The sequence below is a fragment of the Micromys minutus genome, assembly GCF_963924665.1.
Source record: "Micromys minutus genome assembly, chromosome: 1".
In the NCBI taxonomy this organism is placed as follows: Eukaryota; Metazoa; Chordata; class Mammalia; order Rodentia; family Muridae; genus Micromys; species Micromys minutus.
The window spans coordinates 26,374,565-26,495,888 of NC_137969.1; the positions used below are offsets into that span (position 1 = coordinate 26,374,565).

At 40.6% G+C, this 121,324-nt stretch overlaps 1 protein-coding gene across 2 annotated transcripts; it reads right to left on the reverse strand.

Annotated features, from left to right (window-relative positions):
* Nucleotides 1-298: 298 nt before the first annotated feature.
* On the reverse strand, nt 299-104,975 carry FAM193A (family with sequence similarity 193 member A). Of its 2 annotated transcripts, none has more exons than XM_080938940.1 (21): nt 104,665-104,975; nt 69,482-69,724; nt 60,672-60,826; nt 59,874-60,041; nt 55,213-55,447; nt 50,741-50,865; nt 46,918-47,065; nt 43,352-43,429; nt 42,489-42,601; nt 42,132-42,374; nt 39,317-39,470; nt 39,012-39,191; nt 34,272-34,523; nt 25,775-25,973; nt 24,592-24,882; nt 22,456-22,738; nt 21,526-21,709; nt 19,881-20,111; nt 17,715-18,585; nt 9,935-10,016; nt 299-1,223 (listed from the first exon to the last, which is right to left on the reverse strand). In XM_080938940.1, the coding sequence occupies exons 1-21, from the start codon at nt 104,884-104,886 to the stop codon at nt 1,130-1,132; spliced, it is 4,551 nt and encodes a 1,516-aa protein (XP_080795066.1). In that variant the 5' UTR covers nt 104,887-104,975; the 3' UTR covers nt 299-1,129. The 2 variants fall into 2 exon arrangements, with proteins under 2 accessions (XP_080795066.1, XP_080795065.1); XM_080938939.1 differs by having other exon boundaries at nt 60,672-60,829.
* Between the last annotated feature and the right edge of the window lie 16,349 nt (nt 104,976-121,324).

Sequence of the window (121,324 nt, forward strand, 5' to 3'; positions counted from 1 at the left end):
TTCAATACCATTTACTTTGTTCCTAATTTAAACCCAAGTAAGCATTCCACTACAGATCACAACCCCCTTCCTCCCTCAAATGTGGATAGGTACCTACATATAAGGCCGTAAATAACTCTCTGCTGTGTTTCTATTTCAAGCCCTAGTGACCTGTGTATAATCCACAACCACATCTTGCAACTTCCCGAGCACATAAAGCCTAATTATTTGTTCAGCTGCTGTGTCTTGTTCACTTTTCTGTTCTACCACCTGTACCAGCCTGGTGTCCAGAAGACAAATGAGGGAACCAGGAATCCTGAGACCTAGGAACACCAGAAAGTGACTTTGGGTTTGGTGGCCTTGGCTCCCTGGGACAAATGCCACCCATTTGACACCTCCCAGCACACCCATCATCCCCAGCAGAAAGCAACCAGACTGGGTCTCCTGCTGTACTAATGTATTCCATCTTTCAAAAAGAAAGACATGATTTTAATATTACTTAACAATATGTTAAAAAAGTAGCCAGGCAGGCCTCCGTGTTAATACGGTTGTACGCTCTAGAACAGACTTGATGGTGTGAGTACTGGGTGGGTTTCTTGTTTTTAACTTTCTCATTCTGCAAGGGGTCTTACACAAGCTGGCTACAAGTCAGGGGTCAAACACAAACAGCGCAACGTGTACACTCAGAAACAGTAGATTGTGAAAGAGGACAAAGGAGGCCTGCCCGCCCAGCCCGCCTTGGGTGGGACACAGGGCACATGGGAACTGAGGGATGATTGACACCCTGGCGGGGACAGATGACAGGACAGGGCGAGATGCAGAGGTGACAGAGCCACGTAGATGATGCAAACTCGTCTCTGGCCACGGCCCAGGCCTCTGAGGCCGTGGTAGTGGAGGAATTGGCGGGAACTACTGTTCCATTCAGACAGCACAGAGCTACAATCATAGAAGTCTCACTCACAGACTACACGCACACAAGCTAACAACGCAGGTCGAGCAGCAAGTTCTCGGTCTGGGGTTATCAGGCCACAGCATCCCGCCCTACACACCCTGGGTGGGTACTGAAGCTCAGGGGAGCCAGTGAGGGGCTTGGCTCTTGAGTGGCGCAGCCCAGCTGCCTCCCACATATCCCTCTCCAGGCAGTCCTCATTCAGTGGGCAGCAAAGGTGGCTTTCTTCAAGCTAAAGTTGGACCAGTTGATGGATAGTCTTTGTCGGTTCTGTCTAGCAGAGTCCAAGCAGAACCTGCCAAAACAAAAAGGCAAATTGTCTCAGGACAGAGTCTATACCCAGACTGGCAACCACCAAGCCAACCTATGATTCTTGCTAGCAATTCACCAGGGAGGATCAGTGAGGCTTGTGTTTAAGAGACAGCCAGGAAATTGTAAGAAAAGCAGCATTTACTATAGAAGGGAAGAGAGTGTACCAAGTATCACTCAAGGAAACCTCTTCTTCCACCTGAGAGCAGCTGACATCAGCCACTATTATACACCCCCCCCCCCAAAAAAAAGGCTTGGGTCCTGCTACTTCCCTATCCCAGAGGCTACTCAAGACTGATGTAGATTCTGATGTTCTGTCTAAGCCACTACCTAAGTTACAGCATAGGAACTGTTGGGCAGCATCAGGCCAGAGATTATCACACAAATGGCAGGACTCCAGAACAGTCCTGCAGCAGGTCTTCCCGTGATACATACCTCACAGTCTTGGTCAACAGCATGAGCTCAATCAAAACAACAAATGTGTTCAGGGTAAGAAGCTACTAGCTGCCTCAACCTCCACAGCAGCTAAGAGTCTCAGGAAGGAAGGCACATTGTGTTCAATGTGGCTGGGTATGCAGGAGAGCCACAACTAGGGTCACAGGCCGATACCCACTTGACTAGGACCTTGTACCACAGGAGCTGCTAGGAAGAGCAGGTGCTAAGCTTAAGGATATGGTTGCCATGAGCCAGCCAAAACTTCTGTAATTGACAAGAATGTGCTACAAGCTTTGTAGATCCTATAGTTTGTGGCAATCTCATACCCTGCCTCAATGACACACAAGCAACCATGGCCATAAAGAATCAGCTGATGTCTCTGTTAATGTGAAACAACATTTAGAGGGTAAAATCCAAAGTTTGTATAATTTTTGTGTGTCTGAAAATATATGTTCCCCAACTTCTTCAGTGTATATGTTCTCTTAGCCCAGGAGGAGTCACACAGGAGCAAGGTCAGGCTGGGTCTGGTCCATAGCCTACAACAGCTAAGCCTATGTGCAAAGTGGAGCTTCTGTAATTATACACAAAGTAATAATAACTATGATGAGAAAGGTTACAAGACTCTGCCCTCCACTCTATCTGTTCCTCTGTACATGATGTCCTCTGTACACGAAGGCCTTCAGGTATGAACCACCTGCCAGGTCTGTGCTCTGAGCCACAAACATTGTAAGCTAAATAAAAGACCACCCTTTGAGGATGGAGAGATGGCCTAGTGGTTAAGAATGTATAACAGAGGACCTTCCCAACACCCATTTTGGTTACAGCTAACAGCTTCTTGTAACTCTAGCTCCAAGGCATCTGATACTCTTCTATCTTCTGTGGGCATACATGCTCTTAACAACTGAGCCATCTCTCCACCCCCCAGAGTATTTTCTTCTGTTTAAAGACGCCTGTAAAATTTCTCATTTTTAATGTTCCAGCTCTGATTTGAGGAGCAGAAATTATAATGGAACTTAAAATGGTTTTCAGGTGGTCTAAATGTTTATGTTTCAATTGTGGTTCAATCATTCTATCAGGTACCAATCACTGATCAGCTATGTACTATCCATTTTGTGGCCTCTGTTGGATGGACAGAGAACAAGTCTCTGCCAGGGAAGGGCTGTGCCATCTCAGCTACAGAATCAAAACTCTTTTTCTCCTGGAGCAAACCTTCTAAACCTCTAACATCTCTTGTCTGATTATCTCTCCCACGTGTAGGTTACATCCCAGTCCCTTTTCTCTCTACAAAGCAGTAAGAATGCCTAAAGCCATTCGGGAACAAGCTCAATCCTTTGCAAAGGCAAATCTTACTAGAGAATCAAGAACATAAAACACAACCTGCTCCCCAAAAGACCACCAACCAGGTCCTGCAAGTGGATAGCCTCATCCACATCTAAGATCTAGACCCATTAGGTTTGCTGGACTGCATTTTGCATGGGCTACACATGTCTATACAGGGCACCACGATGCAGAAGCCTCGGTGGATATCCCAGTGTTAGCCTTGCTGTCCTAGCATTTGAGTAAGGTCTCAATACTCAGCAGTAGTCTGGTTGTACTGTTTGAACATCTGCACACTGAATCATATTGAGTGCATTACTTTTTTACCTTATTGTTTCTTCTATTTAAAATTATGCTTGAGTTTCCTCCGTAAGGCAGGACTGTCAGGTCTTGAGTGGATGTGCAGATAGCACTACTGAAGTAGTATCATTTACCAGGCTCTTACTTTTTTGAGATGTATCTAGCTTTGCTGAGTAGATGCAAGTGAGCACCCTGTTACAGCTTCCTGAATAAAAGGAACTGGAGGTATGTATGTACCTCTACACTCATTTTATGGCTAAATAAAAAAAAACTTTCCCTATTCTCATTTCAGAAACATTTATTTTCTTCCAAATTAAAGGTTTTATTTTGTAAGTAATATTGAGGACAAACCCAGGTTTCTCTGCATTATACCTGTAATCCAGCCAAAAGCTTGCTTTTGACGCTTCTTTTTCTTAAGATTTACTTATTATATATACAGTACTTTGCCTGCAGGCCAGAAGAGGGCATCCGATCCCATTACAGATGGTTGTGAGCCACCATGTGGTTGCTGAGAATTGAACTCAGGACCTCTGAAATCTCTCCAATCCCGACATTTAAATTTTTTACCCATGAACCATTGGCTTTTAAGAATGGTGTGAAACTGGTAGTTAAATTCAGTTTTTTCTTTTTCTTCTTCTTTTTTTTTTTGGATAAACAACTCCCATAGTCCCTCCTATGAAGAACTTCATTTCTAAAGCAATCTGCTTGCTAATCCATCTTCTGTAACAAACCAGGCCCAGTATTTCCACCAAGCTGTTTCAGGGCTTTTTCTTCTACATGGTCATCACAATGTCTCAATGGAAGGCTTCTACAGCTTTAAAATAGGTAGAGATAACAGCCTCTCTTTGTTCTTATTTTTCTGGAAAGGTATAACCAAACCATACTTTTACCCTTCTTGTGAAATGTAGCATACATGAATGACTGAAATGCATAATATGGTACTAGGATGTGGAAGCCCCAGTGCAGCCCCTGCTGTCCTGACAACTCAGCATCATTGTGTACACACCCCATTAGCTACCAAGCTACATTACTTTGGTTTCAGTTCTTCTTTCAGAAGAATCTTGGCTTTTCACTGCAGTAATTTCCTTGTGTTCTCTATAGTTTTAACACATACATTTGCATCTGTGAACATTGTGTTTCTTGAGTGAGGGTCTTATGCTGGTCTTCAACTTACCATGTACCTAATAATGATCCTCCTGTCTCAACATCTGAAGTACTGCTATGAATCTCTTCCATGTTTGGTTTTATGATGTGCTGAGGACTGAACAGAGAACACTCTACCAACTAGCTATACTCCCTGTGCCATAATTGAAAAAATGAACTTTACTGAGCCTTAATTCATGAAAAGAACATGACTAGCTGGTATGAAACTTACTGGTACCAACACATGGCTCTATCCTGTGGGTCACCTCAATAAAGACACATTGCCATCCTGTCTTGCCCTGTCCTGCTAAGCCTGATTCAGCATCAAGAAATAGTGATAAAGGTCTGACAGTGGATAAATTCACATGTAATCTGGCAACACAATCTGTCTTGTGCTGGCCAGGTCACTGCATATGCTGCTGTGGGAAACCTTTTGTGGTGCTGCATAGCAGACAGCTGTTCTTTAGAATTCTACTGGAAGGACATAACATTTTTGTGATTACCAACAAGATGGTCAAGAAGGCATGTGGGAGCTGCTGAATTCTGCTCCTTGGTATTACTGCACAGCTTCCTCCTCATGCAAGTTCCATGATTGTAATGGCTAATCTTGGTTGACTAGATCTGGAATCAACTAAAACCCAAGCTGCTGGGCATTCTGTGAGAGATTTTCTTGACTGGTTCATCTGAGATAGGAAGATCCATGCTAAGTCTGGGCCATACATTTTAGTGAACACAGGGAAGGAAAACAGCCTGCTTGCTCTCACTCTCTCAGGCAAGTCCATATATTCTGTTGAAGCATTCCTTTGCTGTTATTAAAACCCAACTCTTCAGGATTCCTAAACAGACTAAAGACTAGCAGTTCTCTATGAATACTCTGAGACTCTAGTACCAGATAGGGACAGCGAATACATCCAGTTTTGTGGCCTTTCCACTGTGAGACAGCCATTGTTGGACTAGCAGCACCCTAGCCTGTAAGCCACTCTACTAAACCCTCCTAATAAAAATCCATGTGCATTCTATCAGTCCTATTTTTTAAAAGAATTCTAATACAGTGATCATTCTTGGGATTTAAGCCTACAGGAGAAATCTGGGAAAGTCAATAGCTGTTAATTCTTATCTTTGAACATGATCTGTGGGTTAAGGCCTTCATTAGTGCTTTGTTGTTGTTGTCTTTTAAATTTTATGTCTATGTGTGTTTTTACAGCATGTTTGTATGTGCACCACATGCATGCCTAGTGTCCAAGTAGACCAAAAGGGGCACTGGATCCCCTGATATTGGAGTTATAGATGGCTGTGAACCACCAGAGGGTTTGGAAATGAACGGAGGTCCTCTCCAAGAGCAAGAAATGTGTTTAACTGCTAAAGTCATCTCTCCAATCTCAGCGAGCCCTTCCCCCGTTTTCTTTTGAAACACCCCCTTCCTTTCTTATTATATGTATGTCAAGGCACAAGTGTGGGAGTCAGAGGACAACTTGCTGAAATTGGTTCTGTCCCTCTTCCATGTGAGTTCTGGGGATCAAGTTAAGGTTGTCAGGATCAACAGCAAGTGCCTTTCTTTACCTAGTTAGCCCCTTCATGTTTTTCCTTTAAAAGCTCCCTAAATTTCTGAATATTCGTCTTGTATCACCCGTGCTAGCTTAATTATGAGCAGTGCTGAGATGTGGGCATTATGGAAAATGCTGTCTGCCTCACTCTGTACTATCTGTCCCCTTCTCTTTTTCTGGAGGAAACCTAGGACCTCGAACAGCTAAGTAGGTTTCCTATTAATGAGACTAATCCCCAGCCCATAAATGCTGGATCTATTTAAACTACAATTTTTGATTATTGGTGTGTAGAGGAAAAACAAGTTAACTTTAACTTTTATCCTGATCCCACACAACTACTTGAGATGTTCTTTCACATTTACGCTGTATCTTTTAAAAATAGTTTTATTTATTCCCTCCTGTCAACTTAAGCCTTCAGTTTCTTCTTTCTGTATTGACTAAGAATTATAGCTGGAGGCTGAGCAATCTGGAAAGACACAGTACCTCTTTTTTATACATTCTTCTTCCTTTCCCTGGTAGGGAACTGTTACCTACAAAATTAATTTTTGTCCTATCTCTCTGTATTAGTCTGGGTTCTCTAGAGGAACAGAACTGATTGTGTGTGTGTGTGTGTGTGTGTGTGTGTGTGCGCGCGCGCGCGTGCACACACATGCTCAAGTGCTCGAGATTAATTAGTGACTTACAGTTTATGGTCTAGCTAGTTCAACAATGGCTGCCTATAATGTAAATCCAAGAATCAAGTTCAGCCTACAAGACTGCACATCTCAGCCTGTTTTTTTTAATATGTCAGCGAAGGAAAGGACTTGACAGTGAACGTGAGAGCAAGCAGGCAAAGAACAAGCTTCCTTCTTCCATGACCTTTATGTAGGCTGCCACCAGATGGTGTGGACAGATGAAAGGAGGCTCTTTCCACTTTAAATAATTTAATTAAGAAAACAATCCCTCACAGCTGTATCCACACACTCAGGTTGTAGTTAACTTCATATTAACTGCAAGTGGTAGTCAAGCTTATGACCAACAGCAGCCATCACACCCTTAGAGTCTACCAGCTTACCAGTTGGTTGTTTCTTCACTGGTCAATACTCAAGTTCTATTTGGTTTTTTGTTTTTGTGACAAATGTCTCATAAACATTTGTCTTGGTTGGTATCAAAATCACTTGAGATCTGCTTGCTTCAACTTCCTGAATGATGGGATTAAAAAGTCATGTGCCACAACTCTCAGCAATTCTGTAGTCCTTTTTGCTTGTCTGTTGTATCTGTTTTCCTTTTGTAGCTTTTTAAAAACAATTTCGCTTTGTACATCAGGCTGGTCTTGAATTCACATTCCAGGTGAACAATACCATGTCTGGCTATTTCAAGTACAGCATTATAAATAGTATGCATATATAAATGTACATTCAATCTAACACAGTGGTTCTCAACCTCTACATTGTGACCACTTTAAGGGTCACATATTAGGTGTCCTGCATATCAAATATACATTATATTATAACAGTGGCAAAATTAGTTATGAAGTAGCAACGAAAACAATTTTATGGTTGGGGATCATCACAACATGAAGAACTGTATTGAAGAGTCATAGTATTAGGGAGGTTGAGAACCACTGCTCTAACAGATGCTTTTATTTTGATCTATATGGTAAGTTCCAATTTACTTTGATAAGAGTTTTGTTTTAAGTCAAGGTCCAGATTGGTCTTGAACTCACAGTGATCCTTACCTTAGCCTCCTGTGTGCTTGGAATACAAATTTAAGACACTGCATCTGGTCACATTTTTTCTTTTTATTTATGGTTACTGACATATGATTGTGTTTATCATCTTCCTTCTTTCATAGAAGATTTATTTTTATTATTTACAACTATGTGTGTCTGTGAAGGCCACAGGAATTGGATCTCCTGGAGTTATAGTTAATTACAGGAGGTTTTGACCAGCACCTCGTGGATGTGGAAAATTGGAAAAAGGATCATTTGATCCTTTTTTGATTGTTGAACCATCTCTCCAGACTCATTTGTCTTTTTCTCAAAGATCTATTCTTTTTATTTATGTGTAGGTCTGGTTGTCTATGTCAGGGTATATTCATATGAGTACAGGTGCCCAAAGAACTGAGAAGAGGACATTAGACCTCTGGGTCTGTAGCTACAGCCAGTTATGAGATGCTCAGAGTTGTGCCTGTGCCTTTGTGCTGAGATAGTATAAGCCAGTCCTCTAGCTCCTACTTCTATTTTTTGGAGAAAGATTTTCTCTGTGTAATCAAGACTAGCCTCAAATTTGTTATCCCTTCACCTCAACTTTCCAGAGTGATGGAATGAATCACAGTGCTCAGCTTCAGCCTTGAATTTAGTTCCTTGCTGTCTTGACATCTATTCTCAGGTACTTGTGGCCAGGAATGTAGGCAGGTATGGGACTGGGTGCTGAGTATCTATAAACTAAGGCATGCAGAAGGCTGAGACAGGAAGATCATGAGAACAAGGCCTGCCTGAGTAACTTAGTAAGATCATGCCTCAAACATGGGACTGGGAAGCAGCTTTGTACTAGGCTATCTGTTCACCTGTCCCATACCACTCTACATTCCTGGCCACAAGTACCTGGGAACAGATGGCAGGACAGCATGGGAACTATAGATGAACGTTTCAGAAGATGATTGGGTATGTAGCCCTCTGAAGCTCCTGACAGCCTATGGCATCAAAGCAGAATCCAGTGCACTGACTTTGTACACAACAACCTTGTGCAGATGCTTTAGTAATTTAAGTGTGATATGGTGATATATGCCTGTAATCCTACCACTAATATAGTATAAGCTGGAGGCTATATAGTGAGTCTAAGGCTACCCTGGGCTACATGAGACCCTGTCTTTAAAACCAGACAAAACACTGAAAAAAATTTCAATTAATTTACTTATAAGCTCTTTTGGAGTCTATATAAATATACTTAAGCATATACAAATAATAACCATTTCACTTCTCCTTCCTTCCTTTGGTTTCTTCTTGGGTTTCAAGAGTTTTCCACGTCTAACCATTTATACATGTCCCTGCAGGTCTCTAATAGAGGGTGAATACTTTTGTCTTTTCTTACATATTACCTTAAACACTGTGCCCTTCATGGCCTGGAAGATGGTTCAATGGTTAAGAGCACTGACTACTCTTCTAGAGGACCGAGTTTGAGTCCCAGCATCCACATGACAAAAACAAGCAAGCAAGCAAACAAAAACCTGTCTGTAACTTCAATTACAGGGGATTCAGCGCCTCTCCTGGCCTTTCTGGGCACTACACGAATATAGTGCATCAACATATACACAGGCAAATATGAAAAACAAAACAAAAAAAACTAAAACATGATGTGCCCTTCTGGTCTTCATGTGGTTGAGACAAAGTTTTACTATGTAGGTTATACTTTCTGGAACATGAAATCTTGCCTCAGTCCCACAACTACTAAGGATTACAAGTATATGATGAAATATGATGCTTAAAATAGGTTTTCTTTTCTTTTCTTTTTTTTTTTTTTGCTGCCATAACTCATGCAGTAAATGAAACATCCTTGAATATGGTCTCAGTCAAGAATGTCACCAAAACTTGTTCTATCTTCAGTGCTACTTTTCTCCTTAAAGAAGGCTGTGTCAGTACACTCAAATGCCCCGTGTACACGAGAGTCATCTGCTAGGCTTCCAAGAACACAGGTGGCTAAAATGAGAAGCAGCAGATTTGGAGAGGACCCAGGTTGTAAAGTGAGGCTGTTGACTCAGGTCCACCAGGAGAGCCAGCACTAGCGACTGTTGTTTGAACACAAGAGCAATGAAAGAAGTGAGTGAAGATGAACTGTGTATACAGAGCAGAGCAGGGATATGAGCAGCATGAGGTGGGATAGGTGACAGAAATGTCATGGGAAGATCACAAATATAGGCAAACCAGGTAAGCTTGGCAGACAGGACCCACCAATGTCTTGACAGGTAGGCCTAATGTTACCTTTTGAAATACTCCACCTCCCGTTCGGTCTCATCCATATCCACACTGTCCAGGTCGATGTCTTTAGGCAGAAAAACATCATCTGTAAAGTGAAGGAAAGGAGACACCTCACATTATCAAAGAGTAAGGCAAGATTCTGCAAAAGACCAGGAGGGCAGACTGCTCCTGTGACTACCTAGAGCTACCCACTCATGTGCTCAACAAAGCCATTGCTACTTCAAGGTCCCATCAACATGACCTGCTAAAGAACCCCAACTCAGAACTCAAGCCTTTCCTCATCAGAAGTGCATTCCTGCTTTACTTACCAGGGCACCAAAGGGTCACTAGTTGAGAGACATTCTACTTCCCAGAATCCCATCCCAGTCTGAGAATTTCAACTTTTCCTTCCTGTTGTGCCAGGTCTGATGGGACACTGAGCCCCTTCCCTAAGCCTGGCTCCAAGTATGCAGTATCAATGAAAATGTAAAGGTAGAGGGAGCTCATACTTCTTAGTTAAAAAACAAACTTTAGTCTTCCAAATAACCATCACCCTAGTTCTAACATGGGACATTTCCATGGAGGCATAATTAGGGCACATCTCGCTTGCCTAATAGCAGCTGCCAATGTGGCAACTCACCTGACAAGAGTACCAAGGACCGGGAGTGTCCATTCTGAAAAGCAACAAAGCCCAGGAGAGGATCTAACTTCTATCTAAACTCAGAAGGAAGGAAAGACAGCCAAGGATTTACAAAAGGCTCTATAAACCTGCACAGGGCTGAACTCCAGACCAGATCCTACATTTGAAGATTCAAGTAGTAGAAATAAAAAGCAAAGAAGATGGTATGGCACTGGACGCCCGTTATTCTAGCCACTGCAGCCTGGGCTAAACAAAAGCCTATCTTGAGAAGGAGGAGAAGAAAGGAAGACAAAACAAAACCAAACAGGGCCAAGCTCTGACTACCTCAGTTGGATTCCTACAACACATGTTGCAGGAGAGAACCAAGTCTTGTGAATTACCTACTGATCTCCATTCCTGCACTGTAGCATGCATATGTACCCACAGAAGGAATAGGTACATGTAAAGGAATAAAAATAAAGAAAAGGCAAACATACACCACATACACACAAATCAAGAATAGTCAATAGGTCTGGTCCTGTCAGGGGAAGGCAAAATCGTGATAGCAGGTAGGTGAGGAATGAAGCTCCACAGCCTTTTCGGTCTCAGCGCAGAAGCAGTCATAACTGCACGTACACTGAGCACACCAGTTTGTGATAATACTACAGTGTCTATTGTATACTTTCCTAATCAGAATTAGCAGTCTCAGGCTGAAAGTCTAGATTAGTTTAGCAGAGTGTTTTCCTAGTATACATAATTTAATCTCCAGTACTACATAGAAGTTGCACATGGTGGTACATCCCTGTAATGAAGGCCAAGTTCAAAGTCATTGTGAGATATGTAGAAAGCTGGAGGTCTGCTTGGTCTATATGAAATCCTATCTCAAAAATATAAAATAAACGAGTATTTATAAAACTTTAGTATAAGAAGCCATATTTAGTACCAAGAGCAGTTTTTTTCCACAGTATATTAAAATGCAAATGTGACTTAAGAATTTTAAATCTACTGAAGCCAATACATTTACAACCAATGAGCAAGAATGTAGCAATGAAAGGGACTTGTTGAGGCTCTGTGCCACTTATCAGAGGTCCAGGGCACTTAGGAGTAGGCCTGTTCCAAGCATTACCTAAAGATGCTGTATTCTGAAAAAGCAGAAGCAATGAAAAGTGAGCACAAAGAAGAGAAGGAATGGGAACAGCAAAGTAGAAAGAGTGCATATATAGAGTGCATGTTCTGGGGGCTGGAGATGGCTCTTGTTGCCTTTCCAGGAGATGGCAGTTCAAATCCTCATCCATGTGAAGCAGCTCACAGCTATCTGTAACTCTAGCTTCAGGGGATCCAATGCACTGTCTTTTGGCCTCTGCTGACACCAGCAGACAAACCAATAGACACACACCAAAACAAAACAAAACAAAACAAAAAAGGAGTGTATGCTCTAAAGGGGGCCATTACTTTATCTTCCTAAGAACATACCTGATTTCCTTGGGACTTTTCTGCTCTCCCTGGAGGTAGCACAAGGCCCACAATAGAGAAACCTGTTGGGTCTTGTACTTCTCATATTCTAGAACTGTGAGTGAAACCAAACCTCTTTTTCTCAATAAATGACCCTGTCCCAGGTGTTTTGTTATAGCAACAGAAAAAAATATTAAGACACACATGTGTTCAATTTTTTCTAAGTACCAAGCATGTTTAGAAATAAGTGTTGAAGAAAATAACACAGAGGGGAAAAAAAAAAAACCAAAAAATACAAGACATTCAAAGTAATTACAAGATAGTGATAACACTAAGGCCAACTATAAAGTTGTTCTAACAATGGGAATGGCTTTAACTCACCAAAGAAAACCTTTCTTTTCTCCTTTGACTCCCAGCCCTGACAGGGTCCTATTATATATTCTGAGCTAACCTTGGAGTTATAGGGTAGTGCATCCTGTAATTCTAGTTACTCAGAAGGTTAAGGCAGGAGGACTTCAAATTTGACACTAGCCTGGACAACTTTTAAATCTACCCCCCCCCCCCCCAAAAAAAAAGTGGAGATGCATCTTAGTGGTAGAGTACTTTCAGTAAAAGTAATTTATGCATCACAAATAACATAAGGCAGAAATACATCTGTACCTTAAAGTTCATATGAGACATTCACAAAAGCTGACACACAATAGTTAGGACTGCAGGGGTCCCACAAACCAGTCATTTTAAGCTGAACTGATTTCTTCTGCCATTATGTGTTGTTTCACTACAAGCCCCAAAGCAATGGGGCTGACTAGAAGCTAAAATCTAAAGAACCAAGAACAAAACAAACCTTTCTTCTTAGAAGTTGATCATCTCACTATTCTGTTCTAATAGTGGAACGCTGTATGTTAGAGTGTAAGTAGAGAGCTCTGAACATTTCCTGAGAAAGAAATGTCCAAACATTTTAACCAGGATGGGGGGAGCAGCAGTAGGGGTGGGTGGGGAAGAGAAAAGCTAGAAATAAGCAACAATAGGCCTGCCCACCTAGAAATTCAAGCTGCAAACTGCTACCTGGTAAAAGGAAGAGAGAACCATAAACACAAAGCCAACAGCCTGGAAACTACAACATTCCTAAACAACCTTGTTGAAAAATCACCTGTCAGACCACAGTGCCACCACACCTGGCCCCAAACTAAATTTCTAAATTAAAAAGTTAGACAATGAAGAACAATGTAACAAACAAAACAGAAAAAAAATCACATGAAAAGAAATAATGATAAGAGAAAAAAACTCAAAAAAAAAAAAAAAAAAAAAAAAAAGGGAAAACCTGAGTTAAACAACAACAAAACCTAACAAAGGGTTCAGATTATTAACTTAAGCAAAATCAAAACACAGAGTGAGAAATGGCAAGAAGAAAATAAATGTAAATGACAGGCCAAATGTCAGGGTCACAGAGCAGAAGTGCAAGTTCAGCCTTGGCAATACAGTATGGGCCACAAAAAAGCCTGTACTGAGCAAGCACGCAAGCATTTATATACTTTGCAGACAATGTAGACAAAATTTTAGCTTCCAAAATTAACCTCATTACCTGAAGAAATATGAGAAGATTTCCATGGAAACAGAAAGAATGCTATCAAACATCTAAAGCCTTGACAGTTCTAATACAGCCTGAAGGTGTTCCAGAACTGAACAGGAGGATAGTGAACATGCTAATTCTTTTTATTAAGATTATTGATTGACAACCCCATTCTTCCCTGTGCAAGCACAGTAAAGTACGTAAAAACAGCAACAAAAAGTTACAAACCTATGAATATCAAGACAATAAAGTAACAACAAATAGAACCTCAACCAAAGAATATAATTACCAAGAGGCAAATGGTAATTATTACAGGAATTTAAAGAATGGTTTAATGTTAGGAAACTAAAATAGTAACACTATTATAACTAGTCCTGAGGAGAAAAATCATAATTTTCTCCGCAGGTGCAAAAAACCACCACCCTGATAAAATTCAACACCTATTCTTCATAAAGATATTCAAGAATGTCAAGAGTCACTGGCTCCCATCCCTGGCTTTAGGTGGGATAGTGAAACCTTAGCCCTAGAGCCAGCATCTCAGTTAACAGGGAAACCCTACAACCATTTCTGGCAACTAGAGGTGCAAGCGTTGGGACAGAGTCTGTGTGTTGTGGTGCATACCTTTAATCCTAGTGTTGGGAGGAAGACGCAGACAGATCTCTGTGAATTTGGTGTGGTCTACACAGTGAATTCCAGGGTAGCCAGAACTACATGGAACCTTTTCTCAAAACCAGAGAACAGTACCCCCCCAAAACAAACAAACAAACAAACAAACAAACACCTCAAAGACTGGAAAGAAATCTCAGTGATTAGAAGCACTGGCTGCTCTTCTGGAGGACCCAGGTTTGGTTTCCAGCACCCACACAGCAGCTCATCATCATCTGTAACTCTAGTTCCAGGGGAACCTAACATTCTTCTGGTCTCCACAGGTACTAAGTACACACATATTATATAGACATACATATAGGCAAAACACCCATAAACACAAAAAAACTAAAATCAAGCTGGGCATGGTCACATATGACTTTAATCCCAGCACTCAGGAGGAGAGGCAGAGGACAGCTAGAGATAAAAGATACAAATTAGTAAAATGTAGAGATAAAGGAAGAGATGACACTGTAACAGATATTAATGAAATACACCCCCCCCAAGACAGGGTTTCTCTGTGTAGTCCTAGTTGACCCAGAACTCATTTGTAGACCAAGTTACCTCTGCCTCCTGAGAACCAGGATTAAAGACATGAGCCCACACTACTACCACAGGGATGAAATTCAGAAAATCTTAGGAATATTTTTTACTAAATTGAAAATGCAAAAGAAATAAATGAATTCCTAGATATATACAACATGCCATGACTGAAGAAATAATTCAAACATATCTAAAAACAACCACAAGATTGAAACAGTAATAAAGCTCTCCACATTAGAGAGATCCCAGAAATAGATGGATCCATACAGAATTCTATCCAGATTTCAAAGAACAAATGCCAATACTATTTTAATTATTCCATAAAATAGAAAAAGATGGCTTTTAAACACTTTTAAGTCTAGTTTCACCTTGATACCAAGACCAGATGAAGATATAACAACTAAACCAGGTAGGGTGACATACACCTTTAGTTCTAGTACTTGAAAGGCAGAAGTAGATGGATTTCTGAGTTTAAGGTCAGACTACTACAGGGTGAGTTCTAAGACAGCCAGAACCAGAACCACACACACACACACACAAAAAAAAAAAAAAAAAAAAAAAAACCCATATCTTGAAAACAAACAAAACAAAAATCCAAAACAAAATCAAACAAATCAAAAGAAATAATTGGAGGGGTAGGGCTGGAAATAGCTAGCTAGTAGAGAACTTGCCTCTCAGGTTCAATCCCTACTACTGCATAAAATGGAAATGGGAGCAAACACCTATAATCTTAGGACTTAGGAGGTGGAAGCAGGGGCATCAGAAGTGCAAGGTCACCCTAAGCTCCACAAAAGAAGTTGGAGGCCTGTCACAGGGGGGGAAAAAAAAGGAAGCAAAACGGACTACACAAACCAAACAGCATCAATATGACACACAGACACACAGACACACACACGGGGGGGGGGGGAGCATGTGTGTGAATGTGTGTGTGTGCGTGTGTAGGGGAAAGCATATCAGTCACCCCTGTCTACAGACAGGTGACATAACTTCTCCAGTAAACTAACTCCAGTGACTGACAAGACTTAAACAGAGAAGCAGTTTAGTAAAAGATGTGAAGTTAACACACACACACACACAAAGTTTTTATATATAACCAACCAGCAACGAATGCAATTTGAGTCATATATTTTTAAGAGTCAGATTTTAAAACCTAAAACAAACAAACAAAAAACAAAAAACCCCAAACCATTATATTTAGTAATAATTTAATAAAATATATCAATAGTATTTCAACATGTAATTAATATAACATGTATTGTGGTAGAAGATGAAGCTCAGGGTTGCAGTGTCTTTCAAATATGCATAGGCCTTGGGCTTCAACTTCAGTACTGGAAACTAAATACACCAAGATACTGCATCCATTTAAAAGGTAAGTTCCAGAATACAGAATACACTTCATAGTTACCCTAACCTTAGCCTGTATCTTAACTCACTATAAGTCATACAGAAGAACACCAAAATACAAGAATAACTAAAAGATGAGAGAAGCACCAATAAAACCTATAAAATACAGAGACTTCAAACTAATAGTTTAAAGCAGGGAACAGAAAAGGACACAAAGCCCACACACAGACCCATGGCATATGAAAACCTGCTGCAGAGGGGCAGCACTGTAGACCACAGTGACAGAAAGCGCGTCCTCATAAAATTCTTCAAGACAACTGTATAACCATTTGGGAAAAGAGAAAAATAAACCCATACTTCACCTCATACCCAAGAATAAACCCCAAACATGTTTAAAATCTACATGAGGGGAGGAAGAAGAAACCACACAAACACTAGAGAGAAATTTTGTGTTCCTCCCTAACTCTGGTGTCAGAATAAGGCTAAGAATTATCAAACTCCAAAGGCAGTTTACAGTGTAAGATTGGTACTACATAAAAGCAAACAAGAAAATTTCCAAATGGCTGAAAAACCCAGTAAACCAAGTCAATGGGAAATTTAAGAACCAGGAAAAAAAATTGGCAGCACTGAACAGAGGTGAAAAACTCATATTCCTAATGTGTAAAACTTTCTTATAAACCAAATAAAATTCTAGTTAAAAACAAGAACAACCAACCAACCAAAACAAGAAAAAGGCTGTGTTGTATAGTTTTATATAAGCTTGATACAGGCTAGAGTCAGTTTTGGAAGAGGAAATCTCACTGAGAAAATGATCCTATCAGACTGGCCTATGGGTAAGCCTGGTGTCATTTTCTTGACTGTTGGTTGTTGTGAGAGAGCCATGTTCACTGCATGGATAGTACTGCTACCTCTGGGATGGTGGTCCTGGATACTGTAAGAAAGCAAGCTCAGCAAGCCATGAGGAGTAAGGGAGTAAACAGCATGTCACCTTTATGTACAAATCAGGAAGTTTCTATTTCTCCAGACTTTAAGAACAAAAAACTCTGCAACTATTTCAAGAATGTACTAGCCCTGTGTAAGTCACTATGAGAACAAGTTCTTATTAATCAAGGATGTCTGAGAACACGTCATGCACTGGAATATCATGGGAACTGACTGTGACATAGAAATCAAAACTAAATAACTATAAGATAGGAATCATCAACGCAACTGTATTAGAAACAGGTGACCATAACCTTGCCTAAAGATAACCCAGGATATGAGGGATGTTACAGTGGCCACCTTCCTTACCCTCCAGTTCTGTACCTATGTTTTCAACTAACCACAAATCAAAACAAACAAACAAACAAAAAACCCCACCAAAATAAACAAACAAAAAAAAAACCCAACCAAAACAACAACAAAAAAAAATCAACCAACCCCCTTCCCCAAAAACCCCATAGAAAAAAAATTGTGCACTTTATATGTATAAAATTATTTTAAAATAATAAATATAGGAGCTAAAAGTATTATTATTCTTGGAAAAGTCACAGATGAGCAACATCCCACCTGCAGGGGCCTGTAGAGAGCTCACACACACAGACCACCACCAGCCAAGGCTGGGAACATTTTCCCTTGTGATCTTTATTTACCAATTGAACTGCTGGTTCTGTCTCCTTTCTTCTTTTTATTTTTCTTATTCTTGCCCTTGGGCTGAGGAGAACTGGCAAGAATTAGCCTGCCATTCTGCAGGAGCTGGCTGGGGGAGGGTGGCTCAGGAGTGATAGTGCTCAGTTTTTCCTCTTTGATGTGGCTCAGCTGCTTTTTGTTGTTGTTGTTGCTGTTGGTTTTCCTCTCCTCCCTCTTCTGCTCTGTGAGGAGAGGAAGTTCAACTACTTTAGGCTTCAACTCTGGCTGAGCCCGGGGTTTGAGTTGTACCTCTGTGGTTTTGGGAGGCTCTGTGGGCTTCCTGGCTGGCTCACTGGTGGTCTTGCTGGTTTGCTTTAACTTTTGCTTGCTATTTCCCTCCTTATGATGATGCATCATGTCCAAGAGAAATGCAAGAGGCTCGTGCTGCTTCCCATTGATTTCCTTGGGTAGCAGAAGCTTGGAGTCTCTGGGGTCCACAGCGTCTGTAGCATCCCCATTGGCTCCAGGCCCTGGCCTGGGCTCTGAGTGGTTTATGTGTTTGGAAGGGGAGTGAGATGAGGTTTCTGGTTCTTCGGTTTGTTCTAATGAGCCATTGTGGATGTTTTCAGAGTTAGAGAGAGACTCTGTTGCTGCCTGGAAATTTCTAGCAAGCATGTCCAATTTGGAACAGTCTTTACTTGGCCGATCCTTTTTCTTCTTTTTTGCAGCTCTTAACTTCTGAAGCTCCTGAAGCCGCTGAAATTCCTCCTTAAAACGCTGTTCTTCGTCCTCCTCCTCTTCTTCTTCCTCCTCCTCTTGATGCTTTTGCTCCTCCTGATGATGCAGATGCTCCCGTGCCCTGGCCTCAGCTTCCAAGCGTGCCTTTTCTTCCAGCTGCCAATAACAAAAGAGAAGATGACTTTAGACCATGGTAAGAACTCCAAAACTTGACAAGGCTGCTAAGATGGCCTTGCAGATAAAGGCATTTGCCACCAAGTCTAGTGACTTAAATTTGATACCCAATAACCACATGGTGAAGAACCATCCTAAAAACATTAATCTCTGAGTTATACATAAAATATGATGGCCTCCCCTCCTCACACATATAAATGTAATTAAAAAGTACTCTAAAAACAATCATATATTGAAAACTAAAAATTAAAAGAGGCAGTAACAACTAAATAAAATTTAAATATACCTACTTGTAATTATTTCACCCAAAAGAACTGTTAGATCTCATCTGTCTACCAAAGCATGCACTTACTTTACTGGGAACAAGGTGGCTAGCCTATGACCAAGAAGTAGGTGTCAGGAGCAGTCAGACCAGCAGCTGTGCTGTGTGTGCAGCACCGATAGAGCTGACTATCTCTTTGTATAGATGGCAAGGAACCAGCTTACTGATTGCATGAGCTCCTGACAAAGTTAGCTGTCTAGGTGAGGGCTGAACCTGAAACAAGGACCTGCATAAATAAGACACAAACAAATGTGTCCAAAAATTGAAAAGTCCCCTTCCCACTCTAGAGACAAAAATCTCAGTACATGTTGAACTACACAAGAGCAAAGGGCTTTCAGAAATATTCAGTATCACATAGCAAAGTGGCCCAAATGTATTTCTGCTTTCCATCTTGATGGAAAGAAGTTTCACCAAGTGAAGATTTCATTTTAGTAATGATTTTACGACCACAGACCAAATCCTCTCACAGCCCCAAACCTAAACAAGTAGATGTGTACTTTTAATGACATATTATGGCCTCTGAGAAGGTGAAAACTGTTCATGAGTTTATACCAAGGATAGCTGCCTAATCTTACCCTTTACAATGTTGATGTTAGGAGCTGTTCTGCAAGTAGATGGGTGCATGGGTCAGAACAAGAACTTGGGAAGTCTGTCTTGGGAAGGTGCTTGCAGGCACTATGGGCCAGAGCTCTATCTCCTATCAAAGACTATATCTCTCAGCTTCTAAACCTGAGTCCCATCTACTCTGCATCACAAAATCTCTTCCTTCTGTCTCTTTGGAAGGAAGGTTCCTACAAAACTGCTGTCTAATTGGCCAGGCAGAGCAGGCTACAAAAAAGCCTACTACAAACTCGATACTCTGGGAGAAGACAAAGTGATAGAGCTGCTAGTTGAGGCCTTCTGAGACAGACAGATTCTCAGAGTACCAGCCCTGGCAGGGAGGGCTGTCACTTACCTTCCTCTGCTTGTGCCTTGCTCGTTTGGCTGCCCGACTACTACTAACTGGCTTGGCCTCTGAGCTGTTTATAAATTGTAACAAATCCTCCACTCTCCGATGGTCAACTACACCCTCCCGTTCTGAGATCTGCTCCATTTTCTTGGGTTGTTCTTCCTTCCTCTTAGTCAGGCGTAAACGAAGTTTCTCCCTCATTTCTGCATAATTTCTACTTGTTGGTGCAGCTGGAGGCTAAGGTAAAAATATAAATAAATTAAGCCTCAACTTTAACAAATTTGAGTGTTAACAAATTTCAGAACATTTCTCTAAAAATAACCTGTTTTTCAAAACAATCACTTAACTACCTAATATATGCTTCAGACTGATTATATTACTTAATATATACTTACATATAATCATTGTAAAAGGAAAATTAAGAAAATAATTTGAATGGCAGGATAAAATGCAAAGCCTAATTATTACCATATAATTTAAAAGATGAGATTTATTAACTACCTTCCAATTGGCATACATTGGTGAAAATCTAGCAAAATATAAAAAAATGAATTTTTAAAGCTGAACAGCAATATACATACTTATATGCCTATTTTTATTTAGTACAGTGGTATTATCTTCCCTACCACCAAGGGTTTTTTACATTGGCTACCTAAACAGTCTGTAACTGAGTTAGTTAAATCCCTAACTCTGAAATTATTTTTTGCTGTTCATAATCTCTCTACTGTATTCTTTTTAGCAATCTTTACTTTCCTTTTCAATTTTAAAAGGGGAACAAAAGGGAAACATGTGGTTCTCAGTCCTACTGCCACATTCTTCACTATTAAAAATCACACACACACATTTTAGGAAATGGAGTTAGAACAAAATAAAACAAAACACCTATATGCCCCTTCATGTCTTATTTACCCTTCCTAGGGACCATGGACAACCTTTGGGTTGCATAAATACAGTTCCTGCTCTGGAAGGTTGTTCAAGCATGTAGTGTAACAGTAGCTTTTGTACTCATCCAACAAGAGGGTTCACACTAGCCACACAAACTGCACGAGAGGAACTACAGTGGGATTTAGATAACAAGCTATTTCACTATTTAAAATTTCATAAATAAATTCAAAGTTGCAGCAATAGGCAGGTGGCTGAGGAAATACCCATCCAATCCTAACAACCCACTAGGGGGCTGAAGAGAGATGCCTCAGCTGTTAAGAACACTGACTGTTCTCAACTCCCAGTACCTCTATGGCAGCTCACAATTGTCTGTAATTCCAAGATCTGACACCCTTACACATATATACATTGAAGGTGAAACACTGATATACATAAAATAAAAATAAATTATTAAAAACAAAACAATAGCAACAAAAACAACCCATTAAGAGGATAGCTCAGTGTGGTTAAGAGCACACACTACTTTTCCAGAGGACCTAACTTCAATTTCTAGCACCCAGATCACAATCATCTGTAACTCCAGTTACAGGACATCAGCCACCTTTAGTAACCACAGGCACCTGTACATACACACATACAGATAGATACTCACACCTACACATAATTCAAAACAACAAAAATGTATCTAACACACAATTCTTGCCAAACAAAGACTTAGGAAGTCACACAACTGTCAGGTCATAATACAATGATATCATGCACTTACCCCGCCATGTCCAAAGAACTCACAGTAGCAGCAGTCACAGTACTTGCCCTCCTTCTGGTTGGTGGAAGTTGAGGTGCTGGAACTGTGCTCGGAGCAGCTGTCCTCATCTGCACTCTCATCCCCATCATCCTGCTGCGGGTCATAGACACCATTCTCGCAGCGGTGCCCTTCACAGTCAGGGTCACTGCAAAAGCACATACAGCTCATTAGCAAGCAGCAACGATGGAGGCACTAATTATTCCCCATACCCACCCGCTCATTGTTCTGCCCAATTTTTAGACCGAGGCAGCAAGAGAGCTCATGGCTCAGAGTCAGAGAATCATGTGCCATCAGCCAAGAATACAGTGACTGGGCTCTGGCAGACATGTGTTCAGTAGTCATAGCACACCTACAGTGCCACAGGATGGACACAGGACTCTTCTGACTTCCTTGAGACCACTGGTTCCATAATGGAGGTTATAAAGGACGTGTTTCTAACAGGCAAGTTCAAAGGTAACAGAAATGGTCTTTTATAAAAATCATTGTGTGTCGTACTAGTTTTAGTAAATATATCTTGGAAATTTCCTGCAGATTCTACCCAATGTATAGCAGATACAACTTTAAAAAAAAACAAAAACAAAAACAAAAAAAAAAAAAAAAAAAAAAAAAAAAACAAGCAAGGCACACCACACCCTTAATGCCACCAGTGGAGATAGTCAGCATCCCTGACCCTGGTCTTGGCAGCCGGGCCATTGTTCTTTCCTCTGAAGAACTAGAGGCTGAGAGTGAGACTGGAGCCTCTCCAACTCCACGGCCTTGGCCTCTGTTGGTGAGGTCTCTTTCTTCTGCACTGGACTTGTTACCTGCCTGGACCCAGAGCACAGTCTGTAGCTATGTTAGTGTAGCATGTCTCCCAACCCTCCTCTCAGGGACCTGGGTTCTGTGGCTCACCTGCAGACACTGGGAGGGGCACTTATGGAGCCATCTGTTGTGGAGGGCGGGGGTGCCACAGGGGTAGGACAGAAGCTCTTTCGTGTATCCACGAACCCAGGGGCTGTGGTTGAAGTTTTGGGGAATGATGGGGCAGCAAGATTTGGAAGGTGAGGTGTGGAGGCTGGAGAGAGCGCAGAAGGAGACAAGGCTGGGAGTGGGGCTAGGCCTGTGGGGCTGTTCCTTGGAGCAGCAGGTGCTGAATGTCTGTGATCCTCTTTGTTGAGGCCATGAAAAACATCACCTACATATAGAAATATAAGAAAGACTGCCATTGGCTGAAGAAAACAAACATTTTTGTTGCCTTTAATTACATTTCTCCCCCACCTTTTTGGGGTGTGTGTGTGTTCAGATTTGGAGAAACCTTGAAGGAATAGTACAAAGAAGACCACCTATATAACTGGTCACACTTACTTTATTTTCTATACACACCAGATCTGGTCCTGACATCTACAGTAAACTGTGCTCTAGCTTGAGCTCTTGACACTGGAGAGGTTTGTAGATAACCTGTGCTTTCACCATTGTGGGCACCAGCATTCACAGGCCTGGTGCTTGAATTCCAAATGTAAACTGAATCTAAGATCCTAACTTTACCAAGTTCATCACAGCTTCAACTAATCCAGCTGCTGCTCGGTTTTTCCTTTCACAAGTCAGACAATTCTAGAGAGGCCAGCTGTCTACCAGTGTGGTTTCTCTTATCACAACTGGGTGAACCATTCAGACTGGAATCTCATAAAGTTAAGCTAGATGAAGACTTATGCTCTTTGTTCTATTTGAAATCTGCCAGGTTTATGGCTCCCAACTTCCTCCTGAGGGGTTCACAAGGTTACCCCAAAATAGACCAGCCTCCATGGAAATGCTGTTTGCCAAACTGATATCCAGTGTTCTTAATATCCCCTGAAGGATTGGAGATGTAGCTCAATGACAGCATGTTTGTAAAGCAAGTGTGAGGCTCTGGCGATGCTCTAGCTCTCTCTCTCTCTCTCTCTCTCTCTCTCTCTCTCTCACACACACACACACACACACACATACACACACACACAGAGAGGGAATGAGAGTTGTATCTATTTAGTACTATAGTACAGGCCTTGGAAGGCTAAAGCAAGAGGATTGCTATGGCTTGAGGCCAGCCTAGACTTAACATAGAGAGACCCTAACTCATTTCCCACTTCTCCCAAACAAAAGAGAACATTCCTTTTGATGAACTCATGTAGAAGATGGGCCTGTGGGCATGCCTATAGAGGACTATTCTGATTATTTAAAGTAATGTGGGAAGGCCTACCTCAATTGTGAGTGAACAGTTTTCTGGACAGGTGAGCCTGAACATACTGAACTGAGCATCTGCATGCATTCATTGCTCTCTGCTTCCTGTTTATGGATGCAATGTGAACAGCTGCTTCACTGATTCCCCTGGCAGAATGGATATAACCTCTTCCTTCTTAGGTTGCTTTTTTCAGGGTATTTTGTCACAAGAGGAAAAGTAACAAAAATAGTCCCTGATTAGGCTGACTTATATCAGCCAATGGACTGCTCATTGAAGCATGGTAACTTTCTTTCTACTCTATCTATGCATTTTTAAAGAGGAGTTTGTCAATGGTAGGAGCCTCTCTGAACATCCCCAGGGATTCCTGACAGAAAAGAGAACAATCATGATTGTTTCTGATGCTCAGGCTGGCTCAACTCTGGTTGATGAGGTACCAACAGGCTTCCATGTTCTGAGGCATCTGCCGTAAGTCTCTATAAACATTTCATTGCTTTGAGGTCCGCTTCTAATAGTCAATAAGTGATTAGTGTAAATGTTAGCAGGTAAGTCTTACTGGCTTGCAGAAATTTTCTTTTGCCCAGCAGCAGCTATGCCCAGAATCAATGATCTAGGCCTATCACAGAAGACAGGCTGGAAACAAGACACAGAGAGAGCTCAGCAGCCCAAGGGCATTTATTTTGATGGCAACTAAAATTCCAACCAGAATCCATGGGGTATGCTCTTGTGCACATGCACCTTCAGGGGTTTGTTTTATTTCCACCTCTAGAAAGGCTGAATAGTAATCACATGGGTATGTTAGAAATGAGAATCTGTACGGCTCTCAGGGTTCTTACCTATGGAAGGTGGCCTTCTGGATGACACCTTGAACTGACTGCTGCTAGACTGCACCGTGGTGGCTGTGCATGACACAGAGGATGTGGCTGAGGAGGTAGCCATGGCAACTGTGTTTGCCATGGCAACTTCATTTGCTTCCATAAAAGCATCTTGGAAATTATACAAACACTTCTTTTTGGCAGCGTTTTTCTTTTCTTTGATATCTGAAACTGCAGGAGCCTCATTGCTGGGTGGAGGTGGAAGGGCTTCAGGTCTTGTTTCTGAGAGCACTGGCCCTAATATATCACTTCCTTTGGAGAAGAATGGGAAAATTAAAGCTTCTAAGAGAAACAGCACTTAGCAAAACTCCCTAAAGAAAATCCTAACACTGGGGCTGCTACTGAAACCAGAACTTCTCTGAAATGATGCTTTTATTCTATAAAAGGTTTACTGAACACCTATTATGTGCCAGAAACCTGTGCTAGGTGCTTTTCAGTATCACTGAATGCCTTGAAACCCATTCTTGAGGTTGAAAATATTATTCCCATCCTAAAGATGAAGAAACTGAGGTTCAGAAAGGCTAAGCAACTTGTCTAAAGTCACACAGCTAGAAATCCTTTCAAGCATAGATTAGGAATATCAGGATTAGCTTCTGTTCTGAGCATATTCAATGTTGGGCGGGGGTGACTGACCAGGGGCTCTGGCCATTTGAAGACAGAGAGGTATGGGTATCAGCCCTTCCCAGATGCCTCTGGACCTAAGACTGAAGTAACAGCTGAGCCTTAGCAACTGTGGCAGATGGGGTGAAGGTACTTATTAGACAGGAGAGAGTCCTTTAGGGTCAATATAGAAATCAGCAAATAGAAAATTGAGTCACAGCATTCAGGTGGATGTGTCATTATCTCCCTGTCTCCAAGCACTGAGCTGAGGTCTGGTAGTCACCACTATTTGAGAACTACAGGCCAGGCAGACCCTGGAAACTAGATCCTCTGTGGCTAGGCAGCATCATGTGGCTCACTGTGCTGGCAGGTAGCAAGGAGCCAGTGTTAGCTCTGTTAATCAATGCAGCAGACCCATCAGAACAAATGTGGAAGGGTGGGTGAAATGCAAAGCCCAGGACCTCCCACTGGGGAATGCAGTGACGACCATTTTAGTTGGTTCAGGATATTTAAAACCTTAAGAAAGTTTCAACGAATTCCTTACCAGAAATTGTATCTGGCAAGAAAGTGCCAGGGTTCCAGTTCTTATCATTCATCATTTCTGATTCCCAAAGACTTATAAATTTAGAACTATTCCAGTCTGGAGTGTTCCCAAAACAGCTCGGGTAAATATGGTCTTGAAGAGATGCATTGAATGCCTGAGGCTTATTTGTGTGACTCTGAACAGGTGCTGGCGGTAAAGCCTACAAAAAAAAAGTTCTAATCACATATCACAATTAATATTCTGTATACCTGTGTAGTTCAACTACAGACAGACAAATTGTGACTGAAATCTTGAGGGGTATGCTTCCCACAAGCAGATGTCCACAGGGAGCACATCTCACAAATGCTGAAATGGAGGTTTACTTAGGAAGCCTACACATGTAGATCAACCTTTTAACCAAAGGTTCCTGATGCCTTCAGACAACTCAGCCACTTCTAACATTCCTGTCTACTCACACTTTAAATGTAGTTCACACACATAAGAGCTGTTCTATGGCTTGGTCTCCTTAACACGCTGTACTAATCAACACTGTCAAATCAATTAGAAGTATTGGTAACAATGGTAAGGCCTTTAACCCTCAACTCTTAGACCTGTGCAAAGAACAACACAGATCTAAAGAACTAGAGAAAATTTGGTTGTATTCTGAAACTGGGGTGCTGAATTACTCCTGTTTCCAGGGAGCAAGTCATTCCAGTTTCATCAGAAAACTGTCCTGGGCCCTGAGAAGCCAGGGAAGGAGAATGGGATACAGTCATCAATGCATATTTATTTAGTGCCTAGCTGCTGGGAGCTCCCTGCACTCACCTGGGTTCCCAAGAGCCCTCCGTGCTTGAGACCTAATAAAGTCCTGGAAGGGCTGTGTCATCCACACAGCTGCATTGCCATGCTGGCCTCATACCAACCAGTCCTTTCCTCACAGCAACCCAAGTGATCTGATCTTTATTTAGAATTCAATACTTTTGAGATAAAATTCTAAGTCCTTCTATGCCTCATGACATCCTAGGGGAAAAAAAAAAGACCACCTTTTCCTGTTCAGCAAGCCTGGGCACACTGATCTTCTTTTCTGGTTTCCACCTCTCCAACCTGTTTTCCTTTCTCACTTGCTTACCTGTGTCTAAGCTCTGGAACCTCTTCACGTATACTCATTCCCAAGCCTCAGCCCAGATGTCGCTGTCCCAGAAAAGCTGACATTGTTTTGCTCTGGATTCAACCAAGGAACAAAGGAGCCCCCCACTTAACACCTTGAAATCTAGCTTCTTCCTCCACCCGCTGTAGCAGAATTGTAGCCTGGTATTTTGGTTTGCCTTCTCCTAAACCAAAGTCACTTCATAAGAAAATGGGGCATTAAGATTCTGGCCCTGGCTGGTCATGGTGGTGACATGCTTTTAATCCCAGAACTTGTGACTTGGAGGCAGAGGCAGTTAGGTCTCTGAGCTCAAGGCAGTCTGGTCTACAGAATTCCTGAACAGCCAAGACTACAACAACATACAGAAACCCTGTCTTGAAAAACCATTTAAAAAAAAAAAAGAATCCTGGTCCTATACCTGAGGTCTGGACAATACTGTGTAGACAGTATTGCTGAAATGAGTGAGTAGACTATTTTCTGGGTGAGTCACAGACCTGGCATTAGAAGAATGCCTAGTGAGCCCATTCTTGGTGATACATAAAAGATTAGTGGATTCTGTAGATTCAAGTGTAAGGACATAGGGGGAATTCCCAATTGCACCAAGGGATAATTAGATGGAGGAATGGGGAGGATAGAGAAGAGATGAGGGATGGTCCATTAGATGTGAACAGTAGAGGCAACAGCAGAGGCAACTGTGTGGTTACTATCCTGAAGAGGCAAGGGAGTCATAAAGGGTGTCAAGTCAGGAGAAAACAAATCTGGTCAGTTTATTAGAAAGGTCAGCTGTGACAACACAGTGATGGTCACCAAGGCAAGGACATACTGAAGCTGCTGGTTAGGTGATGAGAAATGATGATGGGTGAAAATGGTGAGGAAAGGAGGAAAGTGCGTGAACCTGAAAGTCATCCCTGGCTCCATTTTGAGAGCATAGTCTATGAGAGCTAAACAGAAACTAGAAATAAATCTCAGCCTCCCTTTTAGTAGCTATGTGACCTCAGGAATATCACTCAATCTTTTGTGCTTTAGTTTTCTCATTTGAAATCCAGAAATAGCTATCCCAAAAATTTTGATAAGTGAGTACACTGCCTGGCCTGCAATAAGCATTTGGTGAGGACAAAGATGGATATCCAATGATAAGACTATGCCAAATCCCACCAGCTAGAAACATCCCAACAGTCAAAGAGCTGGGCAGTGACTCCACCTAGTCAGTCATAACAAATAACATCCTCTAGCCTGGAGAGCTCTGGGAGAAAGGAGAAAGGGAGACAGATAAGCAGAATAAATGCTTGGGGTTCAAAGTGTTCTAGACAGAGGTAACAGGTTTGGATGGGCCACTCAAAAGCAGTGGTCTAAAAGCAAGCTGTTTTGGCATGAGAGCCTGAGGGAGCAAAACGCAAGGAAAATAATGAAACCAAATTTTAATAGACACTTGGTTTCACAAAGTAATAAAAAGCTCAGAGGAACCTTGTAAAGATTTGATAATTTAGAAAGGTAATTTAGAAACCTTTGGCTAAGGGACAGAAACATCTGCCAATGTACCTCAGCCTGCTTGCCAGTCCAGAATGTGGGATGAGATCTGAGCTGCTTAAGAGCTGCCTGTGATTCTCCTTGGACACAGCTTTGCACTTGTCTGGCTTCCCTGCTGGCCTCTCACCTTTACTGTACTCATGTCTAGACCCTTGTTCATTCTTTCCTGTGCCCTCTGCTTTGTGATGACCTTTGTTCTCCTGTGTTACCTTCCTACACTATGTCTACCCACAAGTTACCGGAGGCATGATAAGATGTCCTTTCTGTTGTGACTCAGGGAATGGAACCTTGTATATACCAGGCAAGTGTTTTGGCACTGAGCCATATCACCAGACTTGGTATTTTATTCTGCTGATCTTTTGCCTTCTCTTTTGAAAGCACTGACCAGGATTAACTGACCTGGGTGTTCCTAAACTGCAGCACAGGGCCTGGCACATACTGGGTGCTCAATAAATGATTGCTGAAAATAGCTTAGTTCAGAAGACTAGTTCAGAGCCATATGGTGGCTCACAACTATCTGTAAAGGGAGCTGATGCCCTCTTCTGGTGTGTCTGAAGACAGCTGCAGTGTACTCAGATAATTAAAAATAAAACATAAAATGATAGGAAAATAGAAGAACTCACAACAGTAAAGACTGCCTATAGGCCTCCATAGGCTCATCTATTTGAATGCTTAGTCACTAAGGAGTAGTAGTATTTAAAAAGCATAGGTGTGGCCTTGTTGAAGGAGGTGTGTCACTAGGGGTGAACTTTGAGGCTTTAAAAGCTCATGCCAAAGCCAGTGTCTCTCTGACTCTGACTTCAGATTAGGATTTAGCTCTCAGCAATTGTTCCAGTGCTGTGCATGTTGCCATATTACCTGCCTGATAACAGACTGACCCTCTGAAACTGTAAGCAAGTCCCCAATTAAATGCTTGCCTTGGTCATGGTGTCTCTTCATAGTAATAGAACAGTGACTAAGCCAATAATCAAAACTATTTTGAAAGAAAACAAAAACTGTACACTTGTATAAAATGCACTGCAAAGCTCCAGCCATAAGCCTGTGGCACTGGCAGTCAAAACAGACAAGCAGGACAATAGCACAGAAAGGAGGAGGAAGGGCAAGGGCATGTAACCCCAGACAGACTGCTCAGCAGGAAGATCCTAAGTCAATGTCATATCACCTCATAGCTGTCAGATGGTCACTATGAAAGTAAATAAAAAGCAGATTTTATGGATAATCTCTTGTGTACTATGACAAAGCATCACCTGTCTTCAAAAAGCTGAAGGCCTATTAGCAAAAGGAAAGGAAATAACAGGTGGGAGTTCTGATAAAGAGACTGGAACTCTGGGAGTTTGTCAGAGGTGGGAGAGTCCCCTCGACCTCTGAGGAAGTTGGATGTATGAAACTGAGGAGAGGTAGCTAGCATGTGGCAGGCACAAAATAAACAGGTTATATAAGTTACAAGCTAGTTGGGGAATAAGCTCTTGTTTAAGGCCATAAGGCACTGTACATAAACAGGTTTCCAGGCCATTATTTGGAAACTGAGGAGTGGGTGGAAAAGCCTGGGGTTACAACAGGTGTTGAGATGTGAAGAAAGAATTCTTGTGCACAGTAGATAATAGGTAAGCCTGCAAAGTGGCACAGTCTAGGAAGAAAACAGTATCGCAGTATAGATACCATACAATCCAACTATTATAATATATTCTCAGAAGAATCAAAAGCAGAGTCTTAAATACTTATTCATCCATCCATGTTTAGAAATATTTGTCCAATAGTAAAAATGTAGAACCAAACTGGATGTGTAAAAGTAGAACAAACCAAAAAGAGATCAGATCAAGTAAAAAATAAATAAATAAATAAATAAATAAAATAAAATAAAACGAGGGCACACATGAACCTAACAATGAAAAATATACAAGTATGTGAAGCAAAAACAGAGAAGACTACAAAGAGAAATAAAAGAATTTTCTACCATAGTTGAAGTCTCCAATCCCTTCTATTAAAATGGATGAGTCAAGCAGGCAAAGACGACAAAACAAACACCAGCAAATGGACACACTGCCTTCAACAGATTACCCAACACAAAACATTTCAGTCTTCTCTAGCTCATGGGGAATTTAGTTTTCTGACGTGGGGTCTCTCTTGTAGTCCTGTGTCTCCTGGAGCTCAGTATGTAGTTCACGCTAGCCTCAAACTCACAGAAATCCTCTGCCTCTACTGGGATTGAAGGTGTGGGCCACCATACCCAGCAAACATTCACTTCTGGGCCATAAACTCTTAAAAATTCAATGGTAGCAAATAGGTGTGAAAAGTATAATTCAATCACTAGCATTCATTACTACAATGCTATTTTTATTGATTTGTTTTTGCGATGTTGGCAATGGAACTAGAACCTTGTACTGCTAGGCAAGAGCACTAGATTTTATTTTCCTTTATATTTTTTTTTACCACAGTGTTTTTTATCATTTAAGCTTTTACATAGCTATTATCTATCTTTTTAAAACATTTGTTTATTTAATATTTATGAGCATACTGTCACTGACACACCAGAAGAGGGCATCAGATCCAATCACAGATGGTTGTGAGCCACCATGTGGTTGCTGGGAATTGAACTCAGGACCTCTGGAAGAGCAGGCAGTGTTCTTAACCACTGAGCCATCTCTCCAGCCCACTATTTATCTTAACAAATAAATATATCTTTGGTACAGGATCTTAATTTCCTTAAAGTTAATTAAATCTTTATAGTATTCATACTAAACATTTAGTGCATAAAATATTTAGTCACAATGACCAGAGTGAAAATTAAAACAAAAATTAAAACTACCACATTAAATATTATAAGCAACGATTATATACAATTATGACTTCACCACACCAAAACTCCAAATAAAGCAGCAAAAGACAGAGACATGGTTGGCCTAAAATCCTCAGTGTCTTCCATACATAGCACCTATCCTTTGATTCTTGGTTATTCTGAGACACTACACTTAACACTTACTGAGAAACGTCCAAGGAAACTGAAGGCAAGCTTATATTACTCTATAACAGCTCGTTTTGTTTCTAGAGGGTCCTTCTACTAGTACTTTGTGGGGCTGTTGACATACTGTGCATTTAACCAGTTTTAGCCATAACATTCCAGTAAGTCTGCTTAACTCAAATGACACAAACCAATTCTGTAAGGCCCCATAAGAGAAAATCCAAAATTATTTAGAGAAATCAGTGTTTTTACACCAGATATACATGAAGTATTTTATCAACTGCATATATTTTCCCTTCCATACTGTGAATCAGAGTATCCTGAATGCCACAAAGCACTCTACTACTGAGATATAGCCACAGACCTATTAACAGCATTTTATTTTCCACAATTAAAAAAGGCCTTCAACAGATGTATTTAAAATGGATCAGTGATTATGAACACTAGCTGTTCCTTTTTTTTTTTTTAAAGACTTATTTTATATATATGAGTACACTGTTGCTATCTTCAGACACACCAGAAAAGGGCACCAGATTCCATAATAGATGGTTGTGTGTCACCATGTGGTTGCTGGGAATTGAACTCAGGACCTCTGGAAGAGCAGCAGTCAGTGCTCTTAACCACTGAGCAATCTCTCCAGCCAGGGGAGCTGGCTGTTCTTAAAGAAAACATGGATACAAGTCTCAGCACTCCAACACAGCAGCTCCTAGCTGCTTGTAACCCCAGTTCCAGAGAATCAACACTACCTCTCTGGCCTCTACAGGCACCAGGCACACATTCACAGATAAAATAAACCAATCACACATAAAATAAAACAAATTAAAAAAATAAAAATGGATCACTGTATAGTAATGATTCCAAGAAGCAATGCTGTTGAAATGCAGCTTAATTACAAATTTTCAAGTTTCTATAAGACCTTCACCATGTGTGGCTAGACCTCTGTGGTTACCTTCCTACATATGAATCTTCTGCATTTACCTATGGCCTAAGTTTAACAGGACTAATGGAACAGGTATCAAATAACAAAAATGGCCAGAGTTGGGAGCTGGAGAGGTAGCACAGAACACCTGGCTTCCATTCTGAGCACCCACATAGAGGCTAACAACCATTTATAAACTCCAGTTCAAGGGATTCAATGCCCTCTTCTAACCACAAATGTATGTGCAGACAAAACATTCTTAAACATAAAATTAAAACAAACAAAATTTTTAAAAGGTAGTTATACTGGAGACATGGCTCAGTGGTTAAGAGCACTGGCTGCTCTTTTAGAGGTTCTGAATTTGAGTCCCAGAACCCACATTCTGACTCACAAACATTTATAAACTCCAGTTCCAAGGGATTTGATAACTGATTCTGGCCTCCATGGCCACACATACAATACCACATATAAAATAAGAATAAAGGGAGGAGGGAAAACACCAAAGTAAGGGGAAGAAGAACAGTAAACAGCTAATAGCATTGTTCCCAGTACACTTGGGGAACATTAATTTGACCACTTTCTTGAGATATTAAAAAAAAAAAAAATTCCCAAATAGTTTCAATAAGAAAAAAAAAAAAAACCCACACACACACACACGATAGACATTCTTTAATCTCTTCTCAGAGTTAGATAAAAGCTCTATCTAGAAAAAACAGCTGACAGAAGTTTATACATTCACCCAGAGAAAAGACAGGCATAAGTCCTAAAACCCACAAATACAGCCTGGCTTTGACTAAAACATTTTGTTAATAAAGACACTGCTACATGTTCACATGGGGGTGATACCAAGTCTAACAAAACCCAAGCACAGGTTTGGGTAGCTTCTGAGTAAAACTGAACTTGAACCTTACTCCTTTTTAAGTGTGGTGTTGATCTATCTGTGCCCCTCCCCAACTAACACATAAACTAACATACGGGGAACCCGTTTACTAGCCATGTATCATGCCATAGCATAGAGTAAGCCCAGAAAACCAAGCCCTTTCCATGTCATGGTCTCCCTTTCTGTTCCACTTGAGATCCACTCTGTTAAACAAATGAATAGTTAGGGAGAATTATGATTAATTAGTTCAACTAATAACATAAAATCTCAGCATTATGGTGAGACAGCAATTCAAGTGTAAACCAGCTCAAGAAGCAGAGCAGCCTAAAGTACAGAAGGGAATTAGTGGAAGATGGTAAACACCAGTAATCCTAGCAATGGGGACATAGAGGCAGGAGGATCACTGTATGTATGTTAGAGCCTGGTCTACAAAGGATTTCAGGTCAATTTCTCTAAATTTATCTCCAATGTCTAAAATGTTAGGACATTATATACATGGGCTTTTTGTGAGGAGAAACTCAAAAACTAACCACTTTCTAGACTTTGACTGCTTTTCCTAAGTGGGCTCTTTGAAGGCTGCATTTTTAAGGACCCTTTTCTCTCCCCTCCAGCTATACTGCCATAGCCTCAGATAAGAAGATTTCTTTGCATTGGATCATGCTCTTTTCTTCAGGCCTGCATATTTTTGACAATGCCCTAGTTTTCAAACTAAGGATGCCCAGAAAACATCAAGGATCCATGCTATTTATAACACATTTTGTCTATTATGTTAAGGCAAGAATCAGGCCATGTGTAGAAAAATGGACTTTTGTTAAGAGTTCAACCTGTTAGCAGTATCACCTGAAAACTCTCCAATTCTAGTGAGTAAATCATGATTTTTTGTTTGTTTATTTACCTACACATAGTAAAGGTCTAACATTACAAGAATTTTCGAGACCACAGCCAAAGCATATTGGTTGCAGCCCATCCAATCAGGAGCAGATGCTAATCTGCACATGGGTCAGCATACCTACCCATATGCTAAAGTAACCACCCTTGTCAGAACTCAGTCATGAGGACTTCCAGGCCCCTCCTGCCCTGGCTTACCTTACTGTGTGTGAAGGGGGGTGCTGGATACAAGGTGGGATGAATGAGCGGTCGAGGCAAGTGTGGAACAGTATGCAAGGGCACATGTCCATGGATGTGGGGGTACAGGTGAAGCGCAGGATGTGTTGGTTTCTCTGGGCTCAGGAACTGATGGCCAGGAGGCAGGGCTCCAGCAGTCATTGCTGATGCTGGTAGCCCAGAAGCTTCTTGTTTACATACGTGGCATTCACAAGTGTTCGGTGTTTGTTCTGCCTAAAAGGACAGAAAAAGAAATACTTGTATAATGTAGAACAAAGAATGGCATAAATTGAGCTACAGTCAGTCAGATAATACAGAACAAACACAAAGATATAGGTCTGAGATAACTAGAGTCCTCACAGGAGAAGATACAGATGCCAGAGCTGGTGATAAGGAAGGCTGCAGAGGAAAGAGCTGCACCTCACTTTCCATATGGGTATTTGCAGTGGCAGTGGCCACTCATCAGGGACCCAAGTGAACAGAAATAAAGGACCCCATAAAGATAACAGAAGGATGAAGCTATGGGGAAAATGGAACCAAAGTAAACAGGATCACTGAGTGGCTGGTGTCTGCTACGGTCTGACTGTTCAATTAGCAGCTGCAATGAAACCTCTACCATGAAATGTAGACATGAAATGTGGTCATAATGAAAATGCCTCTTTACCAAAGCAAATGTGAAACAGAACACAGATGACAAGATAACATTTCAGGCTCTAGAACTCAGCCAAACCCAAATACTGGGAAGTCTTTAAGATAGCCAGAACTTCAGGGAAAAAGAAAAGAAAGGATCTGGACTTCATGCTAAGGCCTTTCCTTGTACTAGCTCTAATGCAGAAAGCAGAATGCAGACAGGGGGCATAGGAGTAAAGAAGCCCTCCTCAGTGTCCAGAAGAGCTGTGCCAGAAGTAGTAAATATTAGGTCTCAAATCTGGGACAAATGGCTGAAGTGCCTATTTAACACAACAAAGCAGACTTGTCTGCCAGATTCTCCCAGCATCCCTCAGTCCCTCCCTGTTACAGAGTATGGCTGACATATCATGCCCTCTACCCTAAACTCTAGTCCAGGGGCTAGGCGGCTCTTCCCCAGATTGCCCTTCCTTATAATATTCCAGCCATTTTGGCTACCCAGCCAGTTCAGCTACCCTTTATTTTCCTGACTCTTCCATCTTACTTCTCTACACATGGCCCAGCTCAGAGTCAAGTCCACTTTGGATTTTCTCAGATGTCCCTATCTCTGGTTATGTTCTCTCTTGTATCTACAATAAACTTTCTCCTCCAACATACCTAGGAACAGTCATGTCATTCCTTTTTATTTGTTTTCATTAAGGAGACTCAGTAGGAATGAACAGTGAAGTGAAGGAAACAAACACACTAAGGAGACTATGGAAATAAGTAAACTTGTGCTCCTTAAGTTATCTACAGCTCAGGGATTGTTGACTAGGAGGACATGGTGTACACAAAGGCAGGACTTCATAGCACAAAGGAAGAAACCAAAGTTCACTGGAGTATAAGCTGAGCAAAAAAAAATTCCCCGATCTACACACAGATGTGTTGGGACACAGGAACCTTCAGAATAATAAGGCAGAAAGGACTGAACCAATAGAGCAAGTGGCCAGACTAAAAATAAAAAAATAAAAAGGAGCAAACAAAACAAAAACTGAAAAAAAATATGAACTCAGAGAGCAGAAGCCATATATTGTGAATGATATACATATACCATTTAAAAGCAATAAAGTAATGATCAGAGAAAACAAAAAGCAGACCACCTTCTCCCCACCAAAAAAAAACCTAGCAACCCTAAGGACAAAGTCAGAATTTAAAGTTGTTCTATTTTCTAAAACCATTCAATTGGTGGTAAGTGGGGGGCAAAAAAGTACAGTCAGTACACAGTGGCTCTTGGCCCATATATCAGATTAGTACACAAAAATGTCTAAGCAGTTATTACAGCTTATTCAGAGAATTAAGGAAAATTTTAAAAATAAATATTTAATATAAAGAAAAAGGAAAAAAAATATAAATCCTAACATAGATTAAAAATGACAGACTGAATTCCAGTAAGCTATAAAAACTACTCCTTTAAGATGTAAACGAATGGAATGATTAATAAAAAAGAAAAAAATCTACTGTGCAAAATATATTATCAAAACCTAGCAGAACTAAAAAAAAAACCCAACCCACTATCAATATGCATCTCTCTGTAATTAATAATCTGTATAGTGTGATTCTAACCTCTATGAAGGTGGCATTAAAAGGTGGGAACCCTTTGGTATCCCTCATTCGCTCACCCATGTCTGGCTACTGTGAAAAGATGGCTACTTATAAAGAACCACACTGGTGGTTTGAATGAGAATAGTCTCCATAGGCACATGTATTTGAATGTTTGGTCTCTAGTTGGTGGAACTGTTTGGGAAGAATTAGGAGGTGTAGCCTTGTTAGAGGAGGTGTGTCACTGGGGATGAGGTTTGAGGTTTCAAAAGCCCAAACTATTCCCAGCTAGCTTTTTTCTTCTCTCTCACTTTGCTTCATGCTAAGGAATCAACTCTCAGCTACAATTCCAGCACCATGCCTGCCCGCTGCCATGGACTCACCCTTTATACTACAAACTCCAAATAAACTCTTTTTTCTGTAACCTGTTTTGGTCATAGTTTCTTAGAACATCAGAAGTAACTAGGCTCTACTGTATTTTAAACTTAACATAAAGCAACAGACAAAAACGAGCAATAGTGTAGGGATAAAAACAAAAGACCAATGGATAGACGGAAGCCAAAATTTTCTACATGAAAAAATATGACCTTTCAAAAAAAAAAAAGTTTTGAGTCTAACACTATACCATAAAAAATAATGAACCAACTGAATCACAGCATCAGTCAGAGGTAAAGTTATAAATCTAAAGGAAAATATTTTTGTTTAATACATCAATAAACAAATGCATTAAGACAAAAATCTATGCTTTGCAAAAGATACCATAAGAAGCTGTGGCAAATATTAGCAAGTGTAAGGACCGGGGCTCACACTCCAGTGCTCAGTGCTGGCAGACAATTCAATACAGTAAGACACTCCACAGACATGAGAAAATAGTGTAAACTAGGACTTTCACAAAGTATATATATAAAGAACTCTTGAAACACAATAACAAGACAGAAAGCAAACTGCCCTTAAGTATGTAAGAAGCAATCAAAAGGGTTTATCATTATTAATATCAGCAAAATTTCAAAACTATGTTGTTACTCTGAGGGGCCTTGGGTGACAATTCTGACCCAGTACTCATTGCCAGATCAATTCTGTGGACACATCTGCTTATGAACAGAAAGTCAGATATCCAAGGCAACTCACTGAGTAGCTTGAAACAGTCAAAAGAAAGAAACAATGCAAATATTGGCTAACAGGGCAAAAACAAAACAAACAAACCCAGCACCTTCACAGGAAAAGAAGAGAACATTAGTAGGACCAATGTGCTTACCTAGAAATCTGAGGCCTTGGAATAGGAAGAAAGGACAAGGCTAAATTCGGATACACGGACACTTGCCAACCAGGAGTGAGGCCCAAAATTCAAACTCTTATACTTCAATGAATAAAGTTAAAGAATTTCTAAGACTTAGTCTCAGATTCTTAGTCAAGTTTCTAAATTGTTTAAAGCCAGGAATGGTACCACACATCTGTAATTCCAGCATTTGAGCAGTAAAGGCAATATGATCAGGAGTTTAAGACCTATCTTAGCTACACATACCTTGTCATAAACAAACAAACCTAAAACAAACTTATAAAAATAAAACAAAACAAACAAACAAACAAAAACCCAGATTCTAAAGAGGTAACTAACTCATCAGTTAAAAGCATTAACTGCTTTCACATAAAAGTTAACTGCTTTCACAGAGGACATGATTTCAGTTCCTAACAGTCATATCCAGTGACTCAAAGTGCTTCTAAAGCCAGTTCCATGGGATCAGACATTGCTGCCCTCCCTGGTTACCTATACTCATGTGCACATACATGCCCCTCTCACAAATGCTATTAAAAATAACTTTTAAAAATTAAGTTACAAAAATGAAGAGAATATAGAAGCACACTCTTCAGAGACATTCTGTTAAGTGAAAAGCAAGGTAGCTATTCTTATAAGACAGGGAAAGTAAATGTTTGCACATGCACATAATGAAACTGCTCATCTACTGGGCCTTGGAGTTGAAGGTGCACAGGTGATGGTAAGATTTCCCAATTCATTCCTTTTGGTATCACATTTATTATTTTAATCACATACCTACACTACCTATTATAATAATTAATAAACCAAGCACCTGATCTTCATTTGTTCTCCCTTTCATTTAACTATTGTTTACTGAACAAATAAAACTCTGAAGCTGTGGAATATAAACCTGTGACCCCAGCACTTGAGAAGTTTAGGTAGGAAGGTTATGGGTTCAAGGCCAACTAAGAGTGAGAACTGTCTCCAAGACAAATGATGAAATCTGTCTTATACTTCTATAGAAAAAAATTCAGAGAAGGAAGGAAGAAGGGAGGGAGGGAAAGAAAGAAGGAAAGCAAAAACATCTATCTCAGGCACAGATTGCTATAAAATTAATAACAATTACAGATCTTAGTAAAAAAAGAAGAGATTAAAATATGGGTTTTAATTTATTAAAACATAATTTGCTTCTACTTATAGAAAATGTATACCAAGGAAGAGACCTTTGGTAAAACAGAGAAACATAAGACAGAAAATCCTACCTGCTGAGCTGGGTAGGATGGAGGTGGAGTGTTCACTTTACTCTCCTCTGTCCTGGGGTTACCATTTGCTATGGCTTCGTCTTGTTTGGGAGCTCCTGGGGGCTCACCGCTACTCTCACCATCAGCATCTTCATCATCAGCTTCTGAAGAACTACGGCTGGTGCTGCTTACCTGAGGGGACTTAAAAGGCAGCATTTTGTAGCTTTAGTTTTCAAAACAATAATGTGAATGAAGGGTAAAGACCACCAACCATTTCCTACATTTACTGACACCCACACCTCCTCATAAAAAAGCCACACTCATACCTCATCTTTCAGGGCCAAGTTTTCCCCACCACCATTCAGTTCGCTGTGGATTCCATTCATGTTGGCTACCACATTGGTATCATCGTAGTTGGTCAACGGATAAATGTCAGCAAACTTAGCTGACAATGGTGCGACGTCTTCATCATCACTACAACTGAGGCAAGCAGAGACGGTCACCATGAGGACCTTCGATTGGGGAGGACAGTGAGGAGCACCCCCCACTGAACACGACATCTCCTCTAAGGTCATGGGTCTGCTCACGAAGAGTGTTCAGTGTCACTCACACTACTTAACACCTCTTAGTCACCTGAACACAAAGAAAAGCCTGGATGAGTAACATCTGTGACATGGAGGATGGGAAAGAATGTCCCAAAGTAGAAATTCTGAGGAAACCACAAAACTTAAGACAAATTGGTATTACACTTTCATTTGGCCTGAAAGTCCTGAAGTAAAAATGCCATTCCTAAAAAAATGTAATTTTTATTAAAATATTATGGCATAGAGAGCAACTTCTTCAGTGTTTATTTTACAGACACCAAATTGTCAGAAAACATCCAGCTGACCAAACTCCAAGTGTTATTATATAACAACACAGTTAATACTTAAGTATGCTTGCTCCACCCAAGTCAGTTACAACAATCGACTTCATCAATGTAAGAAGAAAATGACATGTTCACTAAAAAATGCAAACCAAAAACTTAAAGCAAAACTTCTGAATTTAGCTTGTGGAAGTTACTTTAAAATGTGACCTCCTACTACACGAGAAAAACTGACATGCCCAATCCAGTATCAGCTAAAACTTGCACCAATCTGTTCTCTATCTTGGCATACAACGATCTCCAGAATGTAAAAATCTCAGGTAAAAATTCTCTTAGGTTTGACTCCTAAGAAAAGGCCCAGGATTACCAAGCTCATTGGACTCTCCCTTTTATTTTGTACTGTCTGTTTTGTTGAGGGATCTTTCTACATAGCCCTGGCTGTCCTAGAACTATGTAGGTAGACCAGGCATTAAACTAACAGAAATCCACTGTCCTCTGCCTCTGCCTCCTGAGTCTTGATGCACTATACCAAAACCTAGAGCTTACCAATAGAAGAAAAGAGCACCCAGCAGCAAGAAAGTATTCTTGGCCAACACAGAATTCCTGCATTGTTACCACTGCCATAGCATTACTGATTCTGAAAATGAAGTGACTAATTCATACCTGGCACACATGACAGCTGGAGGCTTCTCCACCCCAGGAAGACCCAGACTGCACTGCACTGCACTGCAATGACTAAAATGATGCTGCCATTTCATCTGTTTAGAAAACAGCACCATGAACGACAATGCACACTAAGGGTCACATGGATTTTCAAGTCACAGAAGTTGATTACTTGGAAGACACTAATCACAAGTTGTTGGGGCCTAGCATAATAAAAGACATGAGCTTTTCAAAGCAACAGTGGGCAGTTCCACCCAGGGAGAAGGATCCTATAGCCCATGCTCCACTATTGATCACACATCAGAGCCCACAACGGAAGTCGGGAGTTATGACAGTGAGTGGGATACTTCGATACATTTGCATTGACCTTACTTCAATTTCCAATGGATTCTTCTGCCTGGTAAACTTCTGTATGCCTCAGTTAGAGGCTGTATAACAGCTAGGGGGAAAAATCTTCAAAACACCTAAGGCCTGAGAGCATAAGTACAGAACTTTGATTAATGAAGAGTCAACCATGGACTTCTTCAACCCATGCCTTTACAGAGTTATTTTGGATTTGAAGTTGAGGAAAGGGCTCAGTAATAAAGTAGTCTTGCATGCATGAATCCCTGAATTATATATATCCTTAGTATCATAAAAACTGAGCTGTGAAAGATAAGGAAAAACTCTGAAAGAGGAAAACATAATGAAATGTGTGATGGGCATCTTCATCAGTTGAAAGAATCCGAGGATCAATTGCAGCCAGATACAGTCAGCAACTCCTCAACATGAATACCTCTGCAGGACTAGTGATGGCTGCATAGTCAACTGACTTCACTTAAGAAACTACATACAGGGGGGAACTCGAAGGGACAAAGGGAACATATTGGATGGAAAGAGAGGGGAAAAAAGAAACCACACGCAACCCAGTATGGTAGAATATGCACTTAGGAGGCAGAGACAAGTGGATCTCTAGTTTGAGGTTAGTCTGGTCTACAGAGTGAGCTCTAGGACAGCCAGGATTACTTAAAAAAAAAAAAAACAAAACAAAAAAATCCTGTCTTGAAAAAAACAAACAAAAAGAGAAAGAGAGAGAGGGAGAAAGAGGGAAAGAGAGCAAAAAAGCAATATACATCTATGTGCAAATTAGCTTATGAAGCCTTTGCAAGCGACAGGGTCAGAACTGAGTTTTCAACCCCATTGCTAATATGAAATGCACTTCTTTACAATGTGGGAGTACAGAAAACACAAACTTTCAATTGCTTGCTAAAGTGATCTTCTGAGTTCTTAGCAAGACATGGAACAAGCATGAACACTGGGCTGACAATGAAGAGGATGAACAGCCACTGGCCACCTCAGACAGAATGAGAAGATGAGGCCAGAACTGCGGAGACATTTCCCTGCATACCAACTGGCAATTATAAATTTACTGATTTTTTTTCCAGGTAATAAAACAGCATCAGTTTGAATTTACGAATTTCATGTTTTAACAGGTGCTTAACACACTGAAAAGTTTTTTTTTTTAATTTTACTTTTTATAAAAAGCTCTGTATTGGTGATCATATTTCTGTAGACTGATGTCTATTTCTCATTATTGGATAAATTTCTGAAACTATTATAAAATCACAACTTACAAAGTTGGTGCAGAGCCATTGTCTGTGAGGATGAGTCTGGGATGTTGCTGAATTGTGATGGGAGAGCTGGAACCTGACCCTGAGCTTGCTGATGACACACTAGGTGGGCGCATCTCAGATAGATAGTCGGGAGCAGAATCCACTTGGAGTGGTAGCTGGTGAATGTGGATGTCATCAGTGACGGGGGTGTCCATGATACCACAAGTGAGGATGTGTGAGAGGCTGCAGTCATCACAAGCACATCTGATCAAGAATTAAGGACAGTTACCAAGAAAGCCAACTCTGAAGGTTGGGTTCAAACCTCTGCTTGTATTAGTGCAGGGTGAAGGCCAGTAGCACCCAGACAGCCCAGCTCACCTTCGCCTGTAGTTGCAGTTGGGGCAGTCTGGCATGCTCAACCGAGATGACAACATGTGCCTCCTGGTCTCTGTGAAGTTGTTCTCACCAGTAACCACTTTCTTATTAGTTAACTAGAGGAAATTTATCAAACAATGGCTTAAATTTGCAAGATACTTCCCCCATTTTAACTATAACAGTAATCATTTACAAACCAAGAGACCCACTTTTTAGAGATGGACAAAATAAAATCAAGGCCCTGGAATCTGCAGGCAGGGTTAGCCAAATGTTGTAGTCTCCACCAGGCACATACCACCTGCATTTCTGCAGATAACCAGAAGATAGGTCTGCTGCAGACACCAAGTTTATTCAGTCTGCTCTGGGTGCTCAGTACTTGTTAAGACACTTCTCCACTGGAGAAGACTGGACCTGAGAGCTGCATAGGAAGTAATACCTAAACTCAACTGAAATAGGCATCCCGATTTCAAAGGGGGAAGGGCATACCAAAATCCAACTGGGCCTATTGGCACACTCAGGCAAAGAGGGCCCTCTGTCCTTCCCATTGGTGGGAGGTAGCTCAACTACAATCTGATGCAATTGGCTAACTGGCACCAACAAGAAGTTCAGGGAATATAGGTCCTTGTAACGGTTCTCAAAATTCCTACCAAGATTATTCTCTTCAAACAAGTATATGGAAGACTAAAAAATAGATATATGTAATCAGTTTATGTGAAAGTTAAAGTCACTATGTCTAATGACTTTTAAACTGGCAAGAGTTGCCTGCCAATGGTCTTCACTGGTATCCTGTAACAGAAAGCATGCCTAGATACTAAAGTAACACTTGTTCTGGACAGTTATTTACAAGTCTCTCCTGTCAATCTTACCTGCTCTTCAATTAATCTCCTCTGCTTAAAAATCTCCCAGTCTTCTGTTAACATGCGCTGTTTGGTTTTCATTGTCATCTAGAAAGGATATATAAAAACACACATAGAAACAAAAAACCAAAAAAACCTTAGTAACAACTATACAGAACACTCTCAAGGAAGATTCTTTTTAAAGGATAAAATCAAAACAGGAGTGCAACACAAAACAATAACTACATTTCAATCTCCTGCCTGACATTTAAGAATATTATCTTAAGTACTTTCCTCATATGAAAAACCTCAAGAGCTCCTGACCTCTGAGATCAGGGTATTCTGCGCAGAAGGAAGTAAATGCTTGCTCTCCTGTACTTGACAGGCCACAAGCCTGGCTGTGGATTCCTGGAGCTGGTCTGTGCAAGTCTTTCCTAGCCCTGAGAACACTGGCCCTATTATCCTTCATCTATATGTTATTTCAACAATTACAGCATGAAATAAACTAAAAGTAAAAAAATGAAGTATAAAACAATGCAATCTGAGAGGAAAACCTGAAACAGACTAATGAAGGAACCAATCTTAAATGTCTGCCAACCCTCTTTGACACATTCCCCTTTCCAAGAACTAAGGCATGTGCAGGCCAACACATACCCCTTTCTCTCAAATTATCCAGAGCAAAAATCTGCAGCAGCTTCTCAGTCAGAACTGAGACTGCTAACTGGAATGTGGGTTCAAAGCAGACACCAGCTGCTATTATTATGGGCACTGTTATAAACAATTTTACTATGCCCTCTACAGAAAGTTCAGTGTTGCACATGCTTGTCTGAAGTACAGAGTGCCTACATCACACTGGATCCCTTCTATCACTGTCCAGTAGAGTATGAAAGGCAAACCCAGATTAGTATAGGTGGTAACCCTTTCCGGGTGACAGGGGTTATACTATGTGGTCTTAGCATCACCACAACTTTCCTATGACATATTATATGCTCAGGGATCTCTTGAGTTTAGAGCCCCTTGGCAGTTTGCAACCTTAGTTGACTTGAATGGGCACAGAAGCAAGCTCTCCTATTTTTGCTATTAATTCAGTGGTACTTTTGTATACCTCTAGCTCCGTATTCCCTTTCTATGTATCATTCACCACAATGACAAGTTAGCCAGGTATAGGCTGGTTTTTAGTGCTATAGTTTAGTTCTCTCTTTTAAAAAAATAATTTATTATTTTATGTGTATGAGTATTTTGCGAGCATGTATATGTATGTCTGTGTACCATATGCATGCTTGGTGCCACAAATGCCACAATAGTGTGTTGGATTGTCTGGAGCTGGAGTTATAAATTGCTATAAGTTGTCATGTGGATAATGGGAATTGAACCTGGGTCCTCTGAAAAAGCAGCCAGTGCTGTCAACTACTGACATCTGTCTAGTCACCTATAATCATTAACAGGGAGAGTTTTCACAAGTTTGTGACTGTCCATACAAGGTCGATGTGCTGAAGACTTGTTCAACAAATTAACTCTGGAAAGTAACGGAACATTACAAGAGATGGCTTCCAGTAGAAGTTAGATAATTGGGGCATAATGAGGATATGTATATTAGAACCCCAAACCCTTTCTCTCTGCTTCTGGAGCCCTAAGGACTTCTCCACCATGATCGCAAAAGCACAGCAGAAGTCAAGGAAAGCATAGGCTACAGCCACTTCCCTTTAAGATGGTTATTTAAGTGATAGGGCTGTTAACACTAGCACTCAGAAGACAGAGAAAAGAGGATCACAAGTTTACAGCTAGCATGGACTGTGGAGTGAGACCTGTTACAAATGACCAACTGCTGTATTCTCTCATAGTGATGGGAAACTGAGGAGTGTCTTTTTTTGCTTCATTGTTTCAGACTACTAAATACCCAGACCCTCATTGCTTTTCCCTGACTTTAGTACCCTCAATAAACAGTCATGTTCGGATGCCATGAATGTTCGCTGCAGAGTTCACACTGTTCAAAGTACACTATAGTCTGCTTTTTCAATACTACACATAAAGAATGCAAACTTTATTTATGAGTCTGTACAAAGTAGAAAAGCACATGTAAAATTAAATATCATTTATGTGAATTTCTCATTGTCGCAGTAAAAAGCTGACCCTAGAGTGAGCTGCAAAGGACCTTTACAGGATCCTGGAAGACAGACCCCCAAGGAAATTAACTTCTACTCTGGCTCCTCCCACTCCAGGACCCAGATCTCTTGGCTGCCAGAACAGACGGGTTCAGAAAGCAGACTGTTAAATACGCAGAGCTCGGAGGGAGGGTAGGTACTGGCTCCTTTTCTGTGGCTACCTCTGCAAAACTGAGCTGCTAGCTACTTGTAGAATCTGGAACTGATTTTTGAGACTGTAGGGGGATAGCTGTAAGTGAGGCCCCACTCACACCACTTTTGTCAGCCTGGCCATTCTCACACTTCTTCCTCTCCCAATCCACAGGTAGATCTTGCAGCTAACTAACCAGGTATAGTGTCAGTCTCCCAAACTGCAATCTATTGTTCAGTTCAAGAAGAGCCAAGCCCCTCAATCAGCTGGAGAGTACATCTGTCTATAAGGCCAAAAATAGTCGATATAGGGCCACACTCACGAGAAAGAGAGTATACAGCAACAAGTGGTTCTCAGCAGGGTTAACAACCATACCCAGCAGGGAGGGTACTACACAAGTAATGACTATGCAGAGGGCAAAGTCACATTACAAGTCTCTAGGGGCCTTTGGCCTTATGACAATCTCATAAGATAAACAGCACTGAACTCCATATGCTGACAACAGTGGAACTAGTCCAGTGATACCAAGATGGCCAAAGTCATTAACAGGAAGAGTTTTCACAAGTTCTGAACAAGAAACCCTCTTCCCAACAACTCTGCAGCAGAAAGAAAGAAAAAAAGGACTCAACTAGTATTTAAATGGCATAATGATCCTGGGACTCATGTGGGACTAGTTTATATCTCAACCCAAACAGTAGCTCTCATCTGTTTACGAACTGTCTCACACACACAACACTGGGCTGCCATTTCTCCTTTATTACTCTTCATATCAGTATCTTTAAAACAGAACCTTTAAAACCTAAAGCTGTTCTTGCTTGGCTTTATCAGAAGCTCTAGAAAGAAAAGAAGAGCTGAATGAATGGCACAAATACCATCTTAACAACATGTCTGGTGTCCCCTGAGAGAGAGAGTGGCCACTTAGTATACCCATTTCAGGTCCATCTCCAGGTGTATCCCACTTGTCCTGCTATCCTCTGTCCTTATGAGCTGTCTGTCTGTTCTCTACTGGACAGTCCTGGATGAAGGGAGAATGAGCTCTGAATAATACCATGACTGATAAATGGCTGCTGGATCAGAAAGACCTGGTAACTTCCCAAAGTCCTCTCTCTATCAGGACACAGAGACAGTGGGTACAACCTTGTTGAGGACCTAATTGTTGCTACCACACAGTAATAGTAAGATCAGAGGTCTTTTCACCAGGGCATACCAAAAGCCTCTGCTGGGAGCTCTGCAACTCAGACTATAGCTAGCAACTTAGCACAGAGATCCCAGAGTACAGGCTGTGCCTCAAGGACAGCATTTACCTGCTCATCCACATAGGCATCGATCCTCTTCTGACACTCCAGCCACTCCTCAGCAACTTTACGCAACTCTTCCTCAGAATGCTGGTACCTCTGCAGCAAGGTGCTGTACATGTCTTCATTGCAGGTGTCATGTGTAGTGGTTCCTAGCCTAGGAGGAAGAATGCCTATCACAAAGGAAGATGCCAGAAGTTTCTGGCCAGACAGAAGAATCTTGGCTGCCTGTTGCTACTGTCTAACTTTATCACCTCCTGTCACAAAACATACTACCAGCAAGATTATATACACAGTCTGAACAGAAACACATATAAAGGAGATACACAAATAAATAACAGCACCTACCGAAAGAAACGAGCAGAAATCCTAAATATACTAAGGTTACAACATATGGAGCTGTATACACATTTCTTATTAATGTATACTGACCCAGAGAAAACAAAATGTTTTATGACAAATACAAAACATATAAATCTTACAATTATACACATATGCTTTGAAGAGGAAATACATTCATGTTTTAAAAAGGTACGACTAGGGGGCTGGAGCTCAGCAGTTAAAGAGCACTGACTGCTCTTCCAGAGGTCCTGAGTTCAATTCCCAGCAATCACATGGTGGCTCACAACCATCTGTAATGAGATCCAATGCTCTTTTCTGGTGTGTCTGAAGACAGCTACAGTGTACTCATATACATAAAATTAATTAATTAAAATTATGACCAAAGCTGTTTTAAAATGTTGTGCATAAACACAGGAAAAGTATGTGTAAGAAACACAAAGCTGTTTACAGTGCCTACACTTCATGATTCTATTTCTAACAACCTAGTGATTTAATGATGAAACAAAATAATAAAACCATTTTTAATCAAAAAAATTTTTCACAGGTAAGAATGGACAGAAATAGTTGCCAAGGTCTTTTTCTTTCACTTTGTCAGGGTGGATCATTTATGAACACTGTACAAACAGGGAATTCCTAGACAATCTACTGGTTGCAAAGCTAGATGTCCATTTAAGATACCAAGATATCTAAGATATCACCCTAGGTCCCAAGTTGTATGTTGCAGCCCTGGAAAAGTTTTCTGCTGATTCCTACTGTTGCCAGCCCTGTCCTTTATTGAACTGATTCTATTCTTCAATACAAACCCCAATTCCCATGAGTGATGGTATGAATGAGAACTGTCCCCCATAAACTGGGGTATCCAAACACTTGGTCTCTGTTGGTGGTGCTGTTTGGGGAAGTTTAGGAAGTTTGACTTGAGGAATTATGTCATTAGCTTTGAGATTAGAACTTCATTCCATTTCCAATCTGTTCTCTCTACTTTGTGATTATGGTTGAGGCATGAACACTCCGTTTCCTTTTTCTAATGCTATGTATGCTTTCCCACCAAGATGAACTCCTGTCACTAGAACTATAAGCCCAAATAAACCCTTCCCTCTACAAGTTTTCCTAGTTATAGTGTGGGCAGAGGAGAAGACCCACTGTCTAGTTCTATCACTTTGCTCTCTCTTTGGCTTGAGGTAAGACTTGTCACTGAACCTGGACTTCAACAATTCAGTTGACCCTAATTTACTTGTCACCTTCCCAATAATGGAGGTTCTAAGTACATACAGCCACAGCTTACTTTTATGTAGGTGCAAAGATCTCAAACTCAGGTCCTTATAGTTATATAGCAAGACCTTTTACCCAGGGACACCCTCCCATCCCAGTTACTATACATTTTTGTAATGGGTCTTACCATGAAACTCCTGACTGCCCTGTAACTCCCTATGCAGATCAGATTGGTTTCCAAAATAACTTATGTTAAGAAGAACAATAAAAAATAAGATATATTAAATAAGCCTGTGTTGGCCATAGGCTGTTTGTCATCTCATCTCAATCTATTAAGCTATATGTATGCATTGCACAGTTCACATAAGTATTTTACTTTATTAATCTTTTGCCAACCTCCTTTTGAGACAGGGTCTTTCTACATAGGTTATCCTTGAATTCACAGAGATCCAGCTACTTGTGCTTTCCAAATACTGAGATTAAAGTTATAAGACACCATGCCCAGCTGACTTAATACTTTTTCGTAAGTTAAATGGGCCTACTACAACTAAGTATTTCATAAGTAATTTGTGGCAAAACTTTTTATAAGTTGCTTAATGCAGATTTGTACACTAAATATAAACTATTCTTGGGTTTGACAAGAAAGTCAGTGGTGGGACACAAAGGAACAGCATTTTCTGGACAAGCTAGGACTCCTAAGAAGGCATACTGCTTACCCTCTTTCCTATACTGCATTTTTCTACTCTCAAAAGTAATAGGGAGTGAACACTCTAAACTAGGATACTGTTACTCTTTGGAATCTGACTGTAATTCCTAATGAGAAGAATATTCTGAACATGGGCACAGAAAAGAAATCATTTCTGTCAGCCACTGGAGACCAAATGGATGACTGATACATGAAACCCAATACTTGCCAAGAAAAGAAACAAGGGGCAGGTACCAAGACTTATCCTCTAGCCCAACAGGAGGCTTGGGTGAACGAGATCCTCTTCATGTTAACCCTGGCTTCCTTTCCTGTCACAAGGGTCAGAGTCAGAAATTCCCATTGTAATGTACCCTCCAAGAGTACACTAGGTGCTTTTCATTTTTTGAAATTTTATATATGTGTGCGCGTGCATGTTAACGGGTATGCACGTGCACAAATGTGCCATAGCTCATATGCAGAAATGAAGAGAACAACGTTCAGGAAGAAGTCTTCTCTCCTTCCATCATGTAGAACCTGGAGATCAAATTCAAACTCAGGTCATCAGGCTTGATGGCAAGTGCCTTTCCCGCTGAAACATCTTGACCACCCTGTGTTGAATGCTGTTAAATAGTGGGCATGGAGAGAATGGCTGTGAAGCAAACTGAGGCTGAGCAAAACTGGTGAAAACCTGCAAAACACATACCAATTCTGCATAGTACTTTGTCCTGACTTCCTTGTGTTGGTCCCTCTGACCAACTGCTTCTGAATTAGTTCTTTCTCTGGGAGTGAAGTTTAGTAGGGCAAAATATAGGTAGCTTGTGTTAGTGTACCTACACTCTGACAATGTGCTACATGGTTAACAGACAAGAAACAAGATCAAGCAGAGATGATATTGAGGTAGTAAATTCCAACTCAACTCCACTGATGAAGGAGAGGCTGGCTACAGCGTTCCTGATGAGATGTGACATAGGCACTTTATACAAGGCAAACCTATATGAAAAGGCATTACTAAGCCTGAGTCTAAGGTATTCTGAGACCCATGTTCTTCCTCTTCCTCCATTTATCACAATGCAAGAACTCTACCAGGATCCATGACTGAACCAAAGCCTGTCAAGGTAAAGCAATGTTTGCCAGAGCCTTTATTCATTTATGAGGTATTATGGTACTATGTTTTATATGGTATATATTTTTTTCTAATTTAAAATTTCAATTGTGGGCTGAGAAAATGGCTTGGCAGTAAACAGCACTTGGCTGTTCTTTCAAAAGACTTAATTTTGGTTCCATCACCAACACTGTGGCTTAGAACTACTGTAACTCCAGTTGCAGGGGATCCAATGCCCTCTTCTGGCCTCCCTAGGCATTGTAACATGTGACACACAAGACATGCATGCAAACAAAACATGCATGTACATATAATAAATTATAAATAAACAAAAATTTAGTTGTATTATATTTTAGGGTTTGAACTTTCTGTCCACTGTCTTTTTCCCTATGCTCTGCTGTTTTCCTTCCAAGAACTTCCATGTGTGGTGATTTATAGCCATAGGCATGTACATGAGATTACAGCAATAGAGAATCCAAGTCAAGACAAAATACCTGATCTGAGACACCAGTGCTGGCAAGTTGCTCTGAAGAAGTGGCTCTGAAAAGACCAGATTTTCAAACAGATGTTTGTTATGCAGTTCCCATGTCACCTGGAACTTTTTCAAATGCTCATTCTCCTAGTTTAAAAAACAACAACAAAGATAACAGAAGATGTAGTGAGTGGATGAAACTATGAAACTTTCCAAAAGGATTCCCTCCTCCCCAAGCCCTGCCACTTTCTACACAGGCCTAGAACATCTTGCTTCTCAAGAGTCACTGCTCCCTGCCTGTGTCAAAACACACACAACAAAGCAGATCACTAATATGAGCAATATGGGTTACTACCTCACTGCCTTCTAAGTAACTGTTATCCACCCCTAACCCTAGACATGGGTGGTAGGTGGGTTCAGAGATTTAAAAACAACAGAAGGAAAAACAAAACAAAACAAAACAAAGGACTGGAAATATGGCTCATCTGGTCAAGATGCTTCATGGTAACCTAATGAACTAAGTATGATTTTAGGAACCCACATTGTACAACTTGTTCTCTTGGCTTCCAGAAGTATGTACACACAAATATATAAAATATTTTTTAAAATTAAAATGTATTTGAGTCAGGACAATAACTTTTCTTGCCTGTCTTTGTGAATGCACACTCTGATAGCTGCAAATACATTCTCCACTGGGGACACTCAGACAAGGCAAGGGCTTTTATTTTCCTAAGATGAGCAAGCTCATCCAGTGCTATAGACAACAGACTGCAAGCCTAGAGTACTGCCATTATGGTGGTGCATCAGTGCTCTTGGACTCCTCATGTGCCCCACTTCTTTTTCCTTTTGGGTACATACTACAGAGCTCAGGATCCCATTACTTTTTCTAATCTACCCATTTTCTTTTCAGTCATTTACTGTTTATCTATTAAACCTTTTGTCTCCTTTCTCTTTGCTTTTGCATACCAAAGATTTAACACTAGTTCTTGAACATGCTGGGCAAGCCTATTACACTGATCTTCATACCCAGACCCTTATTTGTTTAAGGTAAAGTTTTTCTATGTGCCTACATTGGCTACTAACTAAAGACCGATCATCTGGCCTCTGCATACTAAATGCTGGAATTAAAGGTAGGATGGGGGGTAAAGGAAAGGAGGGAAAAAAAGAAGAGAGAATGAGAGAGAAAAGGAGAGAGAAGAGAAGAAGAAAGTGGGAGAGAGGACAGTGGGAGAGCTGAGAGAGAAAAAAGGGTAGAAGAGATGTGTTTCTGAGTTTACTTTCCCACAAACTAAGATGACCCTTTGCCATCATCTTACCCTTGACTATGAATTCAAACACATTTTATTTTAGACATAGAAACTACAGTAACTTTATTCTTTGAAAGTTCACTGTCTTCAATGTTCAGCTGTTGTCTCTACTTGCAATCAACTGTGCTGTCTTCAACCATTATTTTGTGAGTTTTTAAAACACACACACACACACACACACACACACACACACACACGCTAAAGAGACAGCTCAGCAGTAATGAGCATTGGCTGCTCTTCCAGAGTACCTGAGTTTGAATTTTAGCATCCATATGGCATCTCACAACAATCTGTAATTCTATTTACACAGTCTAGTGCCTCTTTCCTGGTCTGGTCTGTGTGGAACCAGACATGAAGTTGGTACACGGACATGCACATAACAAAACACACATACACACATTTAAAAAAACTGAACTGCAAAACATAAAAAAAATTAAATTTCAAAACAAAGAAATTTGGAAAGCTTCTCATTTGAGGAGGAAATGTTACCTATGCAGAACTTAGACCACTGAGAAGTAACTTCCATGTTCTTTGATGTATTGCAAAAATCGAGGGTCATGATAAACATAGCTCCAGCTCTCCTTGCAGTAATTGGATTGCAGTCACTTCAAGTTGACTCCACCCTCGACTAGACTGAGACTTTACTCCATACCAGGACCAAAAGCAATCCTTGGGACAGATGGTGGTTTGAGCACACATATTCTCAGGGTTCCAATTTTCAACCAAGATTGATCACTAGGTCTTTTTTTCCCTTTTATGCCTTCTCAGCAAAGACTTTTATCTTCTTTTATATGACCTCCTAAACTTATCTGTTCCCTTGAGGAACAAATAAAACAGACTATGTACCCTATGCCAAGGATAATCAAAAGTAATATTCTTATACTGTATCTACATTTTGTTCAAGTTTTAACTGGGTTCAAACAACAAGAAAATATTTCTCTATAAGTTAACAATTATTTAATTCCTGAACATATACCCAGAGAACTACATACCCTACCATAAAGATATCTGCACTTGGGGGCTAAAGAGATGGCTCAGCAGTGAAGAGCACTGACTGCTCTTCCAAAGGTCCTGAGTTCAATTCCCAGCAGTCACATGGTGACTCACAACCATCTATAATGGGATCTGATGCCCTCCTCTGGTGTGTCTGAAGACAGCTATAGTGTCTCATATATAAAATAAATAAAAAACATCTTTAAAAAAAAAGATGTTTGCACTCCCATATTTATTACTGCTTAATTTACTATAGCATAAAACTAGAATCAACCTAGTTGTCCACCAACAGATGAATAGACAATGAAAATTACACACACACACACACACACACACAGATAGATAGATAGATAGACAGACAGATAGATGATCATGTGGTATTTAGCTCTGAAAAAAAAGTAACTATCTGCAGGAAAATGGATAGACTTAGAATACATATTAAGCAAGGTCACAAAATCTCAGAAATAAAGAAGCTGCATGTTCACTCCCATATGGAGAATCTAGTCAATACTATATGTACATATATAAACAACTGTGCACGTGGGCACAGCACAACATGACAGAAAGAAAGCAAGAAACACTACTGGGGATGAGACAGTACCGACTGTAAAAAAAGACTTTTTTTTTCATTTTTTTGTTTCAACTTTGACATGGCTTTTTCAGTTTGAGTGGTGGATAAGTGCATAAAAATCTATTTGATAATGAGTGAAAGTATAAAAATCAAATGTACTGCTATACAACTTCTATTCTGAAAGGCTACTCTAACTATATAGAAGCATACTGAGACTTTAGAACTGGATAATTTTGATGTGTGACTTTTTATTTCCCAACTGTATGTATATATGTATGTATGTATGTATGTATGTATGTATGTATGTATGTATGTATGTATGTACAAAAGTTTGTTTAAAAAATTACTGTTAAGCGTGGCTTATTCAAAACTTTATTTTGAGGGGTTAGTGGTGGAAGGCAGGGTCCAAACATAATAGGCTATCATTCTACCACTTAGCTCAAGTAAAACTGCTCATTCTTTATGATGAAGTCATATGAGGATGGCTAGACACCAACAGCACTTTCTGGAGAGTGTGCATTTTTTAACCACCTAGGCAGGTTCTCTCCAGAGATGGTAGCAGCCTTAAAACTAAGTCTAGAATTGGACAAGTCCCAAGTTGAGGTGGAAGAGGGGTAAACTGTAAAAGATTTACAAAGAGATCCATAGGTCAACTGCAAAACTATCAAGGCCCTCACATTCAGCTTGCCTTAGTCACTTCAGCCAATTTTTCCCTAACCATGTGTCTCACACTCCACTTATTTGAAGTAATTACTTGTCCTGGTGGCAGACTGAGGAAGGAAAACTGGATAGTGTACTGTCAAATGATATTATGTGAATTTTTTTGGAGTTAACATTAGACCATTACCATCAGAACCAGATAAAGAATCAATGGTTTCTGCATTTTTCCAAAAACAAAGCTCCCATTAAGAAAGCAACAAAACCCATCCAGTGAAGTATCACTTAATAATCAGATAACATAATGGTGAAGACTTGCAGACTGTGAGAGTGGGGTTGGGGGACCACACTTGATTATAGGAGAGGCAGCACAGGGAGTTTATATTGTTGTCCCTGGGAATCCTGGTCTGCTTTCAACTGCAATGACTATATTTCCCCACAGTGCCTGTCCACCCAGGAATACAGTAGTCAGAAATTCACTTGTATCCCCAGTAGGACTATGAGAACAGTGTAATGAAAGGGCAAGGTAGCTACCCTTTCCTGAACTGTGCTCCTAGGTGCACATGTGAAGAAATCTAAGCAAGAGGCCTTTCATTCACTGTAGCATCAGTCTCTGGTAGTACACCAATACCAACCCAAGACACCAAAAAATTCTTAGACTTCCATTACTGCACCGCTGTTCTCGACTCCATATCATAGTGTCTAACTTCCTAGTGCTAAAGTCTTCCCAGACAGATTTTCATCCTATGGCTCCTGGACATTAATTCTCTAAATGCTTCTACCTGCCAACAAAATCAACTAAACGAACATTAATCCTACCCCACCTTGTATGGAAGGAGCCTGTGATTGTACAAGGGAGACTAAACCATATGACCAGTCTCCTAGGTACATATCTCTCCCCTACCACATGCTTTTGTTTTTATGTTCACCTCAGCAGCCAGAAAAGAAATAGATATGGTCTCTCACCAGAGTGCCAAGAAAGGTACTGATGGATCGTGCAGCCTGGCAAAGGGCACCATACTCCTCCAGGAGTAGGGAGACAAAGTGGTGTGCCTGTTGTGGGCCGTGCAAGCCAGATGGTGCCTTGGCCTTTGCTGCAGCGGACAGCTGCCGGAGCAGACGGACCTTCATTTCTAGTACATATTCCCGGGCTTGCTGCTCCAACCGCTGGTAGAGCTGATAGGGGTCCCGCTCACAGAGCCTATAGAGACAAAAAAAGAGTCACCATTTAGTCATGATCTGTCCACACATGTCAGCTGACAGGCAGTTTTCATGTCAGTGTCACTGATAAGGAACTTGTGCAATGAGAGCATTTGATGCCTGGTAACTCACAGAGACACTGACATGACCCAAATGCTTCCTAGGACTGCACTGTTCATGCTTCCTGTGCTCCATGCCTACAGTCCATGAGAAAAGATCTCAGTCCATCTCTGAGGAAGGTATAACTCACAACCAAGAAGTAAAAGGACTCCCTTTTACTGTACCCGAGGGCTGACCCCAGGTGCTAACCCAATTAGTGAATTAGAAAGTGACAAGCCCCAATCCCAGCAGAGGTTAACACCTGGCTGGAGGGCTGGGACAAAGTTCACCTTCCTTCTTTCTAGAAACTCATTTGCATCATACAAATGAGCCTGAATTATTTTCATAATTAGAAAAAGTATTAGATGCAGGTCATCCTATTTTAAAGTTACCAACAAAGAGATGATAGGCATAAAATACAATAAAATGCTTAAAGGCAGGAAAAATGTATCCCTGCAATTAACCACAATGGTAATTAACATCCAAACTTAGTTTGAGAAACTATAAAGTTACCATCCTGAGAAAGAAAAGTTTCTTTCTCAGCCTCCTGATGCTGCATTTTAGGTTCATACATGGAGATAATTCGGTTTTTAAACTTGCTCTATAGTATGGTATTACTATGATTAAAGTTGCCACTTCTTTAAAAGGTACATTTCTGAGATGCCTTTAGATCAGAAGTTCTCAACCTGTGGGTAGAGATCCTTTTGGGAGGGGAGGAGTTAAGTGATCCTTTCACATGGGGTCACCTAAGACCATCACAAGACACAGATATTTACATTATGATTCATATAGCAAAATTACAGTTATGAAGTAGCAATACTTTATGGTTGGGGATCACTATGACATGAAGAATTGACTTAAGGATCACAACATTAGAAAGGTTGAGAACCACTGTTCTAGATGGAAGCATAAAACCACTGAAACAATAACCAAAACATGTACTAAAATATGTCATGAAAAACCAGCTGAGCTCAGTGGCTGTTACAAATTAGGTGTAGAATGCATTAAGCTATAAGTTTTACATAACAGATTCTTCCATCTTTTGGCCACCACATTAAATCTTAAGAAAAGAGAATAGTAGGAAGGAAGGAAGGGAGGGAGGGAGGGAGGAAGGGAGGGAGGGAGGGAGGGAGGGAGGGAGGGAAGAAGGAAGGAAGGAAGGAAGGAAGGAAGGAAGGAAGGAAGGAAGGAAGGAAGGAAGGAAAAAAGAAAGAAAGGAAGCAAGCAAGCAAAGAGAAAAAAGACAAAGAAAGAAAATTAGCATGGATCATTTTTACTCCCAGTACTCAAAGTAGGGGGAAAAAAAAAAAAAATCACTGAGTTGGATGCAAGCCTGGTTTACATAGCAAATCCCAGCCTAGCCAGAGTTATATGGTGAAACCTTGTCTCAAAAAACAAGCAAAATAAATAAGTAAAATTATGTATTTATTATTTTTAATATGTGTATTATGTGTACCTGAATTTATGTGCACCATGTGCATGCCTGAGCCCATGGAGACCAGAAAATAACATTGTATCCCCCTGAAAATATGAGTTACAGGCACTTATGAGCTGCCATAACTGGAATAGGTTCTGGAAAACAAACCCAGGCCATCTACAACAGAAGCAAACAGTCTCAACTGTTAAGCCATCTCTACAACTCCTCCTGTTTTATTTCTAAAGTTACACATCACAAGTTGTAAAAGATAACAATCAAGGTAAAATGCGCAAAGTTGTATAAAAAGTATGTATCTGTACACAAGCTGCAAAATTAGTATGTAAAGCCTTGTATACAATGTGCAAGGTAATAAATATGTAAAGCCAAGTAAGTCTACAATATGCTTAGAGAAAATAAGCCTGTAGGATTGTCAAATTGGCTGCTACATTTCAAAAAAAATGTATTAATTTTTGTAACATAAAAATTTAATGGGTCCAGGGCTTTTTACATACTACCCAAGAGCTCTACCACTGAGCTTATCCCTAGCCTTTGGTTTCAGGAGACAGGGTCTTAACTATGTGGCTTATATAGCCTTGAACTTGCTATAAAGCATAGCCTAACCTCCATAGTTTCTTTGTGCTGGAATTACAGGTATATATCACTAAGTCTGGCAACAATTTTAAGCAGAATGTGTTCTTTATGTTTAAGGACAGTGACATAAAATTGAAAAGAGTAAGGAACAATTGAACTCACAAGAACACTAGAGAGCTGAGACGGCTCACTAAGTAAGATCACTTGCTTCGCAAGCACAAGGACCTGAATTCAAACTCCTAGTACCCTTGTAAAAGGCCAGACAACCCTGAGCATGTCTATCGCCCCAGCACTGGAAGGTAAAATCAACCCCCCAGGGCTACAGTTTCTTGACACCTAACCCATGGTAGCTTCTCTCTCTCTCTCTCTCTCTCTCTCTCTCTCTCTCTCTCTCTCTCTCTCTCTCTCTCTCTCTCTCTCTCACTCTCTCTCTCTCTGTCTCTCTCTCCCCTCTCCCTCTCCTCCTCCCCTCCGTCTGTCTCTGTCTCTCCCCCACCCTCACATCCCTCGGGAGCTGAGGACCAAACACAGTGCCTTTTATCACTCACCCTAAATCCCCAACTGTACTTTTTTTTCTTGTGGTCCTCCTCCAACCCTCAAGCCCAGAAAACCTAAACACCACTTCTGTCTCTTTTGTCCAGTTATTGGCTGATGACATCTTTATTTATTGATCATAGATAACTTGGGGCCAAGGTGTATATAGAGACTCTCTTGTCCATGGGAAAACCAGGTCTTGGGGGCCCACGCTTAACGTTACAATAGATAACAAAAGGCCAAACCTCATAACAAAATACCAAACCTCAACAAGTACATCCAAAATAGTGGGCTTTTTCAGTTCAATGAAAAGCCCTAACTCAAGGCAATCAGGAAGAGAGCAACAAAGATACCCTGGCTTTTCCGAATACATATACACCTGCATACTCATGTGCATATAACAAACACATAAACTCTTAGAAAAAGGAGGCCCTATGGACACCTCTTATAGTTTTTCAGTGCTGAAAAACTAGAAGAATCTTGATTCTTTGTCCAATTCCACATTTAATACATTTAAGGAAGAAACTATGTGATACTTTTGAGAACAAATTTTTTAATTTATAATTTTTTATGAGTATGTGAGTTTTGCTTGCATATGAGTATCACATATATGCCTGGTGTCCCCCAAAAGAGGGTGTTGGATCCCTGAACCTGCAATTATAGACAGCTATAAGCAAGTCCTCTGCAAGGGCAGCCAGTGCTTCTCATCACTGAGCAATCTCTCTCCAGCCCCTGCAAACAGACTTATGTGAAAAAGACAATGCAAGCAGTTCATCACTTAGTCATTCACAAGTGCTGACAGGTGCTGCACCACCTGGATGAAACCTGCGCTGACAGTGTTAAAGCATCCCAGATGTAGTGTGAAGGACCTAAGATGTCATGAGTTTCATGTGTCACTAACTAGGATATCTCTCCTTAAAAAGGCACTTACTACCTGGGACTGTCTCATACAACACTAAGTAGGTCAACAGGTCAAATCTGAAACAATGTTTTTCAATATCCTGATTCTTTGGCATAATCTATAGCAAATGTGACTTCATAAGATGCCAATGTATAATCAAAACATAAGGGGAAAAATGAGAACCGATCCATGAAATATCTAGCTCAGATTTGTTGCTTTTATTTGGAACATTTCAAAAATCAGAAAAAGATGGCACACTTCAATTATAAGGAAAAACAGAAGTGATGCCCACCTTACTTTCTGTCAGGCACTGGGCACAGGGAGCCTGCTGGTGCTGGGTAAGAAAGCACTCCCTGAGAGAACAGCTGCTGTGCACCTCATGGAGCAGGTGCCTTCACAAGCTGCTCAATCAGATTGCTTCAGTGGACAGGAGCACTCTGCCTTTCTCCCTGAGTTACAAATGCAAAAGTGCTTATAAAAATATGCAATATCAGTTGGCATAGCAAGAACTCTGGCATCTTGGTTGTGCTAATGACATATGCCATATGTCTTAATATATGACAGAAACACTTCAACTTAGAAACAGGAGAACCCTAGCCAGGTGTGATGGCACATCCCTTTAATTCTAGCACTCAGAAAGAGAGGCTGACTATAGAATGAATTTCAGGACAGCCAGGGCAAGGGGTGGGGTGGGTGGGGAGGAGAGGAGAACTTACAGCTTTTTACCCAGATATCCCCTGTTTGTTAGTTATCTGCTGAAGACCTGAGCTGCACCAAGAGCTCAAAAATCCAGCTGAGCTTCACTTAGGACAAGCACTGAGGCTCCATGGACAACCGGGAGGGCAGGAATTAGACAGGGCTGTAACATGAAGGGGCAGCCTGTACCTATCCACGAGCTCCTTCACTCCCTCTTTGTCGGGAACCAGAGACTGGTCCTGGTCTTCTGCCAGTGGGGTCCCTGCCTGGCGGTATATGCATCGGACCATGTAGCGTACTTCTGACCAATAGTTCTGCAGTTGCTGTGGTTCCCGGTCTGTCTCTGCTGAAATGTCTCTGTGAGAACATAAGAACCAGAAGAATTAAGGGAGGTAGCATACCTAACTTCCCACCAGGTACTCCTCAACTCTACTCTGACTCCATATGACAAACAGAGCTCTTGTTTTGTACCCTTTGGTGCCTTGTTCCAGGCCAGGGGTATAGCCTTTTGCTATCAACTCCTAGTTTCTTCCTTTAACTCCTAACACCTCCCATCACAAGCTCCTCTTCCATACCCATTTATTTTTATGCTCGCTTTAGACTCATTTTTCTTTTCAAATTAATACTCTTTTTCTTGAAATAAAGTCTTGCTATATATCCCTGACCTCAGTAAAACTTATAGGTAGATTGCTCTGCCTGTCAAGTGCTGGGATTACAACATGACATAAGAGTTGACCTTTCTTTAAATTCTGAGAGTTCTCCCATTTTGCTCTTTATATGACCCAGCTTACTAGTGCTTAGTCCCTTGAGGGCAATAATGTTGTCTTTTTATGTGCTTTTTTTCCCCTCATAATAGCAAAGTCATGCCCTACTCTTGGGGATATGTGAGATATTATTTGCCAAAAGAATCCAATGCCCCAGATAAGCACAACATATTCTTACATGCCCCATGACTCTCTAGCATAAGCATCACAACACAATACATACCTACGTTCACTGCAGGCCTCACATGAACAGGCATCTGAGGGCGTGGTGCCTAGCCCTGATGAGGTCATGGTCTGTGTGCCTAGGGCCAGCCTTCCAGCACCACTGGTCTCAGGCTGGGAACCCCCAAGTGATGAGTGAAGGAGAAAATCTTGGCCCTGCTTTAAAAATAGAATACAACAGACCAGTTACGTTTATGACATCAATTGTCTATTGACTTCTTAAAAATGCCTGTTAGAGGCAGATATGACTTGTATCCCAGCACCCAGGAGGCAGAGGCAGGAGGATCTCTGAGCCTGAGGTCAACTTGATCTACACAGAGAGTTCTAGGACAGCCAGAACTACATGAAAAGAACCTATCTTAAAACAAAACAAAATAAAAATGGCTACTAGAAAATGTTAAAACACAAACATTGAAATCTATATAGCAAACTTTTGGGAGTCTGAAAAGGGGCTATCAGGTAACAGAGTCTACTACACAGCAGCATGGGCTGGTCTTGAACTTGTTTTTCAGCCTGTATTTTCTTGCCTTAATGGATTGGCAGGCAATAAAATCCAGGTTTTATCTGGATCAGTGCTGTTCTTACTTTCAATGGTTTTTACCATCACATGACAACATCCAACAAATTTTACTCAAAAGAAAAAAAGAGGAAAAACAAAAGGCAAATAACCTTGACTTCCAGTGGAAGCCACTGGTAAAGATGTGGTATGACCACAACTTCCTGAAAAAACAAAAGGAGTGGGCCCAGAACCTATACTGTCTTCTCTGACCATGAGCAAGAAGGCTTGAGATCACTCTAGGCAGACAAGGCAGGGTAGAGCACCAGAATACACTCAAATCTACAAGGAAGCCAGCCTGCTCTGACGACATCCTAGGTGAGAGTAAAACACTGAGGCACAGTATAGGCTTCTTGAAGGGAAAGGGCCACATCTGAGAAATGTTTCCTGTACCTCCAGTTCCCTATAGAACACACAGACACACAGACACATACACACACCCCTTTACACCACCCTAAGGCTACTCCTGGACAAGACATACCTCAAGACTAATGTGCTTCAAAGGTTTGGCACATGGACACTATTATCAGACTCCAAAGTGAAAGAGCCCAACAGCTTCCTGCCCAAAAGATACAGTAGGGAATTGTACTGTCACTACCACATGGAAGAAGGAGCTGTCATCAGCAAAGAACCTAAACCAATAGGTGCTGAACAATGAGAAGGCCCAGTTAAGCATCCTAAGCAAGAGGAAATAAGTACCTTGTGTTGGTCAGACATCAAGCCTCCATGTCTGCTATTGTCACCCAGCCACACATAACCTAGAGCAAGTTAAGTACCTTTTAGCCACAAAAGCCACAGACAGCCTGACAAAAACTCAGGACCCTAAATGTCTCCTTCCTGGGCCTCCTCCTCTATTCTGGAATAGAGAAGTATAAGGCATGAGACATAGCCTCTACCACAGTTATTCCTAGCCTCTCTTCTACAGGTGATTGCCATCTTCCCTGCCCAGAGATAAGTGGGCAGACACAGCTTTTTCTGGGGATAAGAATCACCAGATTTTCTCAACAGCAGCACATCAGCCACTTAATGTACAAGGCTGACAATTCTCTCCCAGCTCATGCCCACTTCTATGCTCACCTGAAACTAACACATCCCCAACCTGCCTGCCATCAGTGTAAGCCTCTCACCTGGTGACTGCCAGGCTCTCTACTGGCCTCCACTTGCCCTTACCCAAACAGCAGCCAGAGAGTTAGTTCATGGGCTCCCCTGTCTAAAGTCGTCTGTTCATTTCTGTATCAGTTAGTAACATGTTCCTTGCTTCTTATCAAAGTTCTGCTTCTGTGTCACTGTACTTGTTCTTCTGCCATACTGCTCACCCACTAACCTTGGTGTGCCTTCTGATGGCTTGGTGGAGTTCTGTAACACTGGTCTCAGACAAAAAGATCCCCTACCCAGACACAACAAGCAAGCCATTTTTGATGGTTTTGTTTGTTTATGTACATTTTTTGCCTCAGTTTAATATCTGACTCTGCCATACTCTATGATGAATAGAAACATGTCAACTGTATAAGTAACAGGTACAATGTTCAAGTGTGGGCAGAGGATGGTAAAAGAACACCTCAAAGTTCACTGCATATTTCCTCCCTTACTCATACTACCAGACACCTTTGTCCTTAAAGAAATGGGGACTAGAAGATATACTCTCTCCAAAGAAGAAAGTTTAAAACACCCAACTGGGCCTGTAGCACCCTGATGAGGAGTCTCTATTCTTCTGTGGGTCATAACAACATCCTCTCCAAGTTGGTTTCTTCAGTTCCACAACTTTGGTTACTCTTGACAATGACCATGATATTCTTCGGGGTACTTCAAAGATCTGAGTATCTGTGGATCTCCTGCCACTGGTTAATTTCTCCCTTGTGTTAAGATTTACGATTTATTGATGCAGTGCCTGACTGTTGGCCAAGTTCTGTTTGGCACACCAACCACGGCTAATCTCTTCTCTCACAAATTGCTATCTGAAATCTTGGCTTACTTTCTGGTGTTCTTATCTTTGACAATGCAACAGAGAGTGGGTGCACCTGCTCATATTATACACAAGCACCTACAGTGACAGCTGGCACAACAACCACAACTAAAGTGACATTTTCCAGTGATAAGGGATAAATAGGGCTAACAGTAACTACATGTTAAATCCCTGAATGTGGTTCTTTATTGTACTTGTTTTGGCTGAATCTCAGATCATTGTGTTCTGTCCGTACTGAACACAAGTTTTTAAAAGATGACAATTATTTTCTATTCACTAGGCAATGTGAAATTTGCAATGACCAGCATCCTGGCCCCTACACAGATGCATGGTAAGCTTCCATCACCATAGATTATTACTCCTGAAAGACTGTACCTTCAAGTGGTAGACCCAAATAAGCCTCTGACCTCCATCAGGCACTTTATTAGAGAAAGAAAAGCAGGATTATTTCTAAGATAAACCTGACTCTGATTCATCGGCTTCAGAGCTGGTTTGTATAAGGAATGTGGAAGAGTCTAGAGGTTTGGGCTAGATAAGCCTTCAAATGCAATCTGATGGATGCAGTTTAGACAATCAAAATGCCAACAAAATGAAGAGTTAAGGCCAAGAGGAAGAAGTGAGAACAGCCGGACTTACCTTTCCTTGGGACAATAACAGGTTTAAGTGCTATATCATCCTATGACCTCCACAAAAAAACAAACAAACAAAAACCTCACTATTAATCTCTCTTACTCAGTCCTGACTGAGGTAAGGATGTAAGCTCTTGGCTACAGTTCTAGCACACTGCTTTTCTGCCTGCCGCCATGCTGATTATGGACTAATACTCTAAAACTGCTATGTCAAAAGGAAAACAAATTCTAAAAAGCAAATTCTGAAACAGCAAAACTGCATCTTGACAAGAAAAGACCAAAACCAAGCCAGTAGCTGGCCTAATGCTACATGAATGAAGGTCAAGATTATCATTTTCTCCAAGTTGAGAAAGTTCTTTCCCTTTCAAAACCAGAGAACTTCCCCTAGTAACTTAAGGGTAAAGTTAAACATTTAATTTACACAATAATTAAAAAGACAAAAGAGATTTATGTCTTTTGAAGTCTCTTCCACTTTAAACAACAAATAGCATCCTCAAGGCGAATAAGGGGGGTGGGTGGTTAGATAGATGGATGGATGAATAGATAGATAAGATAAAATAAGATAGATGGAACTTTAGTGCTCACATTAAAGATTATGAATTCTGACAAAAGGGAAAATGGCCTAATCAGTGAAGCGTTTGCTATGTACAAGCATGATATCCTGAGTTCTATCCTGTACAGTACCCCCAAAACGTAAAAAGCCAAGAGCAGTGGTACATGCTACAATCCTACTACTGGAGATGTAGAGACAGGGAAGCGTACATTGCCAAATGAACGAGCTTCAAGTTCTATGAGAGACCCTGAGGTTTTGAGTAAATTATTATGTGAAGTACTCAGAACAACACTGCCACAGATCATACACTACTTAAAAAGTACTCAAAACATAAAGGTGAAGAGCAACTGGAAAAGACACACAATGTCATCCTATGACCTCCACAAGCATGAACGTATGCATACACAAAAAAAAGTTTAAGGAAAAAAACCCTCATATTAATCATAATCTTATTTTTGTGCCTACCTCTTCAGTCTCTGTCCTTTTATTTTACCATTTTTATATTTTTACTACAGTATGAAGTATAAAATTCTAAAGCATTTTAAAGCTTATTCCAAGTGTATTTTGCTATTGTACTTCAGTTTTTCCCCACTGACTTACACTTTTTTGTTTCTTTCCTTTATGTACAGTGCCCAAAGCTAATCTAGGTTCACTCTCTGGTATAGATATTTCAAATATTTAAGTAAAGGCATCCAGTCATTACAAGCAAGATAAAAACAGAGCACATAGTGGTTAAGGGCACAGGCTGTGAAACCAAAAAACTGTGGTCTGGAACCTAATGGTGCCTCTTCTAATAGTTTCATCCTAGAAAACTAACCTTCCTAGCCCAATTTTTTCATCTATAAAGCTGGGAGCAATAGTACTGCCCCTGTATGCATGGTAGTGAGGTTTTTGAAAGAATTATTACATGAAATACTTAGAATATATATATATATATATATTTATACATACACTAATGAATATTTGAGGGTTATGCTACTAAATAGTTGTATGCTAAATACATTTCTCTTCAGCCTTATTTTCATTCTTAATATAATTCTTTCATTCTTTAGATTACATTATAGAGAATACTTCAAGCAACTGAACTGAATTACAGAATATAGTTGCATGATGTTAAAAATCTGTAATAAATTAACAATTTTCCTATTAGTGAACATATGAGTTATTTCTGAGCATTTTAGCACTATCAGTCTTTACCACTACAATGTGCCAGTAAAAATTCTCTTTCTCCCCCCGTTTTTGAAGACAGAATTTCTCTGTGTAACACTGGCTGTCCTAGACATTACTCTGTAAACCAGGCTGGGCTCAAACTCAAGAGATCCACTTGCCTCAGCCTCCTGAGTGCTAGGATTAAAGGTGTGTGCCACCACTGCCTGGCTCCAATAAAAATTCTTTAACATGTATTCTCCCTAAAAAAATTTTTTTCAATCATTGTTACTGCAATTCTTTAAAACTGTGCTTGTGGATGGGTATGATAGTGCATGTCTTTTTTTAAAAAGATTTATTTATTATATGTAAGTACACTGTAGCTGTCTTCAGACACACCAGAAGATGGTATCAGATCGCCTAGCGCATGTCTTTAATCCTAGCACTTAAGAGGAAGAAGCAGGCAGCTCTAGAGTTTAGGGCCATCCTGATCTAAATAGTCGTCCTAAGCCAACCAGAATTACATAGTAAAATCCCATCTCAAAATAATATAAATACATGAATAATAAAATAAAATTGTATTAGTAAGCAACCTTTGTGTGTGTATATATTTGAGACAGGGTCTTTCTATATAGTTCTGGCTATCCTGGATGTGGCCTAAACAGTTTTGATTGGTCCAAATACCCTTTCCTGGGCTATTTAAGGCTACTCAGTCATTCGAAAGAAGCAATAGAACAATGATGGTGGTAAGTTGTGGAAGAGGTCAGCTGTGACAGCTGAAGAGGCAGTAGCTGAACCCTTCAAGAGCCAAGACAAGAAGAAGAGCAACATTAGATGAAGAGGGAACGTAGAGTGAAAAGCTTGAGATAACTCTAAGATCTACATTGAGAGCTAGCTATAACACTGGCAGCTACCAAGGGCCAAGGAGCACCAATATACCAGCCCTAGAAAAGTACTGTAACACTAGAAAGAGCAGCTTGCTGTATCTCCCACTTGCTCACTGCTAACCCCTGCTGATATCAAGCACTGAAAGAAATGAAAGCTGCCAGAGACAAGCAGTGAAGATAGGCACAAGCAAACACTCTTACCCACTGAGTCATCTTGTAGTTTGATGAAGCCTAGGGCACTTAAAGCTAATATAAAGGCCATTGCAGTATTTTTTCATGCACTTCAATCAAAAGACAAACCTGCATACAGAAGACAACTAAGAGAGGAAGAGAGCTCCAAAAGATGCAAACTTTGCCATTCTAATTACCCAATTAGCTTAATGAAAACATAATATTCAACTTTACAATCAAGCGGTTTTTATAAATGCTTTATACTTCAGGGACTCCTTCCATCCATCTACAGAGAAAAGCATTTGTAACTGTGATCCGAAAGAATAATCTTTAACAGCAAAATTTGGAAGCTCAAACATATTCATACAACACAGCAACAAACCTCAGTTATAATGAATGAATACTATATGGTTATGGTTATAAATTTTAAACATTTGGGGAAATGTCTAGATTTAGATGTTTCAGTGTTATTACTAACAGAGGCCAGAAGGTGATCAATAGCTCAAGAGGAAGGCAATCCTAAGAATTAGAGCCACAGTAAGACCTAAGCTGAGGGGTAGCACTTGATTTCTCTGTTAAGAGTCAACACCAAACACATCCACAGGAAGTAACTAGTCCTAACTCACCAGTAAGAATAAACTCGGAAAATCATGCCTACCCTCCCTCAAGAGTGATGGTATTAAAGGTGTATAGTACCACACCCAGAAAATCTAGCTTTCTATTGAGTGCACAACAATAAAATCTAAAACACACTATCCAGAGATAGAAAATAAAAGGACATAGGAAGGGGGAGAAGGCAAGAAGAGAGAAGAAAAGTTATAAATCAGCATTAAAAGTCACTCTTAGGGAAGAAGGTGCCTCTGTGAGGCTCCTGCACAATAAAGAAGAAAACATATAAGGAATCAGAAGCTTCAACAAGGTCACTCAATATACATCCTGAAACCGTACAGAAAACTGAAAACTTTTAAAACTGTCCTTTTTTAAAAAGGACAAAAATACATAAACAATAAGAGATATTAAGTGATCTCACCCAGAAATTGGTAGATTAAGCACACATACACAAATTAAGACTGGAGAAAGGTTTGGCACACAGTTCAGAAACAGCTGTAGTAATGGATACACACAGAGCCTTCTACCCAGGTCAGACACACATGCAACATTAATGAAATTCAACCCATGGATCAGAATTAGCAAGTGCTGCTAACTGAATGCAGAATCACTAATATATACCATAATTTCTAACCAGACAACATCACAATATAATCAATACAGCAAGAGAAGAATAGGAAGCTCAGCTGGCCAATGCCCTAGCTGGAGACAGTAAAAACAGACAGCACACTTTAAAATGTATAAGAGGGCTGCACCTGTGAGATGGCTCCGTGAGTAAAAGCACTTGCTGCCAAGCCTGACAACCTGAATCCTTAGAATCCACATGGCAAATCAGCTCCTATAAATTGTTCTCAGACCATGGAATGAATCCAACACATACACACATACATACAATAATTTTTTTTAATGTAGTAAAAAAAATGTTAAAGTTGCCTTTTGAGTACATGCCTTTATTCCCAGAACTTGGGAGACAGAGACAAGAAGATCTCTAAGTTCGAGGCTAACCTGGTCTACAGAGATAGTTCCAGAACAGCCAGGACTACAAAGAGAAATGCTGAGTGAGTGAGTGAGTGAGTGAGTGAGTGAGTGAGTGAGTGAGTGAGTGAGTGAGTGATATACTTAATATATACTTAAATGAAACTGAAGGAAAAATCTGAGAAGAAAATTTCAGATTAATTATGCTCTGAATTTTTGGTGAAGAGATTACAGGAGCATTTCTTCATTCCTTTGAATATTCATTTACTAATTCATATAAATATTATGAGTTCCAGATATATTAGGTCAATTGTTCTTGGTTAAAACATACACAAAAATAACTGTGTTCGTGGAGTTTATACTACAGTAAAGAAGATACATTGTGTAAGTAAAGTACTTAGTCAGAGAGAGCTAGGGAAGAGAGACAAAGCAGGAAACCGGGCTTGTGGGAAGAGGCTTAAAGAAACACTAAGTTCTAGTCTAATCAGCACTGAAACCCCAGAAGACTTAGTTACTAAAACTCTGCCACCAACACTGGCACTGAAGCTGGGGGTTTCCTTCAGCTAGCTGAAAGGCCAATGAAAAAGAGAAATAGGCCTTGGAGGTGGAAAACCGCCCATACTACAGCTAAATGTTTCTCAAAACGCCACTGGGACTAATCTGAAAACAGAAGACAGAAATCATTTCTGGTCAGAAGAGAAGTCACTCTGAAAACAACTTCTTGCATTCAGCAATCAAATGGAAAGAAGAAAACTAAAATAATAAAAGGGAAGAGAAGAGCCTTGAGTGTGGGAATGGTTGAAAAAGCCATCTCTTAGAACACAAAGAGATAAGAAAGCCTAATGGGAACAGCAGCCACTCAGACCTAAAACTATGCCAAAGATTAGATCAAGCCGAATAGTTTCCAGTAAGGGAAGGCCTGGAAGCAAAAAGGGGAAAGGTCAGGCTTCTGAAGTGCATTATAGAAATAATTTTCAGGTGCAGTACCAGTACACAGGATTGTCCAGAACTAAACACTTGAATGTCTTACTAGCTTTTCAGGAAACTTTATTACTAAAGAAACCCTGAGGGCAGATGCAAAAGCTAAAAAGAACCAAACTAGTGGCCAGCTTGCTGACTACAAAAATAAGAAAGCAGATGTTCTCCACCTACTGCTAGCGTGGATAGCAAAGGCCAGGAGAGACATCCCTGTTGGCATGGGTCAAAAGATAATGTGGAAGGAAGCGTTCTGATGAGAGATGAAAATCCTTCTCTTTTATTGCCAGTTAGCCCACCACCCACAAGAGAGAAGCAAGAAGCCCACAGAAGCTGCAGCCACTCACCGGCTGGTCAAGACCGCTGTGCCTCTCTTCCTTCTCCACAGTCCTCCGGCAGTCTGGGCATACCCACAGCGGCAGGTGCAGCACGCTGTTGCCCTTGGGAGCCATGGAAAGGGCCAATTTGCTCGCAGTCTTAACTCCACTCTCTAAGAATGAAGAGTCTTTCCGTTCGCTTCTGCATAGAAGACAATAATCCCCAGCAGGGTAGGGTGGTGTCCTATGATTCATGCCAAAACTAAAAGGAGTCTGGAATAGAAAAAAAATTCTATGTTCAAAACCTGAGCCAGTAAGCCAAGATTTTTAAATATATATTATATATATGTATATTTATATAGAAAAATATTAACCAGAAAACATATGAAGCTAAACCTTATATTCTAGAAACTGGTGATATTTCAAATAAAATAACACATAAAGAAGCACTTTGCCCTTCACCTAGACTTCTGCATTACTTTGGCCAGGAAACCCCATCAGCATGGATCTGCAGACCTTAACTAGACATGAGACATCATAGGTCTTGCACCAAGGCAGCAGCTCTAGCTCAGAAGTATATGTGAAGAGGGCCATTCCTGGTCTAGACTCCAGAAAACAATCTCATGGCAGCTGCATACCCAAGACCCAAGGCTGAATTCACAGACTAATTTCAACAGCTGCTTTTTCAAAACTATGGGGTAATTATGGGAATAGAGGCCTGAAGCAAAGGATCCTCTGGAATACACAAAAAAGCTAAGAGTCATAGGTTTGGAAACAGACTTAGAGTACCAAGACCACCAAGCAGGGAACAAGATTTTAACTCAAAGCAGGTTAACTAAAATGGGTTCTCCTATAAAATTACTGTCCACTTGATGAAGGATGCCTGCAGTATTAGGGTAACTCGGAAGGTAGGTGTGACCTTGCAGGAGCTGGCAGGCACAGAGCCTCAGCACCCAGCAAAGGAAGACAGCAGACTCCTCTTCAGCCTCTCCTATCACAGCCATCAGATGGGAAGGAAAAACATCTCATTCCTCTCTTTGCCAAGGCAGCTGCTCAGATCTTCCCTTACTTGTACAACTCTCCTTAGACAATCAGTGACATTCAACCAGACTAACACACACAACTGACCCACAACAAGAGCTACTAAGTGGGCCCTAGGCCACACAGAGGCACTGGGGCTAAAATCTGGGGCTGAATAAATGAATTAATGAGTGAAAGAAAGTCTTTCACATTTACATGCTCTGATAATAGCTGTAACAGTATGAACCTTTTATACCCATAACACAATCTCAGTGTGTGACAGGGTGAGGAGAGTTCCCGGTATAGCCTACAAACTCCCCTGTCCAAATCCCCACCGAAGAACAAACAAACAAGCAAAACAGTACAAGAATATTCATCTTTTTCCATACAAAGAGCCCCAGAATGTCAACATAAGAATTTCAAAACTCACCTCACTTAAGCCTGTCTTTTTCTTGTCACAGACAGAATAACCATAACCATCAGATCAGAGGTCACAGGTATACATGCACATGCTGGACACAAGTGTATCAAAAGCCAGGCCAGAAATGTAAAATGACATCTAAAACTGACAAAAGACACCCACTCACTCACTACCAAATACGTGGGTCCAAAAGTACTTAAAAGATTTCAGCTTTATTCAGATTCTAGAATACTTTGAATATATATTAAAATAATTTTGGGTAGGCCTAAATTTTTTGACTATAAAAACTTTGTTTCAGGTGAATCTTACATGACAGAAGCCAGTGTCACTCCATCCATATTTTAAGTGCATCAGGACTGTGACTGCAACCATTACATGGGATCTAGTGCTGAGACTTTCTCTTAGTCTCATGTTAATAAGACTTGACATGGTTTGGACTTGGTAGTATTTCAAATCTTGGACTTTTTGGATCAGAGATGCTCAATCTGTATTCACCAGGAGCCTATCATGTGCCTAGGCACCAGAACACAGTAGTAAGTTTTGACTCATTCACTGTCTGGAAGAGCTAATATCCTTACCAAAGCAAACACAGAGATAATCAGAGCTTGGACTGCTAGCTGCAGTCCTAACACTAACACTCTGAGACTAAGGCATAAATAAATGTTCTAGTCCAGCCTGAGCTAGATCCTTTCTTAAAAACAAAAACTGTAGGAAAACAAGCACAAAGAAGAACTGGGGAGAGCACCAGCCCCAGGCTTCAGGAGAGCTGATGAGACATCTGATGAGCCAGAAGTGAGGCCTGAGATGAGATGGGTCAGGCACAGCTCTAAAAAAGACACATCTATACACATCTGAAATCTCTTCTCTGGGCCATCTTTTAGGAGAAACAAGAATAATACAAAGAACAGAGGTCTCATTCTTCTAAAGGGCATTGAAAAGTTAAAGTTCGGAGCCACAGGCAGTAGGTTCTTAGCCTTTGTTTTTGAAATGGTATCTTTCTGTATTACTCAAACTAGCCTCAAAATCCTGAGCTCTGTCAATCCCCCTACCTCAGTCTCCCAAGTAGATGAATCTACAGGTTTGAACTACCAAGAGTGATACGTAGAAAATAAAACAAAACAAAGCAGAGACCCAAAGGAAACTACTTGTAGACCTGAAAGAGCAGCACACACATCTGAATGTGCCTATGCTAGCACACACACAGGCAGGTGGGCATAGTCAGAAAGGACATGTCACCCAGGCTTCTAATTCTCACAAGAGAAGACATGACCCAATATACATCTTTAAAAAAATTTTATTGTATGAGAATGAACTCTATGGACAATGACATAGTCATGTTGCTACAGGCAGTTTTGAGTGAAGAGGTAGCTTATACTTGTGGGAACAAGAGAGAAGAGCAAGGTGAGACCCATGGGGGCCTAAAGGGTCAATGACTAAATACCATACTGAAATCCCAAGAGATAGGATAGGTTAGACCAGTGGAAAGAACCAAAGGTCAGCTTGGATGTTGTTCTCATGAGCTGTAACATCTAATGTACAGTTTGTATTCCAGAGTAAGACACTCTGGAAGATGAGGTGCGGTTGCATACATAATTGGGCACCTTGAGTGCAAATGACTGAAAAGTCACAGAATTAAGGACTAAGGAGATGGCTCAATGTATAACACTTGCTATTCAGGCATAAAAACCAGAATATGGATCCCCAGAAATCCATGTACATGTTGAGGGGGTGTGGTGACCCATCTGTAATGCCTGCATATGAAGGCAAAAACAGGGATCTGGATTTGACTGAAAGACCCTGCATCAACAGCTATTGAGGATGATTCCATATTGAGGATGATTACATATACACATGTACCCACACACAAGTATCCATAAACATACATATGTACATATCTCTCCTTGTGCTTATGTATGTCCTTCAATCTTCTGTGGCCCAGTATCCAAATCTTTGACCTAGCTTTAAGTTTGTACATATAACTATTCTTAAAAGAATTAGCTTTTAATTCTATGGGTTTATTTTATTATAGTTACTTCTATGTTATTTTTATTTTCTAGTAACTTCAGATATAAATGACCAAATTTTCCACTTTGCTAAGGTGGAAACTTAGGTCATTAAAGATCTTCCTCTTATATAATCCAGATTGTCAGTCATATATATTTTCATCTATGCTCTACTTTAGCTATACTTAACTAATTTTGATGTGTTTTTAACTCTCCTTTAGTTTAAGATAATTTTAAATTTCACCTTTTGTGCTTGCTTTCATTTTTTCTGGATAGGGCCTATATAAACTAAGTTGGTCTCAAACACACAAAGATCCACCCACCTACCTTTGCCTCCTCAGTGTAGAATTAACGACATATACCACCACACCTGGCCAAATTTCACATTTGATTTCTTCTTTAACACATACTTTGTTGAAAGTATGGCTACTAATTTTGGGGATCTCTATTTATCCACTGCTGAGTTCTAATATAACTCGGCTATCATCAGAAAAGAGCCTAAAGTGTATATTTCTGGTTGTGTCATGTGATGCAGACTCATGTGATGTCTTGCTGAAGCAGACATGTAATCTTTTTCTGAATCAAGACTTTTGAGAGGGCACATAATATTTGAAAGAGTCTAGGTAGAGCTCAACAGACAGTGATGGCACGCTTGCATTGCCTGTTGCTGATCTTTACTTCCTTGGGAGAGACATGGCAGAGAACTTCTGGTATTCTTACTGGTTCTGGTCATTCCCAATGACTTGTGCCAATTCTGTGGCAACCTGGCTGTTTCTGCTGGATGGTACCACTGGTGCTGATTAATCAGTGTTTGGCGACACTTTGAACTGGATTGTTGTTATCCTGACAATGGAGATTGAAATAGCCCCAAAGAACTACTTCTAAACAGGTCCAAATCCCTTGTTCTATTTGCCATCTTTTCTCCCCTACCTTTGAATGATGGGCTAGAAGGGGGAATTGAAGGGTTTGAGAACTCTTATTAAAAAGTAAGTTTGAATAATCTAATCCTATAAGAGCGTTAATATAACTTTAAATCTCTACACTTAACTAATGAGAGTTTTTCAGTGATACATAGTTCATACTGGTAGATGTTCACTATATAAGTATCTTGCCAAATGAGAGTGCCAAATTGTGAAGGCTTGGGAAAGGCTATGTCAACATATGTACCCCATCGACACTAATCCTCAGATCTCTTTCCACCACTTCACCTCCAAATGCACAGGGCCAGCTCACACTGCAATGTAACCATAAAAGCTGCTACTTCAAATCCCTTCTGTGACTCTTGTTTTCTAAGATAGATGAATCCTCATCAAGGTATCATACAAGACATATGAGGCCCTCTAGTAGCTGGAGTTCCCCTTATAACAGTTAATTACCTAGTTAAAATTGACAGTTCCACATTCCTATTCCATTCAGAACAATGGTTTTCACTTTGCTTAAAAAGAATTTTTAAATCACTTATTTATATGTGCATGTGTGTCACAGTATGTGTGTTGAGGCCAGAGGACATTCTACAGAAGTCAGTTCTCATCTTTGCAGTTTAGGTAGCCCCTTTACCTGACTTCCTTCTGCTGGACCTTGCCTTGCATTATTAGTACTTAGCATCTCCCTCCTTTTTTAAATGCAATGGGCAATTCACTATATCCCACTGTGGTTTCTTTTTCCTCACTCTTAATACATGCTTCCAGAAGCTAATTACTACAACTTTATATAGACACATTATCATAATACAGAGTATCTTTTGAATGTCTCATTGGACATTCATTGTTTTTAGAACTGTAAGGAACCTAACACCTATTGAAGGAACTAAAATGTACAGTAATATATCAGAAGGCATAGTTTTGCCTTCCAGCTTGCCTCACTTTATGCATACTTACCTGCACCTTCCTTACAAGTAGTCACCCATGAGCACCACTTTCACTACCATCACTGTGCTCTCCCAGTCAGAAGGCCATCCATGCCAGAGGCTAATCCGTGCCCTCTGAAAACGGTGAACACAGACAGAGCCTGACTGTTGAAAAACTTTATTGTCTATGGATTCAAAATGCAAGATGATTCATAAACCTTCATCACAAGTAACTACTAAGGCTCTAAGTATACAGGATTACCTGGGAAGGAAGGCAGTGGAATAAATAGCCTGGGAGTTCACACAGCACAGACACTTAAAGGAGAACAAAGGCATGAGCGCACTATAGACTGATAAAGGGCATGTAAAGGGTTAACATTCTGTTTGGGAAACTCTTTGGTACTATATTTCCCAAAGTCCCAGCCCACTCATCTTCTTTTGCCTGCTCTTCTCTGGGTACTGCCAACCAAACTACTTCTTCACTAGAGTATGTGTCAGTCACACCCCGATCATCACCTGAGGACTCTGATTTTATACCCTTCCCCCACTTTTAAAAAGCATAAGCTTTCACTTCTTTCCTTTAAAACACAAATATGCTGTTCCTGTCTCATCCTCTCTTTAAAAAAAGATTTTAGATTTATTTGTATTATTTTAAATATGTACTGTGTGTGGGCATGTGCATGTAAGCTCTGGTAACTCTGGAGCTGGTTGCAGGTGAGCTGTGACTGACCTGACATGGATATCGATTTGGGTCCTCTTAACTTCAGGCCCCTCATCCTCATCTTGACTACACTTCATCCACCTCTTACAACCTGTCAACAAAGATGTTCATTCCACCTCCAAAAGAAACCACAAAAACAAAGCTACTCAATCTCTTCTACACACACACACACACACACACACATCACCAAAAACCTACTGAAATGAACAAAATCCAGAATACCACCAAATGCTAGTAAACATACAAAGTGGCACAACCATTTCAGAAGACATTTTTAAAATATATTACAAAATAAACCTAACCCTAACCACTAGATCCAGCAACTATGTTCTTTAGTATTTATCAAATAAATTGAAAATTCACATATACATGAAAAGCCATGCATGCAGATTTTGTTTGTGTTCATGCACGCATGCGCAAGTGTGTGTCTATGTGTGTGTCTGTGTGTGTGTGTGTGTGTGTGTGTGTGTGTGTAAGAGAGAGAGAGAGACAGAGACAGAGAAAGACAGACAGAAAGAGGTGGTACTGAAAAAGTTAAAATTTCAAGTTAGCCCCCACTAACCCTGCCTTGAGGACAAGTATGTCTCAAGGCTGAGAACAAAAATCGCAGACCACCTGGATCTCGATAAGGTCTGACTCTGCAGTCCTGAGAAAAACTAGTATGAAGGTCAGTGTGCCCCAAAACAAAGTGGTCTGGAGTTGAATCATATCCAAAAGCAGACAGAGTGTGCCAATTTGAATAAACCAATGAAACTGTTATATGCCTGTTGCTAACTGCCTATGTAATTTTCCCTATAAATATGTCCCCCTAATTGAGTTTGGGGTCAACTCCTCTATATCCTGGGTGAGATATGTGTCATCCCCAGAGCTCTGGCCTTCCACCCTCCTCCAATAAACCTCTTGCCTGATTGCAGCAAGATTGGATCTCTGTGAGTTCTTGGGTTCGAGTTCTCCCGGTACTAGAGTGAGGGCTTCCCCAGTCCGGGGTCTTTCAGTACTTTGCCTGCACCATGTGCATTCGTTTCCACATATACTTACAACAGCTTTCATAACTGCTAAAATTTGAAGCAATCAAGATGTAACTCAGCAGGCAAATAAACACAAAAATTGGTCCATACGAGAAGAAATGAGCTATCAAGTCATAAAAAGGACAGGTAGAATTGTAAATATATATTACTAAGCTAGAAAAAAAAATCTGAAAAGGCTACATAATCCCCTCAGAGCTGCGGGGAGGGATGAGACTGACTTCCTACTTTCTACTCTGCAAGAACCAAACAATAGTCTATTAAAACAATGCTTCTCTCTTCTGAACCTCTTGGACAACTGTACTCATTGCACATATAAACAGACACATAATAAAAAACTAAAATCAGAACTGGAAAGATGGTTTAGCAATTAAAGAGCATTGGCTACTTTTATAGAGGACGAAGGTTCAATGATGTTCTCACAATCATATATAACTCCAGCCTCAGGGCATCAAGAGCCTTCTGGCTTCTGTGAGCACCAGCCATGCATGTGACACACAGACATACATGCTGACAAAATACTCATATATGTAAACAATTTTTAAATTAAAAAAATACATTCTACTAATTTTTAAAAGTCTATTAGGCTGTACCCTTTGTTAAAAAGAAGAAAAGCCCCACCAATTCACCTATAGTAAGAGTAATGTTTGGCTCAATGGAATTAACCAGTGACAAAGATTTAGAAAAGGGCTGGGATGGCCAAAGCATCAATATTGTCCTATGTGTTTAAATTAAATGACCTTCTTTACAGAAGCTTCTTACAGGCAGATAACCCAAGTACTTCTTGGTCTTCTCCCCCAGTGCTTACTCTGTGACTGAACTGAAGCAAGAATAAAAAACAGGAGCTGAAGAGATAGATGGCTCAGAGGTTAAGAGCACTCACTGACTCCCAGAGGTCCTGAATTCAATTCCCGGAAACCACATGTAATAGAATCTGATGCCCTCTTCTGGTATGTCTGAATATGGCTACAGTGTACTCATATACATAAAAAAAATTTTAAATCTAAAAAAAATGAAAAAAAGAATGACTCAACAACATGTATACCCACTGAGGAGCTGGCCCTACCACTGCTGACAGCTGATCTGTACAATATCTAGAGAAGGCAGGCAGCTGCCAGTAACAGGTTGACTATATTGGACCCTTTTCATCATAGTAGAAATAGCAATTTGTCCTTTCTAGGAGAGAAATGGTTTTGTTTGGATCTTGTTTTTCATGACAGGTTCTCTGTTTAAGAGCCCTAGCTGACTTGAAACTAGCTTTGTAGACCAGGCTCGCCTAAAATGCACAGAGATCCACCTGTCTCTGCCTCCCCAGTGCTGGAATTAAGGGGGGGGGGTGGATCTCAGCCACCACACCCAGCTGAGAAACAATTCTCAACAGGGACTTCAGCACCATTGAGTGATCAGTCAAAAGACAGGCTGCATCAAGAACCTAGGCATGGTGGCAAACACCTTTAATCCTAGTACTCAGGAGACAGATTGATCTTGGTGAGTTTACAAGCCAGCCTAGTTATTCTACAAAAGGAGTTCCAGGACATCCGGGGCTACATAAAGAAATCCTATCTCAAACAAAATAAATCTGAGTTGAGGCCACACACCACTGAAAAAAGTTGGCTAATTCTTAGTAAAGAACAGGACCAAAAAAAAAAAAAAAAAAAAAAAACAAGCATAAATACAGAATAGCCATAGACCTGAGGTACAATGTTCAAGGATAAATTTGATGCATATTATTCATATTAGCATTTTCTGTGTGTGATATATGTACCTATGCATACAATCATACATGAGGATGCTTTCATCCTTGTGTATACAGAGGTCAGAAGTTGAGTGTTTTCCTCTAACAGTACCCATCCTATTTTTTTTGGGGGGGTGGCTTTTTAAAATATTTATCTATGTATATTTTCTTCTCTGTGTGAGTGTGAAATGGCACAAGTACAGACGTCAGAGGAAAACTTACAAGACTTGGTTCTACCATGTGGTTCCCTACAATTCAGGCTGTTAAGTCTTGGCAGCAAGTACCTTTAGCCACTGAACCATCTTGCTAGCCGGGATCTATGACTGAGCCTAGTGTTCACCATTTCAGCTAGACTACCTGGCCAGAAAGCCCTCAAGATCTGCCTGTTTTTACTCTCCCAGTACTAGAGTCATGTGTACACAGACAGACAGACAGACAGACAGAAACACACACACACACACACATACACACACACTACTGTACCTGTTTTTGTTTTTTTATGTAGGTGCTAGGGATCTGAACCCAGGTTCTTACACTTACACAGCAAGCATTTTGCCCACTGAGCCATCTCCCTAGTTCTTCATGAATAAAAATAATTCCTTCCAGCCCTGCCAAAATAGGATCAAACATCATTGCAGATGAGCAGCTATAGCCCCAGAATGGATATCTGCTTGAATACCATAAGGGAGCTGGTAAATAGAAAACTATCCTTTGGGGTGCAGATGAAACTTATCAGGCTATCCTTGAACCTGCCTCAGCCTCCCTGCCCTGAGAATACAGACAGGCCTGTGTCACCCACCCTGGCAAATTTTATCAGAAAGCTACCTTCCACTTACATACTTATAACCCCAACTACATAGAAGGCAGAGGCAGAAGGCCCAGGAGTTTGAGGCCAGAATCAGCTATTTAAAAAAAAAAAAAAAAAAAAAAAAGCCCTGTCTCAAAAAGAGGAGGAGGAGGAGGAGGAGGAGGAGGAGGAGGAAAGAAGGAAGGAGCCATCTTCTGTGTGCTGGTAGCACCCAGTGCTTGTAGGAAATAACATTCTATGGGAAGCCAAAGAATTTGCCAGTAAGGTACCCATAGTAATTCTACTGAAATCTAGAAAAGGCACAGAGAATTGGGATCAGAAACCCCTTCCACTTGCAAGTCCTACAAGCCCAGTACTGACAAAGAGAGACACTCAGCAGAGGGCACCTCAAATGTCACATACATACAACTGTGGGTATGTGTGGAGCCAAGAGGCAATGAACTGCTAATTGACACACCTTCCTGCCCACATTTTTCCATGCTGGCTGCAGACATAATGCCTCTTAGCTTCAGCACCTCTTTCTGCTTACTCAGTGAAAAGCACCAGGTTTCATAAACACTGATGATGCTCCTGGACTTACATCCCAATAAACTTCACAAGGTAAGCAGGCAATGTCCTACTCTAGCTACTGCACAGCCTGCTGAAATCAAGCAAATACTGGGGATAGTGGTGCACATCTTTAATCCTAACAATCACCTAGATCCAGACCAGCCTGGTCTAAAAAGTGAGTTCCAGGGCATCCAGAGTTACACAGAGAAACTCAGTCTTGAAAAACAAAATGCATAAAGTTTGGCTTTTGTACCAGGTTAAAAAAAGAGCCCCTCTATAATTGTAAGAAATTAATTAAAACTTATCAATAGAAGGAGCTAGAGAGACAGAGTGGAGAGGGAAGAATTTCCTTTCAGGGTCTGCCACAGGCAGGCTCCTGGAAAACACTTGCATTGCCTCTACAAATGAGCTCAGACTACATTTTCTGTAGAGATAGGTGTGTTAAGAACACAGCTTTTGTAATATTTGGCAATGTGTGTTTTCTCTACCTCTGAACTTTAGGAATAGCAGTGTAATAACTAAGAGCCTCAGAAACTATTCCTGCTTTCCCCTAAGCCCCACTCATGCCTCCACCTACTAGGGTCCCTCAACACTGACAGACTAGCCAACCTGCATTCCACATAAGACTTGGAGCTGCCCAAGCTCAAATCATTCATTCATATGTATATTATATAATTTACTTATATTATTGATATATATTTTCCCCTTGCCCAAGGGGTCTGCTGCACGAGCAATGCTCTAGCCAGTTGTGGCAGCTCTCTCTTCTGCTGTGTACTCACTCATCCATCACTCTCAGCTCTCTTATACTCCAGGTTGAAATGACTTACCTGCCGAATGAGGACCAGCCCAGGAACCCTGACCAACATACTGATTATAATTCTATCTTCCATAGGTTTCATCTCCCGCCTTGGAGAGAATGCTTCTTTCAAATCTGTTCCTTGGTATTTGTTTTAAATGGCTAAAGGTTGTAGCTATGCAGTGGTGGTGCATGCCTTTAATGCCAGCACTCAGGAAGCAGATGCAGGTGGATCTGAGTTCTAGATTAGCCTGGTCTACAGAGCAAGTTCCAGGATAGCTAATGACCTCTGTCTTGAAGAACAGCCCCACTAGATACAGAATATTCTATATAAATGACCAATACATATACCTGGTCTCCTGTGGTTAGACAGACAAATTTGAGAAAGGGTTTAAAATTTAAACTTTAAATGAAAGTATACTCTCTCACTGCTAAGCTTAATGAACAATCCAGGAAAAAAAATCCTTTCCAATTCCACAATTTACGATTCTGACAGTTAAGTCTTTATACACAATAGGCAATCAGCTACACCAGGTAGTTGATAACAGGCCTGACCATCTGTATTCATGCCTCTGAACTAATAGCTAAAAAGCAAAGTTATAATATGTAGACCAGAATAGCTGAAGTTACATACAGACTTCATCATTAAGAACTACTTGTCTAGAAATAAAACTCTTAATTAAATGTACCAACAAAGTAAAATGACAAGAAAAAAGTTATCAACTATGATAATAGTTAAGGGAGAAAAGGAAATGAGACATGTAGAATCCTAAAAAGTGAATTTTGTTTGAAAATGTCTTTCCAAAACAAAGATCCTTTCCATAATGTTAATGTGACTTTCCAGGTTAGTAACACTGGTATTGATAAATGTCCCAACCATGTGAATCATCTGAATTTGTTATGAAACAGAATAAAGAAAAAAATAACAAAACATTACCCCAGAACCATATGTCCCTCACCCAACAAAATTTAGTCAGCAGGAGTTCTGTATTTGTACCTACCTATTTCTAAATATAATACCTACAAAATCAAGACTGTGTTGGAATAAATAAACAAACACAGACTAGCAGAACATTTCTCATATCTCAATATAAGTTATCATCAAGGGGAAATTAACAGTCTGAATGTTAGTAGTGAGAAGAGAAATTGCACTAGAACTCTGCAGTCAGAAAATCTGAATTTTAATTCCAACTCCATCTCCCAACTGGCTGTGTGCAACCTTGAAAACCATCCCCCACCACTTTTTGCATTGTTTTTTGAGAAATAGACACTCCAGAAGTTCTGAAAACACTGTTTTGAAACCAATACTGAAAATTATAGTTGCTCAGAAAACAGACACTTGGAATAAAGGAGTACAACACTGGTTGACACTCACTACCCACTGTAACAAGTGCTTAATACTTGTTGGCCTGTGTCTTCATTCATTTATTAATTTATTTTTTAAAAACCTATTCAGGCTTATCAGAGAACCAAGTAAGATGCTAAATTATTTTATATAGATCATGAGCTTAAATGCAGAATCTGACGTCTAGACCCTTGAGCACTTGATTACCAGTAAAAATGGCCAGTACTTGCCATCCTTTTGTTGTTGTTGTTCTTAAGTATGATTAGGTGTTTACACCATTGTATGACAAATGCCTCCTTCAACCCTCATTATGACATTATTACATTACCCATCAGACATGGGGAGTACAATTTATTACCATTAAAATTAGGAAATAAAGGGGCTTAGAGAAATGACTCAGTTGTTATAAGTATTGGCAGCTCTTGTAGAAGACCTGGGTTCTGTTCTAAGCAGTCACATGATGGTTTGCAACCATCTGTAACTGCAAGTTCTCAGGATACAATGCACTCCTCTACCCCTCTGTGTGTGATGCACACATGTGGTACAAACATACATGCAGGCATACACCCATACACAAAAAATAAAGTACTTGCCACACAAACAAGAGAACATCTGAGTTCAGATCCCCAGCACCCATAAAGCAAGTCCTGGAGTACAGACCATATGAGATCAGTATAATGAAGACAAAAACGAAGTAAATGAAACTTTCAGATCATCCCTTACTCTGAAGCCAAGGTTTGAGGTGTCAAACTTGCAGCAACTGTCCTGCCTCAGGACTAGGCTTACAGGCATACATCACATGCCCATTACTATGTTTAATGTTTTTCTTGTGCTGTGGACCCATCCCAGGGCTCGTCCCATTTGCAAGTGCTCTACAACCAACTACACATCTGTCTTAATTAGGGTTTTACTGCTGTGAACAAACACATAATCAAGGCAAGTCTTGTAAAGGATAACATTTAATTGGGGCTGGCTTACAGGTTCAGAGGTTTGGTCCATTATCATCAAAGTAGGAACATGGCAGCATACAGGCAGACATAGTACAGGCAGAGCTGAGAGTTCTATATCATCTAAAGGCTGCTAGTGGAAGACTGACTTCCAGGGCACTAGGATTAGGGTCTCAAGCCCACACCCACAGTGACACAAATTCCAACAGGGTTACACCTTCTAATAGTGCCAACTCCCTGGGCCAAGCATATACAAACCATCACAATGCCCAATCCTTAAAAATATTGCAAACATTTACCATGTACCATGTAATGGTTTCTGTTTACTTTGGTTGAGGTTTTTGTGTTATTTGGTTTGGCTTTTTGTTTTTATGTGATGGGGTTTTTCTGTGTAGCTTGGCTGTCCTGGAACTCAGAATCTGCTGCCTCTGTCCACCCCTACTCAGTCCCACTACCTCTGGTGGCTAAAAGGGAGTGAGTTCCAAGACAGTTGCAGAGAAACCCTGTCATGAAAAACCAAAAAAATGACTGATGGATGGATGAATGGATGGGATTTTTTTTAAATCTTAGCATCAAACATACTAGACTATATGGCACTGGAATGTGTATTCAGGTTGAATACTGCCAGCATGAAACTGTTTTGTAAGGCAATGTCTTCTTCAATAACTTGGCCCATTTCAAAACCAGTTTTGGGTGCTTTAAAAAGGCTAACACCATAATGAAGACCCTGGACTTGCGCTCCATCTACATCAAAATTTTTGAGCTCATATCCTCTACATAGGCAAGCATACATCAATGGTTCATTACTAGAAGCACTTAAAAAGTGTCTTCATCAAACTGCCTTAAGTTCAGAGCCTTGAAACCATGAAGCTGTCAAATGTAGATAAAGACTATGAGCTGGAACAATAAGCTTGATGCTGCAATCACCACCTTGATAACTTTTTCCTCCTCTGATCTCTGGAGACTTTCCCCACCACTCTGGAGCCTATATATTGTTCTGAGAGCTGTTTGCTACCTTTCCAATCAATCACTGCTTTTTTTTGGGGGGGGTGAGGTGGGGGGGTGAGGTGGGGTGGGGAGGGACTAATGTACATGTTCTTCTCTGTGCACACTTACGTGAGTTCATGTAGAGGCTAGAGGTTAATGTCAGGTGTTTTCTATTAATCTCCACCTTATTCTTTTGAGACTTAATTCTTTGAGTCTCTCTCTCTGAACTTGGAGTTCACTGATTCAGCTAGACAGGCTGCCAGCAAACATCAAAGATCTGCTCTAGCTCTGGAGACATTACACATACATAGTGGAAGGAGAAGAAATTCACCAGTGCACACACATGTATACAACAGAGCAGCACATACACATAGCTCAGTGAAGAAAGCAAGAAGTGTTCCTTCTATTTTCAGATAAAAATAAGATAGAACCCCATACCCCATTCCCCTTACTTGCTTCATCTTGGGCAAAGGCCACAACAGGAAAAAAAATGAAATAATTCAGAATTACCTTTTTTCTTGTCCTCTACCTTTAGTCCTACTCCTGCTTGGGAGAATGGGGCCAGGACAAATATAAGATGTTGCACTTTAGTCGGGCCTAAAATTGGAGCCTAGTCCAGAAGGTCTAATACCTCCTCCTCAAGGAAATGATAAGACACAGACATTCTGATTAATCTATGCCAGTGGTGTTCAGTCCTCAGTATAACTTCACTTTTTAATAAAATAAGCAGTGATTATACATTTCTTTAAAGTCTCAGATTTATGAATGGCATGTGATGATAATATGTACTCAGTTCTACTATGATTATATATCTTACCCACTCTATGTCTATGTGTTTTATACATGTCACAAAGCACATGTCCCAATCCCACTAAATCTGAATGTTCTGTAATTAACTTATTTTGTACACTATACCACTGATATTCCCAATGGTCATATCAGAACTTTCTAAAATTAACTATGAAAATGGCCAGGTACACATCTGTAATCCCTACACTGAGAGGGCTGAATCAGGACAAGACTTTCAAAGCCAGCCTGGAGTATAAAACCACACCTTCTGTTGGAAAAGGAGGACGGGATGAAAGGACAGGAGAGGGTAGAACAGAGCAGAGCATGGTAGCTCATGTCTTTATATTTCAGTACTCAAGACACTAAGGCAGGCAGGTCTATGTGAATTTACTGAGAGCCTGGTCTATATTGCAAATTCCAGGAGAGCTAGAAGTAAATAACAAACAAATAAATAAAGCAGCAGTTCTTTAAGAATACATAATTGGGGCTAGAGAAAATGGTTCAGTAGTTTCACAACATGTATTGCTCTGGTAGAGTCTAGAAATAATTCAAAACCAAGGTCCCAGCCTTTTGGAATATGCAGATGTGGCAAAGGCTGATTACAGGCTTAAATTTTTAAACTCTATTTTTAATAAAGGTTTTTAAATGTTTTAACCTCCCTTTTAGCCACCAGAGGTAGTGGGGGGGAAAAGGTTATTAGGATGTGTGGTAAGTGGGCCTGTTCAGAAATTGTTCTTTGGAGCTAATCCCATCTGTGTTGTTAGGAAATCAGCAGTTCAGTTCACAGTTCAGCAGCGGCAGCTCAATCCACTCACAAACACTTCACAGATATACCAGCAGTCCAGTTCAGTAGTGTTGGGATAGCAAACACAAATCAACAGCTGTGGCACAACCTAACAGAGACAACCAGGCCTCAGCCAAATTGGCACAGGTCAAGCAAGAGGACCAGGACCATCCGGGACACCATGAGTTCTTTGACGTGCCTCTCTCGACAAGGCAAAGATTAGCCAAGATACAAGACCAAAAGGCATTGCAAAGCTAGTTAGCTATGCAAGCATGCCCCTCTTATAGTCTGTTGAGTCGTATTTATATTCCCTCCAAAAATCATGTGTCCTTCCATAGGTCTTGCCTCAGCAGGTAAGTCTGTATCAGCTGACATCACTCTGTCAATTGGCCTGAGCCTGTGGAAGCTGCAAGAAGTCAAGAATCTCTTAAGTTTTTTGGTGCATTTCTCTCTATGGAGTCATGACAAATGGAACTCAACAGGGCATGTAAGGTGAACCAACACATGTATGTCATTGTCAAAGAATCAGGTATCCTTTCACATGCTTGCTTTAGCAAAACATCCTTTTACCTGTGTCTGCTCCAGTGAAACATTCCTTCACATATCTGCCTTAGGAAAACATCCTTCCACCTGTGTCTGCTTCAGAGAAATGTTCTTTGACATAACCGACTTTCTAAAGAAACCACAAGTTTCCACTTCAGCCAACACTGGACTAATAAATGCACATTGACAAGGGAAAAACAAGGTAACCCCTTGTCAGGAAATGTCCACAGAGGCCCCAATTTCACATTCAAGTCAGCCATCTCAGATCAACAGTGGAGAAACTCATCCTTAGAACAATTAAACAACACTGCTCCAGATATAACCTTAAAAACCCAGATATCAAAGCTGGAGCAGCTCAACAGATAAGACAGAAAAACTTAGCAAAGACACCCCCCCCCCACCGCCGCCGCCAAAAAATAGTATTTTGGCACTGCAAAAAAAGATAAAGAAACCATAGTTAAAATTACAATTAGATTAAGAATGAAATTAAAGGCTTAATGGATACAGACACAAATGTAACCATTTCATGAGATTCCTGGGATCCAACTTGGTCACTTCAAAAGCTATCTACACAGCATCTAGGAAATGGGACATTGTCTCACGTAAAACAAAATCTAAAATGAATTAAATGTGTAGGGTCAAAATGTCAATTAGAAAAATTAAGCCTGAATACAGGCAGTCATAGAAAGAAAAATATTAAGTCTAAGTCAAAACAGGTAACATGATTTTGCTGATACCTCTACATGGGAACAGTCCTGAGACTAGCTGAGACATGAAAATGTCTCCAGCCAGAACTTCAGCTATGCGTTAGTAAATAAATATTGGTTAGAGAATCCTGGAGACTTGTCATGCCATCCTTTCAAATAGCATAGATAAAAATTTTATTAACTTTGGTTATATAATCCAAACTTATAAACACACGTGCCTTACCTGCTTGAACACAAAGAGCAAGTGTCATCTTTAATTAAACTGAGCACAGTGCACATTCAATACATATATTATTGCAGAAATGTGTATTGCCTGTGAATTTACAGGTTTACAGACACCAATGAAATTAAAGCAACCCTGACAAGATTCACCCTCAGGGATGCTGAAATGCTGAGACACATTTATTCCAGCATCTTGCTTGATGCTGTTTCCTCAAAAATCTGCACCCAGCACAATTTTGAAATGGCTAGGTTGTCTAGCATCATAAGACTGTTCCTGTCAGGACTTCAATTAAGCCCTGAAATTTCTCAGTATACAGAGTCTGAACAACAAATGATACAGCTTAAGACTGACCAATATCTAAATTGGAGGGGAGGTTGTCCAGGCAAAAGAAAAATGATGTTCCAGGACAGTCAGAGCTATACAGAGAAGCCCTGTCTTGAAAAAAAACAAAAAACCCAAAAAAGAAAAAAAGAAGGAAAAAAAAAAATAAAGTGGAAATTTCTGGTTTCTTTGGAGACTCAGTTGTGTCATGGGATTTATTTTCTGGAAACTGTCTTATGAGAGGATTTTTTGCTGAAGCAAACGCACGGGAAGATATTTTGCTAAAAACAGACACATGGTATTTTCCTGGAGGCAGCCTGGAAAAAGAACATGTAGTATTTTCCTAGAGTAGATGCTTGAGAAAACACATGATGTTTGGAAAGGATATAAATACTGCCAAACGGACAGTGGATGATGCTGGATGATACTGGTACGCCTTGCCATTGTTGGGCTTTGATGACACTGGTTTTCACTGACAGCACTGGATGGTATTGGTATGCCTTACCATTCTTTGTTGGTCACTGTTTGTTGTGACTTCAGAAAGAGAAACACACCAAAAATCTTCTAGTAGTGTTCTGGTGGCTGCTTGCTGCTTCTGCAGATTTGGGCTTTTGGCTGCTGCTTGCTGCTTCCTAGGATTTGCCCAACTGGCAAAACCTTACAGTTTCTTCTGGATCAACCTGCCTTTGCTGATTCATGAATGATGTTTGTGAGTGGATCAAGCTGCTGCTGCTGATTTGTGTGAACTAAACTGCTAATATCCTGACAATGCAGATTGGATTTGTTCCAAGGAAATATTTCTAAACAGGTCTACATCCTCCTTTGCTCTACTAACCTTTCCTTTCTACTATTTCTAGTGGGTAGTGTGCTAGAAGAAAGGTTAAAGCATTTAAGAACCCTTCTTAGCCTACAAAACATTAGTTTAAGTCATGAAAAATAATGTACCATATTTTCTGCATTCATAAAGAACAATAAATATGTATATAAAACAAAGGTGCTCACTTACTGGTGAGGAGAATCAGAATGAACAGAGTCAAGCCAGGCCCTGAAGATGCTAGGATTATAAAGACAGATGTGTCAAGGATGAGAATGGACAAATAAGTGTTCCTGGTAGTCAGCAGAAGCCTCTTTGACATGTAAAAAAGCTCAGGCCCAAGAACAAATGGGACTGATCAGAAAGGCACAGAGGCACCCAGACAATTGAATTTCAGGAGAACTTGGCTCATGCATACACAGGTCACATAACATACTGCATTATGGTGAAGCAAAAGAGAACCCATAAGAGCACCTGAATTTCCACAATGATACAGAACATGACTGTGTGTGTGTGTGTGTGTGTGTGTGTGTGTGTGTGTGTGTGTGTGTGTGTGTGTAGACCTGGTACTATACTCAATGGTAGAGTACATGTTAAGTACAAGAAAGGGAAGGAGAGATGGCTCAGAAAGTAAAGGTGCTGTTGCCAAAGCCCGACAGCCTGAGCTCACTCAGGACCCACAGTTGAAGGAGAGAACCAAGTCCTTTAAGCTGTCCTTCATATGCTGTAGCACACACATGCCTCCCTCTCCACACACAAATAACAATACCTTTAAAAGAAATTAAAGAAGAGATTGGAAAGATGGCTCAATGGTCCAGAGTTCAATTTCCAGCAACCACATGATGGGTATCTTTAATAAGGTTGGATGCCCTCTGCTGGTGTGTCTGAAGAGAGCTACAGTGTGCTCATATACATAAAATAAATATATTAATTTTTTTAAATTATAGAAGAGGAAAAAAGGGAGAGAAGGAGATATTGGGAACAAGCTAAATTCAATTAGTTAGCTTTACTGGCAGTGTCTGCTGAAAACAGCAGTCCCTCTCAAAACATACAGAACTACATAAGATGTTACTAGCAGCATCTACTATTATTCTTCTATACCATCCCTCAGTTCCTCAGGGCTTTTGTTAAAATTTAGCAAAATGAGCTTACATTTGCACAAGAGATTCCTGCTGTTCTTTCTTACATAGCAAGGTGTCATATTTTTCCATTTTTACAAAAAAAAAAAAGATTAAAAACCTTACTATACAACATAAGGTTTTAAATAGGTGAAAAACTCATTTACAGTATAAGTGTGCAGCACAGTAACTATTTACATTATTCTCAGCAAACATACACATACAATGAGACCATTCTACACATCCCTTTCAAAATACTCAATACATCAAGGTTTTCTCAGTAAGCAATTTTCTACTCACTGCTAAAATGGCACTTTCCTCTTGAGAGGGCAGATAAGTATTTATTTTTTGAAAAAAAATACTGAACTTGTTAAGTAGCTTTCTACTGACAATCGCTTAGAAACAGTAAGCAAATCTAGATGAATTATCTTCATATAAAAGAAAAACTCATCTTCAAAACAAATGCTTTTAACTTGGTCACAAGATGACCAGCAAACCCATATCTTGCCAAATATAATCCTCATTCCCCTCATTACAAAACAATGCAAAGACTGAGACTCCTTCCAAGTCTCCTAACCCAACCTGCTGCTATCAGCACCTCTCTGTGTCTCACTGGAGAATAAGCTGTCAGTTTTTCCTTCTGAAACTTCACAGAAAAATAGCTGTTCCTTTTCCCACAAATATCCACTTTGGGCTATAAAATCCTGTTTATCTAAGAAACTACTTCAAAATCTATCTGTATATTCTATCTCTGACACACAAATCAATCAGAATCAAGACTGGCTCTTATTGTAAACATCTATCTTTCATCATCTCAAAGCAATCTTCCAAAATTTCATCTCAATCATTGGTTTTCTCATCTTCTGCCAATGTTTCTATGAGTACTCCAAAAGTGTTTGCTGACAAAATAATGTACTTCTGCTGCAGCCACATGGCTTCTATGCGTTATTTCTGCCACTTGCCCACTCTTGCCCCTGCTATAAAAGCTTTTCCCAATGACAGATGGCCACTGTGTCCCTCAGTTCTGGAAAGGTATGATGATGTTGCCCACTGACTCTACTACTCCACAGCAGAGAACTACACTTTTGTATTGGAGGCCTTTCTTGAAATCTAGCAGAGATCCATCCAGTTCAGCAGACCTTTCAAAACTGTTGTAGACAACCAGCTCTCTGCCTATGTTCACCAGGCAGAGCAGCTTCTATAACTGAACCCCACCAAATACAGCTAAAAGGCAGAAACCTTTTGTTAAATAATTTTAACAAACCTTATACAACCTAGTGACTATACTGAGTAACACATGACTTTAGAACTGCTGCAAAAGTTGTGAGTGGCATTTAACTTCTGGGTGCTTATTTTTAAACTTTTTGCCAACTATAAATGCTACACTTTCCTTCCCTAATCTCCCTAATCTCTCAAGGGTGTTAAGCAGGGTTAGACACAGCAGTTTAAGAACTGTGGATTCCCAGCACCCACACGGCAATCCACAACCACCAGTAACTCCAGTTCCAAAAGAATCTGACACCCTCTTATGGCCTCCAGAGATAATGTATGCACATGATACACAGACATACAGGCAGGCAAAACACCCATACTCATAAAATAACTAAATAATAATAAATCTTAAAAAACAGAAGTTGACGTAAAACTGTATTTCAAATCATCCTTGAAAGTAGAAATCAGTTTTACTTAGATCATTTTCATAACTTCACACAGCTAATAAGCATCTTGTGAAAAGTGTGAGGGCTCTGCCACAAATGAGCCAGTGTTTCAAGTGCTTTTACTAATAGCAATGTCTTCAACCCATGGCATCTATACTGGCTGGTTTTGTGTGTCTACTTGGCACAAGCTAGATTCATCAGAAAGGAGTGTCAGGTAAGAAAATGCCTCTAAAAGATCCAACTGTAAGGCTTTTCCTCAATTAGTGATCAATGGGGGAGAGCCTAGCCCACTGGGCAGCACTATCACAGGGCTGAGCAAACAATGTAAAAAGCAAGCCAGTAAGCAGGAGCACTCCATAGTTTCTGCATCAGCTCCTGCCTCCAGATACCAGCCCTGCTTGAGTTCTTGTCCTAACTTCTTCCAAAGACGGACTATGATCTGGAAGGGTAAACCAAATAAACACATCCCTTACCAACCTGATTTTTGGTCATGGTGTTCATTGCATCAATAGAAACCCTAAGACAGCTTCTATCCGGAGAACCAGTTTAACTAAAAGCAGACAAGAGAACCTATGGACAGACATATTGAAAACACACCCTTCTGTAGACTGAATAAAAGCAGCACCTATGCATTCATATATTTGTATTCTTAGTCCCCAGCTGATAAAGTGTTTGGGAAGGATTAGGAGGTGTGTGTCCTTGTTAAAGTGGTGTGTCCTTGTTGGAGAAAAATTAAATCTGCTTCAGAAGCCTGATAATTTGAGTTCCATCCCCAGAACCTTCATAAGGTGGAAAGAGAATTTGATGCCACAAAATTATCCCAGCTTTTACACATGCTTCACATAAAAACATGGACACACATACCATATGCACAATCAAGTCAAATAAATAAAAGACACCAGACAGGGAGATGGCTCAGTGAGTAAAAATTCTTGCTTTGCAAGCCTGATGACCTGAGTTCAGCCTTGAGACTCTTTTATAATCAATAAGAGATAAAAAGATAAAGTTGACTAAAGGGAACACAAAAACTATTGATAACCTCTTCATAAATTTAATTTTCACAATTACTTCTTTATTCCAAGTTTTCTTTATTTGCTTATTCTCTCTCCCATTGTTTCCTTTATAAGTTTTGCTATATTGCCCAAGCTGGTCTCAAGCTTTCAAACTTAGCAATCCTCCTGCCTCTGGCTCAGATATTACAAGAATTACAGAAGTTACCCATTTTAAAATCTAAAATTACTCCAAAATAACAAGTGTAAGAAATGGCTCAGTGACAAGAGCACTGGCTGCTCTTCCAGAGGACCAGTGTTCAATTCCCAGCACCCACATGACAGCCCACAAATATCTACATCTCCAGTTCCAGGGGATCTGACACCCTCACACCAACATACATGCAGGCAAGAACACCAAATTAATAAATTATAAAAAAAACAAACAAACAAACCCTGGAAGTAGAGCTTAGCTGGCAGAGTGCTTGTTCAGCATTCATAATGCCCTGGGTTCACTATTCAACACCAAATAAAAATCAGAATGGTGGGGAACGCCTTGTATCAAAGTTCAAGGTCATCCTCAGCTATGTAAAAAGTCTCCAAGACACACACACACACACACACACACACACACACACACACAAACACACACACACACACGATGGGTAGTAGACCATCCTTGGCTATATAATAAATCTAAAAAAATAAAAATAAATCTGAGGTTGGAGAAATGACTTGGAGGTTAAAAACACTTGTTGCTCATGTAGAAGAAGACCTGGGGTCAGTTCACAGTACCCATTTTGTGGTTCCCAACCATTCATTAGAGAGAAAATCCAGTACTCCCTTTTCATCTTCATATGTACCAGTCATGTACACAAGACACATACAATGAAGGCAAATGCTCACACACAAAAATTTATTTTAATTACAACAAAACAAAAAATAAAAAACAGGGCTAGGGAAATTACTCAGTGAGTAAAAGCACTTGCTGCTCAAGTAAAAAGACATGAGTTCAAATTCCAAGCACACATTCCATGCTGGAAATGGCTGGGTGTGCCTATAATCCCAGCACTGACCAATGGGAGACAGGTAAATCCCAGAAACCACTAAACAGCTAGTCAGTCTAGTTAATTTCAGGTTCAGTGAGACCCTATCTCAACAAATAAGATGAATTAAGCCAGCAAACTGATTCAGTAGATAATTGTGTTTGCTCAACAATCCTGATTATTTGAGTTCCATTTCTATATTCCTTAGTGAAAGGAAAGCTGTCTTTTGACCTCCACACATGCTGTCGAATATGCATGTACACACATATAATAAAAAAATTTCCAAATACTTAAAAAGAATAAGGTAGAAGTATTAGAAGAAGACAGTCATGTCTTTTACTTATGATTACATACATGTGTACAAATCTAAGAGCTGGGTATGGTGGCATACACTTGTGATTTCCAGTACTTGAGGAGGCAAAAGAATGGGAGGTTCAAGGCCAGCCTGGGCTACATAGAGAAATACTGTCACAAAAACTTAAATCAAAGCCAAAACAAACCAAGCCAAACAGTCAATAATATGTCAACAGTTTCAAGAAAATAATGTTTTACTTAACAATCTAAGAATATATACAAGAATAAAAAAATTTAATAAGAAAAAAACAAGCCAATACCACAAACTGCTAGAATTAACCCAAGGTAATTTTAATTTTCCAAATTAATTTTAGAGCTGAGGAGATAGCTCAGTGGTTAAGAGCACTTGCAAAAGATGTGAGTTTAATTCCCAGCACCCACATGGTAGCTTACAATTACCTTTAATTCAAGTGCTTTCGATCTCCATGGGCACGTGGTATGCATACATACATATATGCAAAACATATATACCACACATACACATAAAATAAGCCTTTTTTAAAAAGTAGCCAGGCATGGTGGCTCACAGCTTTACTCCCAGCACTTGGGGAAGCAGAAGCAGGTAGATCCCTGAGTTCTGGTATTAAAGGTATGTACTACCATTATTATAACAGCTAGGCAGTGGTAGTACATACCTTTAGTACCAGAACTCAGGAAGCAGAGGCAAGCAGATCTCTGAGTTTGAGGCCAACCTGATTTCCAAAGTGAGTTTCAGGATAGCCAAGGCAACACAGAAAAACTGTCTCAAAAAAAAAAAAAAAAGAAAGAAAAAGAAAGGAAGAAAGGAAGGAAGGAAGGAAGGAAAAAAAGAAAGAAAGAAAGAAAGAAAGAAAGAAAGGAAGGAAGAAAGAAAGAAAGAGAAAAAGGAAGAAGGGGAAGGGGAAAACAAACAAACAAAGGCTAATTTCTATATTAAAACATGCTTTGTAAACCAACTAAGTATGTTACTCAATTTTTAACTCATACTGGCTAAAATCTAAGATAAATAGGGCTTTGTATTTTCAGGCTAGAAAAGCAAGAAAATCAGCTTACAGAGCCTAACAGGGCCAAAAATCCAATAGAAGTGGAAACTTAAGGGTTCTTTGGAAAGTCTGTGGTATCGAGTGGTGTTTTGCTGTGGCAAACATGTGAATGAGTGTTTTCCTGAAGCAGACACAGGAAAAAAAAATGTTCTGCTAAAGCAAACATGTGAAAGGACACATGATGGGTTCTCTGCTAATGACACACATGTACTGGTCCACCTTACATTGTGCAATTGAGCTCCTTTTGTCAGGACTCCATAGAAAGAAATGCACAAAAAAACTTATCAAGGCAAGACCAGTGGAGGACAGTGATGTTTGGAAGGAGCATAAATAGGACTCAACGGACGGTGAGAGGGGCTTGCTGGTAGAGCTAGCTCTGCAACATTTCTTGGTCTTCAATGATCTTCTGCTTTGTTGAGAGAGGCAGAGCAAAGAACTTCCTGCTGGTGTTCCTGCTAAGTTGTGCCACCACTGCTGCTGTCCCAACACTACTGAACTGGACTGCTAGTGTATCCACAAAGTGTTTGCAAGCTGCTAACCTGTGAACTGAACTGCTGATTTCCTGACGACGCAGATAGGATTCACTCCAAAGAACCATTTCTAAACTGTTCTACTTCCCCCACATCCTTTCTTTTCCACTACCTCTGGTGGGTGGTGGGCTAAAAGGGAGATTAAAGCATTTAAGAACCATCATTAAAAGTAGACTCTAAAAAACTCGGTAGATGGCTCAATAGTTAATGGTGTTTGCCACCAAGCCTGATGACCTGAATTCATGCCTAAGAGCCCACCTAGTGGAAGATTCTTCCAAGTGGTCCTCTGGCCTCTACATGTTCATATATGCTTACATACACAATCAACCAATCAATAAATATAATTTTTAAAAGAACATGACTTAAATAACAAAGGGTCAATTTACAAATAAATAAGTAAAGAACCATAAGTGGATATGAACCAAACACAAGAATCAAAATACAAACTAACCACACTGTAAGAACTCAAAGAGATAGAGAGAAACAGCTCAGTGAAAGGACTTGTTATGCAAACACTAGGAACCAGTTTAGATCCCCAGAAAAAAAAACAAAACAAACAAACAAACAAAAAAAAAAAACATGTAATTCCAGCCATCAACTGTGGAGACAAGATTCCCTGAGCAAGCTAGCAAGACTAGCCATGTCTCTCAGAGCTTTGGGTTTTATGGAGACCAGTCCTCAGTGAATAAGGTGGGAGACCTATGAAGGAGGATTCCCAGCATCAACCTTGGGTCTCCACATAAACACATGCAAAACTGTGAACAAATATCATGTCTGATAACTGAAAAATGGAACAAAAAATAAAAAGAAATCAGCCAAGGTAACAGTCTAGTCAGTCTTCACTATTCTATCAGCATTTGAAAATTAGCACACAAGAACAGCAACAAGAATAAAGAATGGAGGGCTGGAGAGATGGCTCAGCGGTTAAGAGCACTGGCTGCTCTTCCAGAGGCCCTGAGTTCCATTCCCAGCAACGACATGGTGGCTCACAACCATCTGTAATGGGATCCGATGCCCTATTCTGGTGTGTCTGAAGACAGCTACAGTGAACTTACATACATAAAATAAATAAATAAATCTTTAAAAAAAAAAAAAAGAATAAAGAATGGAACAAAACCCAAACCAATTAATCTAGCTTGTGTTCAAAAAACACCCCATCCAGTAACAGAAAATAATCTTAATACACATATTAACATGCACAGATCCAAAAGAACTTCAGATTTTTGGGAAAAAAAAATTAAAATCATCATTAGTAAATCTCCGACCACACTGCAGTTACTATAATTCACTTACAGAGCTGTAATGCTAGCAACTCATGAAGCTTGGCAAGATCAGCCCACCTGGGCTACAATGCAGGATCTTAAAAAAAAAAAAAAAATGGGTGTGTGTGTGTGTGTGTGTGTGTGTGTGTGTGTGTGTAAGGGTGGGTGGTGGCTCAGCAGTAAAGAGCACATACTATATACCAGGCATGGTGGTGCATGCCTTTAATACTAGCACTTGGAAAATAAGACAGGTAGATAGATCTGAGTTTGAGGCCAGCCTGATTGACATAACAAATCTCAAACACACAAGCTAGCAAACAAAAACACACACTATGCTTGTGGACCATTCAAGTTTGGTTCCTAGCACTCACAACAGCCTAATAGACTTATAATGACAGCAATTAGAAGGCTTACGAAGGAGGATAACAACATGGGCTGCACTGCACAAGGAGTTCCAAACTGACCAGGCTATACAGAGAATCTGGTGGGGGCACAATAGAGAGAAATAAAAGTAGGCAAGGCATGATGGTGCCTATTTGTAATTCCAGTACTCAGAATGAGACAGGAGGATCAGGAGTTCTAAGTCGTCTTCAGTGACACTGAATTTGTTACCACTCTCAGCTACTTGAAAGCACCTCTAACAAACCACTAATAGACCAGCAAGATGGCTCATTGGGTAAGAGTTGCCTTGTAAACCATTCTAAGTATCACAGCAGAATCCACAGGAGAACGTGAATTCCCTCCAGAAAGTTGCCCTCTCATTTCTCAAGTGTTCTATAGCACATTTGTGCCCACCATCACTATTACATCATACAAACATACAAATGCACGTGTGTACACACATACACAAATAATTTTTAAAAGTAAAATAATGGGTTAGAGAGATAGATGGCTCTGTGGTTAAGAGCACTGACTGCTCTTGCAGAGGACCTGAGCACACACATAATGGCTCACAACCAACCATAACTAGTTCCAGAGGGTGTGACACCCTCTTCTTTCCTCTGTGGTCACCAGGTACAAACATACATGCAGGCACAAATAACACAATCTTTTTTAGAAAAATAAATAAAAATAAAAGGTGAGATATTAATGATATAGCTCAACATATATAAAATATCTCAGAGGCCAACTACTTGCCTAATAAGATCCCAGTTTCAATCCCCAGTACCAGAGTGGAAAAAAAAAGTCAATGAACCTGAAAACAAGTTACAGTGCTGAGAATACAGTCTACTGATAAAGTGCTTGCCTATCATGCACAAGGCCCTAGGTTCAATCCCAATACTAAAAAAGAACAAAGGCAAATTATACATCTCTAGATTATATTAGTTTGACTTATAATCTTCCTTTTTAACAACCTCATGATAATTTGATTCTATTAATTTTATTTATAATATACACATTTTACGCCGAGAAAAATTAATTTGGGTTAATCATATGACCATGGTGGCTGACACAAAATTTACCAACCATAAGAAGTATAGCATAGTCAAACTTTTGTTTATTGCTTAATATTCATCACTGCTACATGGGGTGTGGCTAGGCAAGGTGTCTTAAGCTATTTTAATGTGCTTAATACTCTCTCCTTAAATTCTAAATAAATGTTTCACATTGGTTTATGGATATTTCCATGTGTAATCTTACCTCCAATTAACTATAAGGCCAGGACCAAACAAACCTTTATGTTTATGGGATTCAATATCCATCTAAGCATTTCCAGTGCTTTGTTTTGTTGTTAAGCTACATTAACTGAATTATATTAAGACTAGGAAGTAGGTGGTAAAGTCAGCTTTGACTAGGTAAAATTTGATTTTCGTAAAATTTTTACTAATACTAAAATAAAAATGATATTTTGTGAACTACTAGAATAACATGAGACCTCTAGGATTAAGTTTAATATCTTTACTGTTTGGGGGGATTGGCATTAAAGTTTCTGAGGTACTCAGTAGTACTTTAAACCTGGAAAACACATCTTTTCCTATAATAATGTTATAGAGAGATGTTTGGTCTGACTCTTCAATGCTGGCAGTTGGCTCTCAGTTGGCAAGATCCAAGGTAAACAACTGATAATCTAACTGCTATTCTGATGCTAATATACAACTCAAAACTTAAGTGTATTAATTAAGTGCATTGGATATAGAATGTCTTATCAGATATGAAAAAGGAGACAACAAGGACTAAAGAGAATGACATCATTAAAGACCTCTTTAGACATTAAAAGGACATTAAAGGGAAGTCTTGGGCAGCCAGGACACAAACAACAGCCATGACAGGCAACATAAACAAAAAGGTGGCCACTAAGGCACTTAGTCTTAACCCAGGAGCCATTTCACCTCACTATTAAGCATACAGAAATGTTGTTAAGAATCTAAGCTGTCCCCAGTTACACTAATAATGTGCCAATGTCAAACAGCTATCATCCACCTTGGTCCTCTCTTATACTGTCCAGACCAACTGCTTAGGGATGGTACCACCACAGTGGGCTGAACCCTCCTATATCAATCAAGAAAATCAGGCCAATTTGATGAAGGTAATTCTTCAACTGAGGTTCAGTCTTCCCATGTATATCAAGCTGACAAAAAAGATTAACCATCACACCACTAAATTACTGAAAAAGACAAGATAAAAACAGCTCCAAATTTATTTATAATGTAAACATTATACTAGTAAGTCAGTCATGAGCAATATAAATTTTTAGAAAATAACATACATCATGATACAGCAACACTCATTGAAATATCAATACTAACAAGTCAGCTCTTTACTCTCACAAAAAAAATGAATAATCAAAATTTGAAATGAATAATATACTATGACCACAAAGAGATTTAGTAGTTCATTAATGCAAAACTGGTTCAATATCCAAAGTCAGTAATGCTATTACTACATTGACAGCATAAAGAAAAACATAACCAAAATTGATTATTTAAAAACTTATTTCTAAAGTTTCAATATCTTCTAATAAAAGTCTCAGCAAACCAGAAATAGGAACTTTTTTATATAATGGGTAGCTACTAAATAAATGAATAAATCTACAACAAATACACAGAATAGTAAAAAACTACAAGCTTTTAAGTTCAGGAAAAAGCAATGTCCACCCTCACCACTCCTAGATAATTCTGTAGCCAGTGTAATAAGAACTATCAGCTGAGCAGTAGTAGAGCAGAGAATGCCATTTCATTGATCTCCCCACTCAAGAGGCAGAAGCAGGCTGACCTCTGAGTTCAAGGCCAGCCTGGTCTACAGAATGAGTTCCAGGACAGCTGGGGCTACACAAGCAACCCAGTAAATAAATAGGTAGGTAGGTAGGTAGGTGGGGAGGGGAGTACGGAGCATAAACTGTATGGTCTCTATGTTACATGCTGAAAATGTTAATTAAAGAAAATAAAGACAGCCAAATAAGAAAAAAAATACCATTTCACCTGTTGGAAGATTCAAAATATTAACTGTCAATTTTCTACCAAACTGATCTATGTTCAGATTTAAGGTTTTTCTATCTAATCCCATAAAAAAACTACTTCTAGCTATCAGCAAGCTAATTCTGAAATGTATGGAAACAACAACAAAAAAACAAAGAAACAACTATTCTCTCATTTTACGTTAGAATTGGAGGAATCAACTTTAAGACAGTAAAGACACTGTGGCTATGGAGTGGGCACAATATGGAATAAAGAGTACAGAATAACCAACAAAAATAGAACCAATTAAGTTTTTGATAGTTTGGGTTTTTTTAGATAAGGCTCCCTATGCAGTCTAAGCTAGCCTCCAACTGTAGTACAGCCTAGATTATAAAATGAGGCCTAGTCTCAACCAATCAAACATAAAAAAAGAAAAAAATAACAAAAACCAACCAACCAGCCAAACAAACAAACAAAACTCATCATTACACGAAATTACTCAAAATGGAAAGTTGGGGCTAAAACAAGAGTTTTTAGCTGAGACATCAAACCCATGATCCAAACTGGACGTGGTGGTACACATCTTTAATACCAGCAATTATGAAACAGAGGCAGGCAGATTTCTTTGTGTTCAAGTTACTGTGTTCAAGAAGATAAGATCCTACCTTTTTAACCTTTGTGGGCACCAAAGCACACATGAGGGGCACATATAGGAAAACACTAAAACATATATAAATGTAAAATAACAAATCTTTGAAATAGATTATTTTTTAAGAAGCGCTAATAACTGCTGACAAATAGAAGACAAAATTGGGGGGGGGGGAGTCTACAAATCATATTTATCAGAAGACTTGCACCCAAAATTATAAAGAACTTTCTAAACTCAAAAAACAACAATCCAATCAGAAATTAGGAGTTCTAAGCTGGACAGTGGTTAGGTACCCCTTTAATCCCAACTCTCTGAAGGCACAGGCAGGCAGACCTCTAAACTCAAGGCCAACCTGGACTACAAAGCAAATTCCAGGACAGCCAGGACTACATAATGAGACCTAGTTCTTCAAGTAACAGTAACTGTCAAGAACAAGGATGGGGAAAGAGTACTACCGTACAGGGACAGCAAGATGCTTCTTATTAGTGAAACAGTCCTGTAGCTTGACTGACTAATCTCAGGAGGAAACTCCATTGTAGCAAGGATGGAGGCAGAACTGAGTGATTAATTGGTAGTAAGCATGTACAAGGCCCCAAGGTCAATCCTTACGATCACAAAGCTGGGCACAGTGGTACGCTACTACAGTCCTAACTTCCCCGAGAGGCTAAAGTGAATGCTCACTTGAATTCAGGAGTTTGAGACCAACCCAAGCAACACAACATCTGTTTCCCAAGTAAAAAAAATAATCTTGTTATACATTAACTTCTAAAAATAAGCCTACAGCAGTATCACTTAGAAAAACTAATCAGTTGAATCTCAAGTCACACCTCTACATACTCAGCAATTCTATTCCCAGAAACATGCCCAATTCAAACAGTGCCCATGCACATCAAAAGACACATGCAGAAATGTTCGCTCATTTGCATCAGCCTTAAAGCAATCTCAACGTCCATCCACATTAGAGCAGACAGACTGAGGAATTTTCACAGTGCAAAGTGTACATACTATATAAAACAACAGAAAAAGAGCAATCTTACCCTGAAATCACCACAAATGAAAGGCTGAGCCAAAAGAAAAACAACTCTGGCACAAAACAACCCTTTTTGTATAAAACTCACAAACAAGTGAAAGGTGTCACACTTTGAAGTGAACCATGAGGAGCACAGAGCACTAGAAACCCTCACAATGTCATAAAGCACTCTAAAAACCTGCCACAACTGGCTTCTCTGTGGTGGCACTTTTTCTAAAGCCTGGATGGTAGTTGATGTAAGCTGGTCTAAGTTAAACCAGTAATCCTGAAGCACCTCAAGTAATATTTACCTGAAATAACTAGCTTTTTGTAGCTCTTCAAGCTCAGATAACCTTATGCATGGTTTTGGCAAAATTGTTTGTGTTGAACTATTTATTATGCACCAAGAATTTGGGCCATAACTCACTATCAAAAACAATCATACACAAATAGTTCCATAAAAAGATTTCTAGTATTTCCTGGTCTTTGCTGTTCTACTCCATTTCCTTAATAAAATACTTGTTCACAGATTGCTCTGTGCATTATTGAATTTAGATATACATCATGTAAAAACAATGTATTTTAAACTTAAGGTATCTTTAAACATCTTTTTGTGATTTCATTATGTACAAAGCAAGTCTTCATGGTAGTAGGGCTAAAAATGTCCTTGTAACCCCAGAGACCTTTTTTGTTTTGTTTTGATTTGAGACTGGGTCTTTCTCTATTTTGGCTGCCCTGGAACTCACTCTGTAGAGCAGGCTGACCTGGAATTCAACAGAGGTCTGCCTGCCTCTGTCTCCCGATTACTTAGATTAAAGGCATCATCACCACACCCAGCACCACAGAGGTCTTAATGCTACTCTGAAAACTCAGTTTCCATATAAAATGGTAAACTCTTTAGGTGCCTTATATGGCATAACACAGGTATGCATAACAGTGTCAGCTAGCAGTGTCTGTGTTGGTCCTGTGTTTCCAAGAGAGAAGTCTTGAGAGGATCTTCCTCTACTCTGCATAGGTCACCAAACCAGAAGGTGACTAAGAGAAGACAGTAAAAGGACTGTCCTTATCCTTAGTTGGGAGTCCTAATCACATTGCTCTCAGTGCTGGGCCCAGAACTGTAGGTTATACTACCTTATTTGAGGTGGTTGTTGAGCCAGGTAGGGGATCTGTGGCTTCTCATAGAAAAAAGGGCATTAGGAGAAAGAGACCAGCATGTGAAATTATTGGTGCAGAAGTAAACTCTGGTATCCAAGGCTCAGGGTGCAGGTTGCACAGATTTTAGTCTCTAAGGTTCCTTTGTACATGGATCAAACCTGTACTCCTTACTGGGCACTCAGATCCTAGGATTAAGAATTAAACAAGTAAAGGGTTGGGGATTTAACTCAGCGGTGGAGCACTTGCCTAGAATTTGCAAGACTCTGGGTTTGGTCCTCAGTTTTGGGAAAAAGCAAACAAACAAAACAAAACCCAAAAGAATTAAACAAGTAAATGCAGGGAAAATTGTAAGCAGTGTTTGGTGGCAGTCTATAAGTGATGTGTGATTGTGGCCATTGTGTTTCAGGATGCTGAACTGGACTTTTTAGGGATTCTACTTCTGGATGCTATGGATAAGTTGTTTTTTTCTAATTGTGAAATGGAGATATTTGGACTCAGGTCTTGGACTCTAATGAGCTTGTGCAATGGTTAGATTGCTCTCTCAGTGAACAGTTAGTAGGTGAAGCATATCAAGAGTAAATTAATTATTTTGCATTTCTATTTTAAAATGATTTTCATAATGTTCATGTTACATTAAAGTGGAAACGATAATAGGTATTTATAGTACAGAGCTGTTTGTGTAAAATATTGTGTGTATATAGATTTACATAAGAAAGTCTTGTCCATAAAGACTTTATGGCAGGCATTCTGAAGCTTATACTTTCCTTTTCCCACAGGCTTCAAGCTTTCAACATTCTCCGCAGTGAGTGTCACTTATGGACCAGGAAAGTGAATGGTATTACAGCTTGAGACTGCTAACTGTGTTTTTCTGTTTGCAAATAAAACTAATGGAGGCTTTTCTACCACCCTTTGGCACTTAAATATTTTGGTATTAGGTACAGAAACAAACATTGTCTACATGAGAATTATATTTTCAAAATAATTTTTTAACATTAAGTCATATATATTTACAGAACCCAGGATTCTTCTATTATGGAAATCAACCTTTGTTATTAGTTGCTGAAATGTCAGATTACATGTGACTTATATTCACACAGGGCTGGAATGGGGATTTAAGTTTATTTTTGTAATGCTCTGTGAGATTAATAAAAGGATGCCATTTAGGGTATGGATCAAAGGAAGTTTTCAAACTGAAAATTAAAGTCAGAGAAAACTGTCACTGACTATGGACATTTGTAATAATGTCCCCTTTCATCCTGACACTTGGGAGTGTAGCTGACAATGAGTTAAGGCCATCGTCATGCAAGTGCATTCTGATCTTAGAGGGTATTCAAGGCCTGGTGTGCATTTGGATCTTTCAAGGAGGTGAAGGTACACTTGTAGTTGACATTGCTTTAGTGATCTGAGGAAGTAGCTTGGTGCATAATAAATAGTTCAACACAAACAATCTTGCCAAAACCATGCATAAGGTTATCTGAGCTTGAAGAGCTACAAAAAGCTAGTTATTTCAGGTAAATATTACGTTAAGTTGCAATTATTAAATCCTAGAATAAGGTATGAGGAGTAAGGCTTCTACTTGTTACCAACTGGTCTTCACAAGAATGTACAGAAATGGCACTTCCAGCTCCAGCAACTATCACATAGGCTGATCTCCCTACCTTCCCCTCCCAACAGAAGCAAAGCATCCCTCAAAGTCACAAAATGAAAAAGCACAACACCACCTTAAACTAGAGCTCACTTTGCTGTCCAGAGTCAAGGAAAAGGGCAAACTGAAAACTCAAGCCCAAGGCCAAATCTCTGATGCTAAACAAATGTAACAATACTATGAGAAGAAAGCTCCAAAAGTTGCACCAAAACTGCAGAGAACACCCCAGAACAAATAAGGAAAACTTAAGTACTCATACATTACTGCACTTTCTTGCAACAACATGAGCATCAAAAACCATGGCCATATCCAACAGTTTCTTAAACCTCTCTCAATACATACTGTGCCAACACAATATTCCGAATCTCTCTCTCAAAAAAAAAAAAAAAAAATATATATATATATATATGATTCATAATTTGACACTCAAATACTCCTTAAAGCTTTGGTTTCTTCATTGTGAATGTCTTTAAAAGAAGATAACTTGTTTTAGCAACCTTACAAGAATGCAACTTAAGAGAAACCCATAATCATTCAGTAGCCAATCCAATCTATGGAAACGATTATGCCAACTGCATCCCACGAACCAGCACTATCTTCTGAAGCAGAATAAAAGCGACAGCACTCCATCGACGGCATGACTGCGTAAGTAAACCTGAAAAAATAGTTACCCCAACCCCTGCGACTAGACACAGCTGACACTCCTGAGGAAAGAGACCCCGGGCAGCTCCGGAGAGCGTACAGGCACAAGAGGGCAGGACAACCGCGCCCGTGGCACGCAAGCGGTACCCAGAAACTTCTAGGGGGCACTTTTCAGTCAGCCCAAGGCCGCAGTCGATGTGCCCCGGGGGTCCCACCGGCGCCGCCCTCCGCGCCTCTCGCGCCCGGGAGGAGCTGTCAGCTAGGCAGCCGCCGGCCCGTTATCCGCCGGCCGCGCCCGCCTGGCCGCTCGTGAGGGGGCGGCGGCCGCTCCCGCCCGCTGACCCCGGCTGCTTACCTCGAAGTAGCCTCCGGCGGCACCGCCCGCGCCCGCGCCCAGAGGCCCGTGGGCCGCCGCGCCGCCCAGCAGGCCCGCCGCGCCGGGGCCCGGGGCCTGGGGGCCGCGCAGCGCCGCCGCCGAGCCGGCCTTGCCGCCCGAGCCGCCGCCGCCCGAGCCACCGCCGCCACCGCGCTTGTTCTTCCGGCGTTTGGCCCCGCGCTTAGCGTCGGCCGGACTCATGGCGGGAGGGAGGGACGGAGGACGGCGGGCGGGGAAGGGGCGCGGGCGGGCGCCGGGCCACGGGCGGCGGCAGCGGCGGCGGCGGGCAGGCGGAGGTGGCGGCGGGCGCTGCGGCCGGCCAGGCGGGGGGCGCGGCGCGGGGTCTCCTCCCAGGCTGGGAGGGCGGGGCGGGCGGAGCTGAGGGGCGGCTGCTGGCGGGAGACTACCGGGCCCGGTGCCGCCGCTGACCAGAGTTAGAGTCCAATATGGCGGACACAAGGGGAAAGGGATCCCAGTTTACGTCGGGGGAGGGGGAAGCGGCGGCAGGGGGAGGGGCGCGGGCGGCCGCCCCCCGCACTCCGCCCTCCCGGGCGGTGCGCCCCTGGCCTGGGACCCCGCCCCCGACGCCACGCGCGGGGCACGCCGGGAGCTGTAGTTCCAGCGGCCCTCGACTCCGCCCGGGCGTATAGGGCGGGACCACGACTCCCGTAGAGCCACGCGCAGTTAGTCGTGCGGGGGGAGGGGGTGGGCCCAGGGTGACGTCAGGCGCCGCGCGGCCCTGTGGACTCTGTAGTCGGCGCATGGGCGGAGCTGGAGGCGGGCGGGGTCCAAGAGGGTCTCGCAGTTCCAACTCTGGCGGTCTCCGGGTTCCTTCGGTATGGCCTCTCACCTAAGACCCAGGCTCTTGCCCTGCTCGTGGTGGGCCCCTCTGACTTTGGCCCAGTCAAGGTTCGAGCGTTCCCCTTTCACCTGTCGCTGTGTGACCTTGGCCTATGCCCGGGCTAGTGGGAAGAAGGCCGGCATCCGCCGACTTTAATTCGCTGCATTGGTGATGACAAGGCCTGCAGAAAGCTGGAGCCTGCCTCACTCCCTCGTTGCTTCTCTTTAAAGTCTCGATACTTAAAGGAGCGCTTCTATAAGCCATTGCCCGTGCTTTTCATCACTTTCTATTCACCACATAGCAGGAGGACTTTAGTTCAGGACAGAACTCTGGACCACTATCTAAAAACCTTGCTCCTTGGAGCCCTGCTTATCGCCTACAAGCCCTAGGTACAAGGACCCAAACCAAAGGATCTCCGTGCTTCGTACCTATTTTTGGTTCCATCATTGGAACCAAATGCTGTATGTCGAGCTTAGCATTGCGACGTATAGTCATGCGCTCTTGAACCTGTCCATTTCCAATCCAGCAATTCTGACCCAATTTTCACCCGAAACCTGAGCAACCCAATATGATCAACCCCGTTTCAATGACTACCTTCCCAAGAGAATGAAGGTCCCTCACCCAAACAGGTCTTGGATAGTCCTGATAGTAAAATGAGTAGGATGCCAGACTGGACCTCCCTCAGTACTCCATAGGTAGACAGGACTGCCCCTTCCCCCCCAGTTTAATCTAAGGAGTCCTGTTGAATGTCTCCCTTCTCCCATACCCCTTTGTTTTCTTCTGATCTTGGCACATGGGCATGGAGTTGAAATTTTTCAGTGCCATCAGTATTCTAGAGGTCACAAGGATATAGAAGTGCTTGCCTCCTGCACCATAATCCCAATCCCTTTCAGGCAAGGGGCTGGTATGCAGCACACCAGCATTTGCTAGGTGAATGAATGACATAATAGTGACCACTAGCCCAGCAGTGCACAGACACTCTGCTGTCATGTCTTCAGTTGACACATACACTCTCCTAAGAGGTGCTATTATCCATATTCTATGGATAAGAAAAGGGTTTATAGGTGCTAAGGAAGTTGCCCGAAGCCACTCTAGTTTTCAGAGGCAAGGCCCAGGTATAACTCCAGGTACCAGCACAGTATATGTACAAAGACACTTTGTTTCTAGAACAAATGAATTCATAGAATCTCTAACCTAAGGCTGAAGAGGTTTTTTCTGGTTTGGTTTGGTTTTTGTTTGCTTGGTTGAGTTTTTATTTGTTTTGTGTTTTGTTTTTGCTTTTGTTTCTGTTTTTCAGACAGCATCTCACCAAATACTTCTGGCTGGCCTTGAACTTGATATGTAGACTAGACTATTCTCCGAGATCCCTGCCTCTCAGCTTTCCAAGTTCTGGGACTAAAAGTGTGTGCCACTGCCATCTTTGTTTTATTCCAAACACCCTGGAGAGCCATGGAGATGCATACTTCCTTTTATATGTTTTTTATGTTTTATATGTGAATAAGTGTTTGCTTGTCTGTATGTATATGCACCACATGTATACCTGAAGCCAACAGAAGGCAAAATATATTAAATACATATTTTTATGTAACATATATAATATGTTTATATTATATGTTACACCTAAAATATATGATACATGTGTAATTATATAAAACATTATATATATTAAGTATATTAATAATATAATATATTATATTATTATATTAATATAATTAATGTATATTAATAATATATATATATTTATATAACATCTAAAATAACTAGGCAGATCCAGGTGGCAGTGGCACATGCCTTTAATCCCAGCACTTGAAGGCAGAGGCTATCCAGGTCTACAGAGTAAATTCCAGGACATCCAAAGCTACACAAAGAAACCCAGTCTCCATATTAAATATATATGTGTCTGTGTGTGTGTGTGTGTGTGTGTGTGTGTGTGTGTGTGAGATTTAAAAAATGGGAGATAAATCAACTTAAACACCATAACTATGTATTCATAAAATGTGTTTTTTTTTGTGCTGACAAACTAGTAGGCAAGCATTCTATCAATGAACTATATACTATAACCTGAAAACGCCCAGTTACAACACAGAAAAGAAAGTCAGATGACACACAGTTGGGGGAAAAGGGTACAGTGCCATAGGAGCAGAATCTACCTAATGAAGTCTCCACTTACTCATAATTTCAAGAAACTCAGCGACACCTAACCAAGATGAATGAGAGCAAAAGCAAACCTACACTGAAATCAATCTTCAGCAACCTTACAACAAAAACATCCAAGACCTCTAACAGCTGTCCAGTGAAGTTAGCTATATAGCAAACCAGAGTAATTTTTAAAAATCCAGAGAGTGTTCTTTCAAACATTCCAACAAGTTATTAGCATGAAATTTTTATTGAGACAATTTAACTACCTTTGTAGTACTGATCCTCCTGCCTCCACTTCTGTAATTCTAGGATTAAATATAACAATTAAGGTATGTTTCTCCTTTTTCACATTGTTTGAAGCTTCTATATGTTTTATGCTTTTAGCATATGTCTGCTGAGTTTTACCATCTTTAAAGTGCTCAAAAGCCACTCAAGGCTTATAAATATCATACTCAGGAATCTCTTATTTTTAATCTCTCTTTTAGACAGAATCTTACTATGTCACCTAAATTGGCCTCAAACTCATGCTCCAATTGTCTTAGCTTCTGGGGTGAAGTCACAGGCATATGTCACTGTACCTGGTTGTGTCTGGTTTCTTTAAAGAAAAAGTCTTAACTATTCTAGATCCTGCGTATTTCATATGATTTTGTAACCAGCATGTCAGCTATACCAAGCCAAATATCCATTTCAACAATGTATGCAACATGCAGAACAAACAGTATGACATGTAAAAAATATTGAGAAGCTGGAGAGATGGCTCAGCAGTTAAAAGAGCTTGCTCTTGCAGAGGACTCAAGTTTGGTTCCCAGCACCACATGGTGGCTTACAACTCTAACTCTGTCTAGTTCAAGGAGCCCAACACCTTCTTTTGGTTTCTGGGGCACTCAGCATGCATGTGGTACATAAATATCCATACAAAGACTCAAGAAAAAAAAGTCTTGATAGGGTTTCTCTGTGTAGCTCTGGCTATCCTGGAACTCACTTTGTAGACCAGGTTAGCCTCAAACTTATAGAGATCTACCTGATTTCTCCCTCTTGGTGATGAGATTAAGGGCATATGCCACGACCACTACACTACAAATCCTTGAATAGTATTGGGTTTTGAGATAAAGTCCAGAGTGGCCTACAAATTGCAGTCATTTTATGCTGGGGGCTACAGGGCCATCATGCTTAGCTATTTGGCTTTCTTAAAAAAATATTTAGACATGTGTTTGTGTGGTGTGGTTATTTTGCCTGAATGTATGTCTATGCACAATGTGTATGTAGTACCTATGGAGGCAAGAGGAGGACATGGATCTCCTGGGACTGAAGTTACAGACAGTTGTGATTCACCACGTGGGTACTGGAAATTAAACCCAGGTCCTCTGCAAAAGTAATGTATTTGTTACTTTTCTACTGCTCAGATATAACATGACCAAAGTATCTTATTTTTTTTTAAAAAATCAACAAACCCACAAAATAAACAAAAGAACAAAACAAAACAAAAATGTTTAATTTGGAGCTTCAATTGCAGAGAGGTAGTGTAGGCTTAGATTTTCAAAACCTACTTTAATAATGGTTCTTATACACTTCAATTTCCCTTCTATCCCACCAACCGAAGGTAGAGGAGAAAGATGGTTAATAAAACGAGGAGAATGTGGACCTGTTTAGAAGCAGTTCTTTGGAGAAATTCCAATCTTCCTTGTCAGGATATCAGCAGTGCAGTTCAAAACATCAAATACAAGTTGGTAGCCTCGGTTCATTCCAATCAGCAAACATGAAATATGAGTCAGTACCAGTGGCTCAATCCAGAAGAAACTGCAAGGCTCTGCTGAATTGAGTCCATGAAAGCAGCAAAAAGCAGTCAGAATACCACAAGTTCTCTCTACAACATCATGACAAGCAAAGATCAGCAAAGACCAGCAAAGTGTTGCAAGGTATGCAAATGCAAGACCATCATCAGCAAAAACCAGCAAAGCGTTGCAAGGCAAACCAATGCAAGAGTATTTGTTCACTGTGTGTTGGATTCTATTTATTCTCTTTCCAAACATTACACATCCTCTCATAAGACAGTTTCCAGAAAACATCACATGACACAACTGGATCTCCAAATGAAACAGATACTTCTACTTCAAGGTAGAGTTCATGATCCTCTTGGCTGAGAACATGGCAGCAAACACAGACAGACAGGTATCACTGAAGCAGTAGCTAAGAGCTTACATAGGGACCAAAGGCTCAAAATTATGAACCGGTAAGGGCCATTCTCATTCAAACCAAGACAAGCAGTAAGTTCTGACAACCACTGAGCCAACTTTGTTAATTTTTAAAGTTTATTTCATTTGTCCTATGTGCACCCGTACATGCACATACCCGCATGACCTATATATACACTTGCACAGTAGACAACTTGTGGGGATTGGTTCTCTATTATACCACATGACTCCAAGGGAATCAAACCTAAGTCCTCAGGATTGGCAGCAAGCCATCTCAATAACCCAGTCTGCCATGTTTTTTGGTTTTGATTTTTTTGTTTTGTTTTGTTTTTGTTTTTTAAGAGTCTTCAGACACACCAGAAGAGGACATCAGATCTCATTATAGATGGTTGTGGGTCATCCTGTGGTTGCTGGATTTTGGTATTGTTATTCTTTTTTTTTAAGGATTTATTTATTTTTATATGAGTACACTGCAGCTGTCTTCAGACACACCAGAAGTGGGCATCAGATCCCATTACAGATGATTGTGAGCCACTATGTGGTTGCTGGGAATTGAACTCAGGACCTCTGGAAGAGCAGTCAGCTGAGCCATCTCTCCAGTCCAGTATTGTTATTCTTATGGCTCATCACCTACCTCAATATTTTGTAAACATACACCTTTTTCACTTGCTGATTGGCTGAATAAAGATCTGAGGTCAATAGCTGAAGTAGGAAGGGAAGGCAGAACATCTGGGTAGAGACAGAAACTGGGAGAAGGATTAAGAGGTGATAAGATTGGCCAGTGTAACAAGGAGGAAGTCAGATGTACTGGGAGTGAGGGAGGTAACAGGCTATGTGGCAGGTTGTTGATTAGAACAATTAAGTTCATTAAGTTAGACAAACTAGCTGGGAGGTAGCCTAAGCTAAGGCCTAAGCTATAATAAAGGTTAATAAGTCTCTGTGTCATTATTCAAATGCTGACAGGTCTAAGTCCAGCAATAACTGGTCCTGTGGAAGAGCAGCTAGAGTTCTTAACTGCTGAGCCATCTCTCTAGCCCACTTACTCCTTTAACCTTGAAATATATAATTCACTCACACGAACTAACTACATTCAAAATGTTATAGAAGTATCATCCATTTCTCAGTGTTTTCTTTATTCAACAGAGAAACTCTTGTCATTACAGGGGTGGGTTTTGTTTTCGTTATTTACGAACAGTTTATTTATTCATTTTATTTATGAATGCTCAATCTGCATGTACTTCTGCATGCCAGAAAAGGGGATCAGATAACATTATAGACAATTGTGAGCTATCAAGTGGCTGCTGGAAACTGAACTCAGGACTCTGGAAGGGCAGTCAATGAGTTAAGCCATTTGAACTGCTGAGTCATCTCTTCAACCCCACAGTGTTTCCATTGGAGCTCCTATAACTATTATTCTAATTTTTCTCTACAAATTTGCCTGTTCTATGTATCTTTTTTTTTTCGATTTTTAATTTAAATCTTGAGAGAAGGTCACATGCATCCTCTTGCTTCCATCCCATAAATGGTGGAATTGCAGGCCTGTGTTAATATGCTGGGCAAGAGTTCATCTTTTATTTATCCTCTCATCTGCTGATGGATATGAGGTTTGCCACCATCAAAACACTATGAATGCTAGGAACATTTGCATAAAAGTACATTCGGTCTTTTGGTGTATACACAAAGATGTGTACTACTGACCTACAGCTGTAACTTTAAATTTTTTAAAACCACACTTTTTTTTTTAAGATTTATTTATTATATACAGCCGTTTTCAGACACACCAGAAGAGAGCATCAGATCCCACTACAGATGGTTGTGAGCCACCATGTGGTTGCTGGGATTTGAACTCAGGACCTCTCTGGAAGAGCAGTCGGTGCTCTCAACCACTGAGCCATCTCTCCAGCCCCCTAAACCACACTTTTAATGATAGTTCTTAAATGCTTTAACCTCTCTTTTAGCCCACCACCCACCAGAAGTAGTGGAAAAAATAGGATGGGGGTGAGTGGACCTGTTTATAAATGGTTCTTTGGAGCAACTCCTGTCTGTGTTGTCAAGAAATCAGTAGTTCTCAGGTTAGGCAGCAGCAGCTCGATCCACTCACAAACACCTCATGGATACACCAGCAGTCCAATTTGGTAGAGTGTGGTTAGCAACAGTGGTGACACGACAGAGACAGCCAGGCCTTGGCTAAAGTCAGCAGAAGGGACCAGGAGGAACACCAGAAGTTCTCAGCTGTGCCTCTCTCAGGGAAGGGAAGATCAGCGAAGACCACTTGAGACCCACTAGCCATTGCACAGCTACCTAGCTGTGCAGCAAGCCAAGCCCCATGCAGTCCTATTTATACCCTCCAAACGTCACATCTTCGAGTGCCTTGCCTCAGCACATGCACCCAAACAGCCCAAGACCTTGGAAGCTGCAACAAACTGCAACACACCATCAGGAGGTTTTTGGTTCATTTCTCTCTATGGAGTTCCACCAAATGCAGCTCAACTACGACTGTAAGGTGGATTGATATATGCATGTCATTAGCAAAAACTCATCATGTGTCCTTTCACGTGCTTGCTTTAGTTCTTTCCTGTATCTTTTTCAGTGAAATGTTCCTTCACAAGTTGGCCTTAGCCTTTCAGACCTGTGTCCACTTAAACGTTTTTGTCTCGTTTTTGAGACAGGGTTTGTCTGTGCAACCCTGGCTGTCCTAGAATTAGCTGTGTAGACCAGGCTGGCCTTGAATTCAGAGATCCATCTACCTCTGTCTCTCAAATAATGGAATTAATAAATGTATGTGCCACCACCACCTGGCAAATTTCTGTACATTCTTGCTAACACTTATTTTGTATCTGATAAATCCCATCCTAATGAATGTAAAATACTACATTATGGTGGATTTCATTAACATTTCACTAGTGACTGGTGACTTGTATATTCATTTGTATGGTGATTATTAATGTCAACGTGATAGGATCTAGAATCACTGAGAAAACAAGCTTCTAGACATGCGTAAAGGATTATTAGTTGAGATTGGAAGGGAATGCCCAACCTTGTGGCCAGCACCAACTGTTGTATAAGTTTCCTCTGAGACTGAAACATTTCATTCTACAGGAAAACTACTTAAATAAGGTAAACAAGTCAAATAGCTTCAGGAAGTCACTGAAACTGACTAGATTCACTAGGCCCCGCTCTCCCAGAGAACCTAGTTGCAAAGAAGACTTATTTATAGGCTCAGTTATGAAATAAGACTCTGACAAGCTAAGCTCCAAAAAAGACTGAGGCTAAAATAGCTGCCTAAAAGAAACAAAACCCAGTAGATCTGTTTGGAAGAGGTTTAGACCAACTGGATCACTTAGGACACTTTTCAACCTGTTGAGCTGCATGTAGACTGTGTAGTATGTTCCAGGTCTCTAGTGTTTTTGAGATGTTACCTATGGGGTGGGCTTTGATGATTCAGTTTTCAGTTACTTCTGCTCCTGTAAGTAATTCATCACCCATGTGCCTTTTTTTTTTTTTTTTTTTTTTTTTTTTTTTTTTTTTTTTGGGAAGTAGCCCCAATAAAATTTGTTGGTTCACCAACTTGGTTGGACTTAGGTGGTCTCCATAGTTTTGCCTGTGTGTGATCCTTATCTGTGGGGAGCAGACATGTGTTGCATCTCCCAGAAAAAGTTTTGTCACACAACGTAACTGGCACCCAAACAGGGACACAAAAGAACCAAAAAATAAGTTGGAGAAGAGTAAATACATTAGCCTGGCTATGAGCAGCAAGACGTGCAACTGAGGCAAAGCAGCCCGAGGGAGAAGCATCTGAAGAGAAAATTGACACAGTTGTACTTTTCTGTGTGGTTTGTGTCAATGCAGCTTTGTGCTATTATGAAAGTGGTTGCATAGGTCTTGCTATGGTTAGTAAGATGTGCAATTAAAGCTGAGCTGTCAGGATTAGGAGGGTACCTGGGAGGAATCCCAGGATGCTTTATGAGTGGGGTCCACCATGTGTTTATGGAGACACTCTGAAAACAGCCAAGAGTTTAGAGGAAATCTTGCAGTCTTTGAAATTAGTACACAAGTTAAGATTGTCAGTAAGCAGCAGGAGAGGTTGCCTGGCCTCTGTTGTGTGTAGCCAGAAATGCATCTGAGGCCAAGACGGCATCCAGTCAGTTGTAACAAGAGAGATACAGCTAGGATCCTCTATGTTAGCGCCTTATTTGGCAAGTAAATTAGATAAGCAAGAGGATGATGGAAGTGGTAAAAGCATTAAGAGATAGTCTTCAACTCCTACCTTTAGCAAAAAGAGAGAGAAATAGCGAGAGAGTGGGAGAGTGGGGGAGAGAGAGAGAGAGAGAGAGAGAGAGAGAGAGAGAGAGAGAGAGAGAGAGAGAGAGAGAGAGAGATTGAGAGTCCACTGTATAGAAGGGGGCTCTTACAAATGGTCTGGTACAAGGTGATCATGAACTGCTGAGCCTAGAAAAGATTTTTAAACAATAAAAGAGCCTATTGCCTCTTGTAAGGCTGTAGGATATGGTGGCAGATGGGATCGTCTAATAGTAGTGGAGTCCAAAAGAACTAAGTAATGTAACTACATATCCTCCTTTAAGTCAAAGGCTACATTTATGACCTGAGATAATATGTAGAAAGTCAGTCCCTGGTGGACTGGCTTATTATAGCCATTAGCAACATTTGGTTGTTTCCACCTGAGGTCCTCCACAAATAGCAGGGGCTAGAAACCACAGAGGAGAAACAGACACTAATAAAGAAATTAAAAATAAGAAAAGCTTTGTTTGAATCCCAGTTCACTGGGCCAGAAAGAACTATGTTCACAGAAGAGTTAAAGAATAGGTTGATCCAACAGAAGACTCAAGGCTGGAATGGGGCTTCAGTGGCTTTACTGAGTGAGCCCTTTGAGGCATTGGCATTGACAGATTATAGAAAGGAAGAAGGGTACATTTTTCTCCCATAAGAGGTGTTGCAGGGTAGAGATGGTTTGCCCAGTCAGAAACTGTAGTACTGTGTGGAAGCATCAATTCTCAATAAAAACCTGATGGTCTATTAGCAAAGAAGAAAAGGTTGGGAGTTCCAGTAGAGAGATTGAAACTCAGAGATAGGCCGAGGTGGGAGATTCACCCTGGACTCTAAGGAAGTCAGAATCATGAAACTAAGAGGTAACTAGCCCGTGGCAGACACAGAATAGTTTGAGTCAAAAGCTAGTTGGGGAGTGAGCCAAAGCCTATTGCCTAGGTATTTATTCATAAACAAGCCTACGAGTCGTTATTTGGGAATCAGGATGTAGCTGGAAAAGCCAGTAGGTACAAGAATCTCCCGCAACTACCAGGTATGGTGGATGGAGGGACAACAGCTACAACTACATCCACAGTGCCAACCCTGGGCCATTGTGATCCAGGGAGCCATCAGCTAAAACAGGGGATAGCAGAGTTACACTCACCTTTGCCCCTGAGTAGAGATGAGTAGATGAAGTCAGGTCCACTAAGTTCATCAGAAGTAATAATTTATAAAACTGTAGGGGGGCTCTGTGAAAGAGCTCCAGGATAGGGAAATTAATGGCTCAGGGAACATTTCTGAGAGTTTCAGGGTATGAATTAAGTTAGGACTTCCCATCCATGATTTGTACCCAAGTTTGATCTGCAAAGAAAATAATTAATACAAATGGATGGAACTTTCCCGTGTTCTATTAGACCTTGACTATTATGTCCACCTTTAGTATCTTTTTAGTGAATCATTGAGAATCATTGGGATCACCAGACTTTTGAGAACAGCTAAAAACAGATGTTGTGAGTGCTTCACCAAGGTTATCTTTGTTTTTGCTGAAGTTTGTTATGGGAAGTGGTTCAGCATGTTGCCTTGTACTGCCTCTCCTCTAATAAATCCACCATTTATTATATAGATTACATGATGCTAACCTCTAGTGTTTTACAGATTTCAAGAGCCACTGGAGAGACAACCAGGTGCAATGATACTTCTGCTTACCTCACAACCCTACTGGGGTTAATTAAAAAGAAAAAGAAAAATCCAGATGGTATGTGAGTTAAAAGGAACAGTCCCAAAGGCAATAAGGTTACTGACTGAAAACAACAGTACCAGGGGTGGGCTTACCTCCTTGGGAGTTGTTAGATAGGAAAGCCCTATGTCCCCAGAAACCAAAGGCTATTGCTACTGCCGTTGGTTCTATGGCAGAACTAGATAGTAAGATTATATGGCTAAAGACATCACACAATTTTATTGCAGGGCATGGACAAAGTAAGCTGGGACTAAACTAGAAACTCCACACATACATACATACATACTGGGGCTGGAGAGATGGCTCAGCAGTTAAACAGTTAAGAGCACTGACTGCTCTTCCAGAGGTTCTGAGTTTAATTCCCAGCAACCACATGGTGGCTCACAACCATCTATAATGGAATCTGAAACTGATGTCCTCTCTCTTCTGGTGTGCCTGACAGCTACAGTGTACTCAAATAAATAAATCTTTTAAAAAATGCTGAGGCCAAACCACCTGAGCTGTCTGGAAGAGGTTTACAAATAGAGTGACTTAGAAAGGACACTCTTCAACCTGCTGAGCTGTCTGTGGACTGTATTGTGTGCTCCAGGTTCCCAGTGTTTGTGAGGGGTCACCTGTGCTGAGGGGGCTCTGGTGATGCAGCTGTCTTTCAGTCATTTCTGCTCCTGTAAAGTAACCCTAACTTTGTGCTCAGCTCTGGACCCTGAGTGCTAAAATACCAACATGCCATGGTTCACCAACTTGGGCTTTGGTGTTATCTATACTTCTGTGTGTTGTGGGATCCCTATCTGTGGTGAGTAGATGTGTGTGTTGCATCTCTCAGTAAAAAAGTTTTGTTACACCATCCCATGTGCTGTGATTCTTGGCTGAACAAGAAAGTAAGCTGAGCATCAGATTCCTCACTCTCTGGTTTCTGTGGAAGCATTGCCAAGAGCCATCTCCTGACCCTACTTCTGTAACTTCTGCGGTATGATGAACTGTATTCGATGAATAAACCCTGAAATTGCACAATTAGAACATGCTTATTGTCTGTTTGCATAACTTTGGTGAATTGAGTCCTTCAACAACTTTTTTATGTGTGGTATGTGTTACATGTATGTGGGTGCACATGCCCATGCATATATGCAGAGATCAGAATGTGTCAGGTATCCTCCATCACTCCCCACCTTATTTCCTTGAGATACAGTCTCTAATTAAACTTAGAGCATAGCAGCCAGCATGCCTCAGATTCTTTTGTCCCTGTCCATCATATTGGGGTTACAGGAACGAACGGACATTCCTATTTCTGTGGGTGATAGATCCGAGTGCAAGTCTTCATGCAAAACAAGAGCTCTTACTCAACAAGCCATTTCTCCAACCCCTATATCCATCTCTTTAAACTATTTTAGTTGTTACATGTTCTAGATACTGGACCTTATTAGATAACTTGCCTTCCTGCTGATTTTGGGATAAGGTCTCACTGTAGTACAAATTAGCCTGTAACTCATTACTGGCCTTGAATGAGTGGTGGTCCTGCCACCCAAATGCTAGGATTGTAGGTATGCACCAACACTCTGAGTAAAGGGTTTTGTCTTTCCACTAATTTAAAATTGTGTGTGTTTACATATGAGTATATACACAACTACTGTGGCCTGTGGAGATCAGAGATGTCAAATCCCCTGGAAGTAGAGTTACAGATTCAATCTGCCTGATATGAGTGCTCAAAGTTGAACCTAGCAGAGCAGGCAGTGCTCTTCTGTGCCATCTCCTAGCCTTCTTTTCATTCTATTGGTATTGCTTTTAATCTGTTTTGGTTTTGTTTTGTTTTGAGACAGGATTTCTCTGGTTTGTAGCTCTGGCTCTCCTGGAATTCCCTTAGTGAACCAGGTTGGCCTTGGACTCAAAAAGATCTGCCTGCCTCTGTCTGCCAAATGCTGGGATTAAAGACATGTGCTGCCATGCCCAGCTGATAGTTTTAAATAATGTGAAGTCTAACTTTTTTTCATTTGCTCCTGAGGTATTCGTTTCCTGTCACACTTAAGAAACAACCGCTAAATCGGAGACTAGGAGAAAATAGCTCAGTAAATCAGAGAGTACTTGCAATGGAAGCATGAGGACTTGAGATCCATCACCAATGGGCATTGCTGTACACACTTGTAGCCCCAACATTCGAATGGGGCTTGGGGAAGCAGCAGGCAGATCCAGCCTGCTGTTCAGCTAGCCTAGTCACATCTGGAGCTTGAGAGACCTTGTCTCAAGACAGTGAGGTGGATGGTGTTAAAGAAAGACTACAAACTTCATCCCCCTAAGGGCTCCCTATGGTAATACACTGATCATGTATACACACTGTAAGCTTATACACACAGAACTTCATTCACTTTTTTTCCTTTTTGACAGAATACAATTTTGTTTTGGGGGTGGGTGGGTATTTGTGTCTGACTTTGTAGCTCTGAACTCTACAGGACTCAGGACTAAATATTACACTTAAAAGAGAGGGGGTTGCTGGAGAGATGGCTCGGCGGTTAAGAGCACTAACTGCTTTTCCAGAGGTCCTGAGTTCAATTCCCAGCAACCACATGGTGGTTCACAACCACCTGTAGTGGGGTTTTATGCCTTCTCTTGGTGTGTCTGAAGATAACACTGTACTCATATATAATAAATCTTTAAAAAAAAAAAGGGTGGTGGCAAATAACCTTTAATCTCAGTGATCAGGAGGTAGAGGTAGGCAGATCTCTGTAAACTCAAGGCCAGCCTGATCTACAAAGTTTCAGAACAGCCAGCCCTACACAGAGAAACCCTATCTCAATAAACAACACAAAAAACAGCCAGGGCAAGTTGTATATATGGAATCAAAGGACAGCCTTAAGCTTAATCCTTAGGAACATTATAAACACTGACAGGATAGTCTGCAGCTCACCAATTAGGCTAACCTGGCCAGTAAGCTACTAGCCCAGTGGTTCTCAACTTTTCTAATGCTGTGACCCTTTAGTACAGTTCCTTTATGTTGTGAGCTCCTACCGTAACTTTAATTTTGCTGTAAAAATTATAGAATTGTAATGTTTTCCAATGGTCTTAGGCAACTCTTAGGTTGAGAATGGCTGCCTGCCTAGCTCTAAAGATCCTCCTGTCTCTGCTTCCCTAGGTTGAGCCAAAATGAGGTTGAGTGATGCTGGTTCATTTTCAATGTTGGGGGCATCTCCTAATGGACTAGTGATTAAATCTGTTAAATGTGAAACTGATTTTGAAAAGCCCCGTCTTACTAGAATCCCATTTACATTATTTGACAAGAACCCATAATATTCTTGTAATTTATGTTAAAATGTATTATGTGGATATGCTCATGAAGACCAGAGGGTAACTTGTTCGGAGGTGATCCAATTTTCCACATGAGAACAACTTTGAGTTAGGTTGCCAGTCTTAGAGGAAAATGCCTCTACTCACTGAGGAATCTTGCCCATCAACCAAATTTATTTCTTTAAATAAAGGGAAAAATGTATTGAACAAATGCATCAAAAAAACCAAAGCTGGGGTTCTGGCACCCCTAGTGGGTGGCTTACAATTTCCTGTATTAACTACAATTCCAGAGGATCTTATGTCATCTTCTAGATCTGTGCACACTCAACATGCTCATGGTACACATACACAACTAGACACATATAGACATAATTTGCAACCCTAACATTGGAATGGGCTTTGGAGAAGCAGCAGTCAGATCTAGCTTGCTGTTCAGCCAGCCTAGCCCTATCTGAAGCCTCTGAGAGACCTTGTCTTAAGGAAGTAAATAAGGTGGGTGGTGTTAAGAGAAAGACTACATACTTCATCCCCCTAAGGGCTCCCCATGGCACATATACCCATGTACACACACCATAAGCTCATAAACTTATACACTTTTCCCCCTGAATCCAGAGGATATTAGATCACCTTCCCAGTTGGAGGAAATAATTAAGCCACCTTTTTGTGGGTGCTGAAAACTAAACCCTAGTATGTATGGCAACAATTTTCTAGTTATGGTTTCTTTAAAAGCAGGAAGTGTACATTTTCATTTAATGTACACTTTTTAAGGCGTGGGATATAGGGATGCTTCAGACTGACCACAGCAGTTGATTGTATTTGCCTTATGCTCTAGCAAGGGTGTGATTTTGCCAGCTGCACATAGCTTCTGTGATTGTGTGGTGTTCAAAATTCTGAAGGTATACAATTGCTAGAATCCCATGTGGTGGAGTGGGTCGCTGGTTGCATTGTTAAGTAGCACAAAGACAATAAATTAGGTTTCCAGTTGATGCCCCTATCCTGCTCCTAATCAGCAAGAAGTAGCCCAAGGAGAATGTAGCAAAACAAAGTTATAAAATTGTACCTAAATGTAGGTTAAAACAGACGTAGCAAAGCCAATTAATAAAACCAAGCGTGGCTGGAGATGGATCACTGGCTGTTCTTCCAGAGGTCCCGAGTTCAATTCCCAGCAACCATATGGTGGCTCGCAACCATCTGTGTAATGGGATCTGATGCCCTCTTCTTGTGTGTCTGAAGAGTGACAGTGAACTCACATACTGTAAATAGATCTTTAAAGAACAAAACTAAGCTACAGCCACCTTTCTGCAGCGTGCTTTAAGGACTCCTTTTCTATACCAAGATCATGAAGTTGAGGCCAGCCTCCTACTAGTACTAGGTCTCTCCCCTCTCCCCTGAGTGTCCAGTTAGGCCTCCTTCACTCGGACCTTAGTATTTGTTAGTATTTGTTAGCATTTGTGTGGGTTAAGACTGGTACTGGAGTTTCTGGTCTATCACTAGCATCAGGTATAGGGAAGTCTAAAATCTTATCTTGTTGACATGAAGGTTCTCACTCCACGCTTGGGAGTGTTGTGCTTGAACTCTTTCCTGTATTCTTTTCCTCAAGAACTCACCTATGGGAAGCAATTTCTTCAATACAAATCCCCTGGATTGGATAGGTTATATTTCCTTTGAAAGAGTAGTGGTTTTCAACCTAAGTCCCAACCCTTTTGGGTGTTGAAATGAGCCTTTCACAGGGGTCACCTATCACCACCAGAAAACAGACATTTACATGATTCATAACAGCAAAATTACAGCTGTGAAGTGTGAAGTAGTAACAAAATAATTTCATGGTTGGGGGGGGCCACTACATAAGAAATGGTATTGAGGTGTTGCCACATAAGGAAGGTTGAAAAACGCTGTCCTGTCTCCTAGACTGCATCTTCTGATTTTCCACTGTATCCTCCAGCAATACAGTTATCTCATCAATCACAGCCACGCACAGCACCAGAGTAGTGAGAAGGCAGTAGTCAGCACATGCATGCTCTGTCTCCTCACACCTGCTTCTCTGAGGGCTTTTCTATGACAGTGATCATGGACTAGCATGTCCATACACTTTGGAGTTGACTTTTCTGTCTGTAACACAAATTCCTTAAGTGATCAGGGGCAGTTTACAACTGTAATACCACATTGGCAATCTTAATCACGTTTGTTAATGCC

Bases quoted from the DNA above. Each gene is read 5' to 3' on its own strand.
- FAM193A (XM_080938939.1), bottom strand. From the start codon at position 104,886: ATGAGTCCGGCCGACGCTAAGCGCGGGGCCAAACGCCGGAAGAACAAG. The intron at 34,524-39,011 runs GTAGGATTTTCT...CTGTCCTTTTAG, and splicing joins CATCCTACCCAGCTCAGCAG to GCAGAACAAACACCGAACAC. The intron at 24,883-25,774 runs GTAAGGAATTCG...TCTTCTCCAAAG, and splicing joins CTTGCCAGATACAATTTCTG to GAAGTGATATATTAGGGCCA.